Source organism: Geotrypetes seraphini, chromosome 18 (genome assembly GCF_902459505.1).
Source record: "Geotrypetes seraphini chromosome 18, aGeoSer1.1, whole genome shotgun sequence".
In the NCBI taxonomy this organism is placed as follows: domain Eukaryota; kingdom Metazoa; phylum Chordata; class Amphibia; order Gymnophiona; family Dermophiidae; genus Geotrypetes; species Geotrypetes seraphini.
In genome coordinates this window covers 38,048,609-38,173,928 of record NC_047101.1, presented here as the reverse complement: position 1 = coordinate 38,173,928, position 125,320 = coordinate 38,048,609, and the positions used below count along the sequence as shown (strand labels likewise).

The following is a 125,320-nucleotide window of genomic DNA, read 5'->3' as shown; positions in this document are numbered from 1 at the left end:
AAGCAAGGGTGTCAAACTGAGGCCCAAAGGCCAAATTTGGCCCACAGGGTAATTAGATTTGGCCTGTGATTTGGCTCTCTGTCCTTCCCTTACTCCATCCCGGTCTCACCTTCAAACAGTCTGCAGAGGATCGCTGGTGTTGTAGCGATCCTAAGCAGGCTGCCATTGACCTCCGCAGCACGTTCCCTCTGACAAAATCCTGTATGTCAGAAGAGGGGCGGGACCGCGGCAGAGGGAACGTGCTGCAAAGGTTGACGGCAGCCTGCTTAGGATTGCTACAGCACTGGTGATCCTCTGCAGGCTGTTTGAAGGAGAGACCACGCTAGAAAGAAGATGCAGGCCTTTGGGGCATGGTGGCGGCGGCGGGCTCTGGTGTAGAAGTACACAGAGGGAACCATCACCAATTAATATTTTAATTCATTCACTTATCATCTCGAAAATAGATTATTGTAACTCCTTATATCATGGAATCTGTCAGAAAGACATTAGGCGCCTACAGTTAATACAAAATACTGCCATCAAAGTGATTACAAACTCTGGAAAATACAAACATGTTACCCCTCTTTTAAAAAAAGCCCATTGGCTTCCAGTCCAATACAGGATAACCTATAAGATTGCCCTTTTAATATCAAAACCCTCAAAACTAAAGAACCGGCATTCCTTGATAAAAATCTTATACCTTCACAAATCTAATAGATCCTTAAGATTCTCTGGGCAACATCTACTCTGGGTTCCTTCTTTAAACTTGGAAACTTGGAGAGGTGGGGGGAGGGGAAGAAATAATGGGTCTAAAAACAGAGGACAGGGAGAGCATTGGTGGACAATGGGATAGAGGGAGGGAAGGAACAGAAAGGAAGAGAAGTTGGACACAAGGGCCGGTGTTAGGGGGGAGCAAACAGGGTAGCTGCCCTGGGCCCCTTGGCTCGGGAGAGCTCCCTGTGAACCGGCATGTCTTCCCCCCTTCTATCTAATGCTGTCCTTACCTTCCGTCGCTGACAAATCCATTTTTGCTGCAGGAGGTCTCCAGCTGCAGCAGCCAATCCGAACAGCTGCCTACGGCTCTCTTCCCTGCTTTCCTTTGCCCTGGTCCTCCCAGGCGGAAATTGCCGTTACTAGCTGTAATTTTTTTTAAGTAGAAAGAGGGACTGGGGGAGGGAGTTAAAAGAAGTGCCAGACTGAGTGTGGGAGTAGGTAAAGGGGAAGAGTTATGGGACTGGAAACAGAGGAGGAGGAGAGAGGGAAGGGGGAGAGAGAGAGGGATGGTGGGCAGTGATCTCAAAGGAGAGAAGAGAAACAGAGAAGTTGGATATAGGGTGGGGTGGAGAGGAGGAAGGGGAAAGATACTTGAAAGGAGGACTGTTGGGAAGAGAAAGGGAGAGATTGTGAACCTGGGGAGGGAGGGAAAGATAGGGAGAGGCTACTTGGGAAGAGAAAGGGAGAGATGGTGGACCTGGGAATGAAAAGAAGGAAGAAAGGGAGAAATTTTAGGTCTGGGGATGGAGGGATAGAGAGATGCAACATCTCTTTTTCCCTCCAACCCATTGTACAACATTAAGGGGGAAGGGAAGAACACAACAATAGAAAAGAGAGGGAGAAAAATGTGGGACCATGGGGAAAGAGGAAGAGAGTTGAACCCATGGGAAAGGGAAAAAAACCCAATATGTTGGAGACAGGCATAGTGAGGGAAATGGAGCCAGAGAGGAGAAAAAAATGAACAACAGACACTGGAAAGAGAATTAGTAAAAGATAGAGAAAAAGCAGAAAGAGAAACTGGGACCAAGATGACGGAAAAACAAAATGTCCAGACACTAAGGTAGAAAAACCTGTTTTATTTTGAATGTATTAACTGGAATATGTTATATTTGGGAGATGTGTATCACAAATATTTTTTATTGTAGTCAGTGACATAGCCATGCAGTTGATTTGTGGGGCTGGTGCCCAAAATGGATGGATAGGCACCAACTTTTCTCCCTGCTTGAATGCAAAATATAAATACTTGAGCTGGTGGAGATCCCCAAGCCCTGAAGAGCTCTTCTTCCAGTCTGCCAACCAGATGTCTCCAAACTTTGCAGCTAGTGGCAGTATCTTCAAGCTACCAATTTTTTCATGCATACATGAGAGCCAAGAGGAAGGGGTGGGGGGAGGGAAGGCAGTGGCTCTGTCATACTGCTGCCAGCTACAGACCTTTGAAAGTTCTGGTCACTGGACCTGAGAAGGGGAAGGATGTTGTCATCAGCTGATGAGCCTTGGGGATCTCCACCAGCTATATCAAGGGAGATGTTCATTTTGAGGAGGCCTAAGCTCAAAGAGGAAGGCCCAGCCCCTTCTCATGGTTACGCCACTGATTGTGTTCCATACAAAATGAAGTAGCTGGAGAGTTAATTTTTTGGGTTTTCAGTTCAGTTTTGGTATTCATATTTTTATTTCTAATTTGTGATCCATTGTTCTGTAGTTGGTGTAGGTCTGTCTGTGTTTTGTATGTGAAGAAGTCATTTAAAGATGGGTGGGGAAATTGGGAGACGGATAGGTAGAAGAGGGGACCCCTCCTTAATTTCTGCCCTGGGCACCTTTATGACTAAAACCGGCTCTGGTTGGACACAAGGGATAGTATGGGGGGGGGGGGGGGGGATAGAGATACTGGATATGAGGGTAGTTGGGAAGAGAAAGGGAGAGATCTTGGACCCGGGATGGTGGGGAAGGAGGGAGAGATGCTAGATGAAAGGGTAGTTGAAAAAAGGAGAGATGGTGGATCTGGAGATGGTGGGGTCCATCGCTGCAGCTGCAGGGATGGAGATGAAAGAAAGGAAAGATGCCAGACCTCTGGGGGAGGGAAGGGAAATGAAAAGGGGAGGACAGAGATGGTAGATGGATGGCTAACATGGAGAAAGAAGAAAACGACAAATGGAAAGGAGACCCTGACAAGCATGTTATCAGAAAACAACCAGAGCCTGGGACCAACATGATTTGAATAATGACCAGACAACAAAAGGTAGAAAAATAATTTTATTTTCTATTTTGTGATTACAATATGTCAGATTTGAAATGTGTATCCTGCCAGAGCTGGTGTTAGACAGCAAGCATGGACTAGAACCTAAAAGAGAGAGGAAAAGTCTTATTTATTTTCTTTACATCGCAGAGGCAGTATGAGGTTGGAGAGGTTGTAACCCTATACTTCAACTAAGACTAAGGGGTCCTTTATTAAGGTGTGCATTTAACGTCAACTAAAACGGTTGGCTTACCTTAATAAAAGGACTCCTAAGTATCTTAATAAAAAATTTGGCCTGTGACTTAGCCTATATTTTATATTTCAGTCCCTTATGTGATTGAGTTTGACACCCCTGATCAAAAACTTTAGCTCAGAATCAAACCCACACCTTAAGAATGTTGAAGCTAGAGCTATAACCACTGCACCTCTGCTTAAGCTTTGCTAAGAATGTGAAGAAAACCTCTTCCAACCTCATATTTTTTTGCTACTCCTCCTTGTCAGGGCTCAAACACTAGCAACTCTGTACAGTGTGGAGAGTATTTGAAGGGTTAGAGCACTTGCTTGCCAGCCAAAGGCTGTGGGTTTGATACCAGGGAGATGTGCTGCTTTGCACAGTTCTTTCCCTTTTACTGGACTGCTCAGCAGAAATAATGTGCATCTATATTGCATGCTATTTGTGCTGAGCACTGCACAGTAAAACAACATCAACGCAGGTTTTTTAACAGGTGGCCAGATCTTCATGCATCTGGACCTAATGGTCTTGAAAACAATCCTTTCAATCTAAAATCCCAGAACAGTGAGCGTCATTTGTTGCTCTTTTCCTGTCTGTCCCTTGGAAGAACAAAGGGCTGGAAGTCTTGAGGTAGGTAGTGATGTGTATTTGCAGCACAGTCTGAGGAATCAGCTGTGCAGTGATGTCACACCCAGAGAAGAGTTTTAGCCCAGTGAGATCCTAAGCAAAGTAGCTGGGCTCTGTGGCGTGGGCCTGTAATCCCTGCATCTGGGGAGGCAGAGGCTGGTGGATTGCTTGAGCTTGGGGGTTTCTGCATTGTATCAAGCTATGCTGAGCAGGTGTCCACACTAAGCTGGGTATCAACATGGGGTTTCTGGGGGAGCCCAGGAGCCCCAGGTTGTGTAATGAGGGGTGAATTGGCCCAGGCTGGAAACAGAGCAGGTCAAAGCCCCCATACTCAGTAGTAGTGGGATTGCACCTGTGAATAGATGGTGCAGTGCAGCCTGGGTAAGACAGTGAGACCCAGCCTCCTTCCTTTTAGGAAAGACATTGCTTTCACTATTATTTTTCTTCATTAAGAAAATCAAATGAAAGACTCTCCTTGAGCTTCAAAGAAGAAATCAGAGTTGAATGAGAGCCATCTAGATCAAACATTCTTGTCTTTTCAAAAAAGAAATTTTGTTGGAAAATGTTAAGTACAATCACAATCGAAGGTGCTTTAGAAATTAATAGGCAGCAGCCCAGCTCTCTGGACTGGTCCTTTATCTGAGTGCATAATGGGACAAAAGGTTAGTCCAAAAAAGAAAGGAGAAATGACAGAAACACTAGACATTTATTTGATATTTAGGTCTGAATCATCAGCTCCTGCATTTTGTCTTTGCATCCCTGGATTTTGCTCACCACCTGCTGGTGGCTGAGAGGATTGTTCAGCCTGAAGACAAGAAAAGGTACCACGTTTCCAGCAGGGGTCCTCTCAATGCCATCTAAGAATTTAGAGAGTTCAGAGCTGTAACCCTATATATACCTTGCCAAGAATTCCAAAACTACAGAAACAGAAATACATTGTATGAAAAACACAATTCCACTGCAGTAAAAGCTCCTACATTCATACCGCAGTGGCCGGCGATGAGAAAAAAACCCTAAGGCGGCTTGATAAAAAGGGGCCAAAATTAATTGAATTAAATGGCAACAGGAGTAGGAGGATGCCTAGGTTCTAGCAGATTCGAAGTGTCCGCGGTGTGCTAAAAATGGCATGATCTGACATCCTACATGCATGATCACAGAGTTGATTGCCCTGGATGATTCTGGGGAGCTCAGGGGAGGGTGGAGGAAGCCCTAAGAAGCCTACAAAACAGCACATACAAAAAAATTCCTGCATGGCCAGTAAGGCAAAAGGATACTGGGACTGACACAGCAAGTGGATTTAAAATGATTTAGTTCTGAAGCTGTGGAAATATTAAAAATATAAGTTTAGAGATATGCTATGAACTAGTGGTACAGTTTTGATGTGCTGAACGCTGAAGAACATTACACAGCGTTTTTGGTTAATATGGAATTCTGAAAAATTGGATGTTTACATAATTCAGATAAGAACCTGCTTTTGACCTGATATATTGTGTTTAAATGCAATTAGAAACTGTATTTAGTTAATTATTTAATGAGTTTTGGGCCACTTGGATACTAGGCTGGCTTTCCGTATACATGGGTCTTCTATAGAATCCTAGTGCATGAAGCTGGTTGGCTGCACAAAAGTCTCCTCAGGGACCTACTTTCTGTGCAGTGCTTAGGTGACAGTTGGGAAAGTGAAGGGTTTGGGCTGAGTGTAAAAGTTTTGAGAGAGACTGAGCCTGCAAAGATGCCATGTATTATGGAACATGTAGCACTGATTTCAATGGACAGGATTAGACATACAAACCCCACACTGCCAAATCAGGACTGGTAAAACATCCTCAACCTGGAACTGGGTAACTTGGCATCTCTGAGTCTGAGGAAGTCTGGATCCATATTAGGGATGGAGGGAGTAGAGAGAGAGACGGAGTGAGGTTTAAAGGGATAATAGGATTACATGAAAGTGGGACACTGGGAGATGAGTCAGGGGACTTGAGAAAGAGATGGGAGTGGAGATGCAGAGATTAGGGTTATGAGAAGGAGATTGAGATGGGGCTTGTCATGTTTGACTAGATTGAACGTTCGCATGAGCAGGGGCTGATTCTTGAATGGTTTGATGTACAGCACTGCATACATCTAGCATCGCTATGGAGATGATAACTAGTAATAGTAGTAGCAGAAGTTAAGAGGTGATAGGCTCAGGAGTAATCTAAGGAAATTCTATTTTAAAGAAAGGGTGGTAGATACGTGGAACAGTTTCCCGGTAGAGGTGGTGGAGATACAGACTGTGTCTGAACTCAGGAAAGCATGGGACAAGCACGTGGGATCTCTTAATGAGTGGGTGCTACAGTTGGGGTCCATCTGGCCTTTATCTGCCATCGTTTGCCTCTAAATCTTTATCTTCCATTAGAAGCTATTCACTTGCCTCTATCTCCTCATCCCCTTGAACCCACAACATTTCTCTCACTCTTAAAGTCACCACTTACCCAACAGTACCCCTGAAAGTTGTATCTTTTGCCTCCTCTTGGTCTTCTATTCCCACTTCAGTGAATCTCTTTCTTCTTATTGAGAGCATACAGATTCATCTTTAGCTCTCTGCTCTTCACTCCCCCTTCATTTATCCTATCTTCAAATCTCCTCTACCTTCTCAGCCTTATTGCTACCCCAATCCCATCCTTGCTCTTCTACTTTTTTCTTTCTCCTTCATCAGCTCTCTCCCTTCACTACAAATTTCCTCTTCTTTCCCACTCAATGAAACTTCTGCTCTTAACATTTGTATATTTCATTATACGTCACCCTTTATTATTCCTTCTCTTTATCTTCAGCATTACAGATCTTCTTTCTAGTTTCCCCAGTGTCCACTATCCGTATTCTCTTCCTTTCCCAAGTCTCATATTTCTGCTGCTCTCCCGTCTCGTCGCTTTTATTTCTCCACAGAGTTTTTCTCTCTCTTTTTGTTCTCTTTGTTTGTCAGTTCCTTCTGTCACTGAAATCTCTCCTCTTACAACAGTAGCCATTTGTACAAGTTTATCCCTCTTCCTTTTCAAATGTTAAGTTCCAGGTCGCACGAGAGCTGAAACATTGGGGGTGTAGGTAACAGGATGTCCCATGCTACTATCCCTCAGTGTTTGGCATCCACAACAACAATATTTCAATGAGCACTCCTCGTGATTCCTAAAAGGGAATGCCCACCTCTTACCGGGTAAAATTTTACAGGAGGTCTGGAGCTGCTGGTGTGTCTGTCCCAAATCTATGAGCAGAATGCAGTTGTTAGGCATGGGACATAATACTGCAGTTGTGTTTGTTGAAAACACTCTAAAGCTTTTGCTCAGGATCAAACCCACAGCCTGAGGCTGCTGATGCAGAAGCTGTAACCACTCCTCCTCTGCTTGAGGTTTGGTGAACCAGCAAAGAAAAGCTCTTCCATACTTTTTTTTTTTTTTTGCTGCTCCTGCTCCTTCTTATCAGAGCTCCAGCACAAGCAATTCTGTGCAGTGTGGAGAGTATTTGAAGGGTTAGAGCACTTGCCTTGCCAGCTAAAGGCTGTGGGTTTGATACCAGGGAGATGTGCTGCTTTGCACAGTTCTTTCCCTTTTACTGGACTGCTCAGCAGAAATAATGTGCATCTATCTTGCATGCTATTTGTGCTGAGCACTGCCCAGTAAAACAACATCAACGCAGGTTTTTTAACAGGTTGCCAGAGCTTCATGCATCTGATCTTGAAATCAATCCTTTCAATCTAAAATCCCAGAACAGTGAGCGTCATTTGTTGCTCTTTTCCTGTCTGTCCCTTGGAAGAACAAAGGGCTGGAAGTCTTGAGGTAGGTAGTGATGTGTATTTGCAGCACAGTCTGAGGAATCAGCTGTGCAGTGATGTCACACCCAGAGAAGAGTTTTAGCCCAGTGAGATCCTAAGCAAAGTAGCTGGGCTCTGTGGCGTGGGCCTGTAATCCCTGCATCTGGGGAGGCAAAGGCTGGTGGATTGCTTGAGCTTGGGGGTTTCTGCATTGTATCAAGCTATGCTGAGCAGGTGTCCACACTAAGCTGGGTATCAACATGGGGTTTCTGGGGAAGCCCAGGAGCCCCAGGTTGTGTAATGAGGGGTGAACCGGCCCAGGCTGGAAACAGAGCAGGTCAAAGCCCCCATACTCAGCAGTAGTGGGATTGCACCTGTGAATAGATGGTGCAGTGCAGCCTGGGTAAGACAGTGAGACCCAGCCTCCTTCCTTTTAGGAAAGACATTGCTTTCACTATTATTTTTCTTCATTAAGAAAATCAAATGAAAGACTCTCCTTGAGCTTCAAAGAAGAAATCAGAGTTGAATGAGAGCCATCTAGATCAAACATTCTTGTCTTTTCAAAAAGAAATTTTGTTGGAAAATGTTAAGTACAATCACAATCGAAGGTGCTTTAGAAATTAATAGGCAGCAGCCCAGCTCTCTGGACTGGTCCTTTATCCGAGTGCATAATGGGACAAAAGGTTAGTCCAAAAAGGAAAGGAGAAATGACAGAAACACTAGACATTTATTTGATATTTAGGTCTGAATCATCAGCTCCTGCATTTTGTCTTTGCATCCCTGGATTTTGCTCACCACCTGCTGGTGGCTGAGAGGATTATTCAGACTGAAGACAAGAAAAGGCACCAGGTTTCCAGCAGGGGTCCTCTCAATGCCATCTAAGAATTTAGAGAGTTCAGAGCTGTAACCCTATATATACCTTGCCAAGAATTCCAAAACTACAGAAACAGAAATACATTGTATGAAAAACACAATTCCACTGTAGTAAAAGCTCCTACATTCATACCGCAGTGGCTGGCGATGAGAAAAAAACCCTAAGGCGGCTTGATAAAAAGGGGCCAAAATTAATTGAATTAAATGGCAACAGGGGTAGGAGGATGCCTAGGTTCTAGTAGATTCGAAGTGTCCGCGGTGTGCTAAAAATGGCATGATCTGACATCCTACATGCATGATCACAGAGTTGATTGCCCTGGATGATTCTGGGGAGCTCAGGGGAGGGTGGAGGAAGCCCTAAGAAGCCTACAAAACAGCACATACAAAAAAATTCCTGCATGGCCAGTAAGGCAAAAGGATACTGGGACTGACACAGCAAGTGGATTTAAAATGATTTAGTTCTGAAGCTGTGGAAATATTAAAAATATAAGTTTAGAGATATGCTATGAACTAGTGGTACAGTTTTGATGTGCTGAACGCTGAAGAACATTACACAGCGTTTTTGGTTAATATGGAATTCTGAAAAATTGGATGTTTACATAATTCAGATAAGAACCTGCTTTTGACCTGATATATTGTGTTTAAATGCAATTAGAAACTGTATTTAGTTAATTATTTAATGAGTTTTGGGCCACTTGGATACTAGGCTGGCTTTCCGTATACATGGGTCTTCTATTGAATCCTAGTGCATGAAGCTGGTTGGCTGCACAAAAGTCTCCTCAGGGACCTACTTTCTGTGCAGTGCTTAGGTGACAGTTGGGAAAGTGAAGGGTTTGGGCTGAGTGTAAAAGTTTTGAGAGAGACTGAGCCTGCAAAGATGCCATGTATTATGGAACATGTAGCACTGATTTCAATGGACAGGATTAGACATACAAACCCCACACTGCCAAATCAGGACTGGTAAAACATCCTCAACCTGGAACTGGGTAACTTGGCATCTCTGAGTCTGAGGAAGTCTGGATCCATATAAGGGATGGAGGGAGTAGAGAGAGACGGAGTAAGGTTTAAAGGGATAATAGGATTACATGAAAGTGGGACACTGGGAGATGAGTCAGGGGACTTGAGAAAGAGATGGGAGTGGAGATGCAGAGATTAGGGTTATGAGAAGGAGATTGAGATGGGGCTTGTCATGTTTGACTAGATTGAACGTTCGCATGAGCAGGGGCTGATTCTTGAATGGTTTGATGTACAGCACTGCATACATCTAGCATCGCTATGGAGATGATAACTAGTAATAGTAGTAGCAGAAGTTAAGAGGTGATAGGCTCAGGAGTAATCTAAGGAAATTCTATTTTAAAGAAAGGGTGGTAGATACGTGGAACAGTTTCCCGGTAGAGGTGGTGGAGATACAGACTGTGTCTGAACTCAGGAAAGCATGGGACAAGCACGTGGGATCTCTTAATGAGTGGGTGCTACAGTTGGGGTCCATCTGGCCTTTATCTGCCATCGTTTGCCTCTAAATCTTTATCTTCCATTAGAAGCTATTCACTTGCCTCTATCTCCTCATCCCCTTGAACCCACAACATTTCTCTCACTCTTAAAGTCACCACTTACCCAACAGTACCCCTGAAAGTTGTATCTTTTGCCTCCTCTTGGTCTTCTATTCCCACTTCAGTGAATCTCTTTCTTCTTATTGAGAGCATACAGATTCATCTTTAGCTCTCTGCTCTTCACTCCCCCTTCATTTATCCTATCTTCAAATCTCCTCTACCTTCTCAGCCTTATTGCTACCCCAATCCCATCCTTGCTCTTCTACTTTTTTCTTTCTCCTTCATCAGCTCTCTCCCTTCACTACAAATTTCCTCTTCTTTCCCACTCAATGAAACTTCTGCTCTTAACATTTGTATATTTCATTATACGTCACCCTTTATTATTCCTTCTCTTTATCTTCAGCATTACAGATCTTCTTTCTAGTTTCCCCAGTGTCCACTATCCGTATTCTCTTCCTTTCCCAAGTCTCATATTTCTGCTGCTCTCCCGTCTCGTCGCTTTTATTTCTCCACAGAGTTTTTCTCTCTCTTTTTGTTCTCTTTGTTTGTCAGTTCCTTCTGTCACTGAAATCTCTCCTCTTACAACAGTAGCCATTTGTACAAGTTTATCCCTCTTCCTTTTCAAATGTTAAGCTCCAGGTCGCACGAGAGCTGAAACATTGGGGGTGTAGGTAACAGGATGTCCCATGCTACTATCCCTCAGTGTTTGGCATCCACAACAACAATATTTCAATGAGCACTCCTCGTGATTCCTAAAAGGGAATGCCCACCTCTTACCGGGTAAAATTTTACAGGAGGTCTGGAGCTGCTGGTGTGTCTGTCCCAAATCTATGAGCAGAATGCAGTTGTTAGGCATGGGACATAATACTGCAGTTGTGTTTGTTGAAAACACTCTAAAGCTTTTGCTCAGGATCAAACCCACAGCCTGAGGCTGCTGATGCAGAAGCTGTAACCACTCCTCCTCTGCTTGAGGTTTGGTGAACCAGCAAAGAAAAGCTCTTCCATACTTTTTTTTTTTTTGCTGCTCCTGCTCCTTCTTATCAGAGCTCCAGCACAAGCAATTCTGTGCAGTGTGGAGAGTATTTGAAGGGTTAGAGCACTTGCCTTGCCAGCTAAAGGCTGTGGGTTTGATACCAGGGAGATGTGCTGCTTTGCACAGTTCTTTCCCTTTTACTGGACTGCTCAGCAGAAATAATGTGCATCTATCTATCTTGCATGCTATTTGTGCTGAGCACTGCCCAGTAAAACAACATCAACGCAGGTTTTTTAACAGGTTGCCAGAGCTTCATGCATCTGATCTTGAAATCAATCCTTTCAATCTAAAATCCCAGAACAGTGAGCGTCATTTGTTGCTCTTTTCCTGTCTGTCCCTTGGAAGAACAAAGGGCTGGAAGTCTTGAGGTAGGTAGTGATGTGTATTTGCAGCACAGTCTGAGGAATCAGCTGTGCAGTGATGTCACACCCAGAGAAGAGTTTTAGCCCAGTGAGATCCTAAGCAAAGTAGCTGGGCTCTGTGGCGTGGGCCTGTAATCCCTGCATCTGGGGAGGCAAAGGCTGGTGGATTGCTTGAGCTTGGGGGTTTCTGCATTGTATCAAGCTATGCTGAGCAGGTGTCCACACTAAGCTGGGTATCAACATGGGGTTTCTGGGGAAGCCCAGGAGCCCCAGGTTGTGTAATGAGGGGTGAACCGGCCCAGGCTGGAAACAGAGCAGGTCAAAGCCCCCATACTCAGCAGTAGTGGGATTGCACCTGTGAATAGATGGTGCAGTGCAGCCTGGGTAAGACAGTGAGACCCAGCCTCCTTCTTTTTAGGAAAGACATTGCTTTCACTATTATTTTTCTTCATTAAGAAAATCAAATGAAAGACTCTCCTTGAGCTTCAAAGAAGAAATCAGAGTTGAATGAGAGCCATCTAGATCAAACATTCTTGTCTTTTCAAAAAGAAATTTTGTTGGAAAATGTTAAGTACAATCACAATCGAAGGTGCTTTAGAAATTAATAGGCAGCAGCCCAGCTCTCTGGACTGGTCCTTTATCCGAGTGCATAATGGGACAAAAGGTTAGTCCAAAAAGGAAAGGAGAAATGACAGAAACACTAGACATTTATTTGATATTTAGGTCTGAATCATCAGCTCCTGCATTTTGTCTTTGCATCCCTGGATTTTGCTCACCACCTGCTGGTGGCTGAGAGGATTATTCAGACTGAAGACAAGAAAAGGCACCAGGTTTCCAGCAGGGGTCCTCTCAATGCCATCTAAGAATTTAGAGAGTTCAGAGCTGTAACCCTATATATACCTTGCCAAGAATTCCAAAACTACAGAAACAGAAATACATTGTATGAAAAACACAATTCCACTGCAGTAAAAGCTCCTACATTCATACCGCAGTGGCCGGCGATGAGAAAAAAACCCTAAGGCGGCTTGATAAAAAGGGGCCAAAATTAATTGAATTAAATGGCAACAGGGGTAGGAGGATGCCTAGGTTCTAGCAGATTCGAAGTGTCCGCGGTGTGCTAAAAATGGCATGATCTGACATCCTACATGCATGATCACAGAGTTGATTGCCCTGGATGATTCTGGGGAGCTCAGGGGAGGGTGGAGGAAGCCCTAAGAAGCCTACAAAACAGCACATACAAAAAAATTCCTGCATGGCCAGTAAGGCAAAAGGATACTGGGACTGACACAGCAAGTGGATTTAAAATGATTTAGTTCTGAAGCTGTGGAAATATTAAAAATAAAAGTTTATAGATATGCTATGAACTAGTGGTACAGTTTTGATGTGCTGAACGCTGAAGAACATTACACAGCGTTTTTGGTTAATATGGAATTCTGAAAAATTGGATGTTTACATAATTCAGATAAGAACCTGCTTTTGACCTGATATATTGTGTTTAAATGCAATTAGAAACTGTATTTAGTTAATTATTTAATGAGTTTTGGGCCACTTGGATACTAGGCTGGCTTTCCGTATACATGGGTCTTCTATTGAATCCTAGTGCATGAAGCTGGTTGGCTGCACAAAAGTCTCCTCAGGGACCTACTTTCTGTGCAGTGCTTAGGTGACAGTTGGGAAAGTGAAGGGTTTGGGCTGAGTGTAAAAGTTTTGAGAGAGACTGAGCCTGCAAAGATGCCATGTATTATGGAACATGTAGCACTGATTTCAATGGACAGGATTAGACATACAAACCCCACACTGCCAAATCAGGACTGGTAAAACATCCTCAACCTGGAACTGGGTAACTTGGCATCTCTGAGTCTGAGGAAGTCTGGATCCATATTAGGGATGGAGGGAGTAGAGAGAGAGACGGAGTGAGGTTTAAAGGGATAATAGGATTACATGAAAGTGGGACACTGGGAGATGAGTCAGGGGACTTGAGAAAGAGATGGGAGTGGAGATGCAGAGATTAGGGTTATGAGAAGGAGATTGAGATGGGGCTTGTCATGTTTGACTAGATTGAACGTTCGCATGAGCAGGGGCTGATTCTTGAATGGTTTGATGTACAGCACTGCATACATCTAGCATCGCTATGGAGATGATAACTAGTAATAGTAGTAGCAGAAGTTAAGAGGTGATAGGCTCAGGAGTAATCTAAGGAAATTCTATTTTATAGAAAGGGTGGTAGATACGGGGAACAGTTTCCCGGTAGAGGTGGTGGAGATACAGACTGTGTCTGAACTCAGGAAAGCATGGGACAAGCACGTGGGATCTCTTAGCGAGTGGGTGCTACAGTTGGGGTCCATCTGTCCTTTATCTGCCATCGTTTGCCTCTAAATCTTTATCTTCCATTAGAAGCTATTCACTTGCCTCTATCTCCTCATCCCCTTGAACCCACAACATTTCTCTCACTCTTAAAGTCACCACTTACCCAACAGTACCCCTGAAAGTTGTATCTTTTGCCTCCTCTTAGTCTTCTATTCCCACTTCAGTGAATCTCTTTCTTCTTATTGAGAGCATACAGATTCATCTTTAGCTCTCTGCTCTTCACTCCCCCTTCATTTATCCTATCTTCAAATCTCCTCTACCTTCTCAGCCTTATTGCTACCCCAATCCCATCCTTGCTCTTCTACTTTTTTCTTTCTCCTTCTTCAGCTCTCTCCCTTCACTACAAATTTCCTCTTCTTTCCCACTCAATGAAACTTCTGCTCTTAACATTTGTATATTTCATTATACGTCACCCTTTATTATTCCTTCTCTTTATCTTCAGCATTACAGATCTTCTTTCTAGTTTCCCCAGTGTCCACTATCCGTATTCTCTTCCTTTCCCAAGTCTCATATTTCTGCTGCTCTCCCGTCTCGTCGCTTTTATTTCTCCACAGAGTTTTTCTCTCTCTTTTTGTTCTCTTTGTTTGTCAGTTCCTTCTGTCACTGAAATCTCTCCTCTTACAACAGTAGCCATTTGTACAAGTTTATCCCTCTTCCTTTTCAAATGTTAAGCTCCAGGTCGCACGAGAGCTGAAACATTGGGGGTGTAGGTAACAGGATGTCCCATGCTACTATCCCTTAGTGTTTGGCATCCACAACAACAATATTTCAATGAGCACTCCTCGTGATTCCTAAAAGGGAATGCCCACCTCTTACCGGGTAAAATTTTACAGGAGGTCTGGAGCTGCTGGTGTGTCTGTCCCAAATCTATGAGCAGAATGCAGTTGTTAGGCATGGGACATAATACTGCAGTTGTGTTTGTTGAAAACACTCTAAAGCTTTTGCTCAGGATCAAACCCACAGCCTGAGGCTGCTGATGCAGAAGCTGTAACCACTCCTCCTCTGCTTGAGGTTTGGTGAACCAGCAAAGAAAAGCTCTTCCATACTTTTTTTTTTTTTGCTGCTCCTGCTCCTTCTTATCAGAGCTCCAGCACAAGCAATTCTGTGCAGTGTGGAGAGTATTTGAAGGGTTAGAGCACTTGCCTTGCCAGCTAAAGGTTGTGGGTTTGATACCAGGGAGATGTGCTGCTTTGCACAGTTCTTTCCCTTTTACTGGACTGCTCAGCAGAAATAATGTGCATCTATCTTGCATGCTATTTGTGCTGAGCACTGCCCAGTAAAACAACATCAACGCAGGTTTTTTAACAGGTTGCCAGAGCTTCATGCATCTGATCTTGAAAACAATCCTTTCAATCTAAAATCCCAGAACAGTGAGCGTCATTTGTTGCTCTTTTCCTGTCTGTCCCTTGGAAGAACAAAGAGCTGGAAGTCTTGAGGTTGGTAGTGATGTGTATTTGTAGCACAGTCTGAGGAATCAGCTGTGCAGTGATGTCACACCCAGATAAGAGTTTTAGCCCAGTGAGATCCTAAGCAAAGTAGCTGGGCTCTGTGGCGTGGGCCTGTAATCCCTGTATCTGGGGAGGCTGATACTGGTGGATTGCTTGAGCTTGGGGGTTTCTGCATTGTAGCAAGCTATGCTGAGCATGTGTCCACACTAAGCTGGGTATCAACATGGGGTTTCTGGGGGAGTCCAGGAGCCCCAGGTTGTGTAATGAGGGGTGAACCAGCCCAGGCTGGAAACAGAGCAGGTCAAAGCCCCCATACTCAGCAGTAGTGGGATTGCACCTGTGAATAGATGGTGCAGTGCAGCCTGGGTAAGACAGTGAGACCCAGCCTCCTTCCTTTTAGAAAAGTCATTGCTTTCACTAATATTTTTCTTCATTAAGAAAATCAAATGAAAGACTCTCCTTGAGCTTCAAAGAAGAAATCAGAGTTGAATGAGAGCCATCTAGATCAAACATTCTTGTCTTTTCAAAAAGAAATTTTGTTGGAAAATGTTAAGTACAATTACAATCGAAGGTGCTTTAGAAATTAATAGGCAGCAGCCCAGCTCTCTGGATTGGTCCTTATCCGAGTGCATAATGGGACAAAAGGTTAGTCCGAAAAGAAAAGGAGAAATGACAGAAACACTAGACATTTATTTGATATTTAGGTCTGAATCATCAGCTCCTGCATTTTGTCTTTGCATCCCTGGGTTTTGCTCACCACCTGCTGGTGGCTGAGAGGATTATTAAGACTGAAGACAAGAAAAGGCACCACGTTTCCAGCAGGGGTCCTCTCAATGCCATCTAAGAATTTAGAGAGTTCAGAGCTGTAACCCTATATACACCTTGCCAAGAATTCCAAAACTACAGAAACAGAAATACATTGTATGAAAAACACAATTCCACTGCAGTAAAAGCTCCTACATTCATACCGCAGTGGCCGGCGATGAGAAAAAACCCTAAGGCGGCTTGGTAAAAAGGGGCCAAAATTAATTGAATTAAATGGCAACAGGGGTAGGAGGATGCCTAGGTTCTAGCAGATTCGAAGTGTCCGCGGTGTGCTAAAAATGTCATGATCTGACATCCTACATGCATGATCATAGAGTTGATTGCCCTGGATGATTCTGGGGAGCTCAGGGGAGGGTGGAGGAAGCCCTAAGAAGCCTACAAAACAGAACATACAAAAAAATTCCTGCATGGCCAGTAAGGCAAAAGGATACTGGGACTGACACAGCAAGTGGATTTAAAATGATTTAGTTCTGAAGCTGTGGAAATATTAAAAATATAAGTTTAGAGATATGCTATGAACTAGTGGTACAGTTTTGATGTGCTGAACGCTGAAGAACATTACACAGCGTTTTTGGTTAATATGGAATTCTGAAAAATTGGATGTTTACATAATTCGGATAAGAACCTGCTTTTGACCTGATATATTGTGTTTAAATGCAAATAGAAACTGTATTTAGTTAATTATTTAATGAGTTTTGGGCCACTTGGATACTAGGCTGGCTTTCCGTATACATGGGTCTTCTATAGAATCCTAGTGCATGAAGCTGGTTGGCTGCACAAAAGTCTCCTCAGGGACCTACTTTCTGTGCAGTGCTGAGGTGACAGTTGGGAAAGTGAAGGGTTTGGACTGAGTGTAAAAGTTCTGAGAGAGACCGAGCCTGCAAAGATGCCATGTATTATGGAACATGTGGCACTGATTTCAATGAACAGGATTAGACATAAAAAACCCCACACTGCCAATTCAGGACTGGTAAAACATCCTCAACCTGGAACTTGGTAACTTGGCATCTCTGAGTCTGAGGAAGTCTGGATCCATATTAGGGATGGAGGGAGTAGAGAGAGAGACGGAGTGAGGTTTAAAGGGATAATAGGATTACATGAAAGTGGGACACTGGGAGATGAGTCTGGGGACTTGAGAAAGATGGGAGTGGAGTTGCAGAGATTAGGGTTATGAGAAGGAGATTGAGATGGGGCTTGTCATGTTTGACTAGATTGAACGTTCGCATGAGCAGGGGCTGATTCTTGAATGGTTTGATGTACAGCACTGCATACATCTAGCATCGCTATGGAGATGATAACTAGTAATAGTAGTAGCAGAAGTTAAGAGGTGATAGGCTCAGGAGTAATCTAAGGAAATTCTATTTTAAAGAAAGGGTGGTAGATACGTGGAACAGTTTCCCGGTAGAGGTGGTGGAGATACAGACTGTGTCTGAACTCAGGAAAGCATGGGACAAGCACGTGGGATCTCTTAGCGAGTGGGTGCTACAGTTGGGGTCCATCTGTCCTTTATCTGCCATCGTTTGCCTCTAAATCTTTATCTTCCATTAGAAACTATTCACTTGCCTCTATCTCCTCATCCCCTTGAACCCACAACATTTCTCTCACTCTTAAAGTCACCACTTACCCAACAGTACCCCTGAAAGTTGTATCTTTTGCCTCCTCTTGGTCTTCTATTCCCACTTCAGTGAATCTCTTTCTTCTTATTGAGAACATACAGATTCATCTTTAGCTCTCTGCTCTTCACTCCCCCTTCATTTATCCTATCTTCAAATCTCCTCTACCTTCTCAGCCTTATTTCTACCCCAATCCCATCCTTGCTCTTCTACTTTTTTCTTTCTCCTTCTTCAGCTCTCTCCCTTCACTACAAATTTCCTCTTCTTTCCCACTCAATGAAACTTCTGCTCTTAACATTTGTATATTTCATTATACGTCACCCTTTATTATTCCTTCTCTTTATCTTCAGCATTACAGATCTTCTTTCTAGTTTCCCCAGTGTCCACTATCCGTATTCTCTTCCTTTCCCAAGTCTCATATTTCTGCTGCTCTCCCGTCTCGTCGTTTTTATTTCTCCACAGAGTTTTTATCTCTCTTTTTGTTCTCTTTGTTTGTCAGTTCCTTCTGTCACTGAAATCTCTCCTCTTACAACAGTAGCCATTTGTACAAGTTTATCCCTCTTCCTTTTCAAATGTTAAGCTCCAGGTCGCACTAGAGCTGAAACATTGGGGGTGTAGGTAACAGGATGTCCCATGCTACTATCCCTCAGTGTTTGGCATCCACAACAACAATATTTCAATGAGCACTCCTTGTGATTCCTAAAAGGGAATGCCCACCTCTTACCGGGTAAAATTTTACAGGAGGTCTGGAGCTGCTGGTGTGTCTGTCCCAAATCTATGAGCAGAATGCAGTTGTTAGGCATGGGACATAATACTGCAGTTGTGTTTGTTGAAAACACTCTAAAGCTTTTGCTCAGGATCAAACCCACAGCCTGAGGCTGTTGATGCAGAAGCTGTAACCACTCCTCCTCTGCTTGAGGTTTGGTGAACCAGCAAAGAAAAGCTCTTCCAGACTTTTTTTTTTTTTGCTGCTCCTGCTCCTGCTCCTGCTCCTGCTCCTTCTTATCAGAGCTCCAGCACAAGCAATTCTGTGCAGTGTGGAGAGTATTTGAAGGGTTAGAGCACTTGCTTGCCAGCCAAAGGCTGTGGGTTTGATACCAGGGAGATGTGCTGCTTTGCACAATTCTTCCCCTTTTACTGGACTGCTCAGCAGAAATAATATGCATCTATCTTGCATGCTATTTGTGCTGAGCACTGCCCAGTAAAACAACATCAATGCAGTATTTTTTTACTAGGTTCCCAGAGCTTCATGCATCTGGACCTAATGGTCTTGAAAACAATCCTTTCAATCTAAAATCCCAGAACAGTGAGCGTCATTTGTTGCTCTTTTCCTGTCTGTCCCTTGGAAGAACAAAGAGCTGGAAGTCTTGAGGTAGGTAGTGATGTGTATTTGCAGCACAGTCTGAGGAATCAGCTGTGCAGTGATGTCACACCCAGATAAGAGTTTTAGCCCAGTGAGATCCTAAGCAAAGTAGCTGGGCTCTGTGGCGTGGGCCTGTAATCCCTGCATCTGGGGAGGCTGAGGCTGGTGGATTGCTTGAGCTTGGGGGATTCTGCATTGTATCAAGCTATGCTGAGCAGGTGTCCACACTAAGCTGGGTATCAACATGGGGTTTCTGGGAGAGCCCAGGAGCCCCAGGTTGTGTAATGAGGGGTGAACCGGCCCAGGCTGGAAACAGAGCAGGTCAAAGCCCCCATACTCAGCAGTAGTGGGATTGCACCTGTGAATAGATGGTGCAGTGCAGCCTGGGTAAGACAGTGAGACCCAGCCTCTTTCCTTTTAGGAAAGACATTGCTTTCACTAATATTTTTCTTCATTAAGAAAATCAAATTAAAGACTCTCCTTGAGCTTCAAAGAAGAAATCAGAGTTGAATGAGAGCCATCTAGATCAAACATTCTTGTCTTTTCAAAAAGAAATTTTGTTGGAAAATGTTAAGTACAATTACAATCGAAGGTGCTTTAGAAATTAATAGGCAGCAGCCCAGCTCTCTGGATTGGTCCTTATCCGAGTGCATAATGGGACAAAAGGTTAGTCCGAAAAGAAAAGGAGAAATGACAGAAACACTAGACATTTATTTGATATTTAGGTCTGAATCATCAGCTCCTGCATTTTGTCTTTGCATCCCTGGGTTTTGCTCACCACCTGCTGGTGGCTGAGAGGATTATTAAGACTGAAGACAAGAAAAGGCACCACGTTTCCAGCAGGGGTCCTCTCAATGCCATCTAAGAATTTAGAGAGTTCAGAGCTGTAACCCTATATACACCTTGCCAAGAATTCCAAAACTACAGAAACAGAAATACATTGTATGAAAAACACAATTCCACTGCAGTAAAAGCTCCTACATTCATACCGCAGTGGCCGGCGATGAGAAAAAACCCTAAGGCGGCTTGGTAAAAAGGGGCCAAAATTAATTGAATTAAATGGCAACAGGGGTAGGAGGATGCCTAGGTTCTAGCAGATTCGAAGTGTCCGCGGTGTGCTAAAAATGTCATGATCTGACATCCTACATGCATGATCATAGAGTTGATTGCCCTGGATGATTCTGGGGAGCTCAGGGGAGGGTGGAGGAAGCCCTAAGAAGCCTACAAAACAGAACATACAAAAAAATTCCTGCATGGCCAGTAAGGCAAAAGGATACTGGGACTGACACAGCAAGTGGATTTAAAATGATTTAGTTCTGAAGCTGAGAAAATATTAAAAATATAAGTTTAGAGATATGCTATGAACTAGTGGTACAGTTTTGATGTGCTGAACGCTGAAGAACATTACACAGCGTTTTTGGTTAATATGGAATTCTGAAAAATTGGATGTTTACATAATTCGGATAAGAACCTGCTTTTGACCTGATATATTGTGTTTAAATGCAAATAGAAACTGTATTTAGTTAATTATTTAATGAGTTTTGGGCCACTTGGATACTAGGCTGGCTTTCCGTATACATGGGTCTTCTATAGAATCCTAGTGCATGAAGCTGGTTGGCTGCACAAAAGTCTCCTCAGGGACCTACTTTCTGTGCAGTGCTTAGGTGACAGTTGGGAAAGTGAAGGGTTTGGGCTGAGTGTAAAAGTTTTGAGAGAGACTGAGCCTGCAAAGATGCCATGTATTATGGAACATGTAGCACTGATTTCAATGGACAGGATTAGACATACAAACCCCACACTGCCAAATCAGGACTGGTAAAACATCCTCAACCTGGAACTGGGTAACTTGGCATCTCTGAGTCTGAGGAAGTCTGGATCCATATTAGGGATGGAGGGAGTAGAGAGAGAGACGGAGTGAGGTTTAAAGGGATAATAGGATTACATGAAAGTGGGACACTGGGAGATGAGTCAGGGGACTTGAGAAAGAGATGGGAGTGGAGATGCAGAGATTAGGGTTATGAGAAGGAGATTGAGATGGGGCTTGTCATGTTTGACTAGATTGAACGTTCGCATGAGCAGGGGCTGATTCTTGAATGGTTTGATGTACAGCACTGCATACATCTAGCATCGCTATGGAGATGATAACTAGTAATAGTAGTAGCAGAAGTTAAGAGGTGATAGGCTCAGGAGTAATCTAAGGAAATTCTATTTTATAGAAAGGGTGGTAGATACGGGGAACAGTTTCCCGGTAGAGGTGGTGGAGATACAGACTGTGTCTGAACTCAGGAAAGCATGGGACAAGCACGTGGGATCTCTTAGCGAGTGGGTGCTACAGTTGGGGTCCATCTGTCCTTTATCTGCCATCGTTTGCCTCTAAATCTTTATCTTCCATTAGAAGCTATTCACTTGCCTCTATCTCCTCATCCCCTTGAACCCACAACATTTCTCTCACTCTTAAAGTCACCACTTACCCAACAGTACCCCTGAAAGTTGTATCTTTTGCCTCCTCTTGGTCTTCTATTCCCACTTCAGTGAATCTCTTTCTTCTTATTGAGAACATACAGATTCATCTTTAGCTCTCTGCTCTTCACTCCCCCTTCATTTATCCTATCTTCAAATCTCCTCTACCTTCTCAGCCTTATTGCTACCCCAATCCCATCCTTGCTCTTCTACTTTTTTCTTTCTCCTTCTTCAGCTCTCTCCCTTCACTACAAATTTCCTCTTCTTTCCCACTCAATGAAACTTCTGCTCTTAACATTTGTATATTTCATTATACGTCACCCTTTATTATTCCTTCTCTTTATCTTCAGCATTACAGATCTTCTTTCTAGTTTCCCCAGTGTCCACTATCCGTATTCTCTTCCTTTCCCAAGTCTCATATTTCTGCTGCTCTCCCGTCTCGTCGTTTTTATTTCTCCACAGAGTTTTTATCTCTCTTTTTGTTCTCTTTGTTTGTCAGTTCCTTCTGTCACTGAAATCTCTCCTCTTACAACAGTAGCCATTTGTACAAGTTTATCCCTCTTCCTTTTCAAATGTTAAGCTCCAGGTCGCACTAGAGCTGAAACATTGGGGGTGTAGGTAACAGGATGTCCCATGCTACTATCCCTCAGTGTTTGGCATCCACAACAACAATATTTCAATGAGCACTCCTTGTGATTCCTAAAAGGAAATGCCCACCTCTTACCGGGTAAAATTTTACAGGAGGTCTGGAGCTGCTGGTGTGTCTGTCCCAAATCTATGAGCAGAATGCAGTTGTTAGGCATGGGACATAATACTGCAGTTGTGTTTGTTGAAAACACTCTAAAGCTTTTGCTCAGGATCAAACCCACAGCCTGAGGCTGTTGATGCAGAAGCTGTAACCACTCCTCCTCTGCTTGAGGTTTGGTGAACCAGCAAAGAAAAGCTCTTCCAGACTTTTTTTTTTTTTGCTGCTCCTGCTCCTGCTCCTTCTTATCAGAGCTCCAGCACAAGCAATTCTGTGCAGTGTGGAGAGTATTTGAAGGGTTAGAGCACTTGCTTGCCAGCCAAAGGCTGTGGGTTTGATACCAGGGAGATGTGCTGCTTTGCACAATTCTTCCCCTTTTACTGGACTGCTCAGCAGAAATAATATGCATCTATCTTGCATGCTATTTGTGCTGAGCACTGCCCAGTAAAACAACATCAATGCAGTATTTTTTTACTAGGTTCCCAGAGCTTCATGCATCTGGACCTAATGGTCTTGAAAACAATCCTTTCAATCTAAAATCCCAGAACAGTGAGCGTCATTTGTTGCTCTTTTCCTGTCTGTCCCTTGGAAGAACAAAGAGCTGGAAGTCTTGAGGTAGGTAGTGATGTGTATTTGCAGCACAGTCTGAGGAATCAGCTGTGCAGTGATGTCACACCCAGATAAGAGTTTTAGCCCAGTGAGATCCTAAGCAAAGTAGCTGGGCTCTGTGGTGTGGGCCTGTAATCCCTGCATCTGGGGAGGCTGAGGCTGGTGGATTGCTTGAGCTTGGGGGATTCTGCATTGTATCAAGCTATGCTGAGCAGGTGTCCACACTAAGCTGGGTATCAACATGGGGTTTCTGGGAGAGCCCAGGAGCCCCAGGTTGTGTAATGAGGGGTGAACCGGCCCAGGCTGGAAACAGAGCAGGTCAAAGCCCCCATACTCAGCAGTAGTGGGATTGCACCTGTGAATAGATGGTGCAGTGCAGCCTGGGTAAGACAGTGAGACCCAGCCTCTTTCCTTTTAGGAAAGACATTGCTTTCACTAATATTTTTCTTCATTAAGAAAATCAAATGAAAGACTCTCCTTGAGCTTCAAAGAAGAAATCAGAGTTGAATGAGAGCCATCTAGATCAAACATTCTTGTCTTTTCAAAAAGAAATTTTGTTGGAAAATGTTAAGTACAATTACAATCGAAGGTGCTTTAGAAATTAATAGGCAGCAGCCCAGCTCTCTGGATTGGTCCTTATCCGAGTGCATAATGGGACAAAAGGTTAGTCCAAAAAGGAAAGGAGAAATGACAGAAACACTAGACATTTATTTGATATTTAGGTCTGAATCATCAGTTCCTGCATTTTGTCTTTGCATCCCTGGATTTTGCTCACCACCTGCTGGTGGCTGAGAGGATTGTTCAGCCTGAAGACAAGAAAAGGCACCACGTTTCCAGCAGGGGTCCTCTCAATGCCATCTAAGAATTTAGAGAGTTCAGAGCTGTAACCCTATATATACCTTGCCAAGAATTCCAAAACTACAGAAACAGAAATACATTGTATGAAAAACACAATTCCACTGCAGTAAAAGCTCCTACATTCATACCGCAGTGGCCGGCGATGAGAAAAAAACCCTAAGGCGGCTTGATAAAAAGGGGCCAAAATTAATTGAATTAAATGGCAACAGGGGTAGGAGGATGCCTAGGTTCTAGCAGATTCGAAGTGTCCGCGGTGTGCTAAAAATGGCATGATCTGACATCCTACATGCATGATCACAGAGTTGATTGCCCTGGATGATTCTGGGGAGCTCAGGGGAGGGTGGAGGAAGCCCTAAGAAGCCTACAAAACAGCACATACAAAAAAATTCCTGCATGGCCAGTAAGGCAAAAGGATACTGGGACTGACACAGCAAGTGGATTTAAAATGATTTAGTTCTGAAGCTGTGGAAATATTAAAAATAAAAGTTTATAGATATGCTATGAACTAGTGGTACAGTTTTGATGTGCTGAACGCTGAAGAACATTACACAGCGTTTTTGGTTAATATGGAATTCTGAAAAATTGGATGTTTACATAATTCAGATAAGAACCTGCTTTTGACCTGATATATTGTGTTTAAATGCAAATAGAAACTGTATTTAGTTAATTATTTAATGAGTTTTGGGCCACTTGGATACTAGGCTGGCTTTCCGTATACATGGGTCTTCTATAGAATCCTAGGTCATGAAGCTGGTTGGCTGCACAAAAGTCTCCTCAGGGACCTACTTTCTGTGCAGTGCTTAGGTGACAGTTGGGAAAGTGAAGGGTTTGGGCTGAGTGTAAAAGTTTTGAGAGAGACTGAGCCTGCAAAGATGCCATGTATTATGGAACATGTAGCACTGATTTCAATGGACAGGATTAGACATACAAACCCCACACTGCCAAATCAGGACTGGTAAAACATCCTCAACCTGGAACTGGGTAACTTGGCATCTCTGAGTCTGAGGAAGTCTGGATCCATATTAGGGATGGAGGGAGTAGAGAGAGAGACGGAGTGAGGTTTAAAGGGATAATAGGATTACATGAAAGTGGGACACTGGGAGATGAGTCAGGGGACTTGAGAAAGAGATGGGAGTGGAGATGCAGAGATTAGGGTTATGAGAAGGAGATTGAGATGGGGCTTGTCATGTTTGACTAGATTGAACGTTCGCATGAGCAGGGGCTGATTCTTGAATGGTTTGATGTACAGCACTGCATACATCTAGCATCGCTATGGAGATGATAACTAGTAATAGTAGTAGCAGAAGTTAAGAGGTGATAGGCTCAGGAGTAATCTAAGGAAATTCTATTTTATAGAAAGGGTGGTAGATACGGGGAACAGTTTCCCGGTAGAGGTGGTGGAGATACAGACTGTGTCTGAACTCAGGAAAGCATGGGACAAGCACGTGGGATCTCTTAGCGAGTGGGTGCTACAGTTGGGGTCCATCTGTCCTTTATCTGCCATCGTTTGCCTCTAAATCTTTATCTTCCATTAGAAGCTATTCACTTGCCTCTATCTCCTCATCCCCTTGAACCCACAACATTTCTCTCACTCTTAAAGTCACCACTTACCCAACAGTACCCCTGAAAGTTGTATCTTTTGCCTCCTCTTGGTCTTCTATTCCCACTTCAGTGAATCTCTTTCTTCTTATTGAGAACATACAGATTCATCTTTAGCTCTCTGCTCTTCACTCCCCCTTCATTTATCCTATCTTCAAATCTCCTCTACCTTCTCAGCCTTATTGCTACCCCAATCCCATCCTTGCTCTTCTACTTTTTTCTTTCTCCTTCTTCAGCTCTCTCCCTTCACTACAAATTTCCTCTTCTTTCCCACTCAATGAAACTTCTGCTCTTAACATTTGTATATTTCATTATACGTCACCCTTTATTATTCCTTCTCTTTATCTTCAGCATTACAGATCTTCTTTCTAGTTTCCCCAGTGTCCACTATCCGTATTCTCTTCCTTTCCCAAGTCTCATATTTCTGCTGCTCTCCCGTCTCGTCGTTTTTATTTCTCCACAGAGTTTTTATCTCTCTTTTTGTTCTCTTTGTTTGTCAGTTCCTTCTGTCACTGAAATCTCTCCTCTTACAACAGTAGCCATTTGTACAAGTTTATCCCTCTTCCTTTTCAAATGTTAAGCTCCAGGTCGCACTAGAGCTGAAACATTGGGGGTGTAGGTAACAGGATGTCCCATGCTACTATCCCTCAGTGTTTGGCATCCACAACAACAATATTTCAATGAGCACTCCTTGTGATTCCTAAAAGGAAATGCCCACCTCTTACCGGGTAAAATTTTACAGGAGGTCTGGAGCTGCTGGTGTGTCTGTCCCAAATCTATGAGCAGAATGCAGTTGTTAGGCATGGGACATAATACTGCAGTTGTGTTTGTTGAAAACACTCTAAAGCTTTTGCTCAGGATCAAACCCACAGCCTGAGGCTGTTGATGCAGAAGCTGTAACCACTCCTCCTCTGCTTGAGGTTTGGTGAACCAGCAAAGAAAAGCTCTTCCAGACTTTTTTTTTTTTTTTTTTGCTGCTCCTGCTCCTGCTTATCAGAGCTCCAGCACAAGTAACTCAGTGCAGTGTGGAGAGTATTTGAAGGGTTAGAGCACTTGCCTTGCCAGCTAAAGGCTGTGGGTTTGATACCAGGGAGATGTGCTGCTTTGCACAGTTCTTTCCCTTTTACTGGGCTGCTCAGCAGAAATAATGTGCATCTAAATTGCATGCTATTTGTGCTGAGCACTGCCCAGTAAAACAACATCAACGCAGGTTTTTTAACAGGTGGGCAGAGCTTCATGCATCTGGACCTAATGGTCTTGAAAACAATCCTTTCAATCTAAAATCCCAGAACAGTGAGCGTCATTTGTTGCTCTTTTCCTGTCTGTCCCTTGGAAGAACAAAGAGCTGGAAGTCTTGAGGTAGGTAGTGATGTGTATTTGCAGCACAGTCTGAGGAATCAGCTGTGCAGTGATGTCACACCCAGATAAGAGTTTTAGCCCAGTGAAATCCTAAGCAAAGTAGCTGGGCTCTGTGGCGTGGGCCTGTAATCCCTGCATCTGGGGAGGCTGAGGTTGGTGGATTGCTTGAGCTTGGGGGATTCTGCATCGTCTCAAGCTATGCTGAGCAGGTGTCCACACTAAGCTGGGTATCAACATGGGGTTTCTGGGGGAGCCCAGGAGCCCCAGGTTGTGTAATGAGGGGTGAACCGGCCCAGGCTGGAAACAGAGCAGGTCAAAGCCCCCATACTCAGCAGTAGTGGGATTGCACCTGTGAATAGATGGTGCAGTGCAGCCTGGGTAAGACAGTGAGACCCAGCCTCCTTCCTTTTAGGAAAGATATTGCTTTCACTATTATTTTTCTTCATTAAGAAAATCAAATGAAAGACTCTCCTTGAGCTTCAAAGAAGAAATCAGAGTTGAATGAGAGCCATCTAGATCAAACATTCTTGTCTTTTCAAAAAGAAATTTTGTTGGAAAATGTTAAGTACAAGCACAATCGAAGGTGCTTTAGAAATTAATAGGCAGCAGCCCAGCTCTCTGGACTGGTCCTTATCCGAGTGCGTAATGGGACAAAAGGTTAGTCCAAAAAGGAAAGGAGAAATGACAGAAACACTAGACATTTATTTGATATTTAGGTCTGAATCATCAGCTCCTGCATTTTGTCTTTGCATCCCTGGATTTTGCTCACCACCTGCTGGTGGCTGAGAGGATTATTCAGACTGAAGACAAGAAAAGGCACCAGGTTTCCAGCAGGGGTCCTCTCAATGCCATCTAAGAATTTAGAGAGTTCAGAGCTGTAACCCTATATATACCTTGCCAGTAATTCCAAAACTACAGAAACAGAAATACATTGTATGAAAAACACAATTCCACTGCAGTGAAAGCTCCTAACTTGAAACTTTTTGCAGACCAATTCTATTTTAAAATTTAGTATGGTATGGTGCTGTGTTTCTTTTCTGTCGTGGCGCTCCTTGCATGAGTCCCAGTGTTTCTCCCCAGTATTTCTTTGGCTGGAAATTTAATGAATGGGCGTCTTATCTTCCTCCTTTTATGGAACGGAGCTACTCATTTTTTTTCACTTTGTAACGAAGGACATCAAAATGTTGAGGGGCATGCATGGATCTTATTACTTTCTAAAGCACTATTTTTATGGGTGACTATTGTGTTTCACGGCAAAAAAAAACCCCTCAAACAAACCACCACTGAGCTTTCTAAAATGTCCAAACAGAACTTTTATTCAGTGTTGTAAGGATTGTATCTTAAAAACAAGCGTTACAAGATGGAAATATTGGAGCTTACCACCATTACACAAGTTTACTATCTTCTAAATAAGAAACTGCAACAGCAACAACAACAACAACAGAATATCTAATATTCTGGAAACATCTGATAAAGAATTGGCGGAACCAGCAACTTTACTTTTAACAGTAGCGCTCGCGCCAGATAAAAACTGGTTGTTGAGACTTTTCTTTAAAAATAAACAAAAATAATTTTTAGGTTGTAAAATACAGATGTTTCCAGATTTGGCCAAGGAGACCCAGCGAAGGAGATGTGAATTTTTGTTAAGGAAACCTGGTGTTATGGCTCTAGGGGCTACATTTTATTTGCGACATCCATGTAAATGTGTAATTAATTATCGTTCACATAAATTTGTCTTCTTTGAGCCATTTCAACTGACAACCTTTCTATCAACTTCATGTTTGGAGAAAGACGGAACATGAGTGCTTAGTTTAAGAAAAAGGTGTATTATTTCAGTCTACTAGTACATTTATCCAATTTAATTTTTCTTATTATTACTTGCCCATCATCCACCTTGGATCCTATTTGATGACTTGAGTAGAGATTAAGCTTATATTTGATGGGGTTTTTTTTTATGTTTTATGTTTAATTACTAACTTTCTTGCTGGATTTCCTTTCTGTACAAGTTATGCTTGATTATATTGAAAATTCAATAAATATATATATAAAAAAAACAAAAACAAAACAATTTTATAGCTTGGTGTTTCCTGAAAGTAGCAAGCCTACTTCAGAGTCTCACTAAGCTAGTCAGAAGACGCCACTCCCACCGACGTCGTACACCTCCTCCACTCTACCAGTTCGCGGCTCTTTTCGTTTCTCTTATTGGCTGAAGCCGCGGCGTCCCTCGTACGGCCTAATCTCACGCACGTTCACGCCGAGGCTCTTTCGCGGAAGAGGTCTGATGATCTTTAAAGGGGTCGTGACGTCACAGAGAAGGTGCTGCCGGGAAGTTCCTGGCCCGTGGCGGAAGGTAAACAGGCTGAGGCGGTAGCTTAGGGCCCTCGTATTACCGGCAGGAAGCGGGGTGTACTAGAACACTAGAGAAAAGGAAAGTGGGGCTCGGGGGGGGGGGGGAGTGGGGGTTCGGAGAGAGCGGGGAATATTGTAGGGGGAGGGGGGGCGGGCGCGCGGACGGAAGTTTCTAATGTCCTCCGAGGCTCCCCTGCGTCTTCGGGTGGCATTTACGGTCATGTCGCTTTGACTGTCCCATCGTATTAACTGTCGGGGACACGCGATAGGAAAAGGTTAACAAGTATTGTTTCATTCTCCCTTTTGCATCCAAGTGTTTGGAGCCTCTGGTGCTTTTTGCCTTCTACATTCTACAGAAACAGCCCTTGCCAAAGGCTCCAGTGACCTGTTCCTGGCCAGATCCAGGGGCTTTTTCTCTGACCTATTCGCTGCTTGCCTCACCACGTTGTCCTTATTTGGGGCTTTGTCTTGGGTTTCTGTTTATCTCTCCAATTGCGGTGGTTGGTTGTATTTTTTTTTTTTACGTATGGTCTACCACTGTTGATGTGCGTCAGTGTTCTTCTTTGGGACATTTTCTTTCTCTGTACTTAATCGCTGTGGTGCTGTTTTTTTTTTTTTTTTCAGTACCATTTTTACATTGACAGTAGAGAATGACACGGTGACAAAATTCATCACCGTTCCCGTCCCTGCGGATAACCACGGGAAATCATCTTCATGTCATTCTTTAAGGAAAGAGGGAAGAATCAGAGTATGAATGGCCACAACCACTGACCCGCAAGCTTTGCTCTGAAGAATGCTGGTGTAGAAGGACAGAGGATGAAATAGACACTAGAAAATGATATGGGTTTATTTCCCGCTGTTATTCGTGGGGACGGGAATGGTGATGAATTTTGTCACCGTGTCATTCTCTAATTGACAGTTCTCAGATGTACCTCTCCACATGAGAAATGTCACAACAAATCCAGGCCCAAGTCTCAACCTGCTTCCTTAATGTCCAATGGCCCAGTATCCTTGTTGTTTTAACCATTCCCATAGTAAATGAAACTCTAATCCCTTATTTGTCCTATTTTGTCTTAAATAGGTTATAAGCTTTGTGGAGCAGGGACTGTATCTTCTGTATTCATATGTCTAGTACTACTATTTATTATTTCTCTAGCGCTGAAAAGCATACGCAGCGCTGTACATTTTAACATACAAAAGACAGTCCCTGCTCAGAAGAGCTTACAATCTAATTTAGACAGAACATTTCAGGGTTGGGGAGATTACGGTAGAGGAAATGATCCAGTGGATATAGGTATCTGACAGCAGTGAGTGGGAGTTGTTGAAAACAGTTTTTAAAAAGTGGGATTTGAATACTGCTTGGGATGGAGTATGATGTATTGATTCAGGCAGCCTGTTCCAGGCATACAGTACCACAAGAAAGAAGGGATGGAGTCTGGAATTGGCAATTGAAGATACAGTGTACAGATAAGAGGGGCTTGCCCGACGAGCGGAAATCACGGCGTGGAGCATAGGGGGAGATGAGTGAGGAGAGATAACGGGGAGGGGGGGGGGCTTCAGAGCAAATTCACTTGTAGGTAGGTCAGCAAGAGGAGTTTAAACTGTATTTGGAAATGGACGTGGAGCTAATGAAGCAACTTGAGGAGAGGGGTAATGTGAGAATAGCAGCTCTCACAGAATATGAGTTGTGCAGCAGAATTTTGAATGGATTGAAGAGGTGAGAGATGGGTGCACGGGAGGCCTGAGAAAAGTATATTGCAGTAGTCTAAACACAAGGTGATGAGAGCATGGACAAGGGTTTTGGTAATGTGTTCAGAGAGAAGAGGACAGATTTCGGTATTATTATAGAAGAGGAAGCGACAGGATTTGGTGGTTTGTTGGATATGAACAGGGAAGGAGAGAGAGGAGTCAAAGATCACCCCAAGGTTGTGAGCTGACGAGACAGGGAGAAGGATAGTGTTATCCACAGAAATAGAGAACGGTGAGAGGGGGAGGTGAGTCTAGTAGCAATGTAGAAATAAATAGTAGAAGTAGTGGCACTCGTATTGAGGATTCTGCTTTTATGTTTCTCTGAAAATCAAACGATAGTTCCTACTTCTGCACCCTGATGACCTAATGTGGTGGGAAGTACATCAAGAGTATAGAATCTATTTGGAATTCATTCTTTCAGTATTTATTTCCAAAGTTTTGTAGAAAATGTCTAATTTGAATAATGGGCTAAATTCTTTAAACAGCGTCCCGAATGTAGGCAGCGGGAGGAGTCCTACCGCTATCTAACCAGCCAATCAGATTGCAAAAAAATCTGAGGCAGGCCACCTAGGCATTTTGTCACGGTTGAGGGAGATGCGTCAGGACACTTAAGCTTGCCCAAGACTGGGCTTGAGCATGGTTTCGCCTGGAAGTGGCCCTTGGTTCCTGCCTAGGGCTGCGACAGATGCCTGAAATGTAGGCAGCAAAATACTGGCCTACGTTTCAAATAGATTTGGCTGCTGAGCTGATTATGGCAAGGGAATCTATGTCCACTCCCTCTCGCCAGAAACCCTGAACTGCCACATGAATTCATTTAGTAGGAGGGATGACCACTCTCTCCCGTCAGAACCCCCAAACTCCCCAGAGAATTCCCCTGGCAGGGGGGATGTCCATTCCCTCCTGCCGGAGCTTTGGAGCTCATTGCTTGAGGATTTGGTAACAGCATTTAGCATATTTGAGTTTTAAAAAAAAGGTTGGATAAGTTCTTGGAAGAAAAGTCCATAGTCTGTTATTGAGACAGTCATGAGAGGAAGCCACTGTTTGCCCAGGAATTGGTAGCATGGAATGTTGCTACTATGTGGGTTTTTGCTAGCTACTTGTGACCTGGATTGGCCACCTTTGGAAACAGGATATTGGGCTAGATATACTATTGGTCTGACCCAGCATGGCTATTCTTACATTCTAAAAGTACATTAGATTTTGCAGTTACAGTGGCTTAAGACAGAAAATTAATGTGAGGTAGCTGTAAATGTTACACGGCATTTTCTGTTGCTAGTCATGCATTACCCCTTGCTTTAGCATGTGGTAATCAGATTGCAGTTAGTGCAAAGACATTTAAGAAGTAATGAGTAGTCTTGCATAATTGCTGTATGTTCTCCTTGCCCTACCTAGTTCTGTCACCTAATACAAAATTCCCTTAATGCACAACTTATCACAGTAACCCTAAAAATAGAACAAAAGTGGTCAGTGCATTAGCTTTTACTGCATAGTAACATAGTAGATGATGGCAGATAAAGACCTGAATGGTCCATCTAGTCTGCCCAACCTGATTCAATTTAAATTTTTTCTTCTTAGCTGTTTCTGGGCAAGAATCCAAAGCTCATTCCCGGTACTCTGCTTGGGTTCCAGCTGTCGAAGTCTCCATCAAATCTCACTCCAGCCCATCTACACCCTTCCAGCCACTGAAGCCCTTCCCAGCCCATCCTCCCCAAACGGCCATATACAGACACAGACCATGCAAGTCTGCCCAGTACTGTCCTTAGTTCAATATTTACTATTATTTTCTGATTCTAGATCTTATGTGTTCATCCCATGCTTCTTTGAAATCCTCTCCACCACCTCTCTCAGGAGCGCATTCCAGGCATCCACCACCCTCTCTGTAAAATAGAATTTCCTAACATTGCTCTTGAATCTACCACCCCTCAACCTTAAATTATGTCCTCTGGTTTTACCATTTTCCTTTCTCTGGAAAAGATTTTCTTCTACTTTAATACCCTTCAAGTATTTGAATGTCTGAATCATATCTCCCCTGTCCCTCCTCTAGGGTATACATATTCAGGGCTTCCAGTCTCTCCTCATATGTCTTCTGGCGCAAACCTCCTATCATTTTTGTCACCCTCCTCTGGCTGCTTCAAGTCTTCTTATGTCCTTCACCAGATACGTTCTCCAGAACTGAACCCAATACTCCAAGTGGGGCCTCACCACCGACCTGTACAGGGGCATCAACACCTTCTTCCTTCTACTGGTTACGCCTCTCTTTATACAGCCCAGTCACCGCCTTGTCACACTGTTTTTTTGCCTTTAAATCTTCGGACACTATCACCCCAAGGTCCCTCTCCCTGTCTGTGCATATCAGCCTCTCACCTCCCAGATATACGGTTCCTTCCGATTATTAATCTCTAAATGCATTACTCTACATTTCTTCACATTGAATTTTAGTTGCCAGACATTAGACCATTCCTCTAACTTTTGCAGATCCTTTTTCATATTTTTCCGCTCCCTCTTTGGTGTCTACTCTGTTACAAATCTTGGTATCATCCGTAAAAAGGCAAACTTTTCCTTCTAACCCTTCAGCAATGTCACTCACAAACATATTGAACAGGATCGACCCAAGCACCGAACCCTGAGGGATTTCACTACTCACCTTTCCTTCCTCCGAGCGACTTCCATTAACCACCACCCTCTGGCGTCTATCCAAAAGCCAGTTTCTAACCCAGTTCACCACTTTGGGTCTTAACTTCAGCCCTTCAAGTTTGTTCAAGAGCCTCCTATGAGGAACCGTATCAAAGGCTTTGCTGAAATCTAAGTCAATTACATCTAGCATATGTCCTTGATGTAATGTAATGTAATGTAATTTATTTCTTATATACCGCTAATCCGTTAGGTTCGAAGCGGTTTACATAAAATACATTAGGTCTCTCCGGTCACCCAATCAAAAAATTCAATCAGGTTAGTTTGACAAGACTTACCTTTAGTAAAGCCATGTTGCCTTGGATCCTGTAACACATTAGATTCCAGGAAGTTCACTATCCTTTCTTTCAGCAACACTTCCATTATTTTTCCAACAACCGAAGTGAGGCTTACTGGCCTGTAGTTTCCCGCTTCATCCCTGTGACAACTTTTGTGAATAGGGACCAATGTGTTGAACAGCCAACGTGTTGAACTTTACTAAAAGAACCCTTATATTTACATAATGGTATCTCTAGTTATTGAAGGTGTTAATCGGTTTTTTCTCATCTGTCTTATTTTCAGCATATCCAGTTATCTTGGGACTGTGTACAAAGGCATAATGGCTTCTGGAAGTTTGGAGGTGATCCAGTCTGTCCCTTCAGGTGGGCCTAATGATACAGGTTTGGATGAGCCGAAGAAGATGACAAGAGAGGATTGGAGGAAGAAAAAGGAACTTGAGGAACAAAGAAAGTTGGGTAATGCCCCAGCAGAAGTGGATGAAGAGGGGAAGTAAGTTAAAGCATACCCCAACCTAAAATGTATAAATTGTACAATAATTATAGTGATTATAGGGATATGTTAACAAATCTAGTAGGTTTGGGGTCTGAATTACCAATTTTTATTTCAAGGAATGCATTTTCAGCAATTAACAGCTACTTTGTAAAGTGCTATATTTTGTCATGTAAGTGCAAGTATATATATTATCAAAATTACTGTATTTACTGGAATATAAACCGATCCAAATATAAACTGAGGTGTCCTTTTTTTCCTCCCAAAAGGGGGACAAATTAACTTGAATATAAATCAAGGTTAGAAATTTTGAGTTACCATGATGAGCCAATTCATAAAGACTGTTCACCCTCCCTCCCCATCAGCTATCTCATAAGTCACTAAACATAATACAAATATCTGTGATGCATATATCACAACAGGGACCCTACATAGGAAAACACAACTACAAGCAACCACAAACTTAAATAAATGTAGACAAAAATCAAACTTAAACTCAAGAAGCCAGAGAAAGAGAAACAGCACTCTACACTTTGGAATATATAAAGAAAGCAGTGCAAAATTACAGTAAAACTACTTTTTCTGTTCATGAAATTAAAATAAAATTATTTTTCTACCTTTGTTGTCTGGCCATTTTATTTGTGTTTACTTTCTTCTGTCTTTTCATAATTTTCTTTCCAGGGTCTGCAGTCAATCTGCCTCTTCTCTCCTTCCTGTCTTCACTTCCTCTCCTACATCCATCTCTGACTTTAACCTTTTCCTTTCAGTTTTCCTCCATTTATTTTTCTTCTTTTTCTCCAGTTCTTCTATTTCTCCAGAATTTTTTGCTAACTCTTCCCTCTCTCCCCTTTCCAGTATCTTTTCTTTCTTTCTCTCTCTCTCTCTCTCTTTCTCTCTCTCTCTATTGTCACTCTTCTAACCAGTATCTCATCTCTTGCCCCCTCCAGCCAGCATATCCTCTCTCCTCTTTCTTCCAATACTTCATCTCTCCCTCCAGCTACATCCAAGATCTCTCCCCATCACCTTTTGCCTTTTGCTTCTTCCAACAGAGTCGCAGGCCTAACACACGTGGCGGGCAGCTTATTCCTCCCACTGGCGGCTGCGACTGTCCTCTATGCTGTTTGCTAGCCGCTGGGAGGAGGGGGGGTGAAGTGTCACTAGTGCATCTGGATTGTGAGCAGTCCTGCATTTGGTCCGGTCCTGTCCCAGTCCCACTAAACCAGCTGGCAATACAAAACCAGACACCAAGGGAGCCTTCCTTCTTGCCGGTCTTGATCCTGCCCCTCAAAATCAGGAAGTAACGTCAGAGGGGGTGAGATCAAGACTGGCAGAGCCTTTAGCAATTTGGCAAGAGAGAAGGGCCCTGTTATGTCTGGCTCCATTATTGCCAGCTGGTTTAGCGGTACCGGGATGGGACCGAAGGCAGGGCTGCTCACAATCTAGATGCACCGCTGACTCCTCACTCCCCCCCCTCCTCCCAGCTACCGGAAAACAGCATAGAGGACCGCCGTAGCCACCACCGAGAGGAATCGGCTGTCTGCCTCACATGTTGGACCTGCCCCTGACCTACAACTCCATTCCCCATAGCCCGGTAGGCTTAAATTTGGATATTTTTTAAAACTACGGTAGTAGACTCAAATATGAACAAAGACCCCCAAATCTCTGTTTATATTTGAGTATATACGATATATTATGAAACAATGCCTTGCCTTTGTCATTCTTCATTATATACTGCAAAAGGGGTAAGGACTAGGGGCTAGCCAAAGTATAGTGTACAACTTTATTGGTATTGCTCTAGTTTCCTTAATTATCTTGTAATTTATGTAGATTTTTATTGTAAGTTTGAACAGTACTAACTTTGGCTCCCTTTTATCAAGCTGCATAGGGCTTTTTATCATGGGCCGCTACGGTAAAAGCTCTTGATGCTGAAAGAAATTCTATGAGCATTGGAGCTTTTACCGCAGTGGCCCGTTATAAAACAAATTCTAACTCAGGTTGATAAAAGGGGGTCTTTGTTTCTTTATGCCAAGATTAATTGGAATTTAACTAGATTTATTCAAAATTTGAGGTTGCACGTCATTGGAAACTTCTCAAGATTCAGTTATGTATACTTTATTTTACTGAAATTGATTCAGTTAAGAGAAAAGAGGTATTTTTGAAAATTGAACTGCTATGTTTTGACTTCACATCGGGCCTCTTTACAAACTTGCAGTAGAGAGTCCCAGCACAGCAAATGCGATGCAACCCATTGGAAACGAATGGGCTGCGTCGCATTTGCCGCATGGCATTCGCTATCGCGGCTTTGTAAAAGGAGTCCATAATTGGCTAAAAAGAACACATCACATGAAAAATAGTATTTTGTTGCACTGATTTCTTTCTTTTTTTTTTTTGGGTCAAGAAGGCAAAATCAGTTTTTTATCTTTTGTTATAAAAACAGATCCACAATGTAACACTAGCTGTGTGAATAAATGTTCCTGTTTCTAAGGTATGTCTTTGTGCTTTCTTGTGTAGAGACATCAATCCTCATATTCCACAGTACATTTCCTCAGTACCATGGTATATAGATCCTTCCAAAAGACCTACCTTAAAGCATCAGCGCCCTCAGGAAGAGAAGCAGAAAGAATTTACATCAATGGGTGAATGGTACAAGAGAGGTGTTAAAGAGGTAGGGAAACTTTTCTGTCCATTCAAGAGCTTGGATGTATGAAAACAATGCAGCTGTCCTCTGAATTCCATGTTGATATGTGTATCCTGTTTCTGCCAAATTCTGTAGTTAACATTGGTGTTAGAAAGTGGTATAAAATGATATCTAATTATTTGAATAAGAAACCAAAAAATGGATTAAGAGATATTTGGAGCATTGAGATTAAGCATCAAATTAATGCATCTCAATGGCCACGTATTTGGACTTGGAGAATTAAAGGTACGATGTCAGCATCTATTAGGCAAACATGGTTCTTTTTGTTGCATAGAGCATTCTGGACCCCTACTAGATTACAAAAATTAGATTGCTCTAAGTCTAATAGATGCTGGCATTGTAAAATTGAAATTGGAACTTTAGACCATCTTTTATTTTATTGTCCATGTATTCAGGCATTTTGGATATCAATATGGGATCAAGTTAATATATTGATGGAAAATCATGTAGCATTATCCTACGACACAGTGATTTTTGGAATGTGTATGAGGGCCAAAAGTCAGATATCTGCAGCAAACAACAAATTATTGATGATTCTTACTGGAGTGGGAATTCAACAAATAACGACTAATTGGAAAGACTGTTCTAGATTGAATTGTAGTTTTTGGTGGAACTCAGTTTGTCATTTATATAAGATGGAAAGATTTCTTGCCGTACAGAGGGGATATTTTAATAGGTTTAAGGAGGTGTGGAGGCCATTAATTGAATATTGTAATGATTAAGGGTTATTCTTTTTCCTTAGGGGATAATTTGTAAAAATGGGGGGGAGGGAGAGTCTAAATATATATATGTTTGGATAAAATATTTTGTTGATAGGGGAGGGGATGGGAGGTGGGTGGAGGGAATTAAAACATGTGTAATAATATTGCTTAAGAATGTCAAGTGAGTGATGTGAATTACTTGTAATAATATTGTACACTTGTTGAAAGAAATAAAAAGGAATAAAGATGGAAAAAAAAAAAAAAAAAGAATAATTTGTTTAAAAAAAGCATGCAAGCCTATATTAACACATGCTTAAGGGGATATAATGCTGGGAATAGAAAAATTTATCTTCAGCCTTCTAAATCTCTCATCATATTCCTCTTATCACCTGCATGGATTCCTTTCTACTTACTTCTACCCACCTCACTCAGCTACGATCACTTCATTTCCATTCTGTCATTTCCCTGATTTCATAGTAGTGTGGTGGCAACAGTATCAACAGCAGCTTGAGTGAACTGCATTCAGTACCCCCTGTCTAGTGGTATACATGTAAGAAATGAGGCCTAAGAGCATGGAGTGATTGAGACCCTTCACTTATTCAATCTGTTATTGATACTGTTAATTCCACCAGATCCTTAAGGTCAGACGATTGTAGGAAGAATGTGAAGTAATAGAACTGTTTGTGAAAGTCTATGTAGCAATAGGTGTAATAAGTAATGGGGGTGCAGTCATAGATACAGAGGTAGCTTTGGGGTGAAAAAGTAGCCTAATGGCTAGAGCAGTAGTTTGAGAACCAGGGAAACCTGGTTAAAATTCCACTGCAGCTCCTTGTGATCTTGGGCAAGTCACTAAAACCTCAATCGCCTCAGGGACAAGCAGGAAACTACAGGCCGGTGAGCCTCACTTCAGTTGTTGGAAAAATAATGGAAGTGTTGCTGAAAGAAAGGATAGTGTATTTCCTTGAATCTAATGGGTTACAGGATCCGAGGCAACATGGCTTTACAAAAGGTAAATCGTGCCAAATGAACCTGATTGAATTTTTTGATTGGGTGACCAGAGAGCTGGATCGAGGACATATGCTAGATGTAATTTACTTGGATTTCAGCAAAGCCTTTGATACAGTTCCTCATAGGAGGCTGTTGAACAAACTTGAAGGGCTGAAGTTAGGACCCAAAGTGGTGAACTGGGTCAGAAACTGGCTGTCGGACAGACGCCAGAGGGTGGTGGTTAATGGAAGTCGCTCGAAGGAAGGAAAGGTGACTAGTGGAATCCCTCAGATTATGAACCCTCCAGGAACAGAGAAATACTTACTGTTCCTGAATATAATATGCCTTAAGCTACAATTGATAAAGGTGTGAGTGAGATAAAGGAGCTTATTTTCAAAGCACTTAGGTCTAGATTCTAAGGGCACGGATCGGATCCGATCCATGTCCGGGGGGCTGATTCACAAATGGCCCTTATGCAAATGAGGGCGATCGGAATCATGCCCCCAATTGCCTGCCCGGATTGCTCTATAGGTATCCCACCACATGCGCAGACCATCTGAGCCCGGCAGAAAATTTTTTTAAATTTTTGGGAGCCCATGGTTTTTAACCTGCTTTAAGCCTGCAGGTTAAAACCTCGGGCTTGCACTGCGGGCAGGGTGGGAGAGTCAGAGCAGGCAGGCGTTTGGGGCACTCAGGAGATCAGGGCAGGGGGAGAGTCGAGCAGTGGGATAGTCGGGACTGCAGGAGAAAGGACAGCTCCTTTCATTATAGCCAGGGGATGCAGTTCGGGTCAGGCAAGAGATCGGGGCTGACAGGGCAGAGAGCAGGGTGGCAGAAGGCAGGGCAGTCGGAAAGAGCTTGAGCGATTGGTCCTCAGCAGTCGCTTGTTTGTGATCGGCCAGCCTAGTCGATGTTGCAGGGTTTTGGTTAGTGAATCGCGTCCCTGCCTACTTTGCATGCCGTTCCCCTCATTTGCATGCGTGGATCGGAGGATGGTCGACAGAGAGGTAAGTGAATCGGGTCGGAGGGAAATCGGTTCGCAAAGGAGTCGCAAACCGATCGGTACATGATCGGTTTGCTTAGTGAATCTAGCCCTTAGACACACAAAGTGCCATAGGCTACTATTATTTATATAAACATGCATTGCTATTTGTTTTCACACATCTTTCCAGTAGCAGTTATAGGTAAGTTAAGTTAGGTGTAGTATTATTCCTCACCTCTTCCGAATGCTTTTTTTTTTTCTTTCTACCTGAGGTGATAAGGATTATTGGGGAGGGGGGAGGGGGACTTCATCAAAGGATGCTAATAGAAACATGATGGCAGATGAAGGCCAAATGGCCCATCTAGTCTGCCCATCCACAGCCCATCTCTTTCTCTCTCCAAGAGATCCCACTTGCCTATCCCAGGCACTTAAATTCAGACACAGTCTCCGTTTCCATCACCTCTTCAGGGAAACTGTTCCACGCATCTACCACCCTTTCCGTAAAAAAGTATTTCTGTAAAAAAAAAAGTATTTCCGTAAGAAAGTATCTTCCTACGCTACTGCCCTATGTATGCATAGCCGTCAACAAAAATGATTGCTGTGAGTTCCTGTGGTTTCACGAGACTACAGCGGGAATTCATGGCAGCCATTTTTGTTGACGGCTAGACCACCAGGTAAGGTGTGGAGAGGTCCTGTAGGTGGGGATGGGTCAGAGTCGGCCCTAAAGTTATTCGCAATTTTTCAATATTTACAGGCCGGCTCTGCCTTAATCCCCACGAAAATGGAGGGGGAAGTGTATATGCTGTGCAGACCTCTTAAGACTTGTGTGTTGTGTTCATGATGATATAATAGAAAAGGATATTAAGATAAAAGGGAAAACAGAACCTACATTTTTCCTTCATTATATTTATAGCTCCTTGCTGCAGAATCACTTACTATTTTCCCAGCTTATGGCCCCATAATTAGCAAACAAACAAATCTGCTAAACTTGAGCCTGCCTGATTTTGTTCCTTTTATTTGTAAGGATGAGTCTTTTTTTTTCTTCTTATACAATAAGATTATCTTTAATATTTAGGGTTCTATTGCAATAAAATTTCGTCCAGGAGCTTGTGAAAATTGTGGTGCAACGACACACAAAAAGAAAGACTGCCTTGAGGTAAGCTGAGTATTTCATCTATCTGATTTATGTATTCAGTGCTATTCTGCTAGTTAGAAACTAGCTATTGAATAATGGGTATTACTTTAATATCTTATTTTCACTGCCTGTATATGCTAGCATTGCTCTACCATCAAGTATTTTTTTCCCGTCACTGTTAATCCGCAATATAGACCAGTCCAACCAGTGGGGTTATATGAGAAGGTGCTGAAAAGTTCTCAGCCTAACCAACCAACTTCATAAATTTTGAGCGTTTTTACCACCGGAGCTGAAAAGATAACCATGAATCTGCAGAAGGGTGTCACTTTAAGATCTTGAACTCTTCCCCTTCTGCAGTGGAGAACAGCTCCCTTTTCAGCGTTTCCTTCTTCAAGTGAACTCGGAAGGGGGAGGCTGTGTTTGGAGCCAAAGTTCTTTAGTCAGGAATTTTTGAGTCTTGCTTTTCTTGGAGGATAAGATGTACAGTATCAGCATCTATGAGACAAACATGGTTTTTTCTTTTGCATAGAGCTTTTTGGACCCCTGTTCGTTTACAAAAATTAGATAGCTCTAAGTCTAATAAATGTTGGCACTGTCATCTTGAGGCTGGGATATTAGATCATCTTTTATTCTATTGTCCATATATATTATTATTTTGGAAATCAATTTGGCCTCAAATAAATAGGATGATGGACAATCCAGTAGCCTTGACTTATGATACTATTTTATTTGGTACAACAATGAGAGCAAAAAGTCAAATTTCGTCACATAATAATAAACTTTTATTCATATTAACTGGAGTAGCAATTCAACAAATAACTGGAAAAATTATGACAGATTAAATTATAACTTTTGGTGGAATTTGATATGCCATATATATAAAACTAGTGTTTAAGCCCGTTAGATTAACGGGTGCTAGATGACCGCCTCTCCTGCTTTTGAACCTGGGCAGGGGCAGAGGCAGAGCCGGGACGGGAGGGAGTGACGGTGGGAGAGCAATTTAAAAGCCTCGGCAACGGCGGCTCCTTGACCAATCCGCGCTTACAACGGTCCCACACTCGCGGTCTGGCTGGCTCCCCCACCAAAGCCCTTCGCAGCGGCAGCCCTTCCTGCATCCGTCCCCGCGTCCCAAGCCTCTCCGAAGGCCAGCTCCCACGAAAATGGTACCCCTCTGTCCAAAGCCGTGGCGGCAGCCTCCCTCAAGACACATTTCAAATCTGACATATTGTAATCACAAAACAGAAAATAAAATTATTTTTCTTACCTTTTGTTGTCTGGTCATTATTCATATCATGTAGGGCTCCCAGGCTATGGTTGGCTTTTGATAACTCGCTTGCCAGGGCCCCTTCTTTCTTCTTCCCTCCCTCCATCCCTGCAGCTGAAGATAGGCACCTCCCCCCAGTGGTCTGAGACAGGAGGGAGCAGTTAGGAGAGGGTCTGAGGGCAAAGAGGGGCTCAACAGCGCACAACCACCTTTCCTTCCCTCCCTCCATCAGGTGCAGTGAATCCACCAATGTTAAAAGGATCCGCGTCGAAATCGGAGGCCTGCCACTGCCGTAGCACGTTCCCCTCTGCCTTGGTCCCGCCCCTTCTCTGACATATGGGACCGCGGCAGAGGGAACGTGTTACGGTGGCGGCAGGTCTCCAATTTCAAAGCAGCTCCTTTTAGCGGAGCTGAACTGTACCTGATGGAGGAAGGGAAGGAACGGTGGGGCAAATTTCGGCAACGGCAGAAATTTTTTGGCGGGCCAAGCACCATGAAACATTTTTTCTTTAGGCAGCCCCGGGGGGGGGGGGGGGAGTCGTCGACGTGCAGACCGCTGTGAACAGGAGCGGCGGCAGGACAATGAGGCGAGAGTGAGCAGTTCGGCTTCCCCTATCTGGGGAAACCAGGGAAATCGCCGTGCCGAACTCAGCTGCGCGTCGGGAGTGAGCAGTTCGACTTCCCCTATCTGGGGAAACCGCCGTGCCGAACTGAGCTGCGTGTGGGGCCGTAGTAAGCGCGGGGCATGCTGCACTCTTGGTGGCCACGGACCTACGGATCATGGAAGCACGCCGATAAGACTGCGCATGCGCCGCCTACGGTTTTATTATATAGATGGAGCTCACAATAGCAACACAGAAAGGTTACTTTGGTAAATTTCAGAAGATTTGGAGGCCATTAGCAGATTTTTGTAATGATTAATAACATTTTCCCATAATAAGAGATTTGTTAAGTGGAGATGTGGGTGGGTATTATTTTATTTATCTCACAATATGTATGAATTAATTAATAAATTTTAAAGGATTAGGTTAGATTTTCTGAAATAGGTAGGGAGGGATTGGGAGGGGGGGTTATTTTATTTATATTGGTCATACATATTAAATGAATTACACATTATTTAGAACATTATAAAATATGAATATGAATATGATATGTTGTACTTAAAGTGGTCATGAAGGTAAATCAAGTGTGTATATTTATAAGATCAAAAAAATTTTTCTGATACACTTGTTGTAATATGAAAAAATGAATAAAGAAATTATAAAAAAAAAAGAATTGCTTTGAAAGGGTGACAGTTTTTGTGCAGTTCGGAGGTGATTGCAGTAGAGCATTATTTCAATGATCAGACTTCAAAGTGTTTTTTTGGAAGGGTTACAGAAACTTCAGACAAGATGTGCCAGGTGTGTTGAACTTAAGGGTAAACATGTGGATTACCGTATTTTTTGCTCCATAAGATGCACTTTTTCCACCCAAAAAAGTAGGTGGAAAAAAGGGTGTGTCCTGTGAAGCGAATACCCTAATTCCCTCCCCCTTTACCTTATTTAGGCTGCCGCCACTGCTCGCCCCTCACCCGCCGCTGCTGCTACTGGTTGCTCACTGCAGCCGAAAGTAGAAGGGAAAGGCCAGGCGGGTGCAATAATTGCATACTGCCGGCCTAGAAACCTTACTCCCGACGTCAATTCTGACGTCTGCGAGAAGGTCCTAGCAACTCCTTCCGTTCTGGGTGCCGCGCTGAGCCAGGAGTTCCACCCCTCCCGCCGCCACTGCTGCTGCTGCTTCTTTGTCGACATTAGGGGGTAAGGCTTCTGGACCAGTGGCGTGCAATTGCTGCACCTACCTGGCCTTTCCCAGTAATTTTTCTTACCCCCGCTCTCGGTGCTTTAGACAGGAGTCCCTCCCCTGGGCTGAAAGAAAGAAATCACCAGACAACAAAGGTAGGAAAAATGATTTTATTTTCAATTTAGTGATCAAAATGTGTCAATGTGGAGAATTTATCTATATTTTGCCTTATATTTGTCTATTTTTCTATAGTGTTACTGAGGTGACATTGCATATTTTAAAAAGTCATCTGCTTTGACATCTGTGCCCTGCCCGCCCTGTGCCCTGTCCCAGCCTACCACTAGACCACCAGAGGGGGGACAGGGTGCGGAGCCTGGCAGGGAGGGGAGACAGGATACAGAGCCTGGCAATGAGTGCGGGGTTGGGTGCAGAGCCTGGCAGGGAGAATTTGGTTCAGAATGTTTTTCTTTTCTTGTTTTCCTCCTCTAAAACTTAGGGTGCGTCTTATAGTCAGGTGTGTCTTATGGAGCGAAAAAATGCAGTAACTTGTAAGTTTCATGGATCCACATCATTCCCTTCTTGGTTGTGCTGAGAACTTTTCAGCACCCCTGAGTAGCTTTTCTAATTGACTTTATATTTCCACTAAAATGTGGGTGTAACTGAAAATATCCTGGATGCTTCAAATCTATAGTCAAAGGTGTATCGAGTACATCATTATAATGGATTTTGATATTTGTGTTGTAAACTGCTTTGCATCTATTCTGAAAAGCAAACTACAAATCTGACAATGCAGAGAGTGGTAGTGACTGGCCTGTGAAACAGTTAAGTATTAGCATGGTGTGGATTCTGGGTATGGACATATTAATATTGAATATTGCTGCAAATGTTATAAAAATGATGGCAGTCTGCCCATCCACATCAATTACTAAGCTCTTAATTCCTTCCTCTCCCTCGTTGATCCTCTGTACTTGCCCAATCTTTCTTGAATTCATATACTATCCTTTCATCTATTTCCTTTCACCCTCTTTGTTCCAGAGCTTCCTTTTAACTGATATAAATGCACAGGATGGGTCTCTAATATGGAAGTATTTAAAATGTTAGACAAGTTCCTGCTGAACTGGAACATACGCAGGTAGGGCTGGTCTCATTTAGGGCACTGGTCTTTGACCTAGGGGCCGCCGCGAGAGCGGACTGCTGGGCACGATGGACTACTAGTCTGACCCAGCAGCAGAAATTCTTATGTTCTTATTATATTTCTGCTTTCTTGATTTTCTTCCAAAGTATACATTTTGGTATACAATCTTTGTGGGTTCCCATATACTTTATGATGAATACCATTGGCCATTTTAGTAGCCAGCCTATAGGCAAACTCTAGCCAGTTTATATACTTTTGACAGAAAGGTAGCAGAAGAGGGGAAATAGCTAAAACCTTTCAACATAGAAATATGATGGCAAATAAAAGCTAAATGGCTCATCCACAGCATCCACTATCTGCTCCTCTCCCTGGGACAGACATGTCAAACTCTGGCCCGTAGGCCAGATGTAATAAAATTTAGTCCACCAGACAATTACAAAATTTCACTTAAGCTGGCCCGCCAGCAGACAGGTACAAGCGCCGAGTGGCGGAACTATAGTTCACTGTCCTGACGTTGCTAGTGGTGATAGGGTGAGCAACAGACTGTGACTTCCGCTTCCTAATGCAGGAGAGGTGCCGGTGTGCTCGGCTGGAATCGCCGCCTTCCAAAGTTTCGGCTGCTTCAGAAGACAAGCTAAGAAGCGTGGGAACGTGCGCGAGACATTTGAAGGCACGAGCGCATCACAATGGTGGTGGTGTAAGTGTATTGGGGTGGGGGTGTATTGGGGTTAAGTTTTGAGGCAGGGTCCACACTATCACTGCTTTCTTGACTTCTCTGGTAATATTTTTTATTGGTTAGACCTTTCTTTTTTTTTAATAATTCTTTATTCATTTTCAAATTTGACAATAAGTGCACAAAATAATATATTTCAACAAGTTATTACACAATAACACTTTGATATCTAGTGATATATTTAACCCCCCACCCTACACCCACCCTTCATCTTATTTCCAATCAAAATATACACATATTATAGAACATATTATAACATATTATGTAAAATTGTTACTAATACCCTCCCCCCTTTGGTGTGCCAAAAGATGAAAAAGAAAAAAAGAAGAGAAGAAGTGATGACTATTCACTACAATATTTTGTCAATGGTCCCCATATTTTTATAAATTTAGTATTTGTCCCTCTTTGTACTGCTATTGCTCTTTCCATTTTGAATATATGACATATTGTATTCCACCAAAATGTATAACTAAGGTTACTATGATTCTTCCAATTGTTGGATATATGTTGAATGGCAACCCCTGTCATGACTAATAAAAGCTTGTTATTCTCTGATGAAATTTGACTTTTTTTCCTCATCATCATGCCAAATAACACTGTGTTGTAAGAGAGTGCTACATGATTTTCCAACAATACATTTATTTGAGGCCAAATAGAATTCCAAAATATCTTAATTGGTTAGACCTTTCAATTCAAAGCCGTATAACTAACTGTTAGCAGTTTTAAAAAAATATTTGTATGAGTAATTGATGCGCTACGAGTTTGAAATAAGAGTATTGGCTTTGTATGCATGCGCAGGGTCCTCATTCTTAAAAGTAGGCCTTTATTGTTTTTCCCAAATAAAAGATCAGTTTCGGAGGTTGTTTTTTTCCCCAAGAGATACAAACTTCTTATAAATTGTGTACATTGGTTCATCCTAGTATAGACATGTCTTTTTTTTAATTTTGTTTACATGACAGAGCCGTCGTGGGTTTGGAGAGGTTGTAACCCTATACTTCTACTAAGACGAAGGGGTCCTTTTATTAAGGTGCGAATTTAGAGTGCGCTAAATCGGTTACCGTACCTTAATAAAAGGACCCCTAAGTATCCTAATAAAAAATTCAGCCCGCGACTTAGCTTGTGTTTTAGATTTTGGCCCATTATGTGATTGAGTTTGACACCCCTGCCCTAGGAGATCCCACATGCTTTCTTGAATTCAGACAGTCTTTGTCTCCACCACATCTGCCATGTTAGCGTACAGAGGAAATACAACTGTGCTATACAGTACTACTTTTATCATACTGTTTTGCTACTTTTAGATAAGATGTAACCAGTAGAAGTAATGTGGTAATGCTTTTGCACAAGGCATTGGTGAGAGTATTATTGTGCCTGGTTTTGGAGGCCTTATTGGCTGGAGGCAGCCTAGAGAAGGAGTATCAAAATGTTTTAGGGTCTATATACCAGGGCTCCCAAGTCCGGTCCTCGAGATCTACTGGCAGGCCAGGTTTTCAGGATATCCACAATGAACATGCATGAGAGAGAGATTTGCATACCAAGAAGGCAGTGCAGGCAAATCTCTCTCATGCATATTCATTGTGGATATCCTGAAAACCTGGCCTGCCAGTAGATCTCGAGGACCGGACTTGGGCAGCCCTGGTCTATATCATAAGCCATATGAAATGAGACTGAAAAGTCTAAATATATACATCCTAGAAGAGAAAACCATTCACAAAAGGAAAACCTTTTACAGTAGAAGTCCAAAACTCCAGATGCTAGAAATCCAAACAAGCTATGAAGCCGGACTCCAATATTGCACACCTTCTCCCTTCCTTTTTTTAAAATTTTTATTTTTAATTTTATAATACAGTTCAATTCAGAACAGTACAAGAAGAAGATAAACAAAAAAAAAAAATTAAACAATTTCTATTAGATAGAATCTTCCTAACCCATTACTATGGAGGAGTTAGAGGCAATATTACAGATTAAAGTATAAAGGAAAATATAAGCTTAGGAGTAAAAAGTAAAAAAGAACCCCTGAGCTAAACTTTCTTTGTGCATATTTACTATCTCCCATCCAAGGTCAGTCTTTATTATTATCCTGAACTTGTTCCCGTGATTCTACTCCCTTGCTCACGTAAATCTAGAAACTGTTGCAAGTGTATAGGGTCCCCAAAAATAAATTCTTTATCCTGAAGTTTAATAATACACTTGCATGGAAATTTTAAGAAAAATAATGCATTCAAGGCTAATACACATTCTCCCTTCCTCCCCCTCATCACCCTGTGCACAGTCCGGTGTCTCTCCCTTCCTGTGTACCTTCTTAATAAGGCAGCAAGTCATAGGGCCTGCAGCACTAGCCTGAGCCTAAGGGAGGGAGCCCAGGTTCCCAAGACCCCTCCATGGCTACGCCCTGCATGGTCTCGCATTTCCACCCCCACCCCCTTTCCCCATGTACCTTTTTAGCAAGTGAGCAAGTCTTTGGTCCTGCAATGCCAGCAGCCAGCCTGCCCTGGGCCTTTCCCTCTTTTCAGAAGGGTCTGAGAGAAAGGATTGAGCAGGCTGTACAGATAGCTTGTGAGTAAGGCTGGCACTGAAGAACTAAAGACTTGTTTGCTTACTAAAAAGTTACATGGGGGAAGGGGAGGAGAGCTCCATGGACAGGGCCAGGAGGGAAGGACATATGTAGGGCTGTGGGACCCTTCCCTTGGGCTCAGTTCGGTGCTACAGGACCAATGACTTGCTGCCTTAATAAAAAGGTACACGGGGAGGGGGAGGAGAGATGTCAGACCTGTGAATCTGGAAAATCTAAAATTCTAGACTGACCTAATCCCTAAACAGTCCAGATTTTTGGACTTGTACTCTTATCAGAAAAATTAATGCTCTTGAGTAATGGTTCCCAAACCTGTTCCAATAAGTATGCATGAGATAAATTTGCATGCAGTGTAATCTGACAGGCTAAGGATCCCTCAGGACAACTTTAGGAACCACTGTTTTAGTGCAAGAGATCATCCTATAAGCCTCCAAGAAGGTAAATGCAGAAGCAAAAGCAGTAAATATTTCATTGTGGGAAAGGTGGTGTAGGCATGGACTGCTCTTCAAGGGAGTTGGAGTAGACAGAAACCATAATCAAGTTCAATAAAGCCAGGGATAAGCACACAGAGCCTTTTCACTTATTTGCACCCAGGGATCCTGAGATCACCAGAGGTCTATGGCTGTACTAAGAATGAAGCTAGGAAGACCCACTGCCTATCTGCTGTATTCCTGATATCACTGTTTTGGTTGCATCTTCTTTATTTGTCTAAACACTGTAAGGTCATGTTGCTTGTTTAGGGTTCAGAGAATAGAAAATATGAGCTTGAATCTCTAGAATTCAGCTTTGTGCTCTAACTGTGGCTGGTATTACAAAAACAGTGACACTTTCTTCTTTTTAAGAGACCAAGGAAAGTTGGAGCAAAATTCACAGGTGTTAATATTGCACCAGATGACTTTTCACAGCCACAGTTGATGTTCGATTATGATGGGAAAAGAGATAGGTGGAATGGCTACAACTCTGAAGAGCATATGAAGATTGTGGAAGAGTATGCCAAGGTTGATTTGGTATGTAAATATTATTGTTTCATTCTTGGTTTGTTTGGTTTTTTTTTTAAAGGTGGGCTATTCAGAGTTGATTCCCACAATATTGAAGCAAGACTTAGACATATATTTGATGAACTTCTTCCTAATATAAAGGGGAAAATAGCTTAAGTGGTTGTGACTTGCAGTGTGCACTTAGTTTCTGTGAGACACTGGTCTAGCTGGTGACTCATTATTTTATTTTATTTTATTTTTTTCATTTACCCATTTATTAAGTAATATCATTTTCTGTTTTTATAATTTCTCCTCTAAAGCTGGGAAAGTTTTGTATTTGTAAACTTCATTCTTTAGCAACTCTCCAGACCAGTATAGCCATAGCTCTTACAAATGGGTTATATCTCATCATGACCAGCAGGTGGAGACTGAGACAAAACTTTGGAATAATACATAATAGGTGAAACTCCCTAATTACATCAGTCTTCTCTCAGTTTCCAGCAGGTGTGAGTGAGTTGTACCCATCTCCCTTGTTTAGAGCTTTTGGAATTTGTTCTAGGGCTCCTAGTCCCTGTTTTGATGAAGTTTGAGCTTGGGTAGGCCCTGTTTTGGGGGTCCCTCTGATCTAGGGGGTTGTCAAACCTGGAGGGTCTCATGCTCGGTCCCTCCCCCCCTTTCCTCCACCACCCCAACATTTTTTTTAGAGGTGCCTCAGCAGTAAGCCTTGTCCCAAATTCAAGTAAGGTATACTGCTTTGAGAGCCAGTAGAGTCTGTGCTTTGGAAAAAAAAAAATCCTGAGGCAGGGCCAGTCTGAAGAGCAGCTTTCCCTTTAAATTTTCTGTAAATTACTGTACTTTTTAACGAACCAGCACTTTTCTTTTAGCTAGGTCACATATGGAGCATTGAGCACTTTACAAGGGAAAAAATGCTCATTGTGTTCCAAACGCGAGGCACTCGCGGCCGGCCTGTGCAGACAATGTGTAGCCTGGAGCGGTGGAGGATCCTCGTCAGCAGCGAGTGCCAGCGGCCAGGGTTCCCCGCCGCAAGTGCCTCGTGAGTCGGCAGCTGAAAGCGGGGAAGCCCGGGCTTCCCCGCCGCCCACGGAGGGATTTCTTCAGCCACTGACGGTAAGGGTAAATAGGATTCACTTACTATCGAAGCGGCTGGGGATTCCCTCACAGCTGATGCCGGCTTGCCTAGTTTAGCAGCTGTGAGAGTTCAGGCTTCCCAGCCGCTACAGCCGTGGAAGGGTTATTTTCGGCGGGAACGTCGCCATTTTTGGCAGGAAGACCCTCCATTTTCTCAGCAGCCTCAGGTGACCTTCTCCCTGTCTTGGAAAAACAGGGGCAGGTTTCTGCTGGGTCCCCTACTGTGGCAGGGAGTCCCATGGGGCCGCCAGGGGGTTTTCCCTCAGATTTAATTTTTGCTTTGTGCAGAGCTTATTTTCAGGCGGCTGGGAGTTTTACGTTTGTCCTGGGGGTCTCGGGCAGGTGGATCCCTCTGCACCCCCTCTACTGCTTTAGCGCCCCCTCTTCCACCTCCCTTGTCCAAGCGCCCGCGGGTGGCCTGGGACCAAGACCTGTGGTCTGAGGAGCGTGTTGACCTGAATGAGGACCTGGACCCTTGGGGAGACCTCCAGGATCCTCTCAAGGGGACAGCTGCTTCGGCTTTTCTGTCTGCTGGCGAGGAGGTCTGCTGGTGTCCGTGGTTCGTCTTTTTCAGAGAGACAAGCTCCCAGATTTGATTCAGCAGGTCTCCTTAGTGTTGTGCTTTGAGGTGCCACCTGAGACCCCGTGTCTGGGGGACCCTCTTAGGGGGATCTGCTCTGTGTCCCAATCTTTTCCTATGTATCAGGATATTTGGGATATTGTCCTGGCGCCATTTCTTTTTGTGCGCTCCATGACTCATTTGTATCCCATCCTGGAGGGGGATAGGGCTACATTGAAGTCGCCAGTGGTGGACGCGGTAGTCTCAGCTATTGCTAAGTGGCATACAGTGCCCGTAGAGGGCGGTTCGGCCTTATGAGACTCTGAGGAGCATGAGTTGGAGACTATACTTAAGCAGAATTTTGATGTCTCTGCCTTGGGTATCCAGGCAGCTATTTTGGGGGGGCTAGTGGCTCAGGCCGTGTTTCGGTGGGCTGAGCGTGTTCTTGACCATGAATCTGATGATTGGTCCTTGGTGGATCAGGAGGTGGCAAAGATTGAGATGGCAGCCTTTTTCCTCTTGGATGTCCTCTATGACTTGGTGCGGCCGCGCGTTGTACCTTGTGTTTTTGTGCTTGGTCGACAGATGCAGCGTCCAAGACTAAACTCATAAAATTTCCCTTTCGGGGATCTTTTTTGTTTGGAGAGGATTTGGATTAGTTAGTTCAGACGCTGATGGACTATAAAGTGCCCCGCCTGCCTTAAGACCGTACCTGCCCGGCTGTTAGGGATGGAACTGCTCGGGGGCGTCTGTGGGATTTCCGCAGATACCGCCCTGGGCTGCTACCTTCCCGTCTTCTGGGTTTTCCCAGGGTTGTTTCTATCAGTGCATGCAATCCTTTTGGGGGGCCCGTCAGGGGGATGGGAATCCCTTCTCCGGTTCTCCCGCAACCCTTCCTGCCCAATGACTCCTTGCTGGCGCCCCCTCTGATTCCAGTGGGTGCCTGGCTGTGCGAGTTTTCTCAACAGTGGTCAGAGATCACGTCCGATCAGTGGGTCCTGGAGGTGATTCGGGACAGTTATGCTCTGGAATTTTCCCACTCCCTGCCAGATCATTTTCTAGCTTCTCCTTGTCAGGCAGAGTGGAAGAAGCAGGCTTTTCACCAGACCCTTCAAAGATTGCTAGATCTCAAAGCTTTAGTTCCAGTGCCCCCTCGGGAGTGTTGCACCGACAGGTACTCGATTTACTTTGTGATGCCCAAGAAAGAGAGGACCTTTCAGCCCATCTTAGATTTGAAAGGGTCAACTAGGCTCTCAAAGTTCCGGCTTTTTGCATGGAAACACTGCGGTCTGTGATCCTGGCAGTTCAGCTGGGGGGGGGGGGATCTGACCTCTCTTGACCTGATGGAGGCCTACTTCCATGTTCCAATCTGGTCCTCCCATCAGCGCTTCCTTCGCTTTGTGATCTTGGATCAGCACTATCAGTTCTGTGTGCTTCCCTTTGGTCTGGCCACGGCTCCGCGGACGTTCACCAAGGTTATGGTGGTCTTCGTGGCGGCATTGCGCAAAGAGGTCATTCTAGTGCATCCCTACCAGGATGACTGGTTGATTTGCACAAAGTCGTTCCAGGAGAGCACCTGGGTCACGGCTCGGGTGGTGGAGTTCCTGCAGTCACTGGGATGGTTGCCAACCTTGTCAAGAACCAGTTGGCCCCCTCACAGCGCCTGGAGTATCTTAGGGTTGTGTTCGATACCTCCTTGGGGAAGGTCTTCCTCCCAGAGGCCCGGGTAAGCAAATTGTAGTCCCAGATTTGCCTGCTTATGTCGTCCTTGTGTCCTCAGGCGCAGGATTTCCTTCAAGTCTTGGGGTTGATGGCGGCTTCCCTGGACATGGTGAGGTGGGCTTGGGCCCACATGCGTTCTCTACAGTATGCTCTGCTTCGGAAGTGGTCGCCCCAGAGGCACAGTCTGGATCACCCTGTTCCTCTGAGGAGCTTGGCTCGCTGCAGTCTTCGTTGGTGGCTCCAGTCCTCCTATCTAGTGCAAGGGTTGAGTCTAGATCAGCCCCAGTGGATAATGCTTCTCATGGATACCAGTCTTCTCAGTTGGGGAGCTCAGTGTCTAGGTCACTCAGCTCAGGGCACCTGGTCCACAGAGGAGGCGTTCTGGTCGATCAATGTTCTAGAGCAAGGCTGCCCAATTCCGGTCCTCGAGATCTACTGGCAGGCTAGGTTTTCAGGATATCCACAATGAACAATGAGCATGAGAGAGATTTGCATATCAAGAAGGCAGTGCAGGCAAATCTCTCATATGCATATTCATTGTGGATATCCTGAAAACCTAGCCTGCCAGTAGATCTCGAGGACCGGAAATGGGCAGCCCTATTCTAGAGACCAGAGCCATCTGTCTGGCACTGTTATCCTTCCACTTCTTCTTGATGGGTCAGCATCTGACTGCCATTCTTGATGTTGTTCGCTTCTTGCGGGCGGCCAAATTGCTCAAGCCTCCCATGCGACCATCTGTTCCCTCTTGGGATCTTAATCTGGTTTTATCCGTGCTGGTGCGCCCACCTTTTGAGCCTTTGGGTGCCTGCTGGTTGAAGGACCTTACCCTTAAAGCGGTCTTCTTGATGGCTATTACTTCTGCTTGACGTGTTTTTGAGTTTTCTAGGGAGCCAGTCATGTTGCGGCCTGTTCCTTCCTTTCTGCCAAAGGTAGTTTCTCCTTTTCATGTCAATCGGGCAGTGGTCCTCCCAGTGTTAGGTAGTCGGGATGGATCTTCAGAGCAGAAACAGTTGCGCAAGTTGGATGTGCAGAGGACCCAGGATATCAGGAAATCATTCCATTTTTTTGTCCTTCTAGCAGGTCCTCGTAAGAGGGATGGCGCTTCCAAGGCTACTATTGCGCGGTGGATCAAGGAGGTTATTGGTGAATATTTGTAAGGCTGAAATTTGGTCTTCCTTGCATTCCTTTGTCAGACATTTACATGTGGACGTTCAGGTGTATTGGGATGCGGTGTTCGATGAACGTGTTCTGGTATTAACCCTTTAGGGGTCCCACCCATGATGGGTACTGCTTTGGTACATCCCATCTGGAGAGTTGCTAAAGAAGGAGAAATTAGGTTCTTACCTGCTAATTTTCTTTCTTTTAGACTCTCCAGACTGGTATAGCACCCCACCCTGTCTGTTGTCATGTTCTTGCGGATGTTGTGCGTGCAGATTCTGCTTTTTCTGCGGGTTATGTTATTTTTCTAGGGCTGGGGAGATCAAAGCTATGGGGACATTTGATGCAGGGGTCTCTCCTTTGCATTTTCTAACAGCATTCATGTATATTAGTTGTTATTCCTGTTCGGAGTCTTGGTTTCAGTTTATAGACTGATGGAATTAAGGAGTTTTGTCTCAGTCTCCACCTGCTGGTCATGATGCGATATAACCCATCTGTAAGATCTATGGCTATACTGGTCTGGAGAATCTAAAAGAAAGAAAATTAGAAGGTAAGAACCTGATTTCTCCTTAATAGGTTTACATTCTGCAATGTTTTTCTAGTGCAATAGAAAAAAATGGCTTTTAGTTAAAATTATTCAAACCATATGTTTGCTTGTAGGCTAAACGTACACTTAAAGCTCAGAAACTGCAGGAAGAATTGGCATCTGGAAAACTAATGGAGCAAGTGGTAAGGAAATTTGATTTGTTGTTTCATTGGTTCCATGTGAATTGTGCACCCACTTAGTGAATTTTGGCATTTGCAGCTCAGTTCTTACATCTGATTAGTAGAGATCATTAAAGGCATGGGTTAGACAGCAATTTAGTATTCCCAGAAGATATGTTTATCACTAGTTATAATACAAGTGGGGCTGCCTTACTGACTAGAAAGATTGCTTCCTGTTCACATCTTGTTGATGTGAGTATAAAATGTTAACCTCATGTGGGATTGGGTTTTTTTTCAGTTAAGAATTTATTGTAGAATTATAATCCTTCGTTCTCAACACCCTTGCTTCGCACTATCAAACTGTCCTCCCAAACTCATTGACACCATGTTTGTGACAGCTCTTATGCACATTTAAAAAAATTGGAAATCATCTACATTACTAGACTACACCTTTTGGTGGAACTCTTTGAGCATGTACCATAAATTCGAATCATATGCATATGAAAAGAACATGATATCTCGTTTCTCTACAAAATTGATGCGAAATAAATCACCTTGGTCGTTCTTAGATTCATATGTTCATTCTGCCTCGTAGACACTTCTACCTCTCTCTTTTTCTCCCTCTTTCTCTTTCTCCTTCTTTACCTTTCTTTTTTCTTTTACTTCATCCTCACTTTCTTTTTTCTTTTACTTCATCCTCACTTTCTTTTTTCTTTTACTTCATCCTCTCTTTCTTTTTCTTTTACTTCATCCTCTCTTTCTTTTTTCTTTTACTTCATCCTCACTTTCTTTTTTCTTTTACTTCATCCTCACTTTCTTTTTTCTTTTACTTCATCCTCACTTTCTTTTTTCTTTTACTTCATCCTCTCTTTCTTTTTTCTTTTACTTTATCCTCTCTTTCTTTTTTCTTTTACTTCATCCTCTCTTTCTTTTTTCTTTTACTTCATCCTCTCTTTCTTTTTTCTTTTACTTCATCCTCTCTTTCTTTTTTCTTTTACTTCATCCTCTCTTTCTTTTTTCTTTTACTTCATCCTCTCTTTCTTTTTTCTTTTACTTCATCCTCTCTTTCTTTTTTCTTTTACTTCATCCTCTCTGCTTATCTACCCTTTCTATTTCTTTTCTTAGCAGTTTCAAATACTCTGAATTCTTCTTAATAATTTGTTATATGCAAATGAATGCAATTACGGTTTCTTTTGTTTCTACATCACTATTTCTTATTCAATTTTCATGTACTTGAACTGCTTTCTGTATATTATTTATAATATTCAATAAAATTATTGAACTCAAAAAAAAAAAAAAGAATTTATTGTAGGAGGAGTAGCACAATTAGTGCAGTGGGCTGAGAACCTGGAGAGCTGGGTTCAGTTCCTAATGCTGCTTCTTGTGATTCTGGACAAGTCACTTAACTGTCCATTGCCCCAGATACAAAAACTTAGACTATGAGCCTGCTAAGTCCCTCATCCATATCCTCATTACCTCTTACCTAGACTACTGCAACTTGCTTCTCACTGGCCTTCCGCTAAACCATCTCTCTCCCTTTCAGTCTGTTCAGAACTCTGCTATACACCTTTTATTCTGTCAATATCACTATGCTCACATTATCTCCCACAAGTCACTTCATTGGCTCCCTATTCGTTTCTGCATACAGTTCAAACATCTCTTAACTGACCCACAAGTGTGTTTGCTTTGCAGCTGTTCAGTCTCTCTCCTTTCTCCCCACCCCCCAGGCACTTTGCTCAGTAGATAAGTTACTCTTATCTGTATCCTTCTCTACAGCCAACTCCAGACTCCGTTCTACCTTGCTGCACTGTATTCTATTCAATTTTCTATACTGTTCTCACAAGGGAGCTCAGAACAGTTTACATGAATTTATTCTGGTACTCAAACATTTTTCCCTATCTGTCTTGGTGAACTCACAATCTGTCTAATGTACCTGGGGCAATGAGGGATTAAGTGACTTGCCTAGGGTCACAAGGAACAGCATGGGTTTGAACCCACAACCTCAGAGTGCTGAAGCTGTAGCTTTAACCACTGCACCACACTCTGTAACAAACTGCCTGACTCAAATGTAGATGCTTTCAATTCCAAACTCCAGCCTACTTTCTAAGCACCACTATCTGTCTTATCATTCCCTCTGTAATTCCCCCACCTGAGCAGCGTGTATTGATGCATCATCTTGTCCAGTTTGTCTTGACTAGATTGTAAGCTCTTTTGAGCAGGGACTCTTCTGTGTTTTGATGTACAGTGCTGTGTTTGTCTAGTAGTGCTATAGAAATGATTAGTAGTAATAATAATAATAACTTTATTCTTATATACCGCCAACAATCTTGCGACTTCTAGGCGGTTTACAATGAAGAGAAACTGTACAGACAGCGAATTACAGAGTATAGCATTGAACATCTAGTGATAGTAACAGGAGAGTTACAGGGTCTGTGTATTACACGGTTTCACAATGAGTAGCATTATACAGTCGACGATATTCAGAGCATAAGTAGGAGAAGAGAAAGGAGATTGCGCTTTGAGTTACAAAGGTGCAAAAGATAACATAAGATGTTGATGAGAAGTAAGTTGTTAACTTGGTACATTTGAACGAAGGACGGGCACCAGTGGGAAAAACTGGTAACAATTAAAGATAGAAATTTTGGCAGAAGAGGGTAGACGGACTCCTTGGGATGGGAGGAGGCTCCGATTTTAGGGGAGAAGTAGTAATAGCCTATTAAGGATAAAGTACCTGCATACAATAAAAAGTAAACTGCTCTGGTTGTACCACAGAAATGCAGTTTATCAAATCATAATTTTTTTTAGAAAATTGTGTCTCAATAAAAATTGTCACTTTTTTGTTGTCTTTGGCATTGTCAGGGTATATTACAGGAAGTTCATTGTTAATGGGAAAGGTCTTTGTTGATATGGTTAATTAAAAGCATCTGCATTAGCAGGAGTATCCTACTTTTCTGATTATGGGGCTTATTTTACTAAAGTATAGTGAGTTTTTTCATTGAAAGTACAAAGCCTGTCCAGTAAATGCCCAGCATCTGCCCTAGAATTACCACATAGGGCAGACACTAATATGAAAGGCTGACCCCTAGCTGTAGTATTGCAAGACTACTGTTGAAGGTCAGGGACCACTGTTTTATGTCTGGAGGCAGACATAGCAGTAGTGGAGAGAGAACTGTTCTGACTTGTCCCTCTAGACCAGCGGTCTCAAACACGCGGCCCGTGGTCTGGACGTGATCAAAACAGCATTTCTCTTCCCCCTTCCCTTCTTTTTGGAGCAGCAGCGTGTCTGGCCGGCTCAGTTGATCGTTCCGTTCAAAACCGCGGGTTGGCGGCTCCTCGCGCTATCCACTCCTGCATCGGAAGCCTCTCTGACGTCACAACATCAGAGAGGCTTCAGACGCAGGCGCAGATCTCGCGAGGAGCCGCCACCCGCGGCTTTGAATGGAACGATCAACTGAGCCGGCCAGACATGCTGCTGCTCCACAAGGAAGAGAACGGAAGGGGAGGGGAAAGAGAAATGCTTCTGCTGCACAGGAAAGGGGGAAGGGAAATGCTGCTTCTGTTGCTGCTGCACCCAATTGGGGAAAGAGAGGGAAGGAAGGAGAAGGAAGACAAGGGAGAGGAGAGGAACAAGAGAAGCCAAGTTCATGGGAGGGAGGGAAGGAAAGGAGATATCAGACCATGGAGGGGGAGGGAGAGATGCCAGGGCATGGGGGAAGGGAAGGAGACAGATGCCAGACCAGGGGAAAGGAAGGAAGGAGGGAGGGAGAGAAAGGAAGGAAAGAGATGCCAGACCATGTAAATAGGACAGAAGAAAAGAGAGATAGGAAGGGAAGGTAAGACATGGAAACTTAGATTTTGAAAAGAAAGCAGAAAAATTGAACATTAAGTTAATGCCAAAGATGGTTGCAAGGCAGAAAGTGAAGACGGAGAGAAAAACAGTCAAAGGACAAGAAGGCCCTGGAAACATAGTTGAAAGCACAGAAAAATAAAGTCACCAGGCAACAAAGGTAGGGAAAATGATTTTATTTTCAATATAGTGATTGAAATGTGTCAGTTATGAGAAAGAAAAGATATTAAACTTTAAATGTGAGGGCTGCAGAAAAAATAGAGTACTTGGAGGGCCGCAGAAAAAATAGTTAATGTCTTATTAAAGAAATGACAATTTTGCATAAGGTAAAACTCTATAGTTTATATATCTTTCCTTTTAGCTGTTAAAGGAAAGTTTTATAAACTATAAAGAGTTTTACCTCATGCAAAATTATCATTTCTTTAATAAGGCATTAACTATTTTTTCTGCGGCCCTCCAAGTACCAACAAATCCAAAATGTGGCCCCACAAAGGGTTTGAGTTTGAGACCACTGCTCTAGACCATGAGGGATGATTCCCTAGTCCAATGTCCAATGTCCAATGTCCAATGTCAGTCCTCGAGGGCCGCAATCCAGTCGGGTCTTCAGGATTTCCCCAATGAATATGCATGAGATCTATTTGCATGCACTGCTTTCATTGTATGCTAATAGATCTCATGCAAATTCATTGGGGAAATCCTGAAAACCCGACTGGATTGCGGCCCTCGAGGACCGACATTGGACACCCCTGCCCTAGTAAGTCCAGGAAGTTTTTGGGAGGGGGACAGGGCTTCTTATGGATACATGGGTCTGATAGGAAGAGCATCTGGGGTATGTGTGGATCTAATTTTGGTTTTGGTACTGAAATGACCAAAAATCCGTATTCACCTGAGATTACTGGTGCATTTTTAGCTGAAGCCAAAACGTTGGGCTATGTCCCTTCCTCTGTCTCTTCCAGAGCAGGAAGAGCTGTCCTTCCTTTCAACCTCCTCCTTCCCCCTTCTTAAACCTTGGTGATCTACTGGCCTAACCAGGGCAGGAGCGATCTGTCATTGCCGCCGCCACTGTGAAAATGGCTGCCGAGACCTTCAGTAGCAGTTATTTTGAGATTGGAGCTGGTATAGGCAGGAGAAACTGAGGATCACTTCTGCCCTAGTTAGACCAGAAGTCCTGGAGAGAGGGGTCTCACAGGTGAGTCTGGGAGGGTTTTTTTTATCTTGTCACAGGAAAGATATCTGGTTGTGGGAGGAGAGTAAGTGCTGTTCGGGGGCCAGGGCCAATGCTGGTTTCAGCTTTAGTTTCAACTGAAACTGAGTGGCAAATTTTGGCTACAGATTTGGTTTCTACTGAAACCAGAAAAACCTTGTTTTGGTTGGTGTTTGCTCTGATTTGAGGAGTTGGGGGGGAAGAATCACATTCCAGGGAAGGTGGGAGCAGAAGAAGATTGTGCAGCTTCTTCAGTAAAGCCCTGTGGCAGCCAATCATCTCCTCTTGAGGTGGCAGTAAGTGCAGCCATGGCTGTAGTTGTGGCTGCTAGCGTACAGTAATGCTCCATGCACTTACTCTGTGGCAGGCTACTCCTCTGTTCTTCCACTGTCATATCCACTCACTGCCCCTATCTGTATTGCCTCCTCTCTAGTTACAAAAAGAAAAGGAATCCAACAAGTCTGCAGTGAATGTGAAGCAAACAAAAACCAAAAGAGAACTGCAGAGCTGAAGTACTTGATGCAGGCACTGTATTGAATCAATGATATGTTGTTTTAAAAGTAGTTCACCTTTGTTCTAGAGAAACGGGGACCCAACACGGTCCATGTTTCGATTAAGCATCTTCCTCAAGGGGTCCTCGTGAGAGATGAAGGATTATTGCCTCATAAATAAATGGAAAAGAGTGTGCAGAATGTGCAATGTGTGCCCTCCTCTCTAGCCTATATTTTTTTACCTTTTTATTTTTGTGGTTCATTCTGGTGAAGGGTATCCTACCATGCCTCTAAAAGGATGTTCATCTGGGATTTAGAGATTGAGTGTGTTTTGGTCCATTTTGTGATAAACTGTGCAATGTGCTTTCTTAACTGCAGAACTCAAGAAACAAGTGGGGAGAAGAGGAACAGAATTCACAAACTGTAAGAGAATTTATTTAGCAGGCCAGAATATAGCAGAAACGCCGTGTTTCCTCGAAAATAAGACGGTGTCATATTAATTTGGGGCCCAAAAAAACACACTAGGTCTTCTTTTCAGGTTATCCACATGATCATCTCTCCCTTCCTCTCCTTCACCCTAACTCTTTCTCTTTCCTTTCTCTCCCCCACATGTGCAGCGTCTTTCCTCCCCTCCCTCCCATTCCCCTGTGCAGCATAACCCTTGCCCAGCTTCTATCCTTCCCTCCCGTCCCTCATGCAGCATAACCCTTGCCAAGCTTTAATCCTTCCCACTCTCCCTCCCTCTCATACCTTGTGCAGCTGATCCGTTGACCAACCCCCACCTCCACTGTACAGCTGAACACCTGCTGACCCTCCACCCTTCCCTCCCCTTGACCACGAGCGAGCCCTACCTTCATCCAAAGCAGTGTCAGGATGGCAGCACTCTAATGATAATGTCATCAGTAATGCGGCAGAGTGAATTCCCCAACGGACAAGGCCAAAGCAGCCTGTTTAGAGTGCTGCTGGCCTGACGCTGCTTTGGATGAAGGTAGGGCGCAGTCGGCGGAGAGGGAAGGATGGAGGGTCAGCAGGGGTTTGGCGGGGCAGTGAGGGTGGGGGGGTGTTGAAGAGTTGCTGCCGGCGAATCCTGGGACTAGGGCTTATTTTTGGGGTAAGGCTTATATTAAGACCTACCCCAAAAATCATGCTAGGGCTTATTTTCGGGGAAACACGTTAGTAATTTAAAAATTTAACATGAGTGAGAAATTAGAATCTTCTTTCACAAGTGTGGTTCCCACTTAATAAACCTATTATATGCATTTTGTATATTGTTTCCAATCCAATTTGCATGCTTTATATTCTGTCATCTCCCTTGTAAAAAGCCCAAATCAGATTACAGTAAGACCTGAAATATAAAAGCTTATATCATGTTGGCTCAGTTAAATAGCATAAAGCCCTAAAAATTTACTTCATAAAGTTTTTCATTCTTTATAGAGGATCTCATACAAAGTAGATAATCTAAGGTCTCTGGGGAAATTATTCCTCAGTAAAGCAGCTTGGGAAGTAAAAATGATGTCTATTATTATTTTGTAATGTAAGTGAAAGATTAAATTATCTCTGTCAAAGAAAAAAAATAATGGTATAACTGTCATGTTTTGAAGATTTACACATCAGCTTTACAGCTGTGCTTTGTAACATTTGGAGCCTGATGACAGAGTATAGCAAATAATGGTCCAATGTGGAAGAATTAGAGCCTGAATTTATATCTGGAATTGTTCCTCATATAATAATGGTCTAATTGTGCCTAAATGTTGCTGGTTAAAAATACTCTTTTTGCCTACCGTGTTTTCTGGGGATCCAGAGATAATGTAGAATCTAACAGAACCCCAGAACTTGCTGTATGGCAGGCCACTCCTCCAGGAAGGAAGTGAATCATCATAATACAGTGTCTCGGATTCCAATTTCAGAGAGCCGTGCAATGAGGATAGGATGATTAATAGTGTTGAACGTCGCACTGAGATTTCAGCAGCACCAGAACAATATTATTACCCTTATCCATGAGTTTCCAGCAGTCATTGATGTCGAGAAGGACGGTTTCAGTACTGTGGAATTTTCTGAATCCCAATTGGAAGGTGGATAGGGCTCCTTGTTTGTCTATGAAGGAGTATACTTGGTTTAACACATGTTTTTTCCAGATCTTGTTTTTTTTTGTTTGTTTTTTTTTTAAATTCTTTATTTATTTATTTTCCAGATCTTGGAGATGAAGAGTAGATTGGAGACAGGTTTAAAGTAGCTGAGCACGTTAGGCTTTAGTGTGGGTTTTTTCAAGATCGGTCTGATGACTTCTGACTTCCAGTTTGTGGGCACTAAGGATGGAGTCTACATAGGTGTCTTTCACAGCCACTAAGAGGTGTGGTGGACAGGGGTCTAGGTTTGAGCTGGAAGGGCAAATAGTATCTTGATGATGTCATGGGAGACATAATGCCGCTTTACAGAGCAATGGTCAGACCAACACTGGTTTCCTTACCTAAAAAAGGATATAGCCCTGCTGGAAAGGGTGCAGAGGCGAGCCACGAAACTAGTAAAAGGTATGGAAAATTTGAACTACAAAGAACGACTAGGAAGACTGGGACTGTTCACCCTCGAGAGGAGGAGACTGCGAGGGGATATGATTGAGACTTTTAAAATACTGAAAGGATTCGACAAAATAGAGCAAGAATCATCGTTGTTCACATTGTCAAATGTGAAACGGACAAGAGGTCATGGACTGAAACTGAGGGGCAGCAGGCTCAGGACAAATGTCAGGAAGTTCTGTTTCACACAGCGGGTGGTGGACGCTTGGAATGCTCTCCCGGAGGAGGTGGTGACGGAGACTACCATTCTGGGTTTCAAGCGTAAGTTGGATGTATACCTCCTTGCAAAACACATCGATGGATACGGGTGACCAGGGTCTCCATCTGGGAGCACCTGGCTTGGCCTCCACGTGTGCGGGTCACCGGAATAGATGGACCTAGGGTCTGATCTGGCGAAGGCATTTCTTATGTTCTTATGACAGTTCTGAAGTGAGTTAGGCTCCCAGTAGTAGTTGTAATTATCTTGTCTGAGTTGTGGAGTAATGATATCTATAGTGTGGTGGAGCTGAGGTGAGACCATATTTTGTCTCCTTTGTCAGCGAAGTAGTCAGAGAGCGTTTCATTTTTGAGTTAAGTGTTAAAGCATTGGTTGTCTCTTTGTGATGTTGTATCTTTTTTGTTTAAAAAGGTTTTTTGATTTATTGGGGGTCTTCAATAGTTGTTAGGAGTAGTACATCTTTTTAGCCTTTAGGGCAGGGGTCTGCAACCTTTTTACAGTAAAGAGCCAATTTATCCAAAATGTTTGACTCAAGATTTACAAAGAGCTGCAAAGTGTAGCTTCTCTCCCCTCCAACCCCTTTCAGGTCTCTGCACCTCTCATTTTTCCATCTCTCCTTTCCCTGCCCCAACCCTTTAATCTCCCTTCCAATCCCACATTCCCCCCGGGCCTACTGAGGTACATGGTGGTCCAGCAGGAGTCTTTCTGGCAGGAGCGTGACCCTCTCACTCCTGCCTCCTTGCAGCTACCTTCTAAAATGGCTGCTGTGACCTCTCGCAGCAGCTTGCGGCACTACATGAAATGCTGCTCACAGCTGTGAGAGGATGCACCAGTTATTTTAGAAGGCAGCCGCAAGGAGGCAGGAACGAGAGTTCCGAGCTCCTGCCACAAAGACCCGTGCTGGACCACCAGATACCTTGGTAGGCCCAGGGAGGATCATGGGGTTGTGAGGAAGATTAAAGGGTCAGGGCCTGGAGAGCTCCAGCCACATACAAGAAGAGCCACAGGTTGCCAACCCCTGCTCTAGGGTGGCTTTTTTAATATTCTTCATGCAGTTCCTTCCATTTGGACCTGTCTTTGTTAAGCCTGGATTTGTACCATTTCCTTTCTGCATTCCTTAGTTCTCTTTTCTTAGTTCTTAAGTCATCTGTAAACCAGAGGGCGAAGTATTTGCGGGGATAGTATTTGATCTCTTTGTCTGGTACTAACCCTTCGTATATGGTTTTTTCCTCGGTGTGCCAGTCCATGGCAGCCTTGTGAACAGATTCAGAATTGGTTTTTAATGTTTCCACTAGGTTGGAAAGGCCTGTGGAGAGATCCTCTAAGATGATAGCATTGTTGTTGTATATCTTCTTATGTTGGGTTTGCTCCAGGTACATTATACAGATTGTGAGCCCACCAGGCAGACAGGGAAAATCTTGAGTACCAGAATAAATTCATGTAAACTATTTTGAGTTCCCTTGGGAGAACTGTATAGATTTGTTGTGTAGGTGTGGTTGAACGTGAGCAAATGGTGATCATACCAGGGTACTGGTTTGGTGGTGCAGCCAGGAGTTCTGTGATAAGCAGAGTATCTTTTTGAATAAAGATTAGGTCTAGGATGTGGCCCGCAGAGTTGGTAAGGGACCCATTTGCTGGAAGACTAGGTCTGATAGTGAAGTGATGAACTCTGCTGGGGATCCGGTCTTGTTTGGGTAGCATGCGAAGTTAAGTCTCCAGGTATGAATACTCGGTTGTATGTGATGACCAGCTTGTCATGAATGGATAGATAGCAGGTCATATAAGATGCCCATTGGAGAGTGTGGTGCTCTGTATATCAAGGCAAAGGTTAGGTCTATGTTGTGACCCACCAAGAAGGTGAAGCACTCTAGTGCGTCTAGTTTGATGGCATCTGTCAGTCTTGGGTTGAGGCTGGACTTTCAAATGATCTCTACACCTCCAACTCTAGTGTTGGTGCGTGAGCAAGCAATTGCTTGGTACCCTGGTAGGTAAAGCATACCTAAGCATTAGTAATTTAAATTGGTTAGTAGAAGATTTTGGTAACCAATGCTATTTTTAAGTATTTTAAATGGGGTAACATGATCACATTTTCTTGCATGACCTAATAAACTTATGGCCATAGTGTGTGAAATTTTAAGATTGTATTTTGAAAGTCCTATTTAAGCTGTGTTACCGTAATCAACTCTAGTTGCAAAAAGAGTACGTAGTGTTTCTTCATCAAAATATGTCCAAACTGAAAGGAGTTAAAGTAGAAAATAATTCTATACAGGAGGCACATATTTTCAAATTGCTATCATTTTATGTTAAACGTGTAGAGAACTATAACTTCTAAAGTGTTTTAGCAGCTTTAAAACACTTTATAATCTGATTTTATTTTAACAGGTCCTGCTTTTTTTTTTTTTTTTTAATATCTTTATTCCTTTTTACATTATACAAACAAGTGTACAATAAATCAAGTCATACTATACATTCTTCACTTGAAACTTTTCAATTATCTTATACCATAAATTACCTCCCCTCCCTCCCTTTCCAAATATTTTTGTAACTACTCATCCTAATGTCATAAAACCCACCCATCCACCCTCCCACCCTATACATACTAAATGGGGATAAATTCATTTATTTATTATAGTAATCAATTAATGGTCTCCCACACATCTTTAAATTTCTTATAATATCCTCTCTTAATCGCCAATGTTTTTTCCATTTCATACACATGACACACCGAACTCCACCAGAAACAGTAATTCAACCCCCTGTAGTCTTTCCAATTGTATGTTATTTGTTGGATGGCAACTCCTGTTAAAATCATTAACAGCTTATTATTATTCGAGGAGATTTGACTTTTGGCCCTCAGACATCCCAAACAAAACTGTGTCATATGACAGGGCCACATAATTCTCTAACAAACAATTTATTTGTCCCCAAATCAATTTCCAAAAATTATTAATAAGAGGACAATAAAATAATAAATGATCTAGGGTTCCAGCCTCAAGATGACAATGCCAACATCTATTAGACTTAGAGCAATCCAATTTTTGTAAACGAACAGGGGTCTAGAGTGCTCTATGCAACAGGAAAAACCATGTTTGCCTCATAGATGCAGACAATGTACATCTTATCCTCCAAGACCAAATACGTGGCCATTGAGATGCATTAATTTTATGCTTAATCTCAATGCTCCAAATATCTCTAAGTACAGTCCTTGGTTTTTTATTTAAATAGCCAGATAATGTTTTATACCACTGCGCGGCCTGGTGACCCAGAAAATCTGCCTGGAAGCATAAGAATTCTAGAGTAAAATGAGTATTTAAAGACTTCCATTCAGGGAACCCTGCCTGAATGGCCTGCTTCAATTGCAACCATTTATAACTTTGTTTTTTATCAAGACCAAATTTATGTTGCAATTGTGAAAACTCCAGCAGCTTACCATCATTAATAACATCATTTAAAGTACGTATTCCTGCCTCAATCCAATCCTTCCAGACAATCATAAAACCGCCTATTCGTATCTTGGAGTTCAGCCATATGTTTTGACAAGTAGATTTTTGAATAGTAATAGGAGTTAAATTGTTAACATATTTTAATGTTGTCCATGTGTCCATTAATATCCTATTAGTTTTCCTTATTCTAGGCATTTTAATGCTAAGCAGATGATGAAGCCTGATAGGAGACATGAGCTGCCACTCCAACCATAACCAATCTGGAAGCTTCTCCATGAGTTCTGGGAGGACCCAATACATACCTTGGCGCAAGATATAGGATTGATGAAACCTATAAAAATTTGGAAAATTCACCCCTCCCTCCTCAATTGGTTTTTGTAAAGTCACTAGAGCAATTCTTACAGCTTTTCCACAGCCAAATAAATTTACTAAGAATATTGTTTAATTTTTTATAAAAAGACCCCTGAAAAAAAACTGGTATCATTCCCTTTTGATAGCAAACCACAGGCAATATCATCATTTTGACAGTTTGAACTCTTCCCCACCAAGATAATTGTAAAGGATTCCATTGCTCACATAACTCTGTTACTTTTTGCAATAAACTTTTTTCATTCATTATAATTGTCTCATCAAGTGTATTTTTTATCCATATACCTAAGTATTTTATTCCTTCTTCTTTCCATATAAAAGGGAATGAATCAAATAATCCTTTTGTGCAATGCACATTTAAAGGAAGAACTTCTGATTTAGTCCAATTTATTTTATATCCTGAAAACTTTCCAAATTTTTCTATCAAATCTAATAAATTTGGAATGGTTGTTTCAGGATTCCTCAAATGAAGTAATATATCATCCGCATATGCAGAAACTTTATATTCTTTATCCTTATGCGGTATACCCTGTATCTCCTCTTCCTGTTGAATAGCTAGTAATAAGGGTTCAAGCACTATATCAAAAAGTAAAGGAGATAGAGGACATCCCTGTCTAACTCCCCTTTGCAATTTAAAACAATCAGAAAAATTATTATTAATATATAATCTAGCAACAGGAGAGCTATACAGTGTTTTAATCATTTGTATAAATCCCGAACCAATACCAAACCACTCCACACGATGTCCATTCCACCCGATCAAAAGCTTTCTCTGCATCTAGAGACACAGAAAAAGCCGGATCTCCAATTTCTTTTGTTAAATATAACATTTGCAATGCCAATCTGGTATTATTAGAAGAGTGTCTCTGAGCAACAAACCCTGTTTGATGCATACCAATTATGTGAGGAAGAGCTTTTGCCAAACAAATAGCCAAAAGTTTGGCTAATAATTTACCATCCACATTTATCAAAGAAATAGGCCTGTAATTTGAAACCAGCATGGGATCTTTATTTGGCTTCGGCAAAACAATAGTTAATGATTCTACCATAGTGCCTGTTATACAACCTTTCTTTAGTTGATTCTGATATAAATTTAATAAATGGGGTAAAAGAGTATTTTGAAATGCTTTATAAAACTCTACCGTAAAACCATCACCACCTGGAGCGGTCCCCACTCTAAGAGACTTCAATGCTGTTTGTAATTCTTGTAAAGATATTGGATTTTCCAAACTTCTTTTTATATGATCAGGAATCTTCGGACCTACAATATTATTTAAAAACTCTACACCATCTTTTTCTTTACTTAAATAAGACTCAGAAGAATACAGGTTTTTATAATAATTTAAAAATTGTTTTAAAATAGGACCAATCTGAGAATGAATATCACCTTTTTCATCTTTTATTGCATTCATTTTCATCTTTCTTTTTTTCACTTTAAGATAATTAGCCAATAATCTTCCCGCCTTATTTGAACTACCATAATACAAAGCTTGCTGACATAGAATATTTTTTTAGCCAATTTAGAAGAAATCTCATTGTATTTATATTTTGCTTTTAATAAAGCTTGTAACGTAGAATTCTCCCACTTATTAACCAATTTCGATTCTAAGTCTTTTATTTCTTGTTCCACTTCAGTAAATTGCTTATTTAGTTGTTTTTTAGAATAGGCTGAAAATGATATAATTTGCCCTCTCATCGTTGCCTTAAAAGCATCCCATATTATTTCTAAAGACACTTCCTCTGTAATATTATTTTGAAAATATTCATCAATTTTTGATTGAAATTCTTCACAAAATTTTGGATATGCAAGCAATGCATTATTAAATCTCCAGACAGGCCTAAAATTATCTGGATCATTAAAATTTAAATTAATCCACACTCCACCATGATCTGATAAAATTATTGGTTCTATAGAGGCTTGAGTAACATCTTGTATTAGCCCATCAGAAACAAAAATATAATCAATTCTGGAAAAAGATTTATGAACATGTGAATAAAATGAAAAATCTCGATCATTAAAATGAAGAATTCTCCAAATATCCTTTAAATTACAAGAATTTATAAAATTTTCCAACCCTAAAGATTTAAAAATTTTACTGGGTTTTTTATCCAATAAAGGGTCCATAACAGCATTAAAATCTCCTGCCACTATCAAATTATTAGCAGCCAGTGGTAAAATTATTGGTTGTAGAGTTTTAAAATATTCAATTTGATTCGAATTAGGGACATACACATTAAATAACGCCACGGTATTATTGCCCATACTCATGTTCACATGTACCCACCTTCCTAATTTATCTGCAGCCACCATACTAAATCCTGCTGAACATTTTTTATTTATTAAGATAGCTACCCCAGCTTTTTTCCCCACCACCGGTGCAAAAAAACAATCCTTCACCCAATTACCAATTAATTTTTTTGATTCATCTCCATTAAGGTGAGTCTCTTGTATGAAATAGACATCCGCATTCAGTTTTTTTAAATATAGCAATGTTTTTTTTCTTTTTATCGGATGGTTGAGACCATTAACATTTAGTGAAAGAATCTTTAGAGTCATTATGTCAAATCAAACCAATAAACCAAAATATTCCCAACATCAATATTATATCCTCTTTTCCCTTTTTTAAAATTATTATTAGACCCCCTCCCTTCCCTCCCTTAAATTACATGCCAGCTTTGAAACGCACACCTTGACTAGGCAATAGATAAACTCCCCACAAGCTATATTTATAATTTCTAATCCATTAGCCAGATCATTATAATATTAAATGAAAATCACTTTATCAAACAAGACTTCTTTATCAAGGATTACCTCCTCCTTTTTTTTTTTTTCCTTTCTCTCATAAACCATCTTTTCCCTACTCACTCATTACAAATAAGATATCTTTGTAATAAATAAATAATCAAATAAACTTTTAAAATTACAATCACCCAAACCATATCCACCTTTTAGAGCAGATTACACCCCATACCCTCAAGTCAATTAACACCTTTAAATATTATTTAATATATATTAGAAATCATCCTTCCTAACTTTTTCTTTTCAAAAAGTATATTAAAGTCAGACCAACTTTTAGCAAAACCTACAGTATTATAACCACTGTTACATTAACAGATTTGCAAATGCAAAACCTTAGTCCATACATAATATCAAACTTCCTCTTCTTGAAATGAGGTGCTGTATGCCACATAAAGTCACATTCCAAATGTCCTTTTGCTTGCAGATCCATACCAACTAGTGTCCTCTCACTTTCTGCTTATACATTCTCATTCACATCCTTTGGTCCATATAAAATCTCCTCTTCAAACTATTTTTCATAAAGATTTGCAGCGGCCACAATTTCAGACTTATGGTGTCAATCAAAAATCCTTCACCTCATACATATATAATCCCTGTTTCTTTATTATTGACCACCACATATCTGTCATTTTTATTTTAATGCCAGGCCAACTATATATCAGAACCATCTTTAATAAATCCTCTGCTGCATTAATGGATTTTCCATTACAATGTCATTATTCCATATATCACAGCAGACTTCTCCTTTTTTTTTTTTTCAATTAAAAATTATAAGGCATACAAAGTCACATTCCAACACACATCTTGCTTGCAGATCCATTCTAATTAATGTCCTCTTGCTTGTAGAATATACTTTCTCATTCTCAGTATCATATATAACTTATCTCCTTCAAACTGTTTTCCACAATCCTCCAACATTTCCTCAGTCTGTCTTTCCAATCAGCAAGTCAACTCAGTCCATCTATTCAACCACTGTCCTTTAAAAAGTCTGTAATATTGCATCTCATAGACTCTTACAGGCTACTTTCCATTTGCCTCCTGACAAGATGGAATGTGGAATGTTTTTGAATCCAACTGCAGTCCTTCCTTCAGAATCCCATTAACTTTTTTAAACATATGAATTTCTCAAACAAAAATAAACATTACAACCAAGAAAGTAAATACTTTCATCCAGATCTTCTCTTAAGTAGCCATTGGTGATTCACACTGCTCCAGAAACTCCTTAAGTTTTGCTGCAGATTCAAAATTCAAAGTTTTATTCTTATAAGTGACCCGCATAATTGCCGGGTATATGAGACCATATCTAGCTCCCAGACTTCTCAGCTGTGGTCTCAGGTCCAATAACTGCTTCCTCTTTTGTGCCGTTGCTCTAGCAAAGTCAGGAACGATGTAAATCTTAGAGTCCTGACATTTTAAATTTTTATTATCTTTGGCCAATTTAATTATTTCAGCTACCTGCTGATATCTCAGTAGCTTAAAAATCAGTGGATGTGGTCCTTTCTGGCTGCTTGTCAATCTCGTTGGGACCCTGTGCGCGCGTTCGATTTCCAACGGAAATTTATTTTTTATCGGGAGCACCTTTGGCAAAAAATTGAGCAAAAATCCAATCGGATCTGACTGTTCAATTCCCTCTGGGACTCCAAGCACCCTTAAATTGCTCCTTCGTTCCCTATTAGATAAATCTTCCAGCTCCCTTTTCAGCGCTTCAATTTCTTTACTGTGTTCCTTATGCTGTACACTTTCCTCCTTACACTTTTCCACTCTTTTCTCTATTTGGTCCACTTTCAATTTTATCACTTGCAATTTTATCACTTGCAATGGATTTCCTTCATTATGTCTTTATTTTCTACATCCTCCGGCGGCAACGGAACTGACAGCGGGGAAGCCGTATCAAGTTTTGACCGCTTCACACTTCCTGAGCCGCTTCCCGCTGTCAAATTTTTATTTTGCTTACCCAAAGCCATAATCAATCTCCAATTCACTTTTCAGAGCGAAATTTGAAATTTTTCCTGACTATATTATCTGTCAGTTAGCTTGCCTTCACAGAGCTACTCCATTACCCAGCCATCTTCATCCGCTCCAAAGCCACGCCCCCAGGTCCTGCTTTTCTTGAATGATTTTAATTTATTTTAAATTCTCATATGCCATAGGGGCAATTTTTAAATCACCTGCATTGGTAAAGTCTGCATATACTGTACATTTTTTACTGGTGACCTTTGCAACAGTTGTGAAAATATGCATGCATTTTCTTTCTGTAAGTTACAAAGTATATGAAGTAAAACAATCAAAACTACACGACGGCCTCCTGGCCACTCAAGCCGCAAAACTAGACAACCAGATCTCCAACCTTCTGATGACCACCCCAGACTACAAGACATTCAGAAAAGAAATAAAAACTATACTTTTCAAGAAATTCCTGAAACAGCCCTAACTTCACGTACTCTTAACAACGCTAAAATGGACAAAGGATATACTCTTTACTACCCTAGTAATGACAATTATGCTTCCATTGTAACCCCCTTTTATAAATCTTTTGTAAGCCGCCTTACTCTTAACAACCCGAGAAATGTCAAAAGATCTACTCTTTACTACTCTAGTAAATCAATTGTTCTCCCATTGTAACCTCCGTTTATAAATCTTGTGTAAACCGCCTTGAACCGTAAGGTAATGGCGGAATAGAAATCCCTAATGTAATGTAATATAAAATGGTTTTCCCCATTAATGGGCGTATTGATCTTAGCACCCTTTTCCAGTATTTCATTTCATAGTGATTTATATACCAGCACTAGCCAGATGGTGGTGGTATATAAATCAGTGAACTTCAATAAAACAAATATACTTACTGAATGGCAAGGTGCATATCCAAAGCAAGTGCCTCTTAGCAAAGTCCTTAGCATATACCTTAAAATTTTATAATTGTTTATGATATATACATTAGAGACTGTCATGAAAGTATTATAATTTATGCATATTTTATAGATGTAAAAATGCAGTATTAAAAATATTAAAGGAAGAGGGATGCTTTGGTTTTGGATTTGGCTTGCACTATTTGTTGTAGAACTACAGTTTATGTGGTCACTGTTAACTGCTTACTCTTGGGGGAAATGATTGGAGAGGAATAGGGGAGAATTCTGTTTCTGATTTCTCATATCTCTTCTTTTCAGGAAAGAGATCATAACAGTGAAGATGAGGATGAAGATAAGTATGCAGATGATATTGACATGCCAGGACAGAATTTTGATTCCAAAAGACGCATTACTGTTAGAAATCTGCGAATCCGTGAAGACATTGCTAAAGTAAGTGAGAAACTATTCTAAGCTGTGTCTATGTTTAATAATAATAACAACTTTATTTTTGTATACCGCCATATCCCGAAGAGTTCTAGGCGGTTCACATTAGTTAGATAGAGATTACAAGTGGTTACAATCAAATTGATCATAGAGTTGCAAACAGCAAGGAGAGAGTAGTTACAAGTGGTTACATGTCAAAATGATCATAGAGTTGCGAACAGCAAGGAGAGAAGTAGGGGGGAGAGGAGGGGGATGGGGGAGTGGATCAGAAGGGGGGGGAGGAGGAGGAGGATAGAAAAGGGGCATTAAGGGTCTTGGTCTCGAAATAGGTGAGTTTTGAGTAGTTTTCTAAAGTCGAGGTAGTTGTAGGCCTTGAGGACCATTTGGGCTAGCCAAGGGTTTAGTTTGGCCGCTTGGAAGGCATAGGTTTTGAGCACACATGCATCCTCTGGGATTTATTTTTCAGGTTAATTGTGGATGCCGATGTTTTAGTTATGTAGATATTTCACAAGAAGAATGCATAATAATTGTTTTTGTTAATGTCAGCCACTGAACCACAACTTAAGCTGTACTTGAATAGGAACATGTACTGAGAATATGCAATTTTGAGTTACTTATATTCTAAAGTATTTAGTGTGTTTGTATTAGCAATAACTCCAAGAATGCTAGATGTAATCACGCATTCATAACGTACCTCATTCTTAATATTTGCTATTTATATATTGTAACAGTCTTCCCGATCTCAGCGGAGCCACCATACGCTCAATTAGTTTTCATAGTGTATGGCTTTATGCTCCAAATCGTCATCGGATCGATTGTTTTTTTATTTTTATAACTTATTTTAATTTAAATAAATATGTACTAAAAAGTACTTAGCTGTATGGTCTCGCTTCATACAGGGGTAGATTCACCAACATGTTTCATGTTGGTGAATCTACCCCTGTTAGTGAATGTTATAGAAATAAAAAAAAACCCCCAATCAATCCGATGACAATTTGGAGCATAAAGCCATACACTATGAAAACTAATTGAGCGTATGGTGGCTCCGCTGAGATCGGGAAGACTGTTACAATATATAAATAACAAATATTAAGAATGAGGTGTGTTATGAATGCGTGATTACATCTAGCATTCTTGGAGTTATTGTAGAATATTGCCCTTGTTAGAATCACTAAAAAAAAGTGCTACTGGTGAACTGTAAATATTAGCAGACATCTGCTAAATATCTGCAGAGAGTTAGAATATATTACACTAAATGAAATGATAGATATAATAGGTGTCCCTGAGACCTGGTTGAAGGAAGATAACCAATGGGTACAAATTATATTGCAGTGATAGGGTGGATCGAATTGGTGGAGGCATACTACAGGACCCAAAACACACCATGAAATTTCTATGGATAGAAATTCCATGTGTAAAGGGGAAAAGGATAATGATTAGGATTGTATTGCTGTCCACCTGGGCAGGATGAATAGACCAATGCCGAAATGATATCAGAAATTAGGGAGGGTAACACAATAATAATGGGTGATTTCAACCCCAATATTGACTGGGTAAATTTAACATCAGATCATGTAGGAAGGTAAAATTCCTTGATGAAATCGAGGACTGCTTTAGGATGCAGCTTGTTCAGGAATCAACAAGAGGCCAAACAATTCTCTGAGGGAGACAAAAGGCCTCATATTTATCCAACAGCAAATCAGCCATGGACAAGATGCGGGACACATAATTCACAATTTTCTTCCAAAAATCCCTGATTTTCGAACAGGACCAAAAAGCGTGTAGGAAGGAGTGGATATGTTGAGAACATTTTTGACAATCCGGGAAATCACTATAACCTGACTTGTGCAGTCGATCCTGGGTAAAATAGGCTCAATGTAATACTTGAAACTTATATTCTCTCAGGTCCGCGCACACTGAGATACCAGGTATGTGATGACAAGACCACACTTTTTATAGAAGCATTCCAATGAATGATGTTTCTGACCAATTTAGATTTTTGGACTTATTATGGAGAGCTGTGAACTAACTTTTTACATTGATTGAGTACAAGTCTAATCTGTCCTATTTTATGTATGTTACTTAAAGCTAGCATCAACCTCCCCCCCCCCCGAAACCCCTTCCAAAACTCTCCCCCACCCCATCGTCCAACATACCAAAAAGCAGGAATGAAATTTTTTTTTTAAAAAGTGGGGGAAAAAGAAAAGTGTAGAAGATGAGATTCACCCGTGAACACCCAAATACAAAAAGCCAGAAAGGCCACACCTACAAACCATTCAAAATATCACTGCATGCTCTGTGAGATAAAGATAAGATATAAGGCCTCCAAATTTGAAGGAAAGCCTTTTTCCTTTTAGGCGTAGATCGAGCCATCCTACGCTCCAAGAGTAATAGAGCATGCAGATGGTTCCTCCATGCCCAAAAAGAGGACGGATTCTCGCGGCACGTTATACTTGCAAATAATTTTTGTACTAACATATTTTCAGGAACTAATGCAATATCTGTGTTTCTCTTTGCAGTACCTGAGGAATTTAGATCCCAATTCTGCCTACTATGATCCTAAAACAAGAGCCATGCGAGAGAACCCATATGCCACTGCAGGAACAAATCCAGATGAGTATGTGATGGTTTTTTGCTTCCCCTCTCCTGCCTCCCAAGCATTATTTCATCAGTTATTGGGAGTCTGGAAATGTTGAGATAAGGTGGTTGAGAATCTCAGAAACCAGTTTGAACAGAATAGAAATAGGTTTCTCAGCCAAGACTTACAAGTTCCATGTTTACATCATTGATTCTCAAAACCTCCCCCTCCTTTTTTAAATCTGTAATTATCCACTGAATTCTTTATTGCTTCTTTCTTTAAAATACTTTCAGATTTTGGTTAGAATTGCCAGTATGGGGAAAAACTGACCCTTTAATATTAAAAGGTACAGAAATTTGTGATGTAAGTTTGAAAATTATATGGTGAGAAGTGCTAATCTTTTTTGTTTTATAAACTTTTCTAGTATGTCTATATTTCACCAAGAGATGTTTTGAGATAATATGACCGAGATGTTGAAAAGTTTTGTTGATAATAAACACTTATTTTCCTGCTAGGAAGATAGAATCTCAGCCTTGACCTGATATATTGCCATCTTTGTATTCTAACGGTATTGCGGTATATAAACTGTTATTATTATAGTGTAGGAATCCTAGTTTAAGTCGCTTGACTACCTGGGTGTGTGAACGTGAGCTCCATGGATAACGGGAGGTTAGCCACAACCGATGAAGTGAATGACAACTAACAGGCTGAGATATTTATTTTGAAAAGATCTTCAACCAGTAAGAAAATTTGAATCGCCTTGAAAATTGTCTAGGGAGGAGATATTAAATTGAAGAAAATATGGAGAATGAAACAGAAAAATTCTCTAGTATAAATGGGTACATAGAGATTCACGCAGTTATACGTTGCTCAGAATTCATAAGAGTTTATTAGTTTCAAGTTTATTAGGATTTTATATACCGCCTATCAAGGTTATCTAAGCAGTTTAACAATCAGGTACTCAAGCATTTTCCCTATCTGTCCCGGTGGGCTCACAATCTAGCTAATGTACCTGGGGCTATGGAGGATTAAGTGAGGGTTCAAATAGTAGAAGATAGAAATATGACTAGTTTTGCATATGTTCCGATCTCTTCTAGAATAAAAATCTACAAATATATTTTTGAAGTTAGGGAAACATGTTTTATGTAATGGAATTTAAAGGAAATTCCTGCCAGCAGAATAACACTGTGTATTACTCTTATAGGGTCAGTTATGCAGGGGATAACTTTGTTCGTTACACTGGAGATACCATCTCAATGGCGCAAACTCAGTGTAAGTAGATCTGAGCATCTTAGAAGTCCTTTATAATGCTGATGTTTGTTTTTGAGATCTCATTATACTGCTGAAAACAACTGTAACATGCCAGTAGTTTTTGGGAGCATAACTTAAAGAAAAGCAGGAGATGAAAGAGATGTTTAAATACCTCTGGCATAAAGCACAGGAGGCAAGTCTTTTTTACCTTAAAGGATGCTCTGGAATGAAGGGGCATATGATAAAGGTGAAAGGGGACAGACTCGGTAGTAACCTGAGGAAATAATTTTCATGGAAAGAGTGGTGAATTCATGGAACTGTCTTAGTTTTCATCTCCAGTACCTCCACCAGATCTGAATTCAAGAAAGCTTGGGACAAGTATGGCATGGTTGGGCAGACTTGGATAGGCCATATGATCTTTATGTGCCTTCATTGTTCTATGTTTCTGTATAACTCTGATCTCTTTGAATATTTTATGTCTTGACATAGTTTTGTATTTAAGAGTCATTCCTTTGGGGTTTTTTTCCTCAGTGTTTGCTTGGGAGGCTTATGAGAAAGGGTCAGAAGTTCATCTTCAGGCTGATCCTACAAAACTAGAGGTTCTGTATAAATCCTTCAAAGTGAAGAAAGAGGATTTCAAGGAGAAACAAAAGGAAACCATTTTGGAAAAGGTAATAGAATAAATGCAAAAGTTAGACTTTTTTTCCACCTCAATGATCATATCCTTTGGTGTTGCTGATTGTTCAAGCCAAGGCTGGAAACTTGAACAGTGGGGCAGAAAGAATTTCCAGAATGAGTCCCCTCTCCCAAAATGGAAGAGGTTCCCAGTCTGCAATTTCAAATAAGGCACACACAAAGACTGTATAGGAATCAGATTTATTAACAGCATTTATGTCTGGGGGGAGAAATATGCCTTTTGTACTCCTGTCTTTCTCTCCAAAGGAGAGCTCTAAAGTTTAAACATTTATACCTTATCTGACATCTGTGGTAATTAACATATGTTGGAATACAATGACATAGATGAGCACATGGCCTGTTCTTTCCGGGAAAATATTGCTGTAACATTGCATAAACAATCTCTGCACTCACACCTTCCGTGCTTGGCACAATTAAAAAAAACAAACAAAAACAAAACCCAAAATTTGTCAATGTAATTTATAAAGATCATTACACATTAAACCCAGTAGATGGCAGTATTTCACTTTTTCTAATTTCTAATGTACAGGTACTTGTCAACTTACGACCTATTCAAGTTACGACTGTTCGACTTTACGACGCGTTTACTACAGTCTCCCCTGCCAGCTGTTAGCAACCCCAGTCTCCCGCACTCCCAAGTCTCGCTACGCAGCAGTAATAATACAAAGAGGAGGAAGCACCACAACGAATGTTCACCACAAAGGGATGGTGCTTTGCTTTACTTAGAAAGTAAGAAAATGTTGATAAGATATTACTTTAAGATGATTACAATATCATTACCCAGTCTAATACATTATTCTTACCTTAGTCTAACATAGGTCGACTTATGTCCTGATCAACTTACGACCTGTCAGTTGGAACCATTTGCAGTCGTAAGTCAACGAGTACCTGTACTTTAGAAATATGTCTTTCCATATTTCCTTATCAAGTAGAGACATCTGTCCTTCTGGAATAGCTACTTTGTTTCTTGATATCTGCTTTCTCTCTAAACCAGGCCAGTTTCCTTAAAAATCTTTCTTTAGGAAATTACACCCAAGCCCCTTCCTTTGGAGATGATGCGGTATATAAACTTAAGGTTTAGATTAGTTTAGTTTGTCCTAGCTTCATCACATAGCATAATTCTGGGCTGTTTTTTCTGTGATGTTCAGCTCGTAAAACTTACAGAACTTTAATATTTTTATTCAACTTGATTATCTGTCAAGCCAATTAAATTAACCTTTGACAGACTTCCACAATTCACCTGTCTTATCCACCCTAAATAATTTAAAAGTTAATCAGTCACCTTGTATCACCTTGCATGCATTTATTTTCCAATTTAATCCATCCCACACTTCTCCCCATTAGCAGCAGCACAGGCACTCCTATAAAATTTACAAAACCTCCTCATGATAAACTTTGAGGAATAGTTGTGTTTATCTGGAGTTGTAAAATCACAGAGGTTAGTGGCATCTTATACATTTGAGGCATCAGTTTTCAATGACAGGAGCCCACTTCATCGGATATATCTCAAAGCTCATGACTCAATAAATTAGGGTCCAATTTTTGGTGCATCTGATGAAGTGGGCTCATTCTCAGAAGTTCATGCCTCATTCTTGCTCTGCGTACTTGAGGTATTATAGAGAAGTTTGAGAGAAACAGAAGCAATTCATATGTTGAAGCTAAAATCAAAACTGAGCTATGCTTTCAGTCAAATGCTTTCAGTCAAATGCTTTCAAGTCACACCCACACTTCCGAGTCACCTTATATGTCAACTTTCTGTTTTGATAGTATGGTGGTGATGAGCACTTAAATGTCCCGCCCCGAGAGCTGCTTTTGGCACAGACTGAAGACTATGTGGAATATTCAAGACATGGGACGGTAATCAAAGGACAAGAAAAAGCCATTGCTCGTTCTAAGTATGAAGAAGATGTACTGACTAACAACCACACAGTAAGTCAGAACGGTTTGGCTGAATTTCCTTCATGGTTTCTGGTTAGACTGGTTTCTGGTTAGACTTACTTTAGGCATGAAGATGAGCTGGGGGGAAGGGAGTATTGCACACTGATGATATTTCTCAAGCCGTTCTTGCCTTCATTGTATATAAAGCTATGTTCTAAGAATTCACTGAGGGTGTCCTAAGTCAGTTTGGTTTTCAGGATTATTCCTGAAGCAGCTTAAAACACTACAGTAGACTATCTACTAGAGCATGCTTAGAGCAAGATAGTTGGGGGCTTTCAATAAGAACTTGGCAAGTTGTTGATAATAATAAGGTCTTGAATGTATTCAGCATCTGTATCTTTTCCTTTTGCAGTGTATTTGGGGTTCCTATTGGAAGGAAGGCAAGTGGGGATACAAGTGCTGCCACTCCTTTATCAAGTCTTCTTACTGTACTGGAGAAGCTGGAAAAGAAATATCTGTGAGTCTTCACATTTGAAAATGCAAAATTTCACTCTGAAGCAACATTCAAGATTTGGAGTTCTGATATTCTATGGAAGCCATTTTTTTATACTTTGTATTTCTTAACTAAAGTTACAGCATTCAGATTAGAGTTCACAACACATGGACATCAAGGGGCAGATTCTACAAATGGCACCGTAAGTTAGGTGGCAGTAGGCACCTACCTCCACCTAAGTTAATTGTTTTAATTGGTTTAATCACCACATTAATACTGCGCTGATTAAAAACCAAATAAAATCTCGTTAAAAAAAAATAGACGCTCATAGGCACCTACAAAAAGGGTGCCCAAATCGTATCTACTGAGGTCATAGTAGGCGTTGTTTGGACCGGAAATGACCTTAGGCGCCATTAGGCGTGGTTCTCCATCAAAGGTAGGCACTGGTAATGTAGGCTATTAAAACCCTTATCTACATTACTGGATCCTACCTTTAACAGGAGCCTCAATTCTGCAAATGGCACTGTTTTTGTAGGCGGCCGCCAGTTACGGTGCCGATTGCAGAATCTGCCCCCAAGTGTTCTTACAATCCCCAAAAATATCCAATCTCTTGCCTTTCTCAAGCATTTGGAATATGGTAATCAGACCACACATTTCCCCAAATTAAATTCTTACTTAAGCAAATACATTCATGTCTTTATTATGCTACTTCCCTAAATTACTGATTCAAACGGTTATGGGAAGGCCCAGATTTCCAAAAGGTAAAAATGGAAAATGTAGCTTGTTTAAACCTATTTGTTTCTAAAATTTATTTACTGTATGGTTTTACTATTGTAAGGGACAATTCTTTAGCACTCTCCAGACCGGTAGAGGTTAATCTTTACGAGTGGGTATATATCCCAGTCATGACCAACAGGTGGAGACTGAAACAAAACTGTAGAATAATACATAAGAGATACCTTCCCCTATTCCTATCAGTCTTCTTTTAGTCTCCAGCAGGTGTTGAGTGAGCTGTACCCATCTCCCTTGGTAGGGCTGTTGGAATTTGTTTAGGGGTTTCTAGTCCCTGTTTTTTGGGCCAGATTGAACTTGGGTGGGCCCAGTTTGGGGGTCCTCCAACCTCGAGGGTGTCAAACCCGGTGGATCTCGATCGGGGTCCCTCCCCCATTACCTCCACCTCCCCACATTTTTTTAGAGGAGCCTCAGCAGTAAGCCTTGCCCCTAAATCAAGCAAGGCATACTGCTTTGAGAGTCTGTGGAGTCTGTTCTGTTAAAAAAAAAAAAATCCTGAGATAGTGCCGGTCTGAAGGGTTGTTTCCCTTTAAATTTACTGTATTTTTCTGTATTTTTGCACTAACCGGCACTTTAAATCTAGCTAGGTCACGTATGGAGCAATGAGCACTTCTCAGGGGAAAAAATGCTCATTGTGCTCCAGACGTGAGGCACTTGTGGCCGGCCTGTGCAAGCAGTGTTCAGGCCGATGTGGTGGAGGAGCTCCATCGGCAGCGGCTGCAGGCGTCCAGAGCTCCCCGCCGATGGTGCCTCGCGAGTCGGCAGGAAGCAGTGGGGAGACATGGTCTTCTTCCACCGCCCACAGAGGGATTCCCTTGACCGCCGACGGTCAGGGTAAAAAGGATTCCCTCTAAGCTGATTTTTTTAACAGCTGATGCCGACTTGCCTGCTTTAGCGGATGGGACTGTTCAGGCTTCTCAGCCACTACAGGAACAAGAGGGGTTGTTTTTGGTGGGAACTTCGCCATTTTTTCAGTCTGGCCCCTCCATTTTGTCTGCAAACTCAGGTGACCTTCCCCCTGTATTGGAAAAGCAGGGGCAGGTTTCTGCTGGGTCCCCTGCTGTGGCAGGGAGTCCCTTGGGACCCCCAGAGTTTTTTCCCCCAATTTGATTTTTTTCTTTGTGCTGAGCCTATTTTCAGGCGGCTGAGGGTCCCGTGTGCACCCAGGGGGTTTCGGGGGGAGGTTTCCTCCACACTCCCTATAGCTTTGCCTCCCTTTTCTTCTTTGGCATCCCTTCCTCCTCCTCCCTCGTCCAAGCACCCACGGGTAGCTTGGGATGAGGATTTGTGGTCTGAGGAGCATGTCGGCCTGGATGAGGACCTGGACCCTTTTGAGGATTTCCAGGTTCCTCTCGAGGAGACGGTCCGGTGGCGGCGGGTTGTCGGGTCTCCCGCCTTCCGGCGAAGAGGCGTCTGTGGTGCAACTTTTTCAGATGGATAAGCTACCAGACCTGATTCAGCAGGTCTCCTCGGTGCTGTGTTTTGAAGAGGCGACACGGCGGAGACCCGCATGTGTGGGACCCTCTGCTTAGGGGATCTGTACTATTTCCCGCTCTTTTCCTATACATCAGAATATTTGGGATATTGTACTGGCGCAGTGGAATACGCCGGAGGCGTCGTTTCGGTTGGCGCGCGCCATGGCTCGTTTAATCCCATCCTGGAAGGATATCGTGCTACTTTAAAGTCACCAGTGGTGGACATGGTGGTCTCAGCGATTCCTAAGCGGCATACCTTGCCTTTTGAGGGCGGCTCTGCCTTACGGGACACTGAGGAGAGTAAGTTGGAGACCATTCTTAAACAGAATTTTGATGTCTCTGCATTAGGGGTCCAGGCGGCTATTTGTGTGGAGGGGGGCTGGGGCTGGTGGCTCGCGCTGTGTTTCGGTGGGCTGAGTGTGTCCTGGATCGTGAGTCTGATGACTGGTCCTTGAGATGGCTGCCTCGTTCCTCTTGGATGCTCTTTATGATTTGGTGAGGACCTCAGCTAAGTCTATGGCCTTTGGAGTGGCTGCACGGCGTACCAATCAGGAGCTGCGTGTCAAAGCAGCTCCTGATTGGATAAGGCCCGACTTAGTGCAGGAAGAGGCGGTCGGAGCATACCGCGAGTGATTTCCTGCACTTGCGGTGCTCTGGCTGCTATCCCGCTGCCCTCTTCAGGCTCCCCCATGAAAAACCGTATTCACGGTTTTTCAAGATTTGTGGGGGTTCCTGGAACAGAAGCCCTGCGAATATCGGGGGAGTACTGTATACCCACTCGTAAAGATTAACCTCCCTCGGTCTGGAGAAGATAAAAGAAAGTAAATTAGCAGGTAAGAACCTAATTTCTCCTTTTCTCACCTTATTTATGTAATCAGGCCCTGCCATGAGGTTGAATTTAATTAATTTACCAGTCATTTGAGTAGCGTCACATTCATAGAGCTTGGTGCACATCATGCATGCATATGTGTACCATAATGTCTTTACAAAGCAGCTTTTTAAGCAAACCACATTGCAGTTTCATCCATTGATACTATATTTTCTAACCTGTTCTAGTTTTGATCCCATTATAACTCTGTAAGTATCAGTTGTGCACATGTTTTCATTTTATTTTCTGAGAAACATGAATTCCATAGGAGCCTGATTTTTGAATTTAGCAGAGATCTTGGAGGCTTTTGGTATTTTGTATTTGTGGGCTTGCAAGCACTTTTCAGAGGGGAATGTTTATGGTATTTTGCATTGAAAGTAGGGGGCTGGCACCTTAAAGTATTTAGTAAATGCACCTGCTTTGTAATGCACCCATTGTTTTTCAAAAAGAGATTTCAGCATACAAGAAAGCTTGTAACCATGGGACAATAGTGTCTGCCTGGGTAACTTTAAGTTATGCGCGTGCTTAGCCCTTATTTTGGGCAGAATGCTGGGCTCAGATGTCACTGGATGCGAGATAAAAATGTAACATGAAAGCTTCTGCCTTTATTGGTTTTTTTTTCATGCATCCATTTCTTAGCAGGAATGACGTATTGGCGTAAGTACAGTAGAGTACTATGATACTAAAAAAGAAATCACACTCTTCCTTCATTATTAAACAGAACACAGATGCAGGTCAAGCTGATATGCAACCAGAGGGAGAAGAGATTATGACCAAGACAAAAACTCTAATGGAGGTATGTGGTTTAAACAGAAGCATTCATGTCTCCTAGCAAAAACAGTTTTTGTGCACGTTTTCTTTTCAGGCCTCTTTACTTTCCATCATATCTGGGCTTTTCACCAAGTTGGGAAGTGCCCCTACCCTTTTTAGTTGGTGATTTCATAACTGGGAAGTATACTTCTGAAACTGTGGTGCCATAAGCTGTAATTTTGCAGTTAGTTGGGGTCCACTCCTCCCCTACTATTTATACACAGCAGTCCTCTTTCTGGTGAGAGTACAGTCTGCGCATTCAGAACCGAGCACTAGTATGCCTTTAAGCCACTGTGCAAACTAGGCATCGGCCTAGGGTGCCGGAATGTTTGGGGGGGATTTTTTTGTTTGGGTGCCAGAATGTTTGGGGAGACCTTTTTTGTTTGGGGTTTTTTTTTTTGGGGGGGGAGGAAGAAGGTGGCAGTACACTTCTGGTATATGCAGAAGCCTTTCCCCTCCCACTTAACCTACTCCTGTGCTGATTCCAAGCTTAAAGGCTGCATGAGCCCTGCAAGCACAGGCCCATACTTAAAATGTTGCTGTGTTTCACACACCTCTCAAGCAGACTTTTGTTGGAGGAGGAGGTTGGGCACAGTTACTGTATCCATGCAGTGCTCACTCTTCTTTAAACTTGGGGTCAACACAGGAGAAAAATATTTGGGTGTTGGCAGTGGCCCAGAAGCGAGGAGAGCTGCTAGGGTTGGGGATAAGGGAGGGAAAATGAGATGCTGGGTTTGCCATCGACTACCAAATGTCACATCTGCACCCATCTTGGGTGCTGAAGTTCATCAGGGCTCTTGATAGTACTCAGGGTTGAGCTTTTCTATTGAAACAAAGTAGACAACCTTTCACCTGTATCACAAGTCTCCACCTTACAGTGCACTTCTGCTGGGGGAAGGCTGCCTAGAAAAAGACCTGAGGGTTTTGGTGTACAAAACAATGAAACCGGCGGCGCAATGTGCAGCGGCCTCAAAGAAAGCGAACAGAATGTTTGAGCATAATCAAAAAGGGTATCGCTACCAGAACGAAGGAGGTTATTCTACCGCTGTATCGAGCGACGGTGCGCCCACATCTGGAGTACTGTGTCTAATACTGGTCACCCTACCTCAAGAAGGATATGGCAATACTCGAGAGGGTCCAGAGAAGAGCAACAAGGATGATTAAGGGCATGGAAAACGTTTCATATGCTGAAAGGTTGGAGAAGCTGGGGCTCTTTACCCTGGAGAAGCGGAGACTTAGAGGGGACATGATAGATGGAGAAGAACAGATTCTTCAGACTAACAGGGCCAACAAAAACGAGGGCATTCAGAAAAATTGAAGGGAGACAGATTCAAAACGAATGCTAGGAAGTTCTTCTTCACTCAGAGGGTTGTGGACACCTGGAATGCACTCCCAGTGGAGGTGATAGGGCAGAGTACAATATTGGGCTTCAAAAAGGTATTGGATGACTTCCTGAAGGAGAAGGGGATGGAAGGGTACAGATAGAGGGTAACTATACAGGTACTAATAAATAGGGAATAAAGATTTTAGGTAAGGACTTACAGGTCACGAACCTGGGGGGCCACCGCGGGAGCGGACTGCTGGGCATGATGGACCCCTGGTCTGACCCGGCAGAGGCAATGCTTATGTTCTTATGTTTGTCAACTGTTATGCCTTCTGGGTCATATGGTATTGATGGTACACGTCACTCCATTTTCTCATCTTCACCTCAAGAGTCCTACAGTGGACCCTATCAGTTTAATAGTCTCAAACCATGGGATATCTTTCTGCTTCAATTCAAATCACTTCAGACCTCGCATCACTCTCTCCAGTGATGGATAGTTCTTCACAATCTCACTCGAAGTCTCCCCTTCCAGCTCCCCCCTCGCCATCAACAATTTATAACCACAGATGCTTCAATGCTTGCCTGGAGAGCTCATCTAGATGGTCTCCACACTCAGGGAGTGTGGTCTCTTACCACGAACAGACCCTCCATATCCATCTTCTTGAACTATGAGCAATAGGCAATGTTCTAAAAATATTTCAGAACCATCTCCTTCATCAAGTAGTCCTTGTTTGTACAGATAACCAAGTTGCCATGCTCTATCTCAATAAACAAGGGGGGCAATGGTTCTCACCTCCTTTGCATGGAAGCAATCCATATTTGGAATTGGGCAAATGCTCATGGCATATTTTTAGAGTGCTTTACTTAGGGAGGAAACACAATGTCTTGGCAGACAAATTGAGCTGACTTCTTCAGTCACATGAATGGTCTCTCAGCACAATCATCTTATGTCAGATTTTCTCCACATGGGGAACACCAGACATAGATCTCTTTATGTGTCATCGTCCCCCCAACACATAACAACGAACTTTGTATTCTGCTCTAGACTCTATATCACCAATCTAATTTCGTCTGATACCTTCCTTATTTATTGGGGGGGACAGATTCATCTATGCATTTCCTCTGATACCTCTTATTGGGAAAATTGTACTCAAACTTTATCTGAGGGCAAGCAGGCATATATTCTTATAACCTCCCTAGTTGGCGTCTTAGTTATTTTTACTGAACTGATGGTCTTGTGAGCCAACATCGGATGGGAAGGCACTGGTATGTGATGTCACCCACATATGAGAATATGTGCCTGCTATCCTCAGAGAACAACTGCTACAGGTATCTTTGCTTTTCATGGGCAAGGATTTCCTGCAGAAAGATGTAATTGGCCAGGCCTCATCTTCAGCTGGACTTGACCAACTATCCTGGTTCTGAGATTCTTTGCAGCTTATTCCACTACTTTAACCCAAAACCCACATTCCATATGTTTTATTTTGTTACTTGTTTTTCTGTCTCTTAAAATCGAGTATGGTACCTGAAGATTGGAGGGTGGCCAATGTAATGCTAATCTTAAAAAAGGTTCTAAGATGCCCTGGGAGACTATAGACTAAGTGAGCCTGTTACTGGTTCTGGGCAAAATGGGAGAGACTATTACAAAGAATAAAATCACTGAACATGTACAGAGGCATGGTCTAATGAGAGAAAACCAACATGAATGTAGTCAAAGGAATTCTTCCCTCACCAATGTGCTACATGTTTTTGAAGGTGCAACTAAACATGTGGATAAGGGTGAGATGGTTAATACGGTGTATCTGAATTTTCAGAAAGCATTTGGCAAAGAATCTCATTACAGATTCCTAAGGAACTTAAAAAGTCATGTGTTTGGAGGCAGTGTCCTATTGTGAATTGAGAACTGGTTAAATGATAAATATTCTCAGTGGAGCAGGGTGACTAGTGGAGTTCTGGTATTGCTGCTTTTTAACATATTTATAAATGACCTGGAAATGGGAATAATGAGTGAGGTGATTAAATTTTGATGATAACAAGAATTATTCAAAGTTGTTAAATGATGGGGACTGCAAGAAGACTTTATGAGACTAGGAGCCAGGCATCCAAATGGCAAGTCAAAAAAACTTGTATATTGTGAAAACCCAATAGATTTAAAAAAAAACACTTTCACAAAAAAGATGTACTTCTTTTTTTGTAAAAGTGTCTTTTTTTTAAATCCAAATGGCAAGTGACATTTAATGTGAGCAAGTGCAAAGTGGGAAAGACTATAGCTACATGTGCAATATTCCACATTAGGGGTCATTATCCAGGAAAAAGATCTTGGTATCATCACTAATGATGAATTGAAATTTTCTACTTAGTGTGTGTCCAAGAAAGTAAATATTGCAGCTTAAGCAAGATAAAGCTGAATTAGAGAAGGGTAAAAAAATGATAGAGGGATTGGAACAACTCTTCAGTGAGAAAAGACTAAAGAGGTTAGGGCTGTTCAGCTTAGAAAAGAGATGCCTAAGGATGATACATTATAAAATGAGTAACTTCAGTGTGCCCTCTAGTCCTTGTATGTGAAAAGAGTAAGCAATCAATTCATGCAACCCATTCCATTTCACTTAATACATGTAAAACAAATTGGAGAAAATATTTCTTCAGTCGATATATAATTAAACTTTTGAATTCATTGCCAGCAAATATGGTAAAAGTAATTAGCATAGCAGGGTTAAAAAAAACAAACAAACAACCAAAAAAAAACACAAAACACCCCACAGAGCTTTGGACAAGTTCTAGAAGAAAAGTCCATAAACTGTTGTTAGGGTGGACTTGAAGAAGATCCACTGCATATTCCTAGGATAAACAGCTTGGAATGTGTTTACTCTTTTGGAATCCTGCCAAGTACTTGTGACCTGGATTGGTTACCATTGGAAACAGGATATTGGGTTAGATCAGGGATCTCAAAGTCCCTCCTTGAGGGCCGCAATCCAGTCGGGTTTTCAGGATTTCCCCAATGAATATGCATTGAAAGCAGTGCATGCACATAGATCTCATGCATATTCATTAGGGAAATCCTGAAAACCCGACTGGATTGCGGCCCTCAAGGAGGGACTTTGAGACCCCTGGGTTAGATGGACTTTTTGGTCTGTCCTAGTATTTTAATATTCAAGAAGCAGGAAAATACTTTACCTAGCTGTAACATGACTTGAGCTACTACTGAAAAAGGTGTGACCTAAATCCAAATTCGCTATTACATGAATCTGTATAACACTGTGTAAATCTGGTAGTACTTTACAAAATAATAATGATGGTGCCGTTTGTGGTTTGAGCTGTCCAGATTGGTCACCAGAGCACCATACACATGCACCCAAGTAGTAATTGATGGTTAGTTTGTTTTTTAGTTCATACTGGAAAAGATTATGGATTTTTTTTCACAATATTTTCTTACATGAGTTCTGTTTTCACATGATTGTTTCACATTACAGTTGCATCAGGACAAACTGAAAAAGAAGAAGAAGAAGAAGCACAAGAAGAGCACAGGTTCTGAGAGTGAGGACGAAGACAAGAAGAGGCAAGAGAAGCTGAAGAAGGTAGGCAGTGCACTTTGCTGATGCACCACTTCTCAGCGATACAGCCTGATATTGTTTTGGAATAGATTTCAGCAATTTGACCAGCAGCTTTCTTTACTTATTTTCTGCTCTCGATTTCACTTTTCTAGGCAGGAGAGCTTTTCAGCAGTACAAATCATTATAAGTAGTATTCCAACAGCATAATCTTTTAAGTTAAGGATGCTTTCTGTTATGTTTCCTCCTACTCCTTTAACCTCTTGCTGAATTGGAAGCAGCCCATATTGGAACTCTGGAGCCATGAGCCTTTATTTACTACTGCTCAGGTTTAGTTGCAGGTGGGGTGGTAGATTTAATGACAATATAATCCATCAGGGACTGTCTCTGGTTTGAGCTTGAAATCGAAAAGAGTAGAAGGAAACTGCCAGCTCAAAAAATAGAATTAACCTTCTCACCAAAAGGTATATATACTCGAATGTAAGTCGATCTGAATATGTCGAGACTAGTGCTGCCCGATTCACAATTCGAATCGATTCACCGATTCACTTCAGGTGAATCAATTCGAATCGATTCAAACCCCCAAAAAATCGGCTTCCCGATTTGGCTGACCCTCCCCCCTTGCCCCTTAAAGCAGGAGCGGCAGCGCTGCTCTTGCTGGCTGGCCGCTTCCACACCTCCTTTAGAGAGCGAGGGGGGAGGGTCAGTCGGGAAATGCTGCTATCCAGCTTTCTCCCTCCTGGCGTCCAGTTTCTCTCCCCTGATGTCCGGATTCCCCCCCTGGCCTCCCCGCACCGTTTACCTTTGAAGACCAGCCTGCAAACAAGATCACGGTTATAGCGTCTTTCCAAACTGCTTCGGAGCTGAAAGGAGAGGGAGGGAGGCTGGGTGCAGAGTCTGAAAAGGGAGGGGGGAGGGAGGGAAGGGGGGGAGCTTGGTGCAGAGCCTGACAGAGGGAGGGAGGGAAGGGGGCTGCACCCTGTCTCCCCTTCCTGCCCTGTCTTCATATCTCCTCTGCCAATCCCTGGTGGTCTAGAGGTGCAGCGGGCAGGAGTGAGCTTTCCGTACTCCTGCCTTGCTGCTAACCTGGTTGGTGGTGGCTCTTGCGAGATCGGGTTTCTTCAGCCACTGAGCAGCACCGAGAAGGAGTACGCTTTGGTGCTCCTGCTCGGTGCTGAGCGGCTTCTTGACTTGCTTCCGCTCAGCACCGAGCAGGGGTGCCAAAGTGCGATCCTGCTCAGTGCCACTCTGCAGCTGAAGAAACCCGATCTCGGGGCAGCCACCACCGACCAAGGAGATACAAGCACAGGGCAGAGAGGGGGGGGACAGGGTGCACAGCCTGGCGGTGGCCTGTAGTATTTCTGAGAGGGGGTGCTGACCCGAATATAAACCGGAACCCCCCTTTTTGGGCCAATTTTTTGGCCCCAAAATCCCTGTTTATATTCGAGTATATACGGTATTCTTAAACCTGTGTGTTTTGAATACATCGTGTTGAAATGTTGCCTTAAGTTGTAGTATTGGGTTTAGAAACCAGAACATTGGGTCTCGGAGTTGACCAGCCTTATCCATTTTTTCCATTGGCTTTTTACTTTTACTAGTTTGTAAATCTGTTCCTAGAAAATCTCCACCCCTGCCAAAAAGGCTTTTAAAAATGTTTTGGCTCAGCAGTTTCTTCCTAATTCTCTGGGTTTTCATTTTAAATTGAACCAGTTTTATTTGGGATACAGCAGTGTGAGCCTTTATTCACAATTACAGGGGAGTTTTGCATGTATATTTTAGTCCTCCCACCCTCTCCTGTGTAAATCTTGTCTGTGGTGAGAGCCCTTGAACAGGAACTTCAAACCATGGGGCTTCTTCCAGAATCTAAGCACTTTGTTCTTATCATGAGGCATCATTTATGTATATGTGGTAGTAGTGGGGGAGAGTTGGAATTGAGCAAGACAAATGTTTTTTTATAATTCCTTTTATTGTATTTATTTTCAGAGTGCCACCTTATGCTGCTTAGTTAGGGCTGTTCAATTTACAGTTAATTGACAGAGGACTGGACCAGACTCTTAAGCCCTTAAGTCTTTAATGGTACAATATTTAATGGAGTCTCTGAATCAAAAATTTTAGAATTGAATAAACCCGGCAGTTTTCTAAGGCTCTTTATGATCGCTCTTTGCCTTCCATGTTAAAATGGACAGTGACATCTTTATTAATAGGAATTGAGGAATAACCTAATTGATTAGCATAGTAGACTAAGAATTGAGGAAGCCAGGGTTCAAATTCTACCAACACTGCTTGTGACCTTGGGCAAGTCACTTCACCCCTGCCTCACCCCCCATTATATGGTAATCCATTAGGCAGAGAGTAAGGATTTGGAAAATGTGAGCAATAAAAATCCCACATTAGTTTCTGGGTTTTGCAGTATGTAAATATTAACATGAATCTAGTCTTCATTTGCTCCAAGAGATTTGGTTTACTGTTGGCTTTAAAAGAGGTTAGGGCTATTCAGCTTAGAGAAGAGATGGTTGAGGATAGTACATTGAAATCCTCCACTTGGTGTAAAATAATGTCTAACCTTCATCTCCAGTTCTTTATAACCTTATGACTTTTATTTCAGGCACTAAATGCAGAGGAAGCTCGTCTCAAACATGTTCAAGAGATCATGCAGTTAGATGAGAGGAAGCGAGCGTACAATAGCATGTATGAGAGCCGGGAGCCCACTGAGGAGGAAATGGAAGCGTACAGAATGAAACGCCAGAGGCCGGATGATCCCATGGCCTCTTTTCTTGGACAGTAATTTTATTTACATGAGGCCTGAACTACTGATGGACCTTACCAATGCGCTTTTGAGTGTAGACTTTGAAAGGCAATATTGGGGACAAATGTGAAGTCTCGCATTCTCTACCAGTTGATAAGTTATTTTGGAATCATTGCAGAGATGGAACTACTTTTTACAATGAAAACTAAATATTCCACAGCCTGATGAGATCTCAGAATAAAGCAGTTATTTATTCTTTGTTATGGGGAAGTAAATGTGTTCCAAGCAGTTCAGCAATTTGATATTTGCAGTCACCCATCCACATTCAAATTGCAGAGTTTAGTCATCATAGGGGAGCCAATAGATACCATAGCATTTAATTGTTACATCCAGAAAAATAGCAAAGATAAGCCAGGAGTGTCTGGGCCAGTGATCTTCACTTTTTTTCAGTGGGGACTACTTTGGTAAAAAAAAATGTGTGTGTTTTTTTTTTAAATATCTTTATTCCTTTTTACATTATACAAACAAGTGTACAATAAATCAAGTCATACTATACATTCTTCACTTGAAACTTTTCAATTATCTTATACCATAAATTACCTCCCCTCCCTCCCTTTCCAAATATTTTTGTAACTACTCATCCTAATGTCATAAAACCCACCCATCCACCCTCCCACCCTATACATACTAAATGGGGATAAATTCATTTATTTATTATAGTAATCAATTAATGGTCTCCCACACATCTTTAAATTTCTTATAATATCCTCTCTTAATCGCCAATGTTTTTTCCATTTCATACACATGACACACCGAACTCCACCAGAAACAGTAATTCAACCCCCTGTAGTCTTTCCAATTGTATGTTATTTGTTGGATGGCAACTCCTGTTAAAATCATTAACAGCTTATTATTATTCGAGGAGATTTGACTTTTGGCCCTCAGACATCCCAAACAAAACTGTGTCATATGACAGGGCCACATAATTCTCTAACAAACAATTTATTTGTCCCCAAATCAATTTCCAAAAATTATTAATAAGAGGACAATAAAATAATAAATGATCTAGGGTTCCAGCCTCAAGATGACAATGCCAACATCTATTAGACTTAGAGCAATCCAATTTTTGTAAACGAACAGGGGTCTAGAGTGCTCTATGCAACAGGAAAAACCATGTTTGCCTCATAGATGCAGACAATGTACATCTTATCCTCCAAGACCAAATACGTGGCCATTGAGATGCATTAATTTTATGCTTAATCTCAATGCTCCAAATATCTCTAAGTACAGTCCTTGGTTTTTTATTTAAATAGCCAGATAATGTTTTATACCACTGCGCGGCCTGGTGACCCAGAACATAAGAAGTTGCCTCCGCTGAGGCAGACCATAGGTCCATCGTGCCCAGCGGTCCGCTCCCGCGGCGGCCCATCAGGCCCATTGCCTGATTAGTGGTCTATATCTATCTATACCCTTCAATCCCTTTTTCTTCTAGGAATCTATCCAAACCTTCTTAGAAACCATTTAATGTTTTCTTGTCTACAATAGCCTCTGTGAGCGCGTTCCATGTATCCACCACCCTCTGAGTGAAAAAGAACTTCCTAGCGTTTGTTCTAAACCTGTCCCCTTTCAATTTCTCCGAGTGCCCCCTTGTACTTGTGGTGCCCCATAATTTGAAAAATCTGTCCCTGTCTACTTTTTCTATGCCCTTCAGGATCTTGAAGGTTTCTATCATGTCTCCTCTAAGTCTCCGCTTTTCCAGGGAGAAAAGTCCCAACTGCTTCAATCTGTCGGTATATGGGAGATTTTCCATTCCCTTTATCAGTTTAGTTGCTCTTCTCTGTACTCCCTCAAGTACTGCCATGTCCTTCTTGAGGTACGGCGACCAGTACTGGACACAGTACTCCAGATGCGGCCGCACCATTGCACGATACAGCGGCATGATGACTTCCTTCGTCCTGGTCGTAATACCCTTCTTAATGATATCCAACATTATGTTTGCTTTCTTTGAGGCTGTGGCGCACTGCGCCGATGCCTTCAGTGTTGCGTCTACCATCACTCCCAGGTCTCTCTCCAGGTTACTGACCCCTAGTGGTGTTCCCCCCATTTTGTATGTGAACATCGGGTTCTTTTTCTCCACGTGCATGACCTTGCATTTCCCTATGTTGAAGCTCATTTGCCATTTTTCGGCCCACTTTTCCAGCTGCGTTAGATCCTTTTGGAAATCTTCGCAGTCTTCCCTGGTTTGAGCCCTGCTGTATAGTTTGGTGTCATCTGCAAATTTAATGACCTCACACTTGGTTCCCACCTCTAGGTCGTTTATGTAGATATTGAACAGGAGCGGTCCTAGCACCGACCCCTGCGGAACTCCGCTCGTGACCCCTTTCCAGTCCGAGTAATGGCCCTTTACGCCAACCCTCTGCTTCCTGTTTGCCAGCCAGTTTTTGATCCATCGGTGGACCTCCCCTTGCACCCCGTGGTTCCATATCTTCTTAAGCAGTCTCTCGTGTGGTACCTTGTCGAAGGCTTTTTGGAAGTCAAGGTAAATGATGTCTATGGATTCCCCTTTATCCACCTGGCTGTTCACCCCCTCAAAGAAGTACAATAAGTTTGTGAGGCATGACCTGCCCTTGCAGAAGCCATGTTGACTCGGTTTTAGCTGCCCATTTTGTTCGGTGTGTTCACAGATGCTGTCTTTAATCAGTGCCTCCATCATCTTTCCCGGGACTGAGGTCAGGCTCACCGGCCTGTAGTTTCCTGGGTCGCCCCTTGAGCCCTTCTTGAAGATGGGCGTGACATTTGCTATTTTCCAATCCTCCGGGATCTCTCCAGTTTTTAAGGATAGGTTGTATATCTGTCGAAGTGGCTCCGCTATTTCGTTTTTTAGTTCTTTGAGTACCCTTGGGTGAATGCCGTCCGGACCTGGCGATTTGTCGCTCTTTAGTCTGTCTATCTGCCTGAGTACATCTTCTTGGCTTACCTCGAAATTGACCAGCTTATCATCTTGGTCTCCTATTGTGATCTCTTCGGGTTCCAGAATGTTGGTTGTATTCTCCATCGTGAAGACTGACGTGAAGAACTCATTTAGCCTGTCAGCTATTTCTTTCTCTTCTTTTACTACTCCCTTTCTGTCTCCATCATCCAATGGTCCCACTTCTTCTCTTGCCGGTTGCTTCCCCTTGACGTATCTGAAGAACGACTTGAAGTTTGTTGCTTCCTCTGCCAGTTTCTCTTCGTATTCTCTTTTTGCTTTTCTAACCACTCGGTGACACTCCTTCTGCCTGTGTAAAAAAAAAAAAAAATATTTTAATGTAAGAAACAAGCCCATCATAAGACAAAATGACCAGCACACTGGGCAAAGAGTGAAGGTGGGTAGTGGCCCCTCTCCAATTACAAAGCAGATCCAGAGCAACTAAAGCAGTCTGCGCTCCCATATCCATATTCACTCTCCTCCCTTATAAGTACTTTTTCTCCAGTTCTTGCTCTTCCCCCACCTCACTATTCTTCCCCCCTCCCCTAGTTCTAGCCTGTCCAGTCTTAACTTCCACTGCCTCTCCCATACCCTCTAAGCTGGCTTTTCCCCTCATTTAATCTGCCTCTGCTCAACCTTCTCTGTCCCAAAATAGCCACAACAGTTCTGTGTTGCTTGATTCAGAATTAATTGTTCAGTTTTTCTTCGGCACCATGCGGGTTTAAGTTTGCACCAAGCAATACACTGTTCTCACAATCATTAGAGAATGGTGTTATATGTTCGTGGGTGGGGGTGTTAGTGAAACGAGGCAGAAAACTGAACTTAATTGATTGGGGCTGCCACTTGCCCCTGCGCCTTACCCTGAAAAACACTGCTGTAGGCAGTAACAGGCCCTCTGCTTTTAATGTATTATAAGTAGCATTTGATGCTTTAAATTCTTCTACAGTTACTATTTGTAAGTCTTGTACTGTTGTGTGTATGTGTTATTTTTCAAGATAAGTATAACTGGAGTGGTTTGGGGCTGGCCAAAGCCTATGTAATGCGCTCTCAAATGCACCAAGGTGTCCTAGTTATGATAGACGTCAGGTTTACTGTGAGCAAAACCAGAGCCTTTACTATCCAGCATGGCGCTGTTTAGCAAAAAAGCAAAGGGTCTTTGGTCTTCTGTGGCCTTCCCTCTTCCTACTCTAGACTATCAGTTGAGTTGCAAAATTAGAAAGAAAGAGAAGAAATAAGAAGGTGAATGAGATCTTGTCATCCTCTCTTCCTTTGTTGCCCCGGGCTCAATTCCTTGATGTGGACCCAGGCTTTGTGCATTCAGAAGGCACCATCAGCCATCACAACATGTATGACTACCTTCATCTCACCCGCCATGGATATTCCTGTGTCTGCAAACCTATTCATGAGCTGCTGTTACATCTGCTGGAGGACTCTACCCTCCACACACCTAATGCAGCTTCCTGATATATCTTATGTAGATATCCAAGCACACTACATGTTTAGTTCCTCTACAACCTCATGTTGCCTTGTGTTCTGTATACTGTGTATTTAGTAATAAATAGTATAACCGTTAAAAAAAAAAAGAAAGGGAAGAGAGGCTAAGGAGTCATAGACTATTTTCCTATTTCAGCCAATTTAAGAAGAATTATTGGGTTTTAGTCTACTTTCTAAAGGAAGAAAGGGGGAGAATGCCCATTGTGTTCCCTCCCCACCAGATAACTTGGTTTCCTATCTATGTCAGCCTTTCAGGACATATCAAAGGGTACATAAAGATCTAGGTAGGCTATATTTGAATTCATTGGTTCGTTTTGGTTTGTGGTGTTGTGGCTAGAGCTACAGCCTTAGCACCCTGAGGTTGTGGGTTCTGACCCTGGGCAAGTCACTTAGGGCTAGATTCACTAAGGGCATTGATCGGATCTGTGTCTGGGGGGCTGATTCACGAATTGCCCTCATGCAAATGAGGGCAATCGGAATCATGCCCCCAACAGACTGAATCGTATCACTGAACAGTGATCCTTGAGCATGCGCAGACCATCTCTGCTCGGTAGAGCAGGAAATTTCTTTTTTTTTTTTCTTCCCAAGCCTGTGGTTTTAACCTGCTTTAAGCCCATGGGTTAAAACCATAGGCTTGCACTGTAGGGAAGGGTGGGAGAGTCGGGGCAGGCAGGAGATCAGGGCAGAGAGCAGAAAAATAGGGCAGAGAGCAGGGCAGTCGGATAGGGCCCTCAGGAGTCGCTTGTTTATGATCGGCCAGCCCAGTCAGTGTTACAGGTTTTTTGTTAGTGAATCGCTGCTTGCCATCATTTGAATGCAGTTCCCCCTCATTTGTGTGCGCGGATTGGAGGATGATTGGGTCAGAGGGAAATTGGGTCATAAACCGATCGGTCCACGATCGGTTTGCTTAATGAATCTAGCCCTTAATCCTCCGCTGCTCCAGGTACATTTGATAGACTGTGAGCCTGCCAGGATAGATAGGGAAAATGCTGGAGTTCCTGATTTGTAACCTGTTCTGAGCTCCTTTGGGAGGATGGGCTGAAAAACTGAATGAATGAATACAATAAATAAATATATACACATGTACAGATGGGTAGATGTCCTATTATTTCTGTGTGAAACGTCTGAATTATTTTTTTCTGGTGGTCACTTTAGAGTCTTTTTTTTCTTTCTCATGTTTTCTACATTGGCTAAAAGACACAACTGCTGTAAACTGAAGACATTAAAGTTCTTTAAAAAGACCCTGAGTAGCAAAATCATTGTGATATATATGTCTTCTCTGAATCCCAGAGAGTGCTTAAAGATATATCTCCATTATAGTTAAAAACCATGGCCAGAAGATATGGTAAAAGCAGATAGTGTAGCTGGTTTTAAGAAAGATTTGGACAAATTCCTGGAGGAAAAGTCCATAATCTGTTATTAAGACATGGGGGAAGCGTCTGCTTGCCCTGGATCGGTAGCATGGAATGGTGCTACTCTTTGGGTTTTGGCCAGGTATTAGCGACCTGGACTGACCACCATGAGAATGGGCTACTGGGCATGATGGACCATTGGTCTGACCCAGTTAGGCTATTCTTATGTTATGTTCTCATCTTTAGGGGCCTTTGTTTTCACTTCTTATTTTAATGTATTTTTTTTCTGGGAACAAAAATGGAAGAGAATTAATGTGTGTGGGATGAGGGGGTAACTAATTTCTTCAGCTAAATAATTCAATCCACCTCAAACAGACATAGGAGAACTCACGCACCATTCACACACCCTCCAACCAAAAACGTCAAAAGAAAAAAACTGTTCGACAACCTCCTAGCCATTCGAGCTGCAACACTCGACCCCCAACTCTACAACCTATTGACCTCGACCACAGACTACAAAACCTTCAAAAAAGAAATAAAAACCCTTCTATTCAAAAAACACATAAAACCGAACTAACACAATCAGAACTGTCCCAAGCATCACCTGCAACTACTCCATATGTACTTCTGATGTCATGACAATTCAGACATAATTTATGTTATGTTTGGAATATAAGAAAATTTTCACTGCCTGTTTCTATTCTGACCATTTATTCCGTTTCATGGTCATTACAAAAAATATTTTTTTAAATGGGGGGGGGTGGGGGGGGTGTCAAAAAATGATGGGCCCTGGGTGCCACATACCCTAGGTACGCCACTGATGATACCTAGCATTCTATTTGCCTTCTTTGAGGCCGCTGCGCACTGTGCCGACGGCTTCATTGTCTCGTCCACTATTACCCCCAGGTCCCTTTCTAGGGTACTTTCACCCATTACCAACCCTCCCATCGTATAGCTGTACTTTGGGTTTCTGTTTCCTACATGCAAGACTTTACATTTCTCTACATTACACTTCATCTGCCATCTCGGCCTTTAATTTTGAGGTGTCCCAGCTCTTTCCAATCTTTTTGTAAATGTTTAAAAACTTTTCTATTTGCTATTTTGAAAACTAATCCTCTTGTTAACCGCGTCGAGCTTCCTCTGGTTGAAGACCCGGTAAATAAAGTTAAGTTTTAGTTTAGTTTAGGCCTTTGTAATGGAACAATCTCAGTTCTAGAAGTCCCTGTAGCCCCCAAAGTACTTGGAGCCGCCTCAGTGATCAGGGAAACTTCAAGGGCTTGCTCTAATTTCACCATCACCTGCTGTGATTGTAAAAGTTCCTCCTTCCCGGGTTGGTTCTCCCGCTCTGAGAGGCCAGCCTGAGCCGGCATGTCGAGAAACGACTCCTCTGTTGCAGTGGGGCAGCTAGGCAGATTTTGCTCCTCTGGGGATAGAGTAGTGCCCTCGAAGGAGAAATCACATGCCTCAGCTTGTGTGTACTCTCTAGCCGCGGATACCTCTGGTTGTGGGGTGCATGAGCTGCAGTCCACGAAGGTGTCCTTCAGGCTGGTTTGTGAAGCTGTTTTATCTGGGGAAAACCCGCACTTTCGATTTTCTTTTAACCATCTAGCAAGTGAGGAAAGGTCTTTACTAAAGGCACGACAGCGCCTCCGCAGATGCATCAGGCTGCCATCTTGGGTAAGCTAGCCTCTGGATCGCTCCCATGAAGACTTCGATGCAGAACTTGCACTGCCCATTCTAATCATTTAAAAGCTCCACAGTAGAGAATGACACATTTTTTCCCATACCTGCAGGAACTCAATTTCTCCATCCTATTCATGCAAACTCTGCCCAGTGGTACAGATAGGGAAAATGTTTGAAGTACCTGAATGTGAACCACTGAGGCTATAAGTGGTATATAAATACCTAAAATAAATAATAAATCGCACAAGCCTTGAACACATGATTTATGAAGTGTTTGAGACTTGTGCAGATGAGGACAGAGCTTGCAGGAATGCGGCAGTGACAGGAAAAGAACTCTCTGGGACAGGAAAATGAGTTGTCCCCATGTCATTCTCTACTCCATAGTCCAGCCAACATGGCTGTCTCGGAGCAAATAGTTTTCACCTAACCTATTGTATTTTTACCCTTAGCTATTGTATTTTTCTTTTTTTGTTTCTCTTTTACGATTGTAGTTTTTCCCTTTCTTTTCTATTGTTTGAAGTAAGTCCATTTGTCTTATTATGTGTTTTATTAAGTTATTTTGGTTTTATCTATTACCCCTGATTTTTAATCTGTTTTTCTGTAAATTTTATATTGTACACCGCTTAGAAATTTGATTAAGCGGTTTAAAATTTTTTTTAAAATAAACTTGAAACTTGATAATAATAATAAACTTTTCTGCAAGACCCTGCTAAGGGTAAACCATCCCAAATAGTGATATTTACTGTTCCAAGGAATGAGATTGAAGGCCAATGAGTTAGATTATTCAGACAGTACTTTCAGGGTATATAATATATGTTTTGCTAATCAATCAAGTCAACATTAAATGATATTGGCTTTCTTTGGAGCCTGCGCGACTCCGCGCCTCGCGCTCCCATCCGCAGCCAGCGGACGAGCAACAGCACCCGGCAAAGCCCAGGGAGCGCGCGCGAGCACTCTGCAGGCCGCTACTGATTCCGTTGACAAGCGCCGCCTGCATCTCAGTCCCACCCCCCACATCAGAAACCATGGAAACCGTTCAGGGAACCAATCTGAGCGTGAGATCGCTAGAGGACAATAATAATAATTGGGGAAAAAAAAGGCGGAAACGCGCGGCGGACAGCCAATCAGAGAGCGGGCTGTTGTTTGAATGCTGGCGCCGAACACGTGAGCGCTCAGTTACTTGCTGGCTTTTGGGGTGTGACTGAGCTGCGCTGTTAATGTCTGAATTTGGGCAGGTGAAAGCTAGTGCCTGATTTATTTTTGCCTGTTTGTGCTCTCGGTGTTATCCTTTAAGGTAGTTGTGATGTTTCTAAGTAACTGTTTAAAAGCTGAAATGTGTGGTGGGAGGGGGGTGGAATAAACTTTATAAATTGGATTATTGTAGAAAATCAAGCGTTGTATCCAAGGTAAAATGTTACTTTTTGTTACTTTTTTTTTTTAATTTCATTTCTTTATTCATTTTTAAACTTACATCAAGTGTACAGTAGGGAGGGAGGGATGGGGGATTATTATATTTAATAAAGAATGATATAAATTTAGATTTCTTACATAATATTTAACATTATAGAATACTAATTTCCTAATGAAATGTTAAATTTGATGTTAATATGTGAGTTAATCAAGTGTGTATCTTTAAGTTTTATATGAGTTTAATTTGATACACTTGTTGTAACATACAAAAATGAATAAAGAATTAAAAAAAAAAGTGTACAGTAAATATCAACCAAATATAATACAACATCACTTGAAAAATTTTCAGTATCATTCACCATCTATATTGTACTTTTTGTTACACTTGGTGTAAGTTCTAAAAATGAATAAAGAAGATAAAAAATAAATAAATAAATAAATAAAGGTTCACATATTAGCTTTTAGGACTTCTGTTACTCAAGCTCTTTTGTTCTATTTTCAGTCAGGTTCAGCATGGCCACTTTGATTTACGTAGACAAAGAGAACGGAGAGGTTGGCATCAATACGACTAACAAGGATCGGCTGAGGCTGCCTTCGGCACCCTGTAAGTGACCTTGGCTGTAGTTTGTGTAACTTCGAAATCAAAGCAAGGTGGAAAGTAGGGTGGAAGTGTGGCTCCTTTTCTTTTATTTTTCTATACCGTTCTCCTAGGGGCACTTGGAGCGGTTTACATGAATTTATTGAGGTGCTTCAGCATTTTTCCTTGTCACTAAAGGCACCTGAGGCAATAGGGGGATTAGGATCTTTTCCAGATAAGCCCCGCCAAAAAGTTAACCCCCGCCACAGTTTTAGTTAACACCATGCTAAGTGAATACTTGAGGAAAGTGATATACAAGGGGGGGGCGGCGCCCCCTCTTGAACCCCCCCGAGTCATTATTCAAATCATGTGAATAATTTCCTTGGAGGGCTTCAATAGTTTAATAATTTATAAGGTGGCGTGGCATAAGTTTTCGCCCGTGCACTTTTTGTATTAGTGGCGGGGCTTATCTGGAAAAGACCCGGGGATTAAGTGACTTGCCCAGGATCACAAGAAGCAATGTGGGTTTAATGACGTAATAAATAAGTAACCTTGTTACTTGCTGAGCTGCATTTTCATTGGGCATAGTCAATGCAGAGAGGGAATTGAAGTATGGACCGCACAAAAAGCAAGAAATAGGCACCAAATTTGATTGCCCCAAATTGAACTGAAAGGCTTTCACGGTATATAAATAAAGATCTATGTTATCTTGGTGCTTTTCGTTGGGTGTGACAAGATGGTAACTGGGCAAGTATCTACTAACAGGGAGAGTACCTCATTTGACATTTAATCTCTTAGGATGATTCCTATATTATAACTTGGTTCCTTCTAGAGCATTTTGATTGTAGCTAGTGGGTTTTCTAAGAGGATTAGGCTGGCTGGTTTCTAGTGTAAATGTTAACAGAGTATGACAAAGTATTCAACTAAAGCACTCGCCAAAACTCTTGCTTGGATGGATATGCCAAAACCTGGCAGTTTATCTGACTTTTGGAAAGCCCTGACCTCCTGGCTGCATTTGGAGGACCTCTGAGTATGCACGGATGGCATCACATGCATCAGCGAATGTTCAGAGACCCACCAGGCATGGGCCAGATGTCAGAAAACAAAGATGAGGCTTTGTGGGGGGGGGCAGGGCCATGTAGCCGGGTTTCTCCAGACAAAAATCTGGTAACCCTAATGTCTGCACAGTATCCCAGCATATGAAAGAAGCTGTTTGAGGGACACAGGGGAGAGCAAAATTTCCTCTGGGGCTGTAATCTGAGGATTTGCTTAGTGACAACAACGCATGTAGATTCAGTGTTGGGGGCGAGTGTGACGCAGTGGTTAAAGCTACAGCCTCAGTAACCTGAGGTGGTGGATTCAAGCTCCTTGTGGCCCTTGGCAAGTCACTTAATCCCCCCCATTGCCCCAGGTACATTAGGTAGATTGTGAACCCACCTGGACAGGGAAAAATGCTTGAGTACCTGACTAAATTCATGTAAACTGTTCTGAGCTCCCTTGGGAGAACAGTATAGAAACTTGAGTGACTAAAATAAATAAATATAAATTGGGTGTTTTTTTTTTTAAATTCTTTATTCCTTTTTAATCATTCAACAAGTGTACAAGAAAAATCATACATAGTCTCAGAAACAACACTTTCGTACACGAAATAGGAGTCGGATAGTTCAAGTTTCAAGTTTATTTCACTTTTGATGAATCGCCTATTTCAAATTTCTAGGCGATGTACATAATACAATAAGAAAACATTAGCATAATAACAATAAAATCCAATAATGACTAACATGAGAGATAGGAAAGGGGGTAGAGTTACAATAAGGGTATAGAAAAAAAGGGAAGTACAAAAGGTAGGGTAAAAATTATTCAAAGCACACTTCGTAAATATTAATTAAAACAGAATTGAAAAATTTAGAATTTTAGAGATCAAAAGCATCCTTAAATAAGTAAGTTTTTAAAAACTTTTTAAATGCTGAAATGTCACGTTCTATTCTAATATACTGGGGAAGGGAATTCCACCATTGTGGACCTGCAACAGTAAACATATCTGCTCTTCTCGTTCCAATGATTTTCAAAGAGGGCACAATTAATAAATTTTGATCGGAAGAACGCAGAGATCTTTGGGGTTTATATGGGATAAGTGATTTAGATATAAATTGCGGCTCGCTAAATGTAAGAGACTTAAAGATGACAGCGGCAGCCCCGGGAGACCCTTGAAACAGCACTTTTACAGTACGAAACATGTCGGGTCTGACTCCCAGGTTGGCTGAGATAAGTAAATATTTATACCCTTTTACAAAGTTCAACATTTATACTAAAAAATCCTTTTTGAAGATATTTTGAGCACTTTTGAAACACGGTTATAAAATTGATTAAAATATGGACAGCCAATGATGAGGCCCCACAAAATCTTCCCGCAGTAGCAAATCATTACAGCGGTGGAGTGGTGGGGCTGAGGCGTCCTTAAAAAAACAAAACCATATATTGAACAGAACTCATTGGATCCAGGTGATATATTGTGGGAAATGTATTGATTTCACACTGGATATAAGTATTACACATAACAAGGTAGCCAGTGATAATATGATTTAATAGTTTGTCATCTCCCACATTACTTCACTTGACAGTTTACCATTTCTGGAAGTTTATCTGGTGGCTTCTGGAAAACTGACCAATTTTACAAATATAGTTATTTTATGTATTAAACAAATTATTGAACAGTACTCGTATTATATTTGGCTCACATTCCCTGTTCCTGTTTAGCTAAAGGGAAGTCTGTTCCTGAAAGGTTTCATCTGCAGACTCCAAGGTCTGGGAAAGTGTTTAAAGCAGCATCTGGCTTGAGTCAGTCTGCAAGGAAAGCTTTGGGCAACATCAATAACCAGACTGAATGTAATAAAGCAACTGTAGCCACTACTAAGAAGAATGTGCCTCAGAAACCAAAACGACTGCTGTCTACAGCCTCAAAGGTTAGCGTGTAATGTCTGTCCATACTTCTCGGTATTTAATGCAGTGGAAGAGTTGTTGCCATTCCATTGGGTTACACTTCAAAGGTAGGCCCCAGTGAGTAGGGGAAGATCCCAAGGTTCTAACTGACAGCCTACTTCTAAATCAGTTCGGTCTATCCAGTTATTTCAGTGAACTGTACAGAATCTGGTTTTCTCGAGACTAATACAGCAGTTTGAACTCCTTTTTTTCCTCCCAGAAAGAGTTCTAGGGGTAAAAGTACTCATGAGCCTTTAGAACAGATGTTGAGTGTACTGTAACAATAAAATTGTCTAGAACAGCAGTAAAACTAGGCTAGGACACCCAGTGCTTTCTTCTGAAAGTTAGGCTTGGAGGTGCAGTAGAATCTCAATTAACTGGTATTCGACCAACTGGTAAAAAAAGTCTCCTGCGCTCCTCAGACAACGTACAAAGTCGTGCCCCAGAGGCATCCCGAAGCATCATGACAGCCACAAAAATTTTCCTCCCTTCCTGAAGCAGCATGCACCTGGTCCTGACAACCCATCCCTCCTCCCTCACTTGCTCACATGAAGCAGTAGTGGCAGCCAGTGAGCAGAAGAAGTGTCGGTAAACAGGCTTGTTCCAGCCAGCCCTGGCAGGTCCTTTCCTCTGCCATGTCACTTCCCACGTGGCAAAAACCCTGCCGGGGCTGGCTGGAAGCAGCCTGTTTATCAGCACTTCCTCTGTTCACCGGCAGCTACTGTTGCTTTGAAGAAGGGGGGTTATTAGACTGGGTCTGCTGCTTCAGGAAATGAGGGGGGGGGTTGGTGGGTTGGTTGGTTGCTCTGCTGTTTTGGGGAACAGAGGGAAGGAGGAAGGGTTGTTGGGGACCGGCTCTGCTGCTTCTGGCATTGGGTGGGGGAGAGAGAAAGGGAAGAACAGATGCTGGACCTACAAGCGTGGTGGGGGATAATAGTGAAACCTGAAACTACAGTTATCCAGCATCCACCAATCCTCATGGGTGCCGGATAACTGAGTCTATTGTATTTAGAAATAAAGACTGGCTGTGCAACTGAGCATGAAGTGGGAATAGTTTGTTCCCTGCATAATGTACCTTTTTTAGAATAAGGAAAAGCAATCCAGCTAGCAGAATTTGCTATGGCTTGTTTTTCATTGTGGTGCCTTGTTACTATGTTACATGGCACAGAAACCACCCTGTGAGTATTGAAGGCTCTGCCTGCATATGCTTGTACCTCTGGTAAGCTCACCTACTTATAGGACTTTGCCCTGCAAGATTTCTGGGGATACTATACAGTTAACATTAAAATAGCACTAGTTCCATGGGTACTGAACAAACGGTACTGAACAAGCTCAGAGGAGTTATGAACAAATCTTGTAAGTTAGGAAAAGCTTTGCTTAAAACAATTTGTCCCATTTGATATGGGCTTGGCTACCTGTTTGCTACCTGTGACGCCTATGTAAAGTTGATGGGAGGTCCTTATAGTGCTGATGTACTATATATACTTGAATATGTTGAGACCTCCATTTTTCCCCCCCAAAAGGAGGAAAAATTGTTGACTCAAATATGATAGGGGTTTTAATATTCAAGTGCCCTGCCAGGATCTGCACCCAGTGTCCTGTCCTCCCTCACTGTACCATCTCCCTTCCTCCCAGTGTTCCAGTGGAGGGCTGGGATATGAGGGGTCTTCCGTCCCAGCCAAATACCCCCCCATGCACCCCCAACTCATGGATGGGACGGAAAGAATCCATTCTGCCTCCTGTCTGCTGAAATTGACAACCACACCTCCCCATGTACCTTTTAGAGTCCCTGGTAGTCAGCTGGTGCACGGAGCAGGAGCAATATTTCTGCCCTCCTGCTCCATTCAAGGCTGCTGGCTGATTCCACCTCCCCCAAGTGCTTTTCAGGTTTCTGGTAGCCATAGGGCGCATGAAGCAGGAGTGATCTTCTGTCCTCCTGCACCGTTCAAGACCGCTGGTTGATTAGCTGCTGTGAGTCGAGGGCAGGAAGATCACTCCTGCTTCATGTGCCCGCTGGCTACCAGGAACCTGAAAAACACGTGGGGGAGGTGGCATCAGCCAACGGCCAGTAGATAGGTGAAACATTCTAAACTCCCGCCCTGTCCTTTCTGCACTTGCCATTTTGTTTATGCTTCAAATTGTTCTTGGATGCCAATCAGCCCTTCAGGGTTTTGAAGACGTATATATGTGTATGCAGGGGTTTGTCTTGAGTTCCTTTTGATGCCTTTGCTAGCTGTTTGGAGTTTGTTCTCAGTTGATTTTGGTAATGTTCCCATTGGGGTCCCTACTTCACATCTTTGCTTTGGAGCTCTGACCTTGGGTACTAACTACAGGTGGTGCTAGAGTTCCCAGTGAAGTAATCGCAGAAAAAAATCTGCATATGGTATGCGGCCATTGGGAGATAACCCACATGTCTAGGATGTCTCATCTATCTACTGGAAAAGATATATTATCAAGGTAAGGACATAATCTCTTTTTACAAACAGGATTTACAAGAGATTAAGGAGCAATGGAAATGATTAAAACATTGGTATTTAAATGAGCTTTCTAATACCTTAGTCCCTTAAGGTGGGCTTTTTGCCTGGATTTGAATAGGGCCAGAAAGCATGACATACAATATTGACAAGGCTCTTCTAGGCATGCAGCACAGCAAGATGGGACAGTTTAGAGTTGGCAGTGGAGAAAGGTACAGATGTTATGTGAAAAATGAATAAAAAAACTTAAACAAGTGTATCACTTAAATTTATACAATTTCATTACGTACACACTTGATATTCCTTCATACATTACTATATATATAACGTATCATTATATAATCTTTTACTATAATCTTGAAGCAGTATATAATATTTAATAAGTATATCAACTATTTCTCAATTATAAACCCATCCCCTCCCCTTCCTTATGCAACTGCATATAATACAACAAGATATATTGATAAATTATTTATATTATAAGATGATTAAAATAAACCCCCATCCCCCCTCTTATCTATCTTATTATGGGAAAATTGTATCATTCATTGCAAAAATCTATTAATGGTCCCCAAATCTTCTTAACCTTATCTATATAACCTTTTTGTGTTTGAGAAATTTGGTCTTGGAGAAAGGTACAGATGAATAATTTTACCTGAGTTCCTGGGGAGGGGTGTAGGAAGAGACCAGATAACTGAGATTCTAATGTTTAATCACGTCCCCATAATTCTGTGGACTTTTTTTTTTAAATCCCCGGTTCCTGAATCCACAGTTTTATGAAGGTACAGAGTTTTGCAGGGAGGTTTGAGAGTTTTGCAAGATGAGCAAATTGTGCCTCACAAACCAAGTGTTGACTTTTTTTTTTTTGTAAATCTTTATTCATTTTCATAAATTTCAACAAGTGTACAAAAATTATACACAAAATACGTTAATCACTTGACAATCTTATTTGTATTACTTGAAATAAATAAATATAAAAGTCCCACCCCTCCCACCCATATTCTTTAATAAATTTTTCCATTTTCAGAAACTCCAACAAGTGTACAATAATTATTCAGAAATACATTAATTTATCATTTGACATGCTTATTTTTATTACTTCAAATAAATACTTATAAAAGCCCCACCCCCCACCCATCCTGTAAAATGTAACATTATCTATTATCAATCATAATCCCTCCCCCCTTTCTTATCTAATACTCAGGGATATTTGGAGCATTGAGCTAGGGCACCAAATTTCTGCCTCTCAATGGACACGTTTTTGGTCTTGGAGAATAAAAACCACAAGGGCAGCATCTATGAGACAGACTTGGTTTTTTTTTGTTGCATAGAGCTTTATGGACCAAGTGGTGACTTGATTTTGCAAGCGCCCCTCCGAACTGGCATCGCCCGCCCAAACACAAGCCCTTACCCTGATCTGGCACTGGCACACAGCACCAACTCACAGAATGTGTTGGTGCCTGAAGATCTTGCCTGGGCTGGTCTTTGAGCATCTGCACATGCTCAAGGCCTTCTGGCTCCCGCTCTCCCCGAGAATCTCAAAGAAATGTAAGTTGTTGGTGGATAGGGTTTTAAAACAAAAAAATATGTATTAATCAAATACATTTCTAAATTTCCTTGATCATTTAGAAAACCACCAATTGCTGTGACAAGAGCACTGAGAACTATCCAGAAATCGAAAAGCTCATTCCTTATGACCCTTCAGGTAAGAGAAGCTCACAACCTCATTGAGCTGCCAGTCTCGGATGCAACTTCTTCCTGTTATCACTGCATGATTTCAACTGAAAACTGTATAAGATGCATGTAGGTTTTGCCCCCACCCCCGGGGTCACTCCTGCCTAGGTAAAAGGGCTGATGGGGAGGAGTTTTGTTTCAGCCAAAACTAAGCTGAATTCAATTTTCAGGCAGTTTTAGTGCTAAAACCAAAATTTGGTGGTCAGCCTCTAAATACAATGTAGCATAAGGGCCTTAGGCTCTACTGAGGGAGATGTAAAAAAAAAAAAAAAGGGGGGTAGGTGCAAGAGGGACTGAAACTCTGGATCACTGCTCTAGTTACAGTGGTACCTTGGTTTACGAGCATAATTCGTTCCAGAAGCATGCTCGTAAACCAAAAAACTTGTATATCAAAGTGAGTTTTCCCATAGGAACTAAGGGAAACTCGCTTAATATGTTCCACCCCCCACCCCCCCCCCCCCCAGCTCGCGTGCTGGTGCCCGAAGATCTGCGTCGTCGTCTTTGCTGGGCCTTGAGCATCTGCGCATGCTCAAGGCCTTCGAGTTCACGCGCTCTCCGATAATCTCAGAGCGTGAACTCGAAGGCCTTGAGCATGCGCAGATGCTCAAGGCCCAGCAAAGAAAACGCAGATCTTCGGGCATCGGCATGTCTTGTGCGTTGGTGCTGGTGGCCAGATGGGAGTAAGCAGCATGTTCGGGTGGGTGCTGGGGGATTTCAGATTGGGGGGGGGTGCGATGTAGACGAAGTGTGCCAGATTGTGGGGTGCGCTGTTCGCAAATTGAGGCAAGCTCAGTTTCCGAGGTGCTGATTTAGCGAATGTTTTGCTCGTCTTGCAAAACACTCGCAAACTGGTGCACTCGTAAACCGAGGTACCACTGTACTAGATTTCTGTACATATTGTCTCTGGCAGTTCTTAAGAAGATGGCCAAGAAGGTGCTCTTTTCAGCAGTGACAATTCTGAAAGCTTGGTCTAAGCTAACTGGCCCACATACTTTGATTTGGGGGTGGGGGATGAGGCTGGAACTATAGCACCTGTCGCTATTTTAATCTTGTTAGGCACTAAAATGCTTTATACACACAACTTATATGGCTTGGACTAATGGATTAAATACCTAGATCAGGGCTATGCTTAAAGTGACTTGCTTATTTTTTTTACCCTTTTAATAGACTTTGAATGTTTCGATGTTCCCGAAGAACACAAGCTCAGTCACTTGAATCTGGCTGGCCTTCCACTTTTTGTGCTGGAAAAGGAGAAGGAACAACATGAAAAAATTGTGAACATGGTCCCTTCACCTATGAAAATGCCTTCATCAATGATCTGGGATGTAGGTAGGTCAAAAGCAGATGACAGGAAACCATTATGTTTTTGTGGCCTTTCCTCATAGGAAATGATTCCGTCAACCTCAGTGGTGAGGCAGCAAAAGCTCCCAAAGATGAACCTAGTTGGTGTGATGTTGACCAACATGTTCTGAATCTACATGTTAGCTTTTCCAACAGCTATTTTGGACACTGCTCAGTCCAACCCTACTTACAGCCCTACGATCTTGGCTACTTAGGGTCCCCTTTGTTTGTAGCTGCCCTGGCTAGACTAAAATAGTCTGGGTCCAACCTGAATGCAGGTGTTCTCATAACATGCTATTGCTGTAGTTCCAACCAGCTCAATGCTCCTTCATGAGCTGTGAACGTGCAGGATTCCTAGACTGGTTCTAGCAAGCACTATGGGAGGGGGAAGAGTAGCCAAACGCCTCATATTGATCTTTGATTTACTGTGTTCTATCAACTGTTACAAATTAAAAATTTCACAAATGGCACAAAACAATAGCATACCACGTCTCTTTAATTGCTTCACGTGGATGTTTTACTACAGCCAAAAATCTGACAGCTCCTCCATAGTATTAATGGTCCAGCAGGGGGCAGTAGCACTCCTCCATACCAGATCATGTGCCTCATCCCTGTTGGGCAAGAGTTGAGTAGTTTACTGTACCTAAAGTTGCTACCAACTACTCCTACAATTTTAACATTTCTATACTGCTGAAAGGCATAGGCATTGCTGTACATTTAACAAGCAATAGACTGCCCCTGCTCAGAAGAGCTTACAATCTAATTTGGACAGACTGTCAAAATTATCCTCTAGGCTGGACCATTCCTATGTATAGTTTGATATGAATACCAACTGTGTGCAGATGGTTAAATGAGACTTCACACTTTGTCCAAAGGTGGTTTTGTTTTATTTATTAAACATTTTATAAACTAAAAGCGTCTTACATAGGGCTTTATAGTCTCTTTTCAAAATATAAACTTTTCATGCTATTAATGTGTGGTACTTTGAATCATAATAACGTAGCTCTTAACTGCAGTACAGTGAAAAAGCTCTGTAGTTTTGTGATTTCCTTGTGACCTGACTTCTTGTGGGGAGGAAGTATGCAGTTCCTACAACATATGTAGAATGTTTTTATCTCCTGTACCTGGCTGCAACCAGCTTTGAGCAGAGGTTTGAAGGTGAGCACCTAATCCAGGCCCTATGGAGCCACTAGCCTCGATGAGAAGGTCTAAATGACAAAGCATCCTGATGTAATACTTGAATCAACCAGTTCGTACAAGAAGTTCTTTGCTATTTCATAATGGCTAAATCACTTAAATTGCAACTTATAGGCCATTTGCAAATGGGAGGGGGCCTGAAATACTTAATCCAATTCCACCTATCTGGGAACATGAACATTTTGATCTGTTTACCTGCAACCAGCTTCCAGGCAGTTTCTCCTGCTGATAGAATGGACCAGTGATAGGGTACTCTTGCTATTCACTTGTGGTCTTCAACCTGATCCATTGGCAGCCCTTTTCAGGATATCCCTAATATACATGAGATTTTGCATATAATGGTGGTAATAGACCTGCATACTCATTAAGAATCCTTGTTTTGTTTTTTTTTAATTCTTTATTCATTTTATAATTCACAAGTGTACAGTAAATATCAAACAATTAGAATACAATATCACTTGAAAATCTACCATATCATACAACAAAAAGATATATCCCCACCCCCTCCCACTTCCATAAACAGAAAATATACCACATGAATATAATATCTTATCATTCATATATATTAATAGAAATCCAACCCTCCCCCGATCCATTAAGAATCCTGAAAATGTGGACCTGTTGATAATCTTCAGTGAAATACCCGTAGATACCCTTGATTCCATATATGTAGTCTTCATGATTGCCTGAGCATCCATCCTGTTCCAATCTCCAGGTCATATTACCAAATAGAACTTGTGCATCCAGCTAGTCATGTTAGACCTCACCCTCAAACCCTTAATTTCCCTGAAGGCAAACGTTAATAGTATTGGTTATGTTCTAGCCACAAGTGTGGCTGTAATTCTTAGGTGGTCTTTCCCCAACAGTTTTGACTTTCAATTTAAGTGGCATGCTCCTTATGAGCTTGGGGGGGGGGGGGGGAAGTATATTCAATAATATCAGTGCTAGCTGCACTTTAGCTTGTACCTGAAGTTCCAAGGGATGTCCCCCAGTAATGCCCAAACTGCATAGCTCTTCCTCATGAGTACCAGATTAATCGGGTGCTTCTAGAAAATTGTCTTCCATTTCATTTTTAAGAGTAAAATTGGTACAGCAGACCTCGAAAGCCTTTCTTAAACAGTTCCCTCAAGTATACCTAAAAGTTCTCAGCCCAACCAAGAAGAGAATGAGGTGGATATCGTTCAATCAATGATCTGAAATAATGTCAAAACTTAGAATTTTGTTTCTGCAAATTGGCACTCAAAAAATAAAAATTACCACTCAGAATTTAGGAAGTTGGGTGGTTGGGCTGAGAACTTTTCAGCACCTACTTGTACTAGACCCATCCAATTTGGCATTAAGAACTGAATTTTTTTATTTGTCTTCCCCCCCCCCCTCTCTCTTTAGATTGTCTACAGTCTGATCTGTTTCTCCTACCTACGCTGGAAGAAATGACAGTGGACTTGCCTCCCTTGTGTGAACTGTAGAAGTGATTTTCTAAATCATGGATAGCATTAATTGTTTTTATTCTTTAATAAAAGTTGTCTTAATATTTTGAATTGTAGTGCTCACCTTAATTTGGCTTTTACTAGAACACTAAGCTTACCAGCGATGTGAAGTGTCAGGGATAACTACTGAAAATATTTTTTAAAAAGCAGGAGAACAGCAGAACTCAATGCTTATAGATTTTTCAAACACTGAATAACTAAATCAAAGAGAAATCTCACACAGGTCTGGATAAGATGAGCAGAGATGTAAAACACTACCAATGTGGCAGATCATCTGGAGCTGGATTAGCCTTAATTGGCGCTCCTTTTGAGAAGTCCTTTACATAATTTTCAGGGCTTTGCAGCATATTGTGCTTTATGAGATTCTATGTGCCCTGCTCACATTTAATTTGGTGTGGTTTACACTTTATTCTCATACAAAAGTGGGTAGACGCCATGATGGTGTGATGTATTGAGTTTTTGCTCAAACAAGGGTTGAAGCATTGAGCGCTTCTCGCTTACCTGACTTACCAATCCACATTGAGATCTTCCATAAAAAAAATAAAATATAAGTTATAGTCTCAGTGGGTCATATACTCTCTCAAACACTATTTTTACCCTAAAACTGTTTATATATTGTAATATGTTAGGACAGGGGTAGGCAATTCCGGTCCTCGAGAGCTGGAGCCAGGTCAGGTTTTCAGGATATCCACAATAAATATGCATGAGAGAGGAATTGGTGATTAGAAAAATGTTAGCCTGCGGGGATGGAGACAAAAAAAGGAAAGATGCCAGACCTTTTGGGGGTAGGGAAGGGGAGGAGAGAAATGGAAGATGGATGGTGAGCACGGAGAAAGAAGAAAATGTCAAATAGGCAGGAGACCCTGGCAAGAGAGGTATCGGAAGACAAACAGAAACCAGCGCCTGGGACTAACTTGAATTGAATAATGACCAGACAACAAAAGGTAGAAAAATACCTTTATTTTCTATTTTATGATTAGAATATATAAGAACTGAAATGTTTATCCCGCCGATGCTGGTGTTAGACATGGTTAGGGCCCAGGGCAGAAATTTGGGAGGGGACCCCCAAAGCCCTCTACTATCCCATACCATCTTCAGCTTCCAGCAGGCTTAAGGCTTTCTCTAGCCAGGGGACAGTTGTCCTAATTGCACTCCTTGGCTTAACACCATCCCTGGCATGTGTGATCTTTATATTTTGCACAGTATAGGAGAAAATCTATTTCTTTAGTGTTGTACTATATGTAAGATGTGACTTCTTGGGATTTTAATTTGACTTCTTGGGATTTTAATTTAACTTATGTTTATAATTTTTGGTCAGTTATTATGTATTTGCCATTTATGTTCTGTGTGTGTGACCAAGGTATTCTGTTAGGATGAATTTTCTATGTAGCATTCAGTTTTCCTGATAGTGAAGGGGATATTTTGAGGGGAGGCGGGTTATGTTGATCCTTTTTCTGTATTTGTGAGTTATAAAATAACTTTATTCTATACCGCCACAATCTGACAACTTCTCAGCGGTTTACATCAAAGAGCTGGACGATCAGCGAAGTACAAAATATAATATTTCTTAAGGATAATCAGAATAGAATTGCAATTTATTAAAGAATTATTATAATTAATGTAATTTCTATTTATGACGGTTGTACAGCTTAATGTTCATTTTTATACTTTAGTAAAATGATTTCAATATAAAATAGCTATTCAAGACTTCTGTGGATGGGTTCGGGCAGATTCTGTGCAGACAGGATGGGGACAAATTCCTCCCCCCCCCCCCCCCCCCCCCCCCCCCGGACATTCTCTTTGTGCAAGTCTGCCCAGTACCAGCCTCAGTTCAATTTATACCATTCAATATTGCAGAATTCCTTCATTTTTTGTACTGTTCATCAGGCATAAGGAGATGTCACCTTGCAGTAAGAGATGTAATAAATTAGTCTTCAAACTTTTCCTAGAATCCTATTAAACATAGAACCAGATGTGAGTTTAGCTGTAATTCTTTGTGTAGTGGTCACTTGTCACCATCATGTGGTAAAAATCTAGCATTGCATCTTTCTCTTCTGTATATAACTACCCTTCTCCAATCCTTGCTCACAAGGGTCCATCTTATGCTTTATTTTTCTCACTTTGTGGCCATTGATCAATTTTCAAAAAGATAACCACACTTGATATTTGGGAAATTAAGTATTGTTGTTTATATATTGGCTTATACAAAATTTTCCTATCAAGCTCATGTTTTAAATTCTTTATTCATTTTTGCACATTACAAGTGTAGCAGATAAATTCATATGAACTTATAAATACACACTTGATTAACTCTCATATAATACTTTAAGTATAACATTTCATTACAAATTATTCTATATTTTAAATATTGTATAATAAACCTAATATTTAAACTATTTTTATTAAATAGAAAAACCTTCCCTCCCTCCCCTCACAATATTACAAACAAGTACTATTACAATGAAACTATTGATTTATTCATATATAATGAAATAATAAAAATACCCCCCCCCCCCATATTTCCCCTCTATTCAAATATCTTATCTTGGGAAAAGTTTATCATTCATTACAAAAATCTGTTAATGGTCCCCATATCTTCTGAAATTTACCAAAATATCCTTTTTGTGTTGCTATTGTATGTTCCATTTTATATATATGACATACAGAATGCCACCAAAAGTTATTGAGCTCATGTATAAAATTTCTTTGGGGTGTTTTGTTTGACATACAGTAGAGAGAGGATTTCTAGGATAGTTTAGTTTAGTAAAAGATGGTCCAAGTTAGATAGTAACATAGTAAATGACGGCAGATAAAGACCCAAATGGTCCATCCAGTCTGCCCAACCTTCTTAGCTATTTCTGGGCAAGAATCCAAAGCTTTACCCGGTACTGTGCTTGGGTTCCAACTGCCGAAATCTCTGTTAAGACTTACTCCAGCCCATCTACACCCTCCCAGCCATTGAAGCCCTTCCCAGCCCATCCTCCCCCAAATGGCCATATACAGACACAGACCGTGCAAGTCTGCCCAGTACTGGCCTTAGTTCAATATCTGATTCTAAATCCTCTGTGTTCATCCCACGCTTCTTTGAACTCAGTCACAGATAAATATGGTTTCAAGACTGCCCATTAATATACCGAGTAAATAAATGACAGAGAAGGACATGAATAAGGCATGCATTGCAGTCAGTAAGCTGCGATATACCTGGAGATAGACAGACAGGAGATTGCTTCTAAGGTATTGATCCACAGTCATTACAAGTGGATTTTGTGTAAGTAAATGATTCAGACAATCCATGATCTAGCAGCAGTTATGACGACACCTAAGAGATAAAAGCAAATAAATTTGTCCACTGCAATGTCATTTCTTCCACAGTGAGTTCAAGAAAGCACCTCTCGTGCATAAATACTTAAGAGAACCTGATTACTTTTTTTTTTTTGGTAAATCTTTATTCATTTTCAAAACTTATACAAAGCGCTAACAAAATATACAATCGGATAATACAAATAACAGCACTTATCATCAAACAAATAAGAAATATAGGGCTCCTTTTGCTAAGGTGCGCTAGCGTTTTTAGCGCATGCAGGAAATTACCACGCGCTACGCTTCTAGATCTAACGCCAGCTCAATGCTGGCGTTAAGGTCTAGCGCACGCGGCAATGTAGCGCACTTTATTCCGTGCATTAAAACTCTAGTGCACCTTAGTAAAAGGAGCCCATAGTAAGTTAATCCCCTCACCCTCCCTCTCACCCTCCCTGGATGTGTGTAGAAATTAATTAAAGGAATTAAAGGTTAATCAGTCTTTTGTTTGACAAATGTTTCTTTATTATTTCCCAATTGTTCTACATTCATTCTGTCGTATCTATAATAGAAACAGAGAGGGGCATAATCGAAAGGAAAGTCTAAGTCCGTTTTCGTCTAAGTCACAAGTCGTACATGTCGGCCTAGAGGCCTATGGGAAATTATATCAATCTGACTCTGGCATGGGAAGGCAGATAGACCCTTAGTGCAGGGAAACTGTTTTAAGTATCCCTGATTGAATCATGACTAGCTAAAAGGTGTTATTGTCTGATTAAGAGGGTGCTTAGGACAATGGTGCACAGATCAAGCCAGAGACTTAACCCCATCACCATGCTTGCAGGTATCTCACCCTCCTTAGCAATTAAATTAACCATTGTTTCAAACAGTTTACAAATTCTAAACAGAAAGATACTGGGGCTTACAGGTTTCTATATTGAGCCAAGGTATAAAAGCCTGCTCTCTGCAACACACATATATCTCTCTTTTTCTATCAAGCTATCAGGAGAGGGGTCTTGGCCCTCTCTCTCTCTTTCTCTCTAGCTATCTCTTGGCTCTTTGCTTGGCACTCTGATTCTGTCTTGGCTCGCCCTCTCTGTCTATCCTTCCCTTTATCTAAGGAACACGAAGCTTAGACCATCCCCCTTTTCTCTCTCTCTGGCTCTTCCTAGAACTGCAAGCTTCTATGTCCCTCTTTGCCTCTGAACTCTGTAAGGCAGGGAAACTGCTATGCTCTCTATTTAATTGTAATGCTTAATTGTAATGATTATAAATATTGCTTTTCTGTAAGACTATTTCTATAATATATTCTTTATGCAAACACCTCTGGCTATGCCTTCTTTATTCTACTTTCTGGTGAGTCATCTGTGAGGGAACTGAACCTGGGACCTGGCGTCTGTCAGTGCGTGTTTTACTTAACCCCTACCACCATAAATTGGTGGGGGCCACGAACCAAAACTGACAGTACAAAGTAAAAAAAACAGCGTAGGACACATTTTCAAAAAATATTTGTTTTTGAAAATCATCTATCTATACGTCCAGCCACCTGATTGTCCAGATCGCTAAATCGTCCATCTTTATACTACATTTTCGTCCAAATGTTCATCCAAATCCAAAACACTTAGAAACAGACCTTTTGGATGTGGGAGGGGTCTACAAAGTAATGGACAGGACACCCACACAGGGCACCTAAACAGTGGACTACCTTACAGGGAACTGCTGTGAACTTTACAAAAAGGGTGCCACGTAATCATCTAACTACAGCTCCCTTGTAGGTAATGGTAAGCCCCCCAAAACCACCTCCAGAATCTCCTAGACCCACCTATCTACCACCCCAATAGCCCTTATGGCTGCAGGAGCCACTTATAGGGCAGTACATAAGGGTTTTGGGTTTTTTTAGGGGAGTGCACATGTTTCACCATCAATGCAGTCATTACAGTAGCTTATGGGCATGGGTCCTCCTCTGCATGGGTCCCTAACCCATTCCCAATACCACATAAGATGCCTCTGTGCAGTACAACTAGGCTTTCCTATGCCAGGCTGCCAAGTGCTGATGTTCTGGAAGCAGAATTTAAAAGTTGTGATTACGATTTTTAGGGGGGGGTCGGTGATCACTGGGGTAGTGTGTGTAGGTCTGTACTATGTGTTTGCAGTGCTTATCTGGTCACTTTAGGTTGGTTTTTGTGACTTAGACCATGTTTTAAATGGTCTAAGTCACAACGTCCAAGTTTCGTCTATGCTGTGTTGTAAAACATTTGGTTATACATGCAGTATGACTAAGTCTAAGCCGGCCCACGTCCCACCCAATTCCCACCCTCGACACTCCTCCTGAAACACCCCGTTTAGCTCTGGTCGTTCAGCGGCACTGAAGGCCTAGGTCCTTTATAAATACATCAAAATCCTGGTTTTATTATCGGCACTTGGACGTATTTTGACAATGTTCGTCCAAGTGCCTACTTAGGCCGTTTTTTGGACGTTTTTCTCTTTTGATTATGAGCCCCAGAAAAATGTAATCTGTCCCAATTCTTCCAATTTCTGGTTATCAGTTGCATGGCCACCCCTGACATAATCATAAGAAGTCTGCTTTTATAACTGTCTATTGGATTCTTAGCTTTCAACATTGTCCCAAATAGGACCACATGATAAGATAATGGTATCGAGACCTCAAGTATCATTAATTTGTCCCCATATTGATTTCCAAAAATTGAGTATCAAGGGACAATAAAACAAGTGATCCAGTGTCCCTATTTCAAGATGACAGTGCCAACATCTATTAGACTTAGACTTTGAACTATCCAACTTTTGTAAACGAACTGGGGTCCAAAAAATTACTATTGATTGTAAACCACTTTGGGTGAATCTCTTCATAAAAAGGCACTTAATAAATCTAAAATAATAATAATAGATATGACCCTGAAGCTAGGAGGCTGACTTCAGAATGAATGGGTTTGCCACAGGATGTGGCACCGAACAATAAGTGTGCCTACGTGATGATTAAATTTACTTAGGGCAAGAAACAGTGGTGTAGTAAGGGCACCATCTTGGCGGGAGCGCTGGCACTTGTACTCCTCTCGCCACCCCGTTCCTTCCCGACCCTCTTCCGCACGCATTCCCCCCTTCCCTTCCCTCGTACCTCTTTAATTTTCTTGTCATGAGCAGCATCGCGACCTTGCTGAGTGCATCGGTGTCGGCTCGCTCAGATGTCATGTCTGGGTCCCGCACCTAGGAAGGGACATCAGAAGAAGAGTAGACATGACGCGGGTGGCATGTTTGTGATGCTGCTCACACCGGGAAAATGAAAGAGGTACAAGGAAGGGAAAGGGGCACATGCGCTGTGGGGGGGAGGTGTCGGGGAGGGACGCGGGAGAGGGGTGCTACTCACCTTCGCTACGCCACTGGCTGGGCTGGATGACAGGACACTCGTACAAAGAATCCGACAGAAGGATATCTGGAATGAGAAAGGAGGATAAAGGGTCTCAGAGACCTGCTTGGTTTGGAACTCAGATGTCCATTACCAAGACTGGGCGGAGAAATGGCAGATGAAGTTTAATGTGGAAAAGTGCAAAGTAATGCATTTAGGCAGAAAGAACAAGGAACACGAGTATCGAATGTTATCCCAGGACAAGCAGGCAGGTATTCTCACTAGTGGGTGATGTCAGCCGACAGAGCCCCGATACGGACGTCTCACAAGCATGTCTTGCTTGAAGAAACTTAGAAGTTTTGAGATGCCCGCACCGCGCATGCGCCAGTGCCTTCCCGCCCGATGGTCCGGGCGTGTCTCCTCAGTTCTTTTCTTTCCGCAGAGCTGAAGTTTACTTCATTTCTGCGCTGACTGAATTCCCGTTTTTGCCTTCTAATTTCCGCGATTTTGGGTTTCTTTTACTCCTTATCGTGTATTTTCTTTCTTTATTCTTAAAAAAAAAATTTTTTTCTTCCGGCGAGTCGGCCGGGTCGGCCACGTGGCTCAGGCCCAGCTCCTTCGATCTTGCAGCGGAGCTTTTTCGGCCTATGTCCCGGCCAATCACCGGTTTTAAAAAGTGTAGCAAGTGCCAGCGCGCGATTTCGTTGACGGACCCGCATCGACGCTGCCTGCAGTGTCTAGGTCCAGAACATTTCCCGAAATCGTGCTGGCCTTGTTCCACCTTACAGCGCGGGCGTTTAAGCGGCGCTGTCTGTTATGGGAGTCGATGTTTAAGATGGAAGCTGCTAAAGAACCTTCGGCTTCGACGTCATCGGCCGCTTCGCCTGTCCATGCGAAGCCAGCTGCTACTCCTGCTACTCCAGGCCTTCTGAAGCCGGCTTCGTTTACTCCGGTTTCGGCCCCGAGTTCGGCGCCGGTGCCTGTCCCCGTCTCCTCGACTCAGGTACTTCCCTCCACTATTCCACCTGTGGTCATTAAGGTGCCGAAAGCTTCCAAGCAGAAGCACTCGACCACAAAGGAGCGCGAAGACCGTGCTGGGGACCCCCTTTCGGTGCAGAACCCCCCATATCGGCTTCGCTTCAATCCCTGCTTGAAGCTCAGTTTGTCGAGCTCATGCAAACTATGGGACCCAGGTTAATCGCCTCCATCCAGGGTGACCTTCCGGTCCCGGTCCCAGGGGGCGGACCGCCCCTCCTCCTCCTCGTCAATCGATCTCGTTGCTTGACGAGGAGGAGCGGCGAAGGGCGGCCGGTCCCTCGAGGTGGGCTTCCATTAGCGACATGCCTCCTTTAGAGCCCATTACGCCTCCGCGCCAACAAAGCGCTGTTCCCCCGATTGGTAATTGAAGCCCTGGGCATAGTAAATCTCAGGAAGAGTTCTTTCGCACTCCATACCAGGCCTGGGCTGCATCACGTGAGGCGGCCTCCATCCCGCCCCTTTGCTCTACTGCTTCCAGTCCTATTCATTCACTGGAAGCTTCAGGGGACCATGCGAAGTATAGCCATTCTCGCTCTCCCTCCAGGCACCGGGAGGGGCATCGATCCAGGCACTCATCTCGGCACTCCTCACGCCATTCTGAGGTTTCGCCACAGAAGAAGCTGCCACGTCTGGGATACTCTTCCTCTGATTTGTCGCCCCCGGAGGGGCCGGAGTACGAGGAACCATCTACCTCTTATTCTCCCTGTCACTCAAGTCTCTATGGATCCTGAGGCTTCCACTTCATCCAGTCCGTCTCGGAGGCCGGTACTGGCAGACCAGTTGTCTTTTTCTTCCTTTCTCCGTCAAATGGCAGATGACTTGAATGTTACTTTGGACACTGGGTCTCGGTATTAGAAGGAGTATCTCGACACCATGCACTTACCTCATCCTCCTGCTGAGTCTCTTCGGCTTCCTCTTCATAAATTGCTGGATCAGACATTTATGAGATGTTTTGAGACGCTGTACTCGATTCCTGCGGTCCCGAGCAAATTGGATGCAAGATATCGCATTGTCCATCACTGGAAAACAGCTAACGTAATTCCACTCCACAAAAAGGGCTGCAGAACGGAGACAGGAAATTACAGACCGGTGAGTCTTACATCCATAGTGTGCAAACTCATGGAAACACTGATCAAACAGGAACTTGACAAAATTCTAGATGAAGAAAATCTACGTGATCCACAGCAACACGGATTCACCAGGGGAAGGTCCTGCCAATCTAATCTGATTGACTTCTTTGATTGGGTGACCAGTCATCTGGATGCCGGTGAGTCCCTTGACGTGATATACTTGGACTTCAGCAAAGCTTTTGATAGCGTTCCACACCGCAGGCTGTTGAACAAACTAAAATCGATGGGATTAGGGGATACATTCACAACATGGGTAAGGGATTGGCTAGATGGTAGGCTTCAAAGGGTGATGGTAAACGGTACCCCCTCCAAAACGTCAGCAGTGATGAGTGGAGTACCTCAGGGCTCCGTCTTAGGGCCGATTCTATTCAATTTATTCATAGGAGATTTGACCCAAGGACTTAGAGGAAAAGTATCACTGTTTGCCGACGATGCCAAACTATGCAACATAGTTGGCAAAAGCAGTGTGCCTGACTTTATGACGCAGGACCTAAGACAGCTTGAACAGTGGTCATCAACTTGGCAGCTGGGCTTCAATGCTAAAAAATGTAAAGTAATGCACCTAGGCAAAAATCCACACAGAACTTACACACTAAATGGTGAAACATTGTCCAGGACCACGGTGGAACGTGATTTAGGAGTGATCATTAGCGACGATATGAAGGCTGCCAATCAAGTGGAGAAGGCATCGTCCAAGGCAAGACAAATGATGGGCTGTATCCGTAGGGGTTTTGTCAGCAGAAAACCTGAAGTCATAATGCCGCTGTACAGATCCATGGTGAGACCTCATCTCGAGTATTGTGTTCAATTCTGGAGACCACACTACCGAAAAGATGTGTTGAGAATTGAGTCGGTTCAGCGAATGGCTACCAGGATGGTTTTGGGGCTCAGGGAACTCACGTATGAAGAAAGGTTAAAAAAACTGCGGATGTACTCACTGGAGGAGCGAAGGGAGAGAGGGGACATGATTGAGACCTTTAAGTATATTACTGGGCGTATAGAGGTGAAAGATGATATCTTCAGTCTTATAGGGCCCTCAGTAACCAGAGGACACTCGCTGAAAATCAGGGGAGGGAAATTTCAGGGTGATGCGAGGAAGTACTTCTTCACTGAAAGGGTGGTAGATCATTGGAACGAGCTGCCTCAAAGGGTGATTGAGGCCAGCAGCGTGTTAGATTTCAAGAGAAAATGGGATATTCATGTGGGATCTCTAGGAGAGTAAGAATCAGGGAGTGGGTCATTGGTATGGGCAGACTCGATGGGCTATAGCCCTTTTCTGCCGTCAATTTCTATGTTTCTATGTTTCTAAGGGGTTTGAGGGGGCTCAACTCTCCCACCAATCCCTGCTGGTCGAATCCTCCCTGAAGTGTTCTCATCCCTCCCAAGTCTATGCCTCTGTGCCACCGGGACGAGAGGGCAGAACAATGGATAAGTTCGGTAGAAGAATATACCAGAACTCGATGATGGCTTCGAGTTCTCAATTATAATTTCTTCTTTTCTTCATATTTGGAGTTTTTCTTGCCGGTGCTGCGAAAGTTTACTCCCTTCATCGATTCTCAGGCTCGATTTGAGTTCGAGGAGGTGGTAGCCTCACTCTCCCAGCTGCGTCTTCAACTGATGCAATCCTCATACGATGCCTTTGAACTCTCGGCACGTGCTGCCGCCTGCTCCATGGCCATGCGTTGTTTGGCATGGCTTCGAACGATTGACATGGATCCGAACTTCCAGGACAGGCTTGCCAATGTGCCTTGTGCGGGTGCGGATCTGTTTGACGAGTCAATCGAGACTGTTACCAAAAAACTTTCAGACCATGAGAAGTCTTTCCAATCTATCCTTCGGCCTAAGCCGAAGCCTCAACAGTCTCGACCTTCTAGACCGCCCTTGATCTATCAGTGGCGCTACACTCCACGGCAGACTCCTGCTGCGAGGCAACCGGCGAAGAGACAGCCTCCCCAAAAGGCTCAGCAGAAACCCCAGACGCCGGCTGCACCAAAGGCTACTCAGCCGTTTTGACGCTATTCCAGGGAGCATAACCGACCTCGTTCTGCATCCTCCTGTTTTTCCCATCGGGGGTCGCCTCCACCATTTTTATCATCGATGGGAGGCTATTACCACCGACCTCTGGGTCCTTTCCATCGTAAGAGAAGGATACTCTCTTCAATTCCATCGGGTCCCTCCGGACCACCCTCCAAGAGAGTATCCTTCCAACTTGACGCAGACCGCCCTTCTTCTTCAGGAAGCTCAGGCTTTGCTCCGGCTTCGGGCCGTCGAGCCGGTCCCGGTGGACCAGCACAACCGGGGTTTCTACTCCCGGTACTTTCTCGTCCCGAAGAAGACGGGCGACCTCCGTCCCATTCTAGACCTTCGGGTCCTCAACAAGTTCTTGGTCAAGGAGCGGTTTCGCATGCTGACCCTTGCTTCTCTATACCCCCTCCTCGAGCAGAATGACTGGTTATGCTCTCTGGATCTCAAGGAAGCCTACACGCACATTCCCATTCATCCGGCCTCCCGCAAGTTCCTCAGATTTCGGGTGGGACATCTACATCTGTAGTATCGAGTGCTTCCATTCGGCCTGTCCTCGTCTCCCAGAGTCTTCACGAAGTGTCTGGTGGTGGTGGCCGCTGCACTCCGGAACAAGGGTCTTCAGGTGTTTCCCTACCTCGACGACTGGCTCTTCAAGGCCCCGTCTGCCCCAGAGGTCATTTCGGCGACCTCGGCCACGATTTGCTTCCTGCAGAATTTGGGCTTCGAGATCAACTTCCCCAAATCTCATCTACAGCCTTCCCAGTGTCTCCCCTTCATCGGGGCGGTCCTGGACACCATTCAGCTTCGAGCATTCCTTCCGCCTCAGCGCTTGGATGCTCTTCTTCATCTCTGCCAGTCTGTGTCTTCTCGCCAGACCATCTCAGCGAGACACATGATGGTCCTCCTGGGCCACATGGCCTCTACAATTCATGTGACGCCCTTTGCCAGACTCCATCTCAGGATTCCTCAGTGGACCCTGGCTTCTCAATGGACCCAGGTGTCCGACCCATTGTCTCGACACATCGTAGTCACTCCTGCTCTTCGGCAGTCTCTACTTTGGTGGATGACCTCTTCGAATCTATCCAGAGGTTTGCTGTTTCACACTCCTCCCCACCAGAAGGTTCTCACAACCGATTCCTCGACCTATGCATGGGGGGCTCATCTGGATGGGCTTCGCACTCAAGGATTCTGGACCAATGCGGACCGACTCTATCAGATCAATCTTCTAGAGCTCAGGGCCATCTTCTATGCTCTTCAAGCTTTTCAACATCTGCTTCACGACATGGTGGTCCTCATTCGCACAGACAACCAGGTCGCCATGTACTATGTAAACAAGCAAGGGGGCACAGGCTCATCCTCCCTCTGCCAGGAAGCTCTCAGAGTCTGGGATTGGGCGGTTCGCCACAACGCCTTCCTCAAAGCTGTCTACATTCAGGGGAAGGACAACGTCTTGGCAGGCAACTTGAGTCGTCTCCTCCAGCCTCACGAATGGACCCTCCATTCCAACCCCCTTCATCAGATCTTTGCCCAATGGGGGATGCCTCAGATAGACCTCTTTGCGGCCCCCCACAACTTCAAACTGCCTCAGTTTTGCTCCAGGATCTACACCCCTCATCGCCTCAAGGCAGATGCCTTTATACTGGATTGGGGGAATCGCTTTCTGTATGCGTTTCCTCCATTTCCTCTCATTCAAAAGACTCTGGTCAAGTTGAGATCCGACCAGGCCACCATGATTCTGATAGCTCCTCGGTGGCCCAGGCAACCTTGGTTCTCCCTTCTGCTTCAACTCAGCAGCAGGGAGCCGGTCCTTCTTCCAGTGTTTCCTTCACTACTTATTCAGCATCAAGGATCACTACTTCATCCCAACCTGCAGTCTCTTCACCTGACAGCTTGGTTCCTCTCAATGTAACTCCTCACCAGTTTTCCCAGGCGGTGAGGGATGTCTTGGAGGCTTTCAGGAAGCCTGCTACTCGTCAATGCTACTCCCAGAAATGGACTAGATTTTCTTCCTGGTGTGTTTCCAATTCCAAGGAGCCTCAGCGAGCCTCCCTATCCTCTGTATTGGACTATCTTCTACACCTGTCTCAGTCTGGTCTCAAGTCTACATCTATACGAGTCCACCTGAGTGCTATTGCGGCTTTCCATCAGCCTCTACAAGGGAAACCTCTCTCTGCTCATCCTGTGGTTTCCAGATTTATGAAAGGACTTTTTCATGTCAACCCTCCTCTCAAACCTCCTCCAGTGGTTTGGGATCTCAATGTTGTCCTTTCTCTGCTTATGAAACCTCCTTTTGAGCCTCTCAACAAGGCTCCTCTTAAGTTTCTCACCTGGAAAGTGGTTTTTCTGGTGGCCCTCACATCTGTTCGCAGGGTCAGTGAGCTTCAGGCCTTAGTGGCGGATCTACCTTTCACAGTGTTCCATCATGACAAAGTGGTCCTTCGCACTCATCCGAAATTCCTGCCTAAGGTGGTCTCTGAATTTCATCTCAACCAATCTATTGTACTTCCAGTGTTTTTTCCAAAGCCTCATTCTCATTCTGGAGAATCAGCTCTTCATACTCTGGACTGTAAACGTGCTTTGGCTTTC

General features: G+C 42.5%; 2 protein-coding genes across 7 annotated transcripts; both read left to right on the top strand.

Annotated features, from left to right (window-relative positions):
* The first annotated feature begins 28,939 nt into the window (after positions 1–28,939).
* SLU7 (SLU7 homolog, splicing factor) lies at positions 28,940–91,460 on the top strand. 3 transcript variants are annotated; one of them, XM_033927356.1, is made up of 17 exons: positions 28,940–29,037; positions 34,038–34,244; positions 36,756–36,909; positions 40,688–40,768; positions 45,494–45,622; positions 49,070–49,234; positions 54,453–54,521; positions 60,418–60,462; positions 72,606–72,737; positions 75,251–75,348; positions 76,514–76,581; positions 77,092–77,231; positions 79,024–79,185; positions 79,547–79,651; positions 83,484–83,558; positions 88,367–88,471; positions 91,050–91,460. In XM_033927356.1, exons 2-17 carry the CDS (start codon positions 34,075–34,077, stop codon positions 91,227–91,229), a joined length of 1,878 nt encoding a protein of 625 aa, XP_033783247.1. In that variant the 5' UTR covers positions 28,940–29,037; positions 34,038–34,074; the 3' UTR covers positions 91,230–91,460. The 3 variants fall into 3 exon arrangements, with proteins under 3 accessions (XP_033783247.1, XP_033783248.1, XP_033783249.1); XM_033927357.1 differs by lacking the exon at positions 45,494–45,622 and having other exon boundaries at positions 91,050–91,229; XM_033927358.1 differs by lacking the exons at positions 40,688–40,768; positions 45,494–45,622 and having other exon boundaries at positions 91,050–91,229.
* An 8,362-nt stretch (positions 91,461–99,822) lies between these two features.
* Positions 99,823–111,937, top strand: PTTG1 (PTTG1 regulator of sister chromatid separation, securin). 4 transcript variants are annotated; one of them, XM_033927775.1, is made up of 6 exons: positions 99,823–99,922; positions 100,600–100,701; positions 103,432–103,637; positions 107,757–107,832; positions 109,029–109,190; positions 111,786–111,937. In XM_033927775.1, exons 2-6 carry the CDS (start codon positions 100,611–100,613, stop codon positions 111,863–111,865), a joined length of 615 nt encoding a protein of 204 aa, XP_033783666.1. In that variant the 5' UTR covers positions 99,823–99,922; positions 100,600–100,610; the 3' UTR covers positions 111,866–111,937. The 4 variants fall into 4 exon arrangements, with proteins under 4 accessions (XP_033783666.1, XP_033783665.1, XP_033783667.1 ...); XM_033927774.1 differs by having other exon boundaries at positions 99,824–99,981; XM_033927776.1 differs by having other exon boundaries at positions 99,857–99,981; positions 100,604–100,701.
* Positions 111,938–125,320: the final 13,383 nt, after the last annotated feature.

Bases quoted from the DNA above. Each gene is read 5' to 3' on its own strand.
- SLU7 (XM_033927356.1), top strand. From the start codon at position 34,075: ATGGCTTCTGGAAGTTTGGAGGTGATCCAGTCTGTCCCTTCAGGTGGG. The intron at 72,738-75,250 runs GTAAGTGAGAAA...TTCTCTTTGCAG, and splicing joins TCCGTGAAGACATTGCTAAA to TACCTGAGGAATTTAGATCC. The intron at 79,652-83,483 runs GTGAGTCTTCAC...ATTATTAAACAG, and splicing joins AAGCTGGAAAAGAAATATCT to AACACAGATGCAGGTCAAGC.
- PTTG1 (XM_033927775.1), top strand. From the start codon at position 100,611: ATGGCCACTTTGATTTACGTAGACAAAGAGAACGGAGAGGTTGGCATC. The intron at 100,702-103,431 runs GTAAGTGACCTT...GTTCCTGTTTAG, and splicing joins GAGGCTGCCTTCGGCACCCT to CTAAAGGGAAGTCTGTTCCT. The intron at 103,638-107,756 runs GTTAGCGTGTAA...TTGATCATTTAG, and splicing joins TGCTGTCTACAGCCTCAAAG to AAAACCACCAATTGCTGTGA.